Source organism: Budorcas taxicolor, chromosome 22, assembly GCF_023091745.1.
Source record: "Budorcas taxicolor isolate Tak-1 chromosome 22, Takin1.1, whole genome shotgun sequence".
Classification (NCBI taxonomy): domain Eukaryota; kingdom Metazoa; phylum Chordata; class Mammalia; order Artiodactyla; family Bovidae; genus Budorcas; species Budorcas taxicolor.
In genome coordinates this window covers 34,769,736-34,913,914 of record NC_068931.1, presented here as the reverse complement: position 1 = coordinate 34,913,914, position 144,179 = coordinate 34,769,736, and the positions used below count along the sequence as shown (strand labels likewise).

Genomic DNA, 144,179 nt, shown 5'->3' with positions numbered 1-144,179 from the left:
TTTGAGCAATAAAACAATGTAGTATTGGATTGGAATATTCACTGGAAGGGGCTTCCCTCATAGCTCAGTCAGTAAAGAATCTGCCTATAATGCAGGACACCTGGGTTCGATTCCGGGGTCAGGAAGATACTCTGGAGTAGGAAATGGCAACCCACTCCAGTATTCTCGCCCGGAGAATCCCATAGATAGAGGAGCCTGGCAGGCTACAGCCCATGGAATTGCAAGAGTCAACACAACTTAGCGACTAAACCACCACCATTCACTGGGAGGACTGGTGCTGAAGCTGAAGCTCCAATACTTTGGCCACCTGATCTGAAGAGCTGGCACATTGGAAAAGACCCTAATGCTGGGAAAGATTGAAGGCAAAAGGACTTCAATCAAAAAGGTGGCAGAGGATGAAATGGTTGGATGGTATCATTGACTCATTGGACACGAGTTTAAGCCAATTCTGGGAGATAGTAAAGGACAGGGAAGCCTAGAGTGCTGTAGTCCATGGGGTTACAAAGAGTCGGACACGACTCAGCAACTGAACAACAACAAACCACAAATGGGATTATAACCCAAAGCATAAAATAAATATCCCTGAGTCCATACTGATAGAAATAAATGAGGAGAGAAGGGGCAAATCTTTGTAGAAAAATTCCAAATAATTTATATAGATGCTTCCACTGGGAGGTGGAGCTAAGCTCCCTTCCACATTCCACCTGGAGTGTGGGCTGTGCAGAGTGGCTTGTTTCTGACTTCCTTCCAAAGGGTAGAAGGGGAAGGGAGAGTAACTTCACCATGGAGGAATCTGGCAAACACTGCCTTGGCTGGGTGATCAAGGTCAATATCAGCAGCGATAAGTCATGCTGATAGCTTGTAACTTTGATGTGATGTGGTGAGAAGGACGTTTGACTTCTATGGTGGTCTTACCCACAACCTGTATAACCATAAGAAAATTATCAGATAGACCCAAATGGAGGGACCTTGAGCAAAATACCTGACCAGTACTCCTCAAAACTGTCAAGGTCATTGGCAAACTAGACAAGTCTGGTAACCTGTCACAGACCAGAAGAGCCTGAAGAGACGTGACAGTGAAATGCAGCATGGGATCCTGTTACAGAGCTAAAGGAATCAGAGTAAAAGCAGGAAGTTTGGTTGACAGTAATTCACCAGTGTTGGTTTCTTGGCCATTGTGTGTGTGTGCTCTGTTGCTCAGTCGTGTCCGACTCTTTGCGACCCCATGGAGCCCACCAGGCTCCTCTGTCCATGGAATTTTCCAGGCAAGAATACTGGAGTGGGTTGCCATTTCCTCCATCAAGGGATCTTCGGGACACAGGGATCGAACCAGCATCTCTAATGTCTCCTGCATTGGCAGGTGGGTTCTTTACCATTATTGCCACCTGGGAAGCCCCCTTTAGCCATGGGGATCTTGTTAAAAGGCAGCTTTATAATTCAGGAGCTCTGGGGTGGGGCTGAAAAGTCTGTCTCTGACAGGCTCCCAGGTGAAGCTGATGCTGCTGAAACACAAATGCTGAGCAGCAGAGTGACAGAGTTTGAGGTTGGTCCTTCATCTTCCAAAGTTCCATCCCCTTTGTGTGAACCACACCTGGAGTGCTCAGTAATACCTATGTTACCGTTATTTGAATTCCCAATTAGTCAGTGGTTTTTAGTCAATCCTGGCTGCACTTTGGAAACATCTGGAAAGCTTTCAAAAAGCCTTATCCCTGAACTGTGAAATCAGAATTTCTAGGCATTTTTTAAAAATTGAGATTAAAATGTACACAGTATACAGTGAACCATGTTAAAACATAGAAACCAGGAGCTCCCAGCACATTCACAGTGTAAGTTCTGAGCCTTTTCCTTGTGTCCCTAAAGAAATTCCATACCCATTAAGCAGTTACTCCCCATTCCCTCCTGCCCTCAGCTCCCAGCAACCATTCATCTGCTTTCTAAGGATCTGTCTATTCTGGACATTTCATATAAATAGAATCATACAAAATGTGGGGGAAAACAAGTTGGTGTCTTAGTTATGACAAAAGTACACGGTGACAGAGGATGTTCACAACAGGGGAACTGGGTGCCAAGTACATGGGAACATTCTGTACCACCTCTGCAACTATTTTGTAAGTCTAAAACCATTTTAGGATCTTCCCTGGTGGTCCAGTGACTCCACTTGCCTAAGCAGGGAACACAGCTTCCATCCCTGCTCTGAGAGGATTCCACATGCAGAGAGGCAACGGAGCCCGTGCATAGCAACTGCTGAAGCCCTAGTGCCCTAGGGCTTAGCGACTTAGCGTCCACCTATGCCTGTGCTCGGCAACAGGAGAAGCTACTGCAATGAGAAGCTGACGCACAGCTAGAGAGTAGCCCCAGCTCATCACAACTACAGAAAGCCCACGTGCAGCCATGAAGACCCAGCTCAGCCAAATTAATTAATTGAATTTTAAAAAATACAGATTAAAATTAAAAAAAAATTTAATGTTAAAATTTTATTTTACAAAAAAAGTTTAAAAAGATGGCTTCCCTTGTGGCTCAGATGTTAAAACAATCTGCCTGCAATGCAGGAGACCCCAGTTTGATCCCTGGGTCAGGAAAATCCACTGGAGAAGGGATAGGCTACCCACTCCAGTATTCTTGGACTTCCCTGGTGGCTTAGCTGGTAAAGAATCTGCCTGCAACACGGGAGATCTGGGTTCGACTCCTGGATTGGGAAGATCCCCTGGAGAAGGGAAAGGCTACCCACTCTAGTATTCTGGCCCGGAGAATTCCACGGACTGTATAATCGCAAAGAGTCGGACGCGACTGAGCCACTTTCACTTTAAAAAGATGAATACATGCTGCAAAATTCACCATTGAAGGTGATGAAACTTTCTATGGCGATTTTGACAAAAGGCACTCCACAAGGACAGGTATAAGGAAGAGGCTGACCAGAAAGAATTCCTACACTGAACACCCAATGATTTGGCTCCCATCTCCCTTTATTTGATATTGAAAGTTGTGTTTTTTTCTTGTAGCCTAGAAATTTAACCTGGAAAAGAAAAAAAACAAAACAAAACAAAATGAAAATACATGGATACAACAACATCTTAATAAAATCTATCCAGAAATTTCAAGTAATTTTTCCTTTAAACACTTTAAAATACCTTTGATAATGGTTACAGATAAAACTGGGCTTCCCTGGTGGCTCAGCAGTAAAGAATCTGCCTACAAAGGAGGAGCTGCAGGAGACATGGGTCAGGAAGGTTCCCTGGAGGAAGGTAGGACAACCCACTCCAGTATTCTTGCCTGGGAAATCCCGTGGACAGAGGAGCCTGGTGGGCTACAGTCCATGGAGTCGCAAGGAGTTGGACACAACTGAAGTGACTTAGCATCCACATATGCAAAGATATAACTAACCAAGTTTTCCTAGACCCTCATCTCAATAACCATCTTTTATTTTCCTTCTGGGAAGAGGATAAAATATGACAGGAAGAGTCTGTAGGCTCAGGTTCACTGTATGATAACGTCCATTTTTGTAGGGTATTCCTTAGCTCTGTGAAGCCTAGGATTCCTCCACCAAAATGTCTGTTTACCTTTAAATTCAGGGTTGAAAATTTTTTAGGGTAAATTAAAAAAAAAATTAAGGTAAAATGGTTTTCCCCTTTACCCCACTTCCCAAACATCACGACTTAAATTTCTTTATGCTTCCTGCCAACCAACCTTTGAGTCAAACCCAGAAAGGGTCACAGGAAGCAAAGAATGTGACTTCTGTGCTCGACACCTTTCCTCCAACAAGAAAAGACTCATTTGCCCCAAATTTACATTTACAGTTACTTCCTGTTTACAAGTTGGCCAATGATGAAAGTTAACGTAGAGCCTTTTTGTTTCCCGCCTCTGGAGACATTATTTGATAAACACAGTTTGATTCACCCTTCCATTTTCTCCTTGTAAGTGCCCTGTTTCTGAGAGACAGGACAGCTACTAGTTCGCAGGACCCAGTGCCAAATGAAAATGCAGAGAGGCCAAAAAACCAAAACAGGAGCAATATTGTAGCAAATTCAGAAAAGACCTTAAAAATGGTCCACATTAAAAAAGAAAAGAAATCTTAAAAAACAGTAAAAAAAAAAAGAGTTTCAAGAGAGTGAGGGCAGAGCACTGAACCAGGCCTGGGGTCCTTGTCAGCTCTGAAGCCGGCCCTGCCAGGGGCACTTAGGTTATGGGGCTTCTCATTGTGCCCACTGGACTCTGTTTCAGAAGAAAAAGGAGGGGAGAACTCTCAGAGGCCACAGTCTCTCATGCATTCAGAGTGACAAGTAGGGGCACAGAGCCAGGGAGGTAGGTTTCACAGAACCAGGAGTCCTTTCTCCAGGAGCTCCGCCTAACCCTGTGATTAGACAGGCTGTGGGTGGAGGTGGGGGGAGGGACACAGGATGGCCTGGAGTTAGGTTTCTGTAGGGAGGTGACAGCCCCTTCCTTACAACATCAGTGAGGGGGGGAAAGGGGAGACAGATGTGGAGATCTGCTGGGACCATCCAGGCTCTGTCCATCTCAGTGGTTTTTGAGCAGCTACTGAATGCCTGGGAATAGAGCTAGACATTAGAGGTAAATGCAAAAAAAGGCAGAAAGGAAAGAAGCGAGGAAGGAAGGAAGGAAGGAAGGAAGGAGGGATCTAGTCTGGTCGGGGGAGGCATATGTAGATAGATAATGTCAGAATAAATATGCTAGAATGTTTTCAGTTCTAGTCACTCAGTCGTGTCCAACTCTTTGCAACCCCATGGACTGTAGCCCACCAGGCTCTTCTGTCCATGGGACGCTCCAGGCAAGAATACTGGATTTGGGTAGCCATTCCCTTCTCCAGGGGATCTTCTGGACCGAGGGATTGAACCCGGGTCTCCTGCATTGCAGGCAGATTCTTTACTGTCTGAGCCACCAGGGAATCCCCTGATGTTTTAAAAGTCCTCCTAATTTTGCCTGGTCTTGGGGTGCCAAGACCCCCTGATCTGACCAAAAGAAACTACCCCCTGGCTCCCCACACGCCTGTGTGTTCAACCTGCATGTGACAGGTCAGAGATGGTGCACGTGCCCCAACACACCAGCTAGGGGTAATCCTCTCATGAGCAGACAGAAGGGTTCCCCCATGCAATCCCTAGTATCCATGTTTTATTCAAGTTTTTTTTTTTTTTTTTTTAAATATATATTTATTTGGCTGCGCTGGGTCTTAGCTGCGGCCTGTGGGATCTACTTCCCTGACCAGGGATTGAACCTGGGCTGTCTGTACTGGGAGCACAGAATCTCATCCACTGTATCACCAGGCAAGTCCCAAATCTACTTTTTAAAAAAAATTTAATTAATTTTTTAAAAAATGTAGAATCTTATTTCCCTGACTAGGGATTGAACCCAGGACCATGGCAGTGAAATCACTGAGTCCTAACAACTGGACCACCAGGGAATTTTTCCAAGTTTTTTCTAAATGCATCTTAAAGTCTCTTTGTAGACATAACTAAAAACCTATGCCATAACTGGTAATGGATTAGATTTATTATTAAATGCATGAGTTGAGATGATTAAAGAGTTTATCACTTAAAAAAATAGCAAAGAATCCCATTGGATTATGAAAAAAGCATTTTCCATGAGTCTCTATCATAACTTTAGAGGATCTTTTACAGCATCTTCTCCAAGTCAAATTCTTCTCTGGAGCAAGAAGTGTGCTATTTCACATCACAGGACAGGTTGGGACTGTAAGGAGGGACTGACAGATGATCCCACACGGACTGTCATCAGTTCCGTTTGATGACAGCAGTGACTGGCCCCACAATCACGACAGTCGTCTCTCAGGCTACGGGGCCTGAGTTTTCCCAATCTATGATTGTTAATGAGGATTTTTACTCAATAATCATTTGACAAGACAAGCATGCTCATAGGGACAAAGTCAGAGGGTTTAAACCCAGGACTGTTGCTCACAAGTCTTCATCGCTGGGCTTACACCAGACGGTTACCTCGCTCCTGCCTGTGACTGTCCCTCTGCACGTGAGGCCCATTTGATGACTCAGCAAGACTGTCTAGGGCTCCAGGACCCAACACAGCTCCTTATTCCTATGCCAGGCAACATGTCTTACACACAGCTGGCATCCACATGAAACGCTGGTTGAACGAGTGGGTGAGTGATTCCTTTTTCTTTCTTCAAGCAGCATGCATTTGTCAGCACTCTTTGGTTAATCCTGAAATGGCCCTAAGTTGTGGGTAGGCAGGAAGAAAGCCCATTTTGCAGGAAGAAATGGAGACCCAGTGAGCTAAGTGAATTACTCAGAGTGACACAGCAAATTGAGATGGTGCCGGGAATACTGATGGCTGCCTGCTTCTTCTCCGTTGGCTTTGCAGACTGGAGCCATTGACTTGTGTGAAAAAACCAAATTACAGTTAAAGCAACAAATGTGGGCTATAAACCCTCCTGATACGATTGGTTAATTATGGAACTTGCTAACTAAGAGGAGCATCAAAAGTATTTGACGATTTACCGCTAACCTCCCTTGAGAACACACTTTTTTTTTTTTTTTTGAGAACGCATTTTTGGAAACAAGATGTTAAACCCTTCATGAGAAGAGCTGACACCCAATTCGTGCTTAGGTATTAAACTTCTCTTACTATCTGCTCCCTCTCCACTTTTCCTTTTCTTTTTTTGGTAAATGACACATAGACACCAGGAATAGTATGTCTAGGATTCGTGACTCAATTTTTTTGTGATTTAAGAAGTATTAAAAAAGAAACCCAAAAAGATAGTTTGAGGAAATAAAAGCATTAGCCCTCATGATGAAAGAGGTCATTGGTGGTTCTCGGTGTCTACAAAAGGGGAATTAATACATCCTTGTTACAAGGAAATGCACGAGGAGAACCACACGGTGCCCGTGCTCTGGAGGGTGGCAGAAAGGCCAAGGCTCATAAAATAGAAAAGTAAACAAGGTCAACCAGTCACCAGGGAAAAGTGTATGAGGGGCACCGGGGAAGAAAAGAAGGAAAATCTGAGGCCCAAGTTTTTTTTTTTTTTTTCTCCTGAAATGAAGTTTGTAAGTAATATTACTATTTAAGTATGAATGCAAGAGGCAATAGAAAAATACGTACACATGAATGACCCAGGATTTGGGGAAAAGGCCCGGCGACATCCGCATCTCTGGTAGATAATGGATAAGCCATTGTCTAGAATGGTGGGGTTGTCCATTTGCCCAGCATCCACCCTCGGAGAAAACAGATGGCATGACACCAAGGGGGAAGCAGCAGTTATGTGGTCATGGGGACTTCATCGTTTACCATTTTATTTTCAGGTAACATTATAATTGCCATGCTATGATAGGATTTGGAGCTCAGATCTAATAGCTATATCGTTAAGTACAGTCACCATGCTGTTTGTTACATCCCCAGGACTTATCATCTTATACTGGAAGTACAAGTTCTTATTTTACAACTCGTTCCATTCTAGTCCAATATCCCTTCTTAGAGCAACTGATGACTGCTGTTGTTGTCTCTGCATGTGTGTGTGTGTGTGTCTGTTGGAATGTGAACATGGGCTAGCCATCGCTGTGACTGAAGAAGGAAGCCTCTTCAGGCTTGAGTCATTCTTGGCTCAGGGGTCTTCATGTAATGAGGTGACCGTCACTCTGCTTTCTCAGCTGCTCACACAAGCTGGGGAGGCTTCAAAGGAAAGAATCCTTTCCAATCATAAGTCTGAGAGCTTTGGTAGACATGTGCCTCCACAACCTTTCTTTGACTCACAGAGTTTTGAAGAAGCCCCTTTAGACCAAACACCTGCATCATGGTGGTCTGGTACATGGGTAGATGCCACTGATTTTATCCTGGGCAACTTATGATGTAATCTTATGTTCCAGAATTAAAATTTAAAAATGAAAGTTCATCATATATTCTTCCAACCAAATGGAAGAAACAGGCTTCGTTTCATGAGTTAGTTTTTATTTTCTTGTATCTTTTTTTTTTTTTTTTTCCCCTTTTTCAGTCTGGAGGTCAGAAGTGTCTTGTGTGAAATGTAATCCTGGTGGAAGATAATGTTAGAAATTCCCCCACTTCAGCCAAGTATTTCTGAGCTTTCAAGGCTTCCCCCCAAAAAGAAACACCACAGGAAGAAAATCACCTACAAACTCTTGTTTCTTGACTTTAAATCTGTTGTCTTTCTGGGGTAGTTCACATTGGGTTTAAAAGTCTGATTCAGAGACTAGGTCTTCTCAGAGATCTCACAACTCACCAGAAACAAGGGTTCTTAAGATACTTTTGCCAAAGCACTGTCAGGACAAGTTGAGTTAGAGACAAGTTATCTTGAGCAGAATGTCCTGATTTAAAAAAAGAAAAAAAATCCTAGAAATTTCAATCCTCTTTAACTAGTTGTAGAATAGGGTGGGTGGGGTGGGTGGGGAAGAGGAAAATGGTGGGGGGATTGAATGGCAGTCTTATGAGTAAGTTTAATTTAAGTTGTAAGAATTTATTAACCTGTTGTTGGGTTGAAGTTCTAACGGGAGATCTGAGTTTTCTTTAGTAATATGCATGATATAGCGGTGGGCGGGGTGGGAGGCCCATAGTCATGGGTTCGCTTATCAAGGGAGCTCAGCATCTGGGCAGTAGGAGCTCTGTATGCAAGTGTCCCACTATCTGTCTGCTTGATATTGGGACTTCGCATTGTTCTCCTTGGAGATTACACCTTCCAACCCACCACCTGATCCCCTTTCGAGTTTCTATTCTCAAATCCCTCTGGAAAGAAGGACCCGGAGGTGGCAGGCAGGTAGCTGCCATGCCCAGACAGCTGGCTTCTGTGTTTTCTTAGCCAGAAAGTGGTGAGAATGCCGGTAGTGGCTGCCCAGCCCTGCCCAGGTGGGGCCCACCTGACTTTGTTGGCTGAGGTGTCCAGTCATAGGACCAAGGGGCCACAGAGATGGATTGATCGGGTTGGGTAAAGCTGTGGCCAGCAGGATGCTTTGCTGATTACTCAACATTTCCCTTTCTTCCATTCCAAGGGACAAAAAGGTCAAATCCTTACTGTGGAGCACAGGGAACTCTGCTCCATGTTTTGGCAGCCTGGATGGGAGAGGAGTTTGGGGGAAAATGGATATATGTATACATATGGCTGAGTCCCTTCACTGTCAATCTGAACTATCACAATATTGTTAATTGGCTATATTCTCATTAACAAGGAAATGGCAACTCCCTCCAGTATTCTTGCCTGGAGAATTCCATGGACAGAAGAGCCTGGCAGGCTATGGTTCATGGGGTCCCAAAGAGTTGGACATGACTGAGCAACCGAGCACGCATACACACACATTCTCCAATGCAAAATAAAAAGTTAAAAAAAAGTCTTTTAAATTAAAAAAAGAAAAAGTTCAGGTTTTCATGATAGAATTCTCTAGGAGTCCTCACTCTGAACTCCCCTCACTGCAGCTGCCGAGTCTCAGAACAGATCAAGAAAGGATTTTAGGAGTTCTGTGACTTTTGTGGGGACTGTGGGGCGGCTCCCTTGTTGGCTGGTTTAACACCCAGGCTGTGTGGAGGTGAGGGGTAAAGATAACCTGGAGAATGTTCCAGATCCTGGCACCCAGAGGAGGCAGCCACTGGGGAGAAGGCAATGTGAGGGGCCTGGCCAGGATGAAAGGTGCCAAATTGAAAGAGATTTCATCTTCCAGCAGAAAGCCTTTAGCAGCTGTCTGAACGATCATTTGGAGGAGGGGGAGATATTATGCCAATTAAATTGAGACAATAGCATCTTGTTTCCCCTGCAGTGAACCCTGATAAAATTGCCTGTCCAGGGGAAGGAAAGTATTTCACTATTGTACCTTTGAAAATGGATAATCCTCACTGTATTTCCTCTGTGGGGGAGGGTGTCCTTTGTTCTTGTGCCTCTGATCCACTGCTACTCCCCACCTTTGGTTGCAGTGGAAAGAAAAAAGTGTGATTAAATGACGGAGCTGTTAGATGAGACAGGACCCATCTCAGGGACTCTGATCTCTAACCCAGAGCTGACACCACAGTGATCTCAGCCCTCAGAGAGACTCCTTTCGGATGGGAGTCGCTCCTTCCTTCCAGGAGCTTCCTGGTAAGCTCTGCAGAACTGACTCTTCAAGAACACACAACCTGGAGAGATTTGGGGGCCACTTTACTACTAATGACCACGGATGATGTCACAGGACTGAAAGCATCACAGGGGGTCTCACTGCTTGCACAATGACAAAACCCCAGAACTTTGAAGAGGGGAGGGATTGCAATGCGTCTGAACCCAAGGTCTCGGTTTTATAATGGAGGACACTGAGGACTGGGCTGACTGAGCGGCTTTCCCAAGCTGGAACTACAGGGTGCTGACTGAGTCCTGGGTGCTTTGTAGCCCACTGGGCTGTGGCCAGAGGTTGCAGGAGGCAGGAGCTGTTAGACAGCAACAGGGAAGATTGGAGACCCCTCCTAACTCAGTTCCCCAAGTTTCACTGCATCCTCAAGCACAGCCAGGAAATTTCAAGTCTCCTTTTATAATCAGCCTCGAAAGTTATTTTAATCATAAAGCATCTCTCACGAAGGACAAGAGCCTTTTCTGACATGAAAGAGAAGAATATCTATATTCAGTGTCCTCTGTCTCCAGATGGTAAAGAATCTGCCTGCAGTGCAGGAGACCTGGGTTCAATCTCTAGGTCGGGAAGATCCCCTGAAAAGGGAATGGCTATCCAGTCCAGTACTCTGGCCTGGAGAATTCCATGGACAGAGGAGCCCAGCGGGCTAAGGTCCATGGTGTCAGAAAGAGTCAGACACGACAGAAGCAACTGAGCACACATATTAAGAGGATATTAAAGGATAAAAAATGGAGAAATCTTCACTCCCTAACAACTCCCTCATCCCCTTTTTTAGTGCAGCAGTAGAGCAGAGGGACCCCAAGATGAGGAAACAAATGAGAGTGTAGTAGCCCCGCCGGACAGAATTGTGGGGCTGGAGAGGACGCGTGTGTGATCGCACTTCCACTGTTCTAGCCATGACCTCTGCAATGTTGGACTTCTCCAGAAGGGAAGACAGTAGTGCTGAGAGGGCAAAGGAGAACAGGGGATAGCTGGGGAAGGAGTCTGAGAACCATTTATTGGCCCCATAAGCAGTGGCAGACTGCCAAACTGCTCTGAGTCTTGAACAGTGTGTTCACCATTCATAAAATGCCCAGTAGGCTCCAACAGCCTAACAGAGTTGATTGATTCTCCCGGCGAGTAAAAGAACCATTCCTATTTTTTTTTGAATCTCACAGAATTCCAGGTTGCCTTAAATTACCAGAAAAAAATGTTGTTTTAAAATCTCAGTGAGGACACTTCCCTGGTGGTCCAGTGGCTAAGACCCCAAGCTCCCAATGCAGGGGGCCCGGGTTCCATCCCTGATCAGGGAACTAGATCCCATGCGCTGCAACTAAGACTCGGTGCTGCCAAATACAAAAACACATAGCATATAAATGTAAAAAGCAATAACAACAGGGAATTTCCTGGCGGTCTAGTGGCTAGGATTCTGCCGGGGGTCTGGGTTCCATCCTTGGTTGAGGAAACTAAAATCCCACGATCTGCACAGCATGGCCAAAACATTACAAAATAAACCCCCAGCACATCAGTGCATCACCCCCCAGAGCCATCTTCAACCCTGGCACTTGAGCACTTGACTAGACAGCACAAGGTGAAAGGTCAGCCGTCTATTATTTGTTAAAGCACTCAGCAACCCAGAAATAAACATGGACGCTGATGTTGATCTGAGAACTAAAGGATATCATTCATAAGATAGTCTAATAAATGTGATAAAAATAAACAACATCCTTTCATAAATTCAGTGGAGCATGGCTCTGTGTTTATCTTGTGTCATGTACTTGAGATTACCCCACTGGAAGAAGAAAACACTTGATTGATGCGGGGAGTCTGGAGTGATTGGAAAATATTTTTCTACTTCCTGTCATGCCTTGTTTTGCTTCTCCAAGGAAGTTATTAGTGGTATACTTTACAATAATGAAAACGCAGCAATTTCCAGTGAGAAATCCGACACATTCCTGAGTCACAGTTGTTCTATTTGGTAATTAGTTTAGAAAGTGTTCTGTGTTCTTTTTCTTCCATTCCATGGCTGGAGAGTTTTATTCTGGTTGTTTATGGCACCTCATAATGATAGTAATGACAATAACTCTACCTATCACTTACTGAAGTTCTGGACAAAGCACTCTCTAGAAATTATTTAGCCACACAGTCCTATGAGATGGGTAATGTTATCATTCCCATTTTACTGTTGAGAACCTAAAGTTTTGAGGTTAGGTGTCTTGCTCAAGGTCAAACAGGTAGTAAAGTGCAATCAAGGGAGCTTAAGACCAGTTCTAACTCCTGTTCTGACTTGAATGATTATGTCCGCCTCCCATGGAACTGAGGCATTGAAGGAAGGGCATTCATCCTATTCATCCAGTTATTGAGCCTGAATATGATTAAAGCTTTTCCTGGGTACCAGACATTGTTTCAGACACTGGAGATATGGGAACAGTGCAGACAGAAACCCCTGCCATTCTGGAGCTTACATTCTAGTGAGGTCAGTGACAGGAGATGTAAAATTAACAAAATAAATGACCAACTACATACTAATTAAGTGGTGACCTATGATATGGAGACAAAAGTCAGGACAGGAATATACACGATATGAGAGCAGGGGTTGCAGTTTTAAATGAAATAGTCAGGAAAAGCTTAGTTGATATGATGGGATTTTAAGAAAGAGCAGAAGGAGGTGAAGAAGTGAGCCATGTGGCTATCTGGAGAAGGACTATCTAGGCAGATGGAACGTGCAAAGGCCCTGAGGTAGGGCTGTGCTTGGCACAGTCACAGAACCCAAAGAAGACTAGTGTGACTGCAGAAGTAGCTGATCGAGGGGGAGGATGGCAGATGAGATGAGAGGAGTACATGGAGCCTGGGTGCTGTCGGACTGAGCGGGCCATACAGTTGTCCCTCCTTATCTTCGAGGGATATATTCCAAGACCCTCAGTGGATGTCTGAAACATCAGATAGTCCTGAACCCTAAGAATCCTACGTTTTTCCTTCACATACACAATTGTGATAAAGTTTAGTTTATAAACTAGCCACGGTAAGAGAGTATCTAAAGTGCCCGCATCACTGCTTTCGTGCTTGGGGGCCATTATTAGGTGAAGTAAGTCACTTGAACACAAGCCCTATGCTACCATGATAGTCGTTGTTGTTTAGCTGATAAATTGTGTCGGACTCTTTTTTGTAACGGTAGCCTGCCAGGCTCCTCTGTCCATAGGATTTCCCAGGCTAGAATACTGAAGTGGGTTGCCATTTCCTTCTCCAGGGGATCTTCCCCTCCCAGGGACTGAACTCGAGTCTTCTGCGTTGGCAGGTGGATTCTTTACCGTCTGAGCAACCAGGGAAGCCCCAACCAAGACAGTCATCTGATAACTAAGTGACTCATAGGTAGGACACCCTGGATGATTCACGTCCTGGGTGAGGCAGAGTGGATTTCATCACATGACTCAAAACAGCGGGCAACTTAAAACTTATAAGGGAATTCCCTGGCGGTCCAGCGGTTAGGACTCAGCGCTTTCACTGCAGGGGCTTGGCTTCAGTCCCTGGTCAGAAGCTAACATTTAACTTCCCGCCAACCATGCACTGTAGCAAAAACAAAACACAAAACAAACATACCCACTCACGAATTGCTTATTCCTGGAATTTAATATTTAATATCTTCTGACTGAAGGGTAACTGAAGCCACGGAAAGTGAAGTGGCAGATGAGGGGGCCTCACAGGTGACTTCATTATTTTCTCAGAATGTGATGGGGACTCAGGGAGTGTTTTGAGCAGAGAAGTGATGACTTCACTTTTAAAAGGGCCTCTCTGGCTGCTGCGTGAGATGGACTCAAGATGGGCAGGATGGAGGTGGGGAGTCCAGTTAGGAGACTTTGGCAGTAAATTGGGTAAGAGAGGATCGTGCCTTGCCCCAGGTTAGGAACAAAGGAGAGGATGAGCAGTGTTCCAAACATAAACAGAGGTGAATTGGAATTTGCTGATGGACTGTGGGGTGTGAAATAAAAATAAATATTAGGATGCCCTGGAGGTATTCATTTGGGGCAAGTCGCATGTAAGGAGTTCGGAGACAGTGACTTAAAATTAAAAGCTAGAGATATATTTTACTGCGGCAGAGGTCATGGAGAGGCTTGAGGAGGAAAAAGGAGATTTATAAATCCAGTGCTCTGTGACAGCCTAGAGGGGATGGGATGGGGTGAGAGATGGGAGGGAGGTTCAAGAGGGAAGGGGCATACGTGGACCTATAGCTGACTCGGATTCGTGTGTGGCAGCTCAGCTCAGTTCAGTTCAGTCGCTCAGTCGTGTCTGACTCTTTTCGACCCCATGAATCACAGCATGTCAGGCCTCCCTGTCCATCACCAGTTCCCACAGTTCACTCAAACTCATGTCCATCGAGTCAGTGATGCCATCCAGCCACCTCATCCTCTGTCATTCCCTTCTCCTCCTGCCCCCAAACACTCCCAGCATCAGGGTCTTTTTCAGTGAGTCAACTCTTGCCATGAGGTGGCCAAAGTATTGGAGTTTCAGTTTCAGCATCTGTCCTTCCAATGAACAGCCAGGTCTGATCTCCTTTAGGATGGACTGGTTGGATCTCCTTGCAGTCCAAGAGACTCTCAAGAGTCTTCTCCAACACCACAGTTCAAAAGCATCAATTCTTCTGCACTCAGCTTTCTTCACAGTCCAACTCTCACATCCATACATGACCACAGGAAAAACCATAGCCTTGATTAGACGGACATTTGTTGGCAAAGTAATGTCTCTGCTTTTTAATATGCTGTCTAGGTTGGTCATAACTTTCCTTCCAAGGAGTAAGTGTCTTTTAATTTCATGGCGGCAATCACCATCTGCAGTGATTTTGGAGCCCCCCCCAAATAAAGTTTGACACTGAGACCAATACATAATTGCAAATTAATTATTATCCAATTTTAAAAAATAGGTAACCAACAAAGTGAAAGTGTTAGTTGCTCTGTTGTGTCCGACTCTTTGTGACCCCATGGACTGTAGCCTGCCAGGCTCCTCTATCCATGGGATTTCCCAGGCAAGAATACTGGAGTGGGTTGCCACTCCAATTGTGGGTTGCCACCCCTGGTTGTCAGGGGAATCTTCTCAACCCATGGATAGAACTGGGGTCTCCCTCATTGCAGGCAGACTCTTTACCATCTGAGCTACCAAGAAAGCCCCAGATAACCAATAAGGACCTACTCTATAGCACAGGGAATTATACTCAATATTTTATAGTAACCTATAAGGAATGAGTATCTGAATCACCGTGTTGTCTACTTGAAACTAACATGATATTGCAAATCAACTATGCTTCAATAAAAAATAAATTAAAAATTTAAAAAAAGAAAAGAGATAGGATTTGAATAAATAAATGAAAAAGAAGATGTTACCACTGATACCACAGATATGGAAAGAATCTAAGAGACAATTACATGCCAACAAATTGAACAAATTAAAGAAAACGGATAAATTCCTTGAAATGTAAAACCTACAAACACTGAATCATAAATAAAGTTTGAATAAACTAGAAAAAGAAACCAAACACAGGCTTTCAGGGAATTCCTTGGGGATCCAGTGATCAGGACTGTGGACTTCCACTGTCCTGAGCCTGGGTTCAATCCCTGGTAGGGGAACTAAGATCCTGAAAGCTGTGTGGCACAGTCAATAAATAAAATAAAAAGGGTTTCTGTGAGTAGTGTTTACTCCATGCAGTCAGCTCATTGACACCCAGGAGTCACTGAAAAGGGGTTTTTGAGAATATACTTGGTGGACGCAAATGGACAGGAGGTTATCCCCTGAGATAGAAGATTCTATAAAGATAAGGTCTTTTCCAGTCTTTTTTTCTTGGACAGAATATCTTGTCTAACCCAGCCTGAGGGGAGAACATTTGTCACAAACCCTCATCAGGAAGGAACCTACAGGGGGGCCTGAATGGGGACTAGGTCAGCTACTGGCTCACAGAGGAGAATATTCTGCCAGCAAGGTGGGTTCTGAGATATGCAAAACCTGACTTCCAATGGAGATAGGCTTATCAGACCAGAATCTCACTGGTTCCAGGAGGAAGTTGGGAACAAGGAATGGGGAAAGTTTAGGGGGTCGCTGGAGTAGGGCAGAAGGCCTTTTATCTATCTTGGGAGGGTTAATCCAGGAGTCATTGAACACTCTAAAAGCCAAGGTACGGAGGTCATTTCCAGGGATCAAGGTAGTTTGGGGATTGGGAAACTAAATCAGAAGAGAATTTCCAGGAAAAGTTCTTCTTCTATCCCCTCCCCCACTGTTTTCCTCTGTCAAAGTGCTCTAGACTCCAACATGGATTTTTATTTATTTAATGTGGACCATTTTTAAAGTCTTTATTGAACTTGTTACAATATTACTTCTGTTTAATGTTTTGGTTGTTTGGTCCCGAGGCATGTGGGTTCCAGGGAATCCAGCCTGCACCCCGCGCATGGAAGATGAAGTCTTAACCCTTGGATCACCAGGGAAGTCCCATCCGACATAGATTTGTAAATGAAATCTAGTTTTGGAGGACCCTGGGAGAAGTTCTTAACACTCAGAGGGAATAACTGCTAAACTCTGGGCTGTCCCATGATTGGAAAACTTTGGGAAAAACAAGCAATCTGTGGTACCAGGATAATCATAGGTCACCTTGACAGAACACTTCCTAGATGCCAGGCACTTGGGAGGCAAGGAAAATGCATTTTCTCATCTAATCCTCACAAAAATCTGAGATGATGAACCGTCATTTGCAAATACAGGAGGGAGGCTTGGTTGTTGTTGATTTTCAGTCACTAAGTTGTGTCAGAGACTCTTTGTAACCCCATGGACTATAGCATGCCAGGCTCTTCTGCTCTCCACTGTTTCCCAAAGTTAGCTCAAATTTATGTCCATTGAGTCAGTGATGCCTTCCAACCATCTCATCCTCTGCCACTCCCTTCTCCTTTTGCTTTCAATCTTTCCCAGAACTGGGGTCTTTTCCAATGAGTTGGCGCTTCCCATCAAGTGACCAAAGTACTGGAGCTTCAGCTTCAGCATCAATCCTTCCAATGAATATTTGCCAATCCCATTGAGGCAGTTAGAGGCAGATCTGAGAGTCTAAACTCCATCCGTTAGACTCTAAAACCTGTGTATTCATTTTGAGGCTAAGCAGGGGACATGCAAAAGGGAGACTAGACCAAAGGGTTTTGGGGACGAAGGAATGTCTTTTCTCTGTGTTCTCAGAAGTGGGCCAAAAAAGGTTGAAAGCCAGTTAAGCTTGATTTCAAATTAAGGAATCACTGGTTTTCTCAACATTTGACTCAGAAACACCTCCCTTCTTCCTTCTTGAAGTCATTTAATTTTCACATTATAGTTGAAGGGAAATCCTCTATTTACCTAATGCTTTCCTGTTCAGTCCTTTTCAGGCTATGAATCTTGTATATTTTATATACACAAAGGTGACTTTTCCTTCCTCGAATGACCAACGCTTATCAGCGTAAGCAACTGATACTGAGCTCATAAATATGTCACTCGGAGTCCCTCTCAGCCCGGCTCTTCTCTGAGCGTAATTCTCCTGCGACAGTTTTCCTCCTCCTTTCTTTTCCTGACAGCCGGGGAGACGGCACTGGGGCCCCCGCCGCCCCCGCAGAGTCTGCTTTGGGTTCACTCCCCATCAGCAAATATAAAAACGAGTGACCGCTGCTTCCACACCGAAGTCATTTCAGCAGAAGCCCGCAGACAATATAAAACAAGGCCCGTGGAGCCAGCGCCTTCCGATTCCAATTAAATATTTCCTGTAAGTCTGTGCCAATTGTGCATCTTGGAAGAACATTTGAAAGCAGAAGTTTGAACTCACGGGGACCCCATTGCCTTAAAAACCTGTTTCCTGTTTGACAAGATTTTACTAGCGGGAGCAAAGTAGCACACTCAGCAATTGCTGGTGGTTCAATGTGCAAAGGTGATGGTTTCCTCCCCCAGGGCCCACCAGCACAGCCTCGTTGAGCTGCAGATTTCTGTCTTCCAGATAAATCTCGCTGAACATTAGACCCCTATTCCAAAGGGCCCTAATGACATTTCCAGGATGACAGGAAATACTCTGCTTATCTCCCTGTCTGTACATCCTACCTCTGCGTGTGCTATCTTACAAAGCTGGAAAAGCTCTTTAAGACCACTTCATAGATGTTATTATGTCCATTTTACAGATGAGAAAAGTGAGGCTCAGGGCTCAGATGTTGTTAAGTTTTGCATAGAGTATTTCAGATTGCCAGGGACTAGGTGTTCAAGGCACCTCTTGTGTCATGACTTTGCACAAGTTTCTAAAATGTTCTTTGTCTCAGTTTCCAGATTCATAAAATGGAGTGAATGATAGTGGGAATTTGACTTCACAGATTGGAAAGACCTTTAAGTTGGTCATAAGAAAGGCACCTCAATAATCACAAAGTGTAATTACTATTAATTTAAAAATGATCATTATTGGAACTTGCCTGGCAGTTCAGGTGGTTAAGACTATGAGCTCCCAGTGCAGAGATGCAGGGGGGATGGGTTCATTCCCTGGCTGGGGAAGATCCCGCAAGCCATGTGGTATGGCCTGTATAAACATATATACACACACACACATATATATCTCATCATTATCGTTAGTGAAAAAATTTATCCTAGGCCTGAAACTCAAAGCACTCCACAATCTGGCCCTAGTCTACTGGTCCGCAGTCTTTTTTTCAGCCATGACTCCCTGTTCCCACTCCCACATCACACACACACACATCACACACACACACACACAGGCTATCCCTTTTGTCAAACTATATTTACCCTCTGAATCTTTGTCCTCTTGGTCTCTTCTTCCCGAGACACTCTTTCTTCCCGTGTGGTCCCACCATCTTCAGGAGGCTTTCCCATCCCACTTGGGGACCAGGCTGGCGTCATAACTGGAAATCTCGTGTATCATCAACATGGTTTTGTCAAGTGACTTAGCCTCTCAGAGTCTCCACGGTCATCTCTAAGATGGGCTAACAATCTTCACCTCACCATATTATGAGGACTAAACAAGGCAACACGTAACCCCCACAGCCCAGGACAGGCAAAGAATACACCTGAGCATCGCCCCCCACGGCGCTCCCAGCTCCCACCTTCTCCCTCCCTCGTGCTGTGAATGGACTTTGCTTGTACCTGTCTGACAACAGTCACCAAACTCTAGCTTGTTGTTATTGTCCTCATGTCTGTATTTGCTGCCTGTTCTCTTTGAAAGCCAGGAATATGTCCATTTCTTTTTGTGTGCAACATAGACCTCGTCTCATAGTAAGTCTTCAGTGTTGGTGATAGAACTCCAGGAATGTTATCGGCAGGCACTCCTGGACCTGCTTGTCTTGTGGGGCAGGCGTGACTAATACTTTTGGTGAGTCTGTAGAGCGAGAAAGCTGAGCCATAGAGGGGCCAAGTGAGTGAGCATTCCAGGCTCATTCCAAGGCTCTGCCTGCTCTGATCGAGTCCAGTTTGCACGAATTTAAATGTGAACTTTCTGCATGACCATGTGAGTAAAATTTGATAAAGTGAGATTTGAGCATTCATTTAACAAATGTATAATACTAATAGCTAGATCTATATTCTAGGCAGATAGATCTTACTCATATGATATTAATCTCATGAAAATCTTGAGAAGTAGCATCACAGTGATGCTTAGTCAGCACTTGTGAGCCTGTGCTAAGTTCTGGTGTCGTCCGTTAGTGAACACCAAGTTCCTGTTTGTTAAGGTTGCAACGTAGCAGCAGAGACAGGCAAACAAACCATTAAATGAATTTACTAATTTACAAAGTGGGGGCGCAGAAAGGAGAATAATGATCGTTTTGGGGAATGAGAAATTATCTGGAACCAGGCAATATTTGAAGACAATCCTGGAGAGTTTCAAGGTTAGATCAAGGAGAAAAGGCAATTCTAGGAATAAGGAACAGTGAGTTCAAGGTCATGGAGGAAGAAGGCACCTGAGGAGGTGAAACAGACAGGGGCAGAACTATGCATCAAGCCAAAGGGTGTGACCTTTTTTCCTGTAGGCAATGGGAAGCCACGGAGGGTTTGTGTGTGTGTGTGTGTGTGTGTGTGTGTGTGTGTGAATTACCTGGTGTTTTCTGATGATCACTTTGGAGGTCTGGGAGCAGGAGGAGATCATGAAGATGGCCTGAACTCTAAAGTTATATCAATACTGAAAATGATTCGAATATAAATAGAGTTATGATTATTATCCCTGGATGTAAGCAAAATTAAACTTCTTCCATGTTAAGGCTTATTGCTTCTTTGGATAAAATTGAGAGGAAATATGCTGTATTTCAGAAAGATCTTTGAAGGGACCAACCGTCCCAGTCCAGCCCCACTCACCCGAAACAAGTGAAATTTTCAGACACATGCTACGCATGCATGTGTATTCTGTGTGTAGGTATTTGTATATTTTAAAAACAGGTATGGAGAAGAATACTGTAGGGTATGGTAGAAAGATAATCCAGAAACTTTCACTGAGTCATTTCCAAAGGCTTCCCTTGACTTGACCCACCCAATTCCTGCCCCAACAGAGTCCTGGCTGAGGACGGAGACCCTGGGTTCCCAGCCCTGTAGCCTCAGGGAGAGCCCCAGGCTCCCGCCCCCATCAGTGCCCTGCGGCTGCCTCACGTGACTACGCCTGCACAGGAAACGTCCTTGAACAGCTTTTTTCTTTCTTTGTTTTTTAAACACCACCTGACTGATCCCACGTGAAATGTCCTTAAGGAAGGGAGCTCACCAACAGATGGTGCTGCTGGGGCTGGCCCCTGGGTAAACGACCTCCTTACCCTGGATGGGGCTGGCTCAGTCCTGGCTTGCCATGCCAGGCTTTTACCTTTCCTTCCATTTTCACGGGCTTCCCCAGTGGCTCCAACGGTAAAGAATCTGCCTGCAATGCAGGAGACACAGACTTGGGTTCCATCTCTGAGTAGGGAAGCTCCCCTGGAGGAGGGCATGGCAATCCACTCCAGTGTTCTAGCCTGGAGAATCCCATGGACAGGGGAGCCTGGCAGGCTAGAGTCCATGGGGTCACAGAATCGGACACTTTCCATTTTCAAAGACTGCGTTCTTGCTGGTTTGCACCTTCTTTCAGTGACCTGTGAGGGATGTCACCATGTACAGTAAACTAGGCACTTCCTGGGAACATGCCCCAGCCTGCCCCACCGAAGGTTAAGTGGGTGGGCTTGCTCCTCCTTTGGGGCCCCCCACCTCCAAACCCCATCCCAGACCATCGTAAAGTTTTAAAGGCTTCTTCTAGCCATTGACTCTGGATCAGTGGAGGTTCCTGCCCTGTCGCCAGGGTGACCAACCACTGGGCTGTCCCGCTGACTTTGGCCCATTGGTGAGTCCCAGCATTGGTTGCTGCCTTCTTCTTTGTTGTTGTTCAGTTGCTCAGTCCATCTGGAACTTCACTAAGGTCTAGGATGGGGTTTGGAGGTGGGGGGCCCCAAAGGATGAGCAAGCCCACCCACGTAACTTTTGGGGAGGGCCATATTCCCAGGAAGTGCCTAGTTTACTGTCCAAGGTGGCCTCCGTCACAGGTCACTGCAAGAAAGTGCAAACCAGCAAGAATGCAGTCTTTGAAAATGGAAGGTGTCCAATTCTTTGCGACCCCATGGACTGCAGCACAGCCAGACTTCCCTGACCTTCACTGTCTCCTGGAGTTTGGTCAAACTCATGTCCATTGAATAGGTGAGGCCATCATCTTATCCTCTGTCGTTCCCTTCTCCTCCTGCCCTCCATCTTTCCCAGCATGAGAGTCTTTTCCAATGAGTCGGCTCTTTGCATTAGGTGGTCAAATTATTGCAACTTTAGCTTCAGCATCATTCCTTCCAACGAATAATCAGGGTTGATTTCCTTTAGGATTGACTGGTTTGATCTCTTTGCTGTCCAAGGGACTCTTATGAGTTTTCTCCTGCACTGCAGTTTGAAAGCATCAGTTCTTTGACACTCAGCCTTCTTTATGGCCCAGCGTTCACATCCATACATGACTACTGGAAAAACAGCTTTGGCTATATGGACCTTTGTCAGCAAGTGATATCTCTGCTTTTTAATATGCTGTATAAGTTTGTCATAGCCTTCTTTCCAGGGAGCAAGTTCTTTTAATTTCATGGCTGCAGTCACCATCTACAGTGATTTTGGAGCCCAAGAAAATAAAATCTGCCACAGTTCTCACTTTTCCCCCATCTATTTGCCATGAAGTGATGGAACTGGATGCCATGATCTTAGTTTTTTTAATGTTGAGCTTTAAGCCAGCTTCTCCCACTCTCCTCTTTCACCCTCACCAAGAAGCTCTATAGTTCCTCTTCACTTTCTGCCGTTAGAGTGGTATCATCTGCGTATCTGAGAACGTTGATATTTCTCCCGGCAATCTTGATTCTAGCTTGTGCTTCATCCTGAGTACATCATTTCGCATGATGTACTCTGCATTTAAGTTAGATAAGCAGGGTGACAATATACAGCCTTGATGTACTCCTTGCTCAATTTGGAACCAGTCCATTGTTCCATGTCTGGTTCTAACTGTTGCTTCTTGACCCACAAACAGGTTTCTCAGGAGACAGGTAAGGTGGTCTGGTATCTCCATCTCTTTAAGAATTTTCCACAGTTTGTCATGATCCACACAGTAAAAGGCTTTCACATAGGAAAAATTACAGGGCTCCAATATTTTATTTAATAAATGAAAGTGAAAGTGAAGTCACTCAGTCGTGTCCGACTCTCTGTGACCCCATGGACTGTAGCCTACCAGGCTCCTCTGTCCATGGGATTCTCCCGGTAAGAGTACTGGAGTGGATTGCCATTTCCTTCTCCAGGGGATCTTCCTGACCCAGGGATCGAACCCGGGTCTCCCGCGTTGTAGACAGGCGCTTTACCGTCTGAGCCACCAGGGAAGTCATTTAATAAATGATGGGGCATCCAATTATTATGGGGTGGTTGCTATGTATATAGGTTGTAGGTCAGAAGTGAAGTGAAGTGAAAGTAGCTCAGCTGCGTCTGACTCTTTGCGACTCCATAGTCCATGGAATTCTCCAGGTCAGAATACTGGAGTGAGTTACTGTTCCCTTCTCCAGGGGATCTTCCCAAACCAGGGATTGAACCCAGGTCTCCCACATTGCAGGTGAATTTTTTACTGTTGAGCCACCAGGGAAGCCCCCGTAGGTCAGAACCATCCCATAATAATGGGCATCCCATTCCAGGAGGCAAATGCCCTGTGCTCCTCCACACCCCTCTGGCTTGGTGGTGTTCTTCTGAGGCATCTTTCCTCCCCTTGGGCTCTGAGTTAACTTGCAGCAAAGTCATCTATAAGAACATATTCGTGGGAAGGAGAGAGGTAGTGGATGCCCTGTACCCAGCCAGGGATGGCTGCTTCTCTAGCACACTGGTTTCAGGATTGGGAGTAAGCTTCCAGAAATTACCTATTTGAATGCATTCAAAAACATATGGACTTGCTTGCTGCTCTATCTTTAAAAGTCTTATTAATAAATACAATGGTAGATGTCGACAGTGGTTCTCAACTCTGGCTGCCCAGTAGAATCATCTGGAGAGCTCAAAATCTTAAGGATTTTATAGTTCCTTTGATAAATTGAAATCAGAAAAAAACGGTGATCCTAGCAGGCTTTTTCTTTCTGAAACCATCCTCCAGTGCTTCACTTGCCCTTAATTAACTGTCCTGGAGTTGACCCAAATAAAAGCCTATTTCATCTCATTCACCTCCCCTACCTGCCACCCACTGGCAGTGTTAGGAAACAGAACTAGGCACGATGCCTGCCTGATGACACACAAGTCAATGCGGGATGCTCTGACCAATCAGAAGTGGCTCTTCCCTCAGTTGGAGATTTCTCCTGTAGGGTTTGAAGTGCTGGCATTTCTAACCTAGCATTCTTCTGACCTATACACCTGCTTGCAGTCTCTTCAATGGGGGAGGAAGGTCAAGAGCAAGAAAACAGCCCCTTTCTCTTGCACAAGCCATCTCAGGGACGGAAGTGGGACTGTCTAAATGTCATTCTGTGTTTTGCCAGAAAAGAGAAAAGAGCCCTGGTGTGTTCCAGAGAAGAGGATTAACTTTCTCTCAGAGATGATGATCACACCACATCCTAGCTGGAATCTCCAGGGGACAGATGGCTGGAGAATCAGAAGTAGGGAGAGCTGGGGACTTAATTGTTCTTCCTGACAACTGATTTTAAAGTGTGCTTTGACTTGCGTTTCTGCAGAATAAAACATAAGCAAAAAAGAAGGGGAGGGAAAACTAGGTCTCGAGAGAACTAGAGACTCAAGGTATTTTGTTGTTGTTGATGGTACAATGAAAAGTGAAAATGAAAAGTCCCTCAGTGATGTCAGACCCTTTTCGATCCCATGGACTGTAGCCCACTAGGCTCCTCTGTCCTTGGAATTCTCCAGGCAAGAATATCGGAGTGGGTAACTATTCTTTTCTCCAGGGAATCTTCTCCACCAAGTGATCGAACCCAGTTCTCCTGCATTGCAGGCAGATTTTTTACCATCTGAGCCACAAGGGAAGCCCACTGATGCTACAGTTAGCCTATAACAGAAGAGAGTTATAAGGGGAATATAAACCTTGATGCCACTGCCTTTCTGAGCATCCTAGTTTGAATGGAGCTTTAGCCAAAGCCTGGGAAGGTAGAGCAGATGCACTGTTTGGGGAAATGCTCTTTCAGGTAGGTTTGGGAATCCAACGTGGTTTTTATCATTCCAAAACACATTGTTGTTGTTCCTCTAGGTAACTATCATTTGATGAATGTCTTGGTGGTGATGTTGTAAAGGGAAGTCTTGAGAAACAGACTGCTTAGTTTAATTGCTGATAGCGTTCACATTTCTTTGAAAGTGTAGGGCACTTAGGAAAATCTAGTTGAAGTCACAACCAAGAAGGTTACACACCCTGGCTGAGCCAAGATGTGATATAGTCACAGTTAGAGATAGTGCAAAAAAACAAACTAATTCAAAACAAACAAAAAAATAAACTTCAGCGTGGACTTGAGTAAGGAATATAAAATGATGGCCAAGGAGTGGTGGGTCCTGTGACTTTGCAGCTTCAAAGTATGTGCTGGTGCTTTGGTAATGTTCAGGTAGGAAGGAAGGGTTTGGTTAGGTTGGAGGGGACAGCAGAGGAAAGGGGTGGGGGAACTGCTTGGTGCCCTGGGGAGGTCTAGCAAGGTCTAGCACCTCCTAGGTTGGGCTAGGGGACTTGAGACAAGGTCCAGGTACAGGCTGTGGAAACACCTGTATGGCATTCTGGGGAGAAGGTTCATCCTGTTAACTGACCCAGGCAGGATGCTTGGGGGTGTGTCGGGCCCCTTCAAACTGCCTAGGATCCTGCCTTTTCCCCCAGCACTTTCCAGATTCAAAAATGAATATTTTCAAAGAGGAGTTCACGCACATCTGAGGGACAAAAATCAAACTTTGCTTTAAGCTTTTGAACATGAAATTTGAAAGATGGGTATCACTGGATTTCATTGGTGGTCCAGTGGTTAAGAATCAACCTGACAATGCAGGGGACATGAGTTCAGTCCCTGGTCTGGGAAGATTTCACATGCCCACTGGGCAACTAAGCCCGTGCACCACAACTACCAAGTCCATCCATGCTCTGAGAGCCCGCGGGGGCCGCAACTACTGAGCCCGTGCACCCTAGAGCCCAAGCTCTGTAACAAGAGAAGCCACTGTATTGAAAACTCCATCCACTGCTGGAGAGTAGCTCCTGCTAGCCACAACTAGAGAAAATCCCTCACAGTCAAATACCCAGCACAGCCAAAATAATAATAATAAGAGGAAGAATAAAGAAAGCTGTCACTGTGATCACAGATGCACAAGGAAGGCAGGGCTTAAGAATCTCCATTCATCCTCTCATGTTGTCTCTTGCTCCCTATTTTACAGTTGGAAACTGTAGATTTAGATGGTTGGAAAATATTAAATAAAGAAATCCAAAAGCTTCTTTGAGCATTTAAGGCACAGAGGTGGATAGGGACTAGAACAAAATAAAATTACTCTGTTTCTTAGCAGACAGTACCAATTTCTAAAATTCTTCCAAGTCATATTAAAATAAAAGAAAAGACTTTCCAGGTCAAGGATAGTTCCAGCATCATGTAATAATGTAGGAAAGTAACTGTGTCCCCATAAAACAACTCCATTCAAAAGAAGAAAGGAAAACACCTTTTAGGAATGGCAAAGGAAGGAAGCTATATGCCTTGTGTCTGAGCACGAATGGGTGAGATTTGCATGATTAAAAACCATTTCTAATGGAATGGTGTGTTACCACACATCCAAATAGGTCTCGTTTCCACTGGTTTCCTCCTCAAAAATTGGATCTTCTAATTCATTTCAGGAAAGAAAATTTTAAGTAGACATTGCATTTAAAATTCTTTTAAACTCATGGTCTTAGTTTCAACCAAAAGCTCCAAAATTTCAAGATAAGTAACAAGTTCATATATTGTCCTGATTGGATGTTTCAAGTTTGACTAGCAGGGCTCCCACCCACTAGCCTGCCCCTCTATCTGCCACTTGGCTTTAGTCCTTTTGGTCCCACAAAGGAAACCATGACTCCTGGGCTTTCTGAAGCAGCTGGATGTCATGGCAGGTGAGTGATGATCCAAGGAAAGCCAAGGAGCACAGAATCCCCTAGACGAGTATCACTTTGGGGACGCTCTCTTCAATCCATAGTATTATCCAGGGGAACGTTGGGAATCCTGTATTTAAGGTTTTGTTTTCTAATAATAATAGAAACTCCTTCTTCACTTCAAATGATAAAATCAAATTTGTTTCTTGGATTTTTATTCTTTCTACCTTATCATTAGCATTTCATAATTTCATTATTAACATTTCATGGTTTCACCATTAGAGTTTCATGTAATTAGTTTTAAAATAGAAATTTTATTATTTATAATAAATAAAAGTTTAGGAAAATATTAAGAAATGAAAACAGGAAGGAAAATGTCACATGTATTTCCACCAATCAAAAGATCTAAAGTGATATTTTGAGGTTGTTTGTGCAGTTTTTTTTTCCACATAATGATTTTCTAAAAATTCAACACAGGCAAACTATACAGACAGTGAGAAGGTAAAAGAGAAACATTCTTGGCAAAAGATATTTGCAATAGAAATGTCTGAGAAAGGACTCATATCTAGAATATTAAAATGTTCCTAGGAGTTGATAAGAAAAAGACAACCAAAAAATGGGCAAAAAAGACTTGAATGGGTCCATGTCTTAAAAAAGATATTAAATGGCCAGTGAACATGTAAAAAAGTACCCAATCTCATTTTAATCGTAAGAGTTATACAAATTAAAATCACAATAACATACTGCTGCACCCCTAAAAGAATGACGAAAGTTAAAGTGACTGATAATATCAAGTGTTGCTGAGGATGTAGAACTCTCATATAAGTCTCCTGAGAGTGTCAGTTGGCACAGTTCTTTGTAAATGATTGGATCGCCTATTATGTATTCAACTTCTTTATCCATTCATCCATTGATGGGCACAGAGGTTGCTTCCACATCTTGACTATTGTAAATAATGCTACAAAGAACATGGGGATACAGATATATTTTTAAGTGGAGGTTTTGTTTCCTCTGTGTATATTCCCAGATGTGGAATTGCTGGATGATATGGGTGGCCTATTTTTAATTTTTTGAGGGTCCTCCACATTCTTTTCCATAGTGACTACACCAATTTATAATCTCACAGCAGTGAACAAGGATTCGCTTTTCTCTAAATTCACAGGAAGATTTATTATTTTTTGTCCTTTTGATGATGGCCATTCTAACAGGTAAGAGGTGATATCTCATTGTGGTTTAACTTGCATTTTCCTAATGACTAGTGATGTTGATCATCTTCTCATTTACCTAGTGGCCTTTTGTATATCTTCTGTGGAGAAAAGTTTATTCAGGTCCTTTGTCCAATTTTTAAACTGGGTCATTTGTCTTTTTTTGCTACTGAGTTGTTTAAGGTTTTGGATGTTAGCTTCTCATGTATATGGTTCGCATGTTTGTTTGATTTTTTCCTATTCCACAGGTTTTCTTTTCACTTCGTTGAGAATTTCTTTTTTCTGTGCAGTATTTAGTTTGATAGAGGACCACTTGTTTGTTTTGCTAATTGTGCTTTAGCTGTCCTATTAAAAACCGATCACCAACCCCCATGTAAAGGAGCGTTATTCCTTGGTTTTCTTCTAAGAATTTCATGATTTAAAGTCTTATGTTTAAGTCTTGAATCTATTTTGAGTTAATTTTTATGAGTGGTGTAAGATTTGGGTTCAGTTTTGTTAGTTTTCATGTGACTATCCAATTATCTCAGCACCATGTATTAAAGAAAAAACTGCCTTTTCTCCATTGAATATTCTTGACTCTCGTTAAATGTTAGTTAACGGTATATGCTTGGGTTTGTTTCTGGGCTCCTGATTCTGTTCCGTTTGTTTTATGTGAGTACTGTACTGTTTTGATGGGGCCTCTTAGTTCCCTGACCAGGGATTAAACCTAGGCCACAGCAGCGAAAGAGAGAAAGTGCCAAGTCCTAACCACTGGACTGCCAGAGAATTCTCTCAACACTTTTAGAACTAAAGTTACTCATTTCACTTCAAAAAAAGTTACTTAGGAAAAGACACTTAGCATAACGTATGAAGAGCACAGATTTTAGAAACAGTGACCAGCTTCAAACTGTGGTTCTACCACTCACTGACTTCTCTATGTCTCAGTTTTCTTACGTGTAGGATAGAAATAACACTCACTGGAAAGGACCCATGTTAGAATTCAATGAGAAAATTAAGGTAACACTAACCACAGTCCTTGGCACATAGTAAATGCTCAATATATATCTAACACTGTTACTATTAGTGTTTAGCAGATGTGAGGTTTTAGAGTTCAATGTGTGCGTGTGAGTGTGTGTGTGCACACACGTGCTTGTGCTCAGTCATATCTGACTCTGCAACTTCATGGACTGTAGCTCACCAGGCTCCTCTGTCCACGGGATTTCCCAGGCAAGAATATTGGAGTGGGTTGCCATTTGCTTTTCCAGGGGACCTTCCTGACTCAAGGATTGAACCTGTGTCTCTTGCACTGCAGGTGGATTCTTTTTTTAAAAAACATTTAATTAATTTATTTATTTTTGGCTGTGCTGGGTCTTCGTTGCTGCCCAGGCTTTTCTGCAGTTGCAGCAAGCAGGGCTACTCTCCAGGTGTGGTGCCTGGGCTTTTTACTTCAGCGGCTTCCCTTGCTGCAGAGCCCGGGCTCTGGACTAGTGCACAGGCTTCCGTAGTTGTGGCATGTGGGCTCCTTGGTTGCGGCTCCCGGGGTTTTAGAGCACAGGCTCAATAGCTGCGGCACATGGGCTCAGTTGCTCCAAGCCATGTGGTATCTTCCCGGACCAGGGATTGAACCTGTGTCTCCAGCACTGGCAGGTGGATTCTTTATCACTGAGCCACCAGGGAAGCCCCATTAGAGTTCAACAGATGATGACTAATCATATCACTAAGCAATAGTTCTCAATGAAAAGTGTCTTGATTTCTCATGTGTTCTTCTGTGGCTACTACTGATATTAATGAACCATAGCTTACAATTTAGAAGCAGGAACTATATTAGGGAGGGCTTGGGGATGTGCTGAAGACCAGGTCACCCGGACATCATCACCATTTAACATTAAGACAAAGAGAACAGGAGGTTGAGTCCTGGAGCTGCAGATTTCTAAAATGTGAGCAAAGATAAATGGTGAATTTTTAGTTTCTCAAGAGGCAAACAATTCAATTGCTCCTGGAATCTGAAATGAAGGTTTAGGCGGGCTAGAGGGATGGCCAAATCAAAGCTGTAGGTGATCTTGACTTACTGAGATTAGCAGGTGCAGCCAGCTAGCAGAGGGCTCTGAACTTGAGAAGGTGAGGCTCGAGGTGGGGACCCGTGGAGCCAGGTAAGGTGGCCACTTCCCAGGGGCAGGTCTTGCTGCACCTGCGGCAGTGTGTAGAGCGGTTGCTCCTTGGGATGGAGTGGGTGGAGTTCCGCATCTCAGATTTTCACTCCACTGACAATGTCCTTATTCAAGCCTTCCTTGGACAGACCCCAGGCTGGGGAGGGACCCCCTCCCCTGGCGGAAGCTGGGATATTTTACTCCATAATCATGATCCTGCCTGGCAGCTCCTGCCCCTCCCTCTCCCACCCCCTCCAGGGCACACTCACCACCAGACAGAACCACCTTTAAACATTTCAGCGGGCTTTTAAATCCTGTAAGCACTGCTGCTCTGTAGGAAGAACTAAGTTTATCAAACTTAATATCCTAGGCACCATCATTCAGAAATTTGGTGACCCTCCCACCTTTCAATTCAGGCTTCCCTGGTGGCTCAGATGGTAGAGAATCTGTCTGCAATACTGGAGACCAGCGTTTGATCCTTGGGTTGGGAGGATCTTTTTTCCTCAATCTTTTCACTTGAAAACTTTCAAGTCTACATAAAAGTTGAAAGAACAGTACAAGGGACATCGTGATATCCTTCACACAGACTCATGGATTCATTCTGTTGACTCTTATTGAGCCTCCAACAGGATGCTCCGTGCTCTGGCAGCCTTTGGATAAACAAATATGAGTGAGTTCTGCTGCCTGAGCTCTAGGTCCTCATGGCTCATGGGGCAAGAGCAAGTGTAAGACAAAAAGACCTCTTCTCTGCATCTGAAATTGGGGTCTGCCATCCAGGTGGGATCCCACTTCAGCCCTCAGGCTGCATCACAGTGTTTTCCTGGGCACAGAGGGGTAGATTTACTGGGCAGATGGCAGCTCCACACCCACAGGGAAGGTCTACTTACCATGAGAATCTCTGCTGAGAGCCGGAGGGTTCGTTCTTACTCTGTGTGGCTCCAGGTCCACAGGATGACCTGCGAAGAGATGGAAGCCTTGCCTGAGGACATGACGGATCAAAACATGGAACCGTTCTCTTGTCTTTTACTTCATGACTGAGGCACTACAGTACCCAGAGGAAACAGTTTGCCCTTTATATAAAAAATTAAAGAGGAACTTACCTGGTGGTCCAGTGATTAAGAATCCGCCTTGCAATGCAGGAGACTTGAGTTCGATCCCTGGTTGAGGAACTAAGATCCCACATGCTGTGGAGCAGCTAAGCCTGCATGCAACTACTGAGCCCACACAATGCAACTAAAGGATTTGTGCATCACAATGATAGATTCTGCATGATGCAACTAAGACTTAAGGCAGCCAAAGGAAGAAAGAGAGAAAAAACAAAGAAAACACCTTATTGCTTGGATACTGTCTAATGCTACATTCAGACGGCACTGGATGATTCCTAGCTGGTTTGGGATAAAAGAATTAAATGAGTGACATTTTGGAGGGTCTGTTCTTTTTATTCCATTTTAATTTTCCCCCCAGCTTTATTGAGATATAATTTGATGTCTAACAGTGTATAAGTTTAAGCTGTTCAATGTGAGGAACATACGCATTGCAAAATGATTACTGCAACATGGTTAGTTAACACCATCATCTCATATAACTGCCTTTTTTTTTTTTTTGTGGTGAGAACACTTAAGATCTGCTCTCTTAGCCACTTTCGAGTGTACAATAGAGTATTGTTAACTGTGGTCACCATGCTGTACATTGGATCCTTAGCACTTACTCATTTTAATGAGGGTTGCCGGTTCAGTAGAAAATACAGGCATTTAAGGATACCTTTCTCCAAACAACTTGAAATCTTAAGGAAAAACAAGGCACACAGAAGTTAGAAAAGATGTAGTGGGTGTAGAAGGAGATCAGAGGAAAGACATAATAGAGACAGCAGGAGCAGTCTGAGAAAGCTTCCCAGCTGAGCGGCAATAAGCCAGTAAATTTAAACTCGGCAAATGTCACAATACACAAATGTATGAAAAAGGGCCTGGAAGAAGCACACCAAACTGTTTATTGGATTGAGTATGGGAGGTATTAAAGGGGACAGTTGATTCTGATTGCATCCAATAGAAGATGACTAGCATTACTTGTATAAGCAGTGGTGTGCTGTATTAACACATATATGTGGAATCTAGGAAAACGGTACAGATGAACCTGTTTGAATGGCAGGAAAAGGGACGCAGACCCAGAGAATTGACATGTGGCATGGAGGGTGAGGATGAATTGGGAGATTGAGAATGACATATATACACTACCATGTCTAAGATAGATGGCTGGTGGAAACCTGCTACACAGTGCAGGGACCTCAGCTTGTTCCTCTGTGATGATCTAGAGGCATGGGATTGAGGGTGGGGTGGGAGGGAGGTCCCAGAAGGAGGGAGGAGATCATATGTTTGCATAAGGCTGATTCACTTCCTTGTACAGCAGAAACTAACACAGCATTGTGAAGCAACTATACTGTGATTTTTTAAAAAACGTTTAAGAAGCAACTTTCTCCAAAGAAAAAAAAAGGTTATACTGTTGTGTTGTTTTATCACAGTGTTTTCCATGGTGTAAATACTTCCCCTAAGGCTTCCCAAGTGGCTAAAATGGTAAAGAATCTGCCTACAATGCAGAAAATTTGGGTTCGATCCCTGGGTTGGGAAGATCCTCTGGAGAAGGAAATGGAAGTCTACTCCAGTATTCTTGTCTGGAGAATTCCATGGACAGAGGAGCCTGGCCAGCTACAGTCTGTGGAGTTGCAAAGAGCTGGACACGAATGAGCAACTAACATTTTCACTTTCATGGCTAATTTCAAGCAACCAAAGTCAAGGCAACTAGCTCACAAATTCTTGGAAATTAAACAATTCAAGCAATTGTTGTGTGCCAGGCTCTGAGTCAAGGGCTGGGGAGTGATGCAGAAAAGATTATGATGCAATGCTCGTCCGCCAGACAACAGAAATACAGTGGGGGTGCTGGAAGAGGAACTAGAGGAAGAGGAGATTAGCTCTGGCAAGGTGTGGGGAAGGAGGAGACCCAGAGTAGTTCCTTGCATGAGCTTTGAAAGATGGAATAACAATTAAAGAACAAGAGGGAAGGCCCCAAAGCATGGGAGCATATGATACATTCTGCGAATTGAAGATCGCTCACTTTGCACAAGATTATTGGCACCAAATGTAGACTGAGGCCAGAACGGAGGGTTGGGGCTGTATTATCAAAGGTGATGAATTTCACTGGTTAGTAATGTGAGCTACTAACAATTTTTGAGAGGCTTCAAGCAATAACTGATGGCAGCGTGGAGACTACACTGTAAGAGAGAGCAGAGAGGATTGTGCTACGTGCATGCTCAGCCGTGTCTGCCTCTCTGTGACCCCATGGACTGTAGCCCGCAGGCTCCTCTGTCCATGGGTTTCTCCAGGCAAGAATACTGGAGTGGGTTGCCATTTCCTTCTCCAGGGGCTCTTCCTGACCCAGGGATTGACTCCTGCATTGGCAGGTGGATTTTTTACCCCTGCTGCCACCTGGGAAGCCCCAAAAGAGAGCAGAGCAATGTATGAAACAGGATCCAATGAGGGCTTCAATTAAGGCAATACAGTAGAGATAGAAATAGCACAGACCCAGAAGCATTTATGAGGAAGAATTAACAGGACAATGAAGTGAGGGGAATTAACAGACAATGAATTAACAGGCTGAAGTGAGTGGAGGAGATAGGTTGCATGAAGGTAATACCTGCTGCTGCTGCTGCTAAGTCGCTTCAGTCATATCCGACTCTGGGACTCTGAAAAATGATCACTCTGCCTCCTGTGGGAATGAATGACTTCATCAACAAAGAAAAGAAGCATTTTTAACCGACTATAAAGGTTAGGAGTTGGTAGCCCAATTGGTTGGTTAGTGGACTTTCCTGGTGGTTCAGTGGTAAAAAACCCGCCTGCCAATGCAGGAGACTTGGGTTCAATCCCTAGGTTGGGAAGACCCCTTGGAGAAGGACATGGCAACCCACTCCAATATTCTTGCCTGGAAAACCCCATGGACAGAGGAGCCTGGTGGGCTACAGCCCATGGGGTTATAAAGAGTCAGACATGACGGAGCACACAGTGACATTTGTGAGTTTGAATGCTGGAGACTTGAGTGCCAGGCCCTGAAGATGGTTTCATTTTACTGTATTTGGATTTATGGATCTTGGTCCTGGGTAGTTATGTGATGGAAGTGATCCACTTTTGATTTGAGATGGAGGACATCTCCCCAAATTGAGAATAATAATTAACCCAGGAGTTTACTAGATAAATAGTAATTTATCCATGGAGCTTGAAAAGAGAATAAGTGAGGGAAGGGAGGAAAGCAGCCAGGGAAACCTGTGAATCTAGTTACTCTGAAGAGTAATAGGTACGATATAGGAAGAATAAGGGAGTGAGAGGTGCCTGGTGATTCATGTGAGAAACCAGTTGGGAAGGAAGCCAGAAACAATACTTAAGGCCTCAGATGTCTAAGTACAAACACACAGGGCACAGGTAACAAGCAAATTAAACTTGAGGTTGTAACACCAGGCATAGACAAGATGACCTCATCGAAACCTTGTAGACAGGGCTCAAGACGGATAGACACACTTTAGGGTATAGCTGAAATTAACAGAACATTGTAAGTTAAGCATACTTCTATAAAAAAACAAATTTTAAAAAAGTTAGAAAAAAAGAGAAATGAAGCAACTTCTTGTACGTTTACACAGAAAAATGTGAAAACATTCAGTAAACAAAGTAAGTTACAAATAGATGTACATAATAAGAGATCCAATTTTGGTAGAATGAAGAACTAGTACTATTTTTTTTAAAAAAAGACTGGCGTACAGTGATGAAATGAAATATATGCCCATATTTATGAGACGGAGAAGCATATTTATTTGGGTGTATTTACCTGGATGTTGCAGAGGAACTAGGTGGAAGAGCATAAAGATGAATATTTATGAGGAGAGGATCAGGACATAAAAGCAGTTACTACACACCATTTGCTTAGAAGGTGAGTGGGAAAATATTAAATATCAAATTTGAATTAAATATTTTGATAAAATTCTTTCAAAAACTTTAATGGAAAATCTGACCTTGATTTTGTGAACATAACTTTTCTATGCCCATTTCTGTGTTTGAAATAGGTACATACAGTTCCTTAAAAAGACTTTTAAAAAATGTCCTCTTGAAATTCTAATCATCTCCATCAAGAAAAAAAAAAATTGTCTATGTGGGTGAAAAAATTAAAATATGTTCATAAAGATTTAAAAAATGTACAATTGAGACTATAGAATATCAAACAGTAATTCCTTTTTTTTTTCATTGATAAATATGATGCTGAAATTCGTGTGACCAGACAAGCAGATTCTTTATGATGGGCAGATACACTTGTCACTCATCCAATGGGGATAACCCTCCAGCAGGCAGAATAACTCCCTGTAGCCAAGTAGCACGAGTCTGTTAAAAAGGAGTCTGATAAAAAATCCACTATCAGTGGGGAATTCTCTGGTGGTCCAGTGGTTAGGACTCTGTGCTTTCACTGCCAAGGGTGCAGGTTTGGCCCCTGGTGGGGAAATTAAGATCCCACAAGATCCCTCTCAGCTGTGTGGTAAAAAGAGGAAAAAAAAAAAAAAAATCACTGAGAGCTCTAGAAAGTGTCAGGCCAGAGGCTTGTTGATACTCTCAGGCCTTCTCATCTTATTTGAAGTCACTGTCCACCAGTGCCTCAGGATGTTATGGGTTAAATCCCTCACCCTTCCTCAAGTTCATATGTAGAAAAGCTTACTACTCCTCAGAATCTCAGGATGTGACCTTACTTGGAAATAAGGTCTTTGCTGATGTAATCAAGTTACATGGAGGTCATCCTGGATTAGGGTGGGCCCTAATCCAATGACTGTGTTGTGCTTAGTTGCTCAGTCCTGTTTGACTCTTCTGAGCCTTTTTAAGGAGAGGGGAATTTGGATGCAGAGAAACATGTAGAGGGAAGACAATGTGAAGGACAAAACGAAAAGGTGGACATTTGGTGCCAAGGAGAGAGGTCTGGACCAGAGCTCTGCCTCTCGGCCCTCAGGAAGAACCAGCCCTGCAGACACCTTGATCTTGGAACTCTGTCCTCCAGAGCTGTGAGACAATGGATTTCTGTGGTTTAAGCCACTCAGCCTGTGGTGCTTTGTTACAGCAGTGCTAGTGAAGCAATACACGGGAACAGAGCTCAGCTCTCAGAGGAGGGGGGCACGGGACCAGCAAGGACCAGGCAGGGGGCTGGGGGGGACCAGCAAGGACCAACCAAGTGAGGGAGTGAAACTTCAGCCTCACGGAGGAATGAAAGTGAAAGGGGGAACTGAGACAAACCCAGTGAATTTGGGGGAGTAATCAGGGAAGATAAAGCTACACTCATGGGCTTTCCCAGGTCTCATCTTCCAAACACAAAAGAGCCAACGTCAAATTCAGGTCAGGAAGAGCCTAGGAAATTCTTTGTAGGTTGCCTCCTTGGGGAGTGGCCCAGTGTCTGGGTCAGGCTGGTGTGTAAATGAAAGTCTCTAGTACCTATGGCTGAGGGACTATGGGCAAGGCAATCATGTGAAAGAAGGTTTAGAGTTTGCCATGAAAGTGAAGTCGCTCAGTCATGTCCGACTCTTTGTGACCCCATGGACTGTAGCCCACCAAGCTCCTCCGTCCATGGGATTCTCCAGGCAAGATTACTAGAGTGGGTTGCCATTTCCTTCTCCAGGGGATCTTCCCAACCCAGGGATTGAACCCAGGTCTGCCACATTGCAGGCAGACGCTTTAACCTCTGAGCCACCAGGGAAGCAAGAGGAGGATAAATTTTGGCTCAAAGTGAAGAGATTTTTCATTTTTTTTCCCTAAAAATATTTTGACATTTAAAATATCATAGGAAATTTGGAAAATAGGGAAAGAAAAAACGTCCCCACAATCCCATCATCTTATCCAAATTCACCACGTATTTCTTTTGCCTTTCTTCATGGATGTATAGTTTAGGTACTCAGATTTAGAAAGTGTACATGTAGTTTGCATCCTGACTTTTAAAGGGATAAAATTATAGTGCAGACAGGTTTCCATTTTGCTGTATGATTTTGCTGTATGATTTCTCATAAGAACAACCTTCACTGGCTATGTAAGTCCAGGGAGTGTGTGAAGCATAATGAATGATTTCCCTATTGCTGGATATTAAAGTTGTGGCTAGTTTCTTCCTTATCAATAGTGTCCCCCAAGTTTCCCTCCCGTACTGAGATTCCATGATTCTATGTTTGGCAAAAGGAAAAGAAAACCACTTCTCAAATTCTCTGTCTCAAATTCTGAAGAGGGGCCTTTTGAGACACCCTGACATGGTACATCAAGTCATATTTCTGTTTATTTCCTCTGAGTATCACTTTCACAAAAATGATTTTAAGAAATTTCTATCTGGGACAAGGAAGCCCAGCATGAGGTTGCAAAGAGTTGAGCATGACTTGGTGACTGAACAACAACAAAAATCTAGTTGCCTATTTGGACAGCTTTTTTTTCCCCCCTCAGATGTACAAACAACAACAACAACAACAACAAAGAAAAAACGCACAATTAGAAACAAGAATTCCTATATACCTTTTATCCAGATTCACCCAAAGTTAACATTTTACATAGCACTATGATCAAAATTGAAACATTATTTCTAACGTGTTACTCTTACCAAACTCCAGACCTGATTCAAACATCACTGTTGACTTCTGGCCCCAGATCCAATAAGGAGAGGTTGCAGTAGCTGCCTGCATCTCCTTTGTCTCCTTTAATCTAGATCACTTTCTCAGTCCTTTGTTTTCCACAACTTTTGACGTGTTTGAAAAGTACTGACCAATGATTTAATAGAGGGACCCTCAATTTGGGTCATCTTGTATGTCCTCATGAAGTTTTTGTACCATCAGAATGAGGTTGCGTCCTCAGAGCATCTATGCGTGGAGGCATGTTATGTTGATCCATCTCATTATAAGAGATGATAAATTTAATCAGTCTGGTTAAGGTGGTGTTTGTTAGTTTCCTCCACTGTAAAGTTACTGCTTTTTCCTTAGTAAATATTGTAGGGCTCTACTTTGAGACTATGTAATAAATAGAAATCTTGTTTCTTATCATACTTTCACCAACTAATTTTAGCTTTCAGTGATGATTCATCCCTTAGGCAATGATTGTGGTGTTTTCCAGATGGTGATTTTCTGTGTTCATTATTCTTACTATGAATGTTAGTTGTGACTTACCTCAGACAGTTTTTATAGATTTTCCTTACCTATACAGCCCTAGATTATCCTTAAAAAAAAAAAAAAAAGCAAGAGAATGTTTATCCTCTGCTCATTCTGTTGTTCCTGTAATCCAAAAGCATGCAGATCATTAAAAGTGGAGGTGCACAGACAAAGGCTTGGAGTTGGTGAGGCATCTTCATACCTGCATTGACTCCCGTTTTTCTGAGGTTCAGCCAATTATAGTTTGTTCTGCCAAGGAATTATGGGGCACTTTTTAATATATGATTTATCCTTAAGTCATCACTGTAATCAGAAAGTAGCCATTGCCACTTCCATTCTACAGATGAGAAAAGTGAAACCCACAGGTGTTTTCTTAAATATATTAAATATTTATTGATTTATTTGGCTGTGTTTGGTCTTAAGCAGTACTCTTGATCTTCTTGCCACATGCTGGACCTATGAATAGTTTGCTGACTAGAACCAGGGGCCCCCTGCACTGGGATCAGGGTCTTCACCACTGGACTACCCGGGAAGTTCCTTTTTTGGCTAATTATTATGTACATTTTCACCCATAATAATCCAGTCTTCTCTTCACAAGCAACAACAATAGTAGTTATTTAAACAGAAGTTTCTTGCAGATATAATTTACAAAAGTTATTTTTATCTCAAGTTGAATTCTTCAGGGTGACCTGGCATTCTAAATACAGAATTCTGTTTATCCAGAATGGTAAAGAAGTTCTAGTTCACTTTTCTGTATGTAGCAAGACCCCCACTCTTCAAAGAATCCAAATACAAAGATGAAGGAAAGGTTTTCTTTAAAATCAAATAGACATTTTAGGCCATTCCATAGATGTTCAGGATTAGTCAAGTTGCTATAAATAAAAAGAGAATGAGATTTGGCTGGGGAAAAAATCAGACACTATCTTACATTAGTATGAAAAGCGACTCTCATTGAACAGTGGGAGATGAGCTAATCACCTTCTATGGTACCATGTTTTCTTAACCATTTATCTTTTTCTCCTAAAAATTGCATATAAGAGAAAGAAATTTTTGATAAAGTGGACTTTCTGTTGATTAGATTTTGGATTTTAAAAAGCTACTAATATAGCTGCTATTACACCAGCGTCTTTTCCTTAGGGTACCAGCAATTAGAACTGACTAACAGGACACCCAGCATCCATACTTGTTCACACAATGAAGACGTGTGAGGACTTCCCTGGTGGTCCAGTGGTTAAGACTTCACATTCCCAATGCAGTGGGCATGGGTTCAGTCCCCGGTCGGGGAACTAAGTTCCCACATACTGCATGGAGAGGCCAAAAAAAGAGATATAAATCAATTTTAAAGATTACATAAATTTAAAAGAAATCTCAAAAAAAAAAAAAAAAAGACCCATGGACTCTAAGTGTCTTGGCCCAGCCACCCCTGCTGATTGGCATTGTTTTGGTTTATTTTTGTCATTTTTGTGTCCCCAGTGTTCGTCCCTGCGCCTGGCACAAAGTAGGTGCTGGATAAATATTGCTGCCTGATCCACTGACCCACTGACAGCCAGACTTCATGCTCAGGGTGAGGGTCCAAACTCAGCCTTCCTGAATTCCTGGAATTTATTTTTTCTTATTTAGAAAACAGTGCACGATCATTCTAGACACATGTAAAATAGAGAAACTCAAGCACACACACAAGAGAAAACCAAGCCCTTCCTATCTCACCAGCCACAGAGATGATTATGCCATAAAGATGAACATTTGCCCATTGACTAAATATTCCTTAAAAACCTGTTTTTAACGGCAATAGAATGGTCCATTGTATGGATGTGCGACGTTTACCATTTCCTTGTTGTGGGTCATATAAATTCTTTACAGTTTGCCACCACTGGAGTGAGTGTTGTAATGTTGCACAATAAACTCTCTGGCTATTAAAGCTGATTATCACGTTACTTTCCAAAAGATTATATCCATTTAAGTCCATTTGTGACTGCCCCATATATTTTAAATGCTGACAGTTGAGAAATGAGGGTTTCGAAACAGCTCCTTTCCATTTAAACAGCCTCTAGTGTGCTGTGAACTAACCTTTTCCTCCAGGCTTAACTATGGGCCCCTCGAAGGGTAGGGAAAGTCACAGGGGAGTGGGATAATTTGGAAAACATTCCTGGAAACCTCAACCTAAATTGAGGAGAGAGAGTTCACCCTTAAAAAAAAAAAAAACAGCTTGTGCAATAAAGCGAAGGGGCAATGACACCCCAAACTGAGCGATATTAATGCAAAACAACTAATATCGTTATACTGATCTTTGTCCCTGTATTCATGGTCCCAAATTAAAAGCAATTTTCTTTACAGAAGATAAAATCATGCTAGTGAAAAGGAGAAACTATTTGGGAGAGGAATTAGTCAAAAGGAAAAGGAATATTTTTTAAAAAACATTCACTTCTAGTGACTTCCCTGGTCCAGTGGATACAACTCCACCTTCCAATACAGGGGGTGTGGGTTCAGTCCCTAGCTGGAGAAGTAAGATCTTCTATGCTGGGGGGATGGAAGGTCAGGGGGAATTCACTTCTACTCCGCAGAATATATGTGTTTCACTCAGAAACAGAAACTTCATTTTCAAAAATAATATATGATAAAAGCCAAAACTTCCAGGAGTTATTTGCCGTGATCAGAAAGAAAATTCCATTCTGGTTCTTGTCTTTTTCGGGAACTGCATACTGCACCTCCGAGACATAGAACAGGTGTCAACTTTGCTCAGGATCTACGGCAGGTAAGTCAGTTTCTAAATACGGCACCTGTACATCTCATTATGAAGCCAGCATTTAATGTGACAGTAAGCCATACTAGACAGCTAAATTATTATTATTGCAATACAACAGACTCTTTTCCATTGAACACTTAATGGGACAATTTATTTCCAGCCTTCCACTTCCAGTCAAGCAAAGACTGCATTACTTGGAACTCGGTGGAAAGCTCTAGAGACACAGAGCCTGGGCTCCGAGCCAGTCCTGCAGTGGGAAACCACCATTTTAGAAAGTGGGATTTTTTGAGTACAGTGGAGTGAGATTGAAATCAGTCTTTATGTGGGACAATTTCTCTGAGAAGCCCGAGTAACTGACCCTTTCTCTGTTTTACTCCTGTGTTTTCACTGATTGTTGCAAATCCAGTCCCAGACTATTTTCCAATCACAAGCCTATTTATTCTATTTTATAGCTTCATGGCTCAGGGATGAACACTGTACCCAGCGTTAGTCAAAAAAAGGATACTCTGCAAAGAGTTGGGTATATGTAGCTTTATTAACATGAGGTTATTGGGAAAGAAGCATTAATCCCACTTTCTATATTTCTTTAGATGGTCTCATGTTGACCTTGCAATTTTTAGTACCCAATTGACTACAGATAGATTATTAAAAAGTGGATTCGAAGCCATCACAGGGACTTCTCTCGTGGTCCAGTGGCTAGGACTCCATGCTCCAAATGCAGAAGGCCTGGGTTTGATCCTTGCTTGGGGAACTAGATCCCACACGCCACAATTAAGAGTTTGAATGCCACAACCAAAGATCCTCCATGCTGCAACTAAGCCCCGAACAGCCAAATAAATAAATGTATGTTTTGTAAAAGCCACCGGACTTTCCTGGTGGTACACTGGATAGGAATCTGTCTGTCAATGCAGGGGACATGGGTTCCATCCCTAGTCTGGGAAAATTCCACATGCCGCACAGCAACTAAGTCCATGAGCTCTAGAGCCCATGCTCCACAAGAGAAGCCACCCAGAAGCCCAAGTACCACAACTAGAGAGTAGTCCTCACTTACAACTAGAGAAACCCATGCACAGCAGCCAAGACCCAGCATCAGTTCAGTTCAGTCACTCAGTCATGTCCAACTCTTTGCGACCCCATGAACCACAGCACGCTAGGCCTCCCTGTCCACCACCAGCTCCTGGAGTCTACTCAAACTCATGTCCATTGAGTCGGTGATGCCATCCAGCCATCTCATCCTCTGTCATCTCCTTCTCCTCCTGTCCCCAATCCCTCCCAGCATCAGGGTCTTTTCCAATGAGTCAACTCTTCACATGAGGTGGCCAAAGTACTGGAGTTTCAGCCTCAACATCAGTCCTTACAATGAACCCCCAGGACTGATCTCCTTTAGGATGGACTGGTTGGATCTCCTTGCAGTTCAAGGGACTCTCAAGAGTCTTCTCCAACAGTACAGTTCAAAAGCATCAGTTTTTCGGTGCTCAGCTTTTTTTATAGTCCAACTCTCACAGACCCAGCATAACCAAAAATAAAATAAAATAACTTTAAAAAAAAGCCACCACAGTTTTGTCCCCAAGCACACTGATCAGTCAATGGGTGCCTAAGCCACTTTGTCAGGGGACAAAGGGTAAGCTGAATTGAGTTTCCCTTCTACAATGAAGTGGAATGAAGAGGAAGATGGAAGATGTAACCACTTTTAAATGATGTAGGAAAAGATATAATTTTTCCATTGGTATTTTTCTTTCTAGTGGTGGTGGTAGATCCTAAAATTCTAAGGTAGAGTGAAGGTCTAGGGGCTGGGATCTGGGACAGAGTAAGGACTTATGGCCTGGGGCTCCTTGAGGATGGGAGTAGAGGGTACCCCAAGATGGAGCAAATGGAGTAGAATATTTTCATTTCCCCACACTTGTGTGGGGGAAAAAGCAGAGACATGACTTTGCCAATAAAGGTCCATCTAGTCAAGGCTATGGTTCTTTCCGTAGTCATGTATGGATGTGAGAGTTGGACTATAAAGAAAGCTGAGCATCAAAGAATTGATGCTTTTGAACTGTGGTGTTAGAGAAGACTCTTGAGAGTTCCTTAGACTGCAAGGAGATCCAACCAGTCCATCCTAAAGGAGATCAGTCCTGAATATTCATTGGAAGGACTGATGCAAAGCTCCAATACTTTGGCCACCTGATGCAAAGATCTGACTCATTGGAAAAGACCCTGATGATGGGAAAGATTGAAGGTGGTAAGAGAAGGGGACGACAGGGGATGAAATGGTTGGATGGCATCACCGACTCAATGGGCATGAGTTTGAGCAATTGGTGATGGACAGGGAGGCCTGTTGTGCTGTGGTCCATGGGGTGGCAAAGAGTCTGACACGACTGAGCGATTGAACTGACTGACTGACGGTCATGTGCCTGGCCCTGCTAACCTTGCTTAGCTCCACCAGCCATATAATAACTTCCTTCAGCAGCTGGGGCTGGGGTCATAGAGGAAAGATAGTTTAGTAGCTATTGTTGCTTATCTATCCATTTCCCCCTTCACCCAACTCAATGGGCCCACATTTTTGTCTTAGTTTACATCATTCTCACCTGTGGACTTTGAGGGAAGATGTTCTCAAGCTTGATTAGCTTAACCCGATTGGCCCATTCCATTCCCAAGATAAGGTCATTGGTTCAGGGGCAGGAACTCCTGGATTCAAGTGACTCTGAACCTCAGTTACATCAACACATGAATGTTCTCACTGCTCAATTCAGTTAGAGAGGAGTTTCTGCATCTAGGGAGCTTTAGAGAGGGTTGGAAGTGTCTCATATCTAGCCACCATATGGCCCGTCTCTAAGGGCTGTGTCTTCCTTCTGACATGTTAGGAATTGTAGTCAGTTATGCATATTAACCAAGAATGTAGTTTAAACAGTACACACTGGCAAGTGAACAATATTAGAAACAATTAATGTTCAAGTACACAATACTGTATAATGATGAGGGGAGGGGTGGCATTTTGGGTTCTAACCATCATTTATCACATTATTTCTACGAGAATATATGCTCCAACATTCAAATAAGCAATTTACCAATGGACTTTGGGGGATCCTCTGGGTCTCAGGTTTCTCATGAGAGTATAATATTAGATGAGGTTTAAGGCATTTCCTAGCTTTCTTGATTCTTTTTTAATGGGTTCATTTTAAAGTAAGTAGAAGTGAGTCCTTGTAATAGGGCAGCATTCTTGAATAATAAGGCATCTGACAGTTGTTCACTGGCCTTTAGCAAGTTCTATCTTGTTCATTTTCACAGCAGTTGAGAATTTGCTGTCATTATTTTAACCACTTTTGAAACTCTAGTACAGTGCTCACATCTTGCCTCTAGATATGTATATACAGAACACCTTATTTCCTACAGCAAACCCATTTTTCGATTTGTCAGTTTTATGAAAACCTGAGGACTGAAACAGGCTCACGTTTCTAAGCAAAAGCAAATAGTAATTTTCCCCTTTTCCACCCATGGGTTAGTCAAAGCAGGGACTTTTTTCTAAGAATAGAGGTATTTGTCATCTTTAGATGGTTTCAACACAAAAATGTAATGGTTCATAATATTTTAGGTTCAGGGACTTCCTGGTGGTGCAGTGGATAAGACTCTGTGCTCCCCCTGCAGGGGCCTGGGTTCAAGCCCTGGTGGGGGAACTAGATCCCACATGCCTAAACCAAGCCCACACGTTGCTACTACTACTGATTTTGCGTGCTCTAGGGCTCAAGCACCACAAATAGAGAAGCCTGAACCACAAGGAAGACCTACCGCAGCCAAAATAAATAATAAGTAAATAAATGAAATTTGTAAAAAGCCATGTTTAAACTATTTTTGTTGTTTAGTCACTAAGTGTTTAAGTCACTAAGTCAACTCCTTTGCAGCCTCTTGGACTGTAGCCCGCCAGGCTCTGCTGTCCATGGGATTTCCCAGGCAAGAATACTGCAGTGCAGTGCCATTTCCTTTTCCAGTTTAAATTAAAAGTTCTCTTTTTAAAAAATCTAAAAAGCAAACAAACAAACAAAAAAACCCCAAACTTTGAGCTCAATAGTTAAGTTATAGATTGAAAAACAAGTGATCAAGTGAGCTCATAGAATGACTTGAAATGAAAGATCCATGCTTGGAATCATGGGTGATGACCTACCTGAATTAAATATTACTAGGAGAGCTTCCTCCAAAATCTTTCCCCCAAGGATGCCAATGAGCATGAAATTCCACCAGTCTCACCTTATAGAAACCGTACTATACAAAGTCTCCATGGAAACAAAAGTATGTCTCCTCTGATGGGCTGGTTGTTATTAGCCCATGAACTCCCAGTAGCTTAACTTAGATCAGCCTGGTGTCTACTTGTTTGGGGTGGGCTGTTGGGAAAGGGAAGAAAGGAAGGATTGAGTGTGGGGTAACTGATGAGAGTTCTTGTTGATTTCACAGCACTGGGAACGAGAGACTGGAGATAATACGACCTATTTCATAGCATTGCTTTGGGCTTTCCCTACATATCTTGATTTAAAGACGTCACCTCATTTTCCTTCTTGAAGTTCAGAGGATATGGACTGGAATAACTCTTCCCTGTCCATCAGTCTTTTTCTCTGCTCTGTTGTCGCTTGCTACATAGGGCCAGGACCTCCCCAAGGGGTGTTAGTTGCTCCGTCTTGTCTGACTTTGTCACCCCACGCACTACAGCCCGCCAGGCTCCACTGTTCAATGAGATTCTCCAGATGAGATTATCTGAGTGGGTAGTCATTCCTTCTCCAGGGGATCTTCCCAAAACAGGGATTGAAGTGGAGGTTCTCCTGTATTGCAGGCAGGTTCTTTACTATCTGAGCCACCTCGCCTACAAAGGGGTACACCAGGACCCCTGCATGTGGCCTAGCAGTTGTTCTGTAGGTAGGAGAATAATTGTATGGTGCAGCTTCTCTCTCCTGAATGAGTTCCTTAGAATCATGCCCAGAGCTAACATCACTTCAGTGAGCCCTTGGTTTGGTATATGGAGGGAGGGAGCGGGACAGAATTCTTCCTTCGCCTCTTCCTCATGACCAGCCCATGATTCCTGCATCAGTGTGAGAGATGAAGCAAATAAGAGAAAATGTGGTGGCTTCTCCTTCTGGGGAGCACAGGCTCTAGAGAGCTCGGGCTTCAGCGGTTGTGGCACGCAGGCACTGATGTTTGCTCTCAATGGTGTGTTACAGAAGTATAGTTGATCCGATATGGGTCTGCAATCGTGCTGTGAATCTATCTGGGGTGCTTCTAACTGGGTGGGACATTTTATGCTGACAATTCTTTTAGGAAAGGATACTGTAGGGAGGAACTTTATCAATGGTGTTCTAGTAAGGAGCTCCATCTTTCGTGGTGTTGTGTGAGGATGTTGGGACTTCATTTTCTTAGTTTGTCTTGCCCTGTTTCCCACGTATCTGGGGGCTTCCAGGGAGGGAGGACCATGGTGTGGATGGTGGCTGGTTTTCTCCAGGTAGGTCACCAGCTCTCACACTAGGCATATCTTGACAATTGAAGAGACATCTACACTGCCCTGAACCTCAGGACAGAAAACGTAGGTAAAAAAGTTTGACATTGAATTCCAATGAATCCTTCAGAAGGGACCCTTGTTTCTTTTTGGCAGATGACAGTTATAAATCTGTTCCTTCATTATAACTACTGGTGAAAGTGAAAGTGAAATTGAAGTCGCTCAGTCGTGTCCGACTCTTTGCGACCCCATGGACTGTAGCCTATCAGGCTCCTCCGTCCATGGGATTTTCCAGGCAAGAGTGCTGGAGTGGATTGCCAACTACTGGTAAAAGGCAGTTATTCTCAAGACTGACATTTGTTTGTTAACATTAGAATGATGAAAACAAAGGAGGAGCATGTGACTAGTACTCAACGGATTTTACACCTCACTTCGTGTTCATGGTGTTGGGGATGCTGGTGTTGCTTAACACATTCTTGCTGACTGTTCACCATTGATTCTCCTTTTAAAGTTCTCTTTCTAATTGGCTTAATAAATTATTGGCCAAAAAAGAATTCTGAACACAGACAATATAATATTCTTAAGTGGTTGAATTAAGAGGAAAAAATGTGGAAAGTATTTAGAAGTTGGAAGTAGTAGAATGTAGTGAAATATAAAGCCCATAAAAACTGAGATGGAGTCTGGAAAATAAAGGAATATGTCTGCTGCAGTATCGGCCTCATGGTGGCTCCTATAAGGACCAACGATACGATGCTTGGGATTAGAGAATTTGCATAGGCTATAGTTGGGATTTGTTTGTATTAAGATTATTGGATCAGACAGTGGCTTATAAAGATATCATTTGATAATCAGCATTTTTCAATATAGAATCCTCTCCAAAAGTTGATGTTCATACTTCTGGTTGAGAATTCTATTTAGGAGGATATAAGAGAGAGAGAAAGAAAAGAATTTTCAAGGAATTTTATCTCTTCAAATAAAGAGATCATTAGCGTAGAAAGATCTGCGCTCAATAATGTTGGAATTCACTATTTGGGCTTACAGCGTGGTAGCTTAAAACTTTCAGGACTTCCCTGGGGGTCCAGTGGTTAAGAATCTGCCTGCCAATACCAGGGGCACAAGTTTGATCCCTGGTCCAGGAAGATTTAAATGCCGTGGGGCACCTACACCGGTGTGCCATGAGTACTGAGCCCGTGCTCTGCAACGAGATAAGCCACCGCAATGAGATGCCCCAACACCGCAATTAGAGAGTAGCCCCTGCTCGCCACAATTAGAGAAAGCCCACGCGCAGCAACGAAGACTCAGTGCAGCCAAAAACAAAACAAACACCAGTGACAACAAAAAACTTTCAAAGTGATCACACTTAACAGTCTGGCTAGACACTGTGTGTCCATGAGGATATGAAGATGAAAGAGACATGATACGAGCCCCCGAGGTCTCATGGACCAGAGCAGCACAGGGATGCAGTAAAGATTCGCCACCTATGGCCCACCTTGTGTCCCAGTGACCACAGCACTGCCTGAGTGTCAGGAAGGCAGCCATAATCGTGGAAATGCGGTGGGGTGGGTGGAAAGAAGAGGGCCACTGTGTGATGGATGGACAAATACTTGACAGCCTTCACTGGTTTTAGGATGGATCTCACGACCATCAGAGTCACACCAGTCATGACTGCGGACACGGCGGAAACTCACCAGGACAAAATGGAGGATGTAACCCCAAGGCCACGTTCTAGCCATCATGCAGGGTTTCCTAGAGTGAGAAAAGTTACTGACTTGCCAGGAAGAACTTTTTACACTTGCTCATTGTTAAAATATTTGCACCTTGAGAATTTTACTGCCTCCGCAACCTTCACTTTTGTCTCTGATATAAACACAATATGCTGGGTGAGAACCTATGACCCCATTCACTGCTCAAGACATTGGCACATTCATCATTGTAAAGACAGCACGTTGGAAGGTTTTATACACAGAAAGAGTGAGTTTATGACCTTAAACAATCCCCAGTAGGAAATGTCTGACATACTATAGGCTTTTTCCCATACCTTTTCTTTCTGCCTTTGATCACCTTCCTACCTAACTTTTTTGAGACCTTGAGATGTCTTCCCTTCTCCCGTCATCTCTCTTCTCCTAGAGAGGTGGCCTGAAATGGAAATGTGTGTTTTTCCTTATTTATCAAATGGCTCAAATAGTCTGCCTGTTGAGCCAGACATTCTTCTAAGCATTTGATAAATATTAACTCATTCGTAAGAATTATTTGAGGAGGAGGCTACTGTTCTTTTTTAAAATTTAATTGATTAATTTATTTTTTGGCTTGTGCTGGGTCTTCATCACTGCATGTGGGCTTTTTCTCTAGTTGTGGCGAGTGGGGTCTACTCTCTAGCTGTGATTCGTGGACTTCTCAATCTGGTGCCTTCTCGTGTTGTGGAACATAAGCCGTAGGGTGTTCAGGCGTCTGTAGTTGTGGCTCCCAAACTCTAGAGCACCCATACAGTAATTGTGGTGCAAAGGTTAGTTGCTCCTAGGCATGTGGGAATCTTCCCAGATCAGGGATTGAACCCGTGTCTCCTGCTTTGACTGGTGGATTCTTTACCACTGAGCCACCAGGGAAGCCCAAGTCTACTGTTGTTACCACTCTCTTTGTTACAGATGAGAAGAGTCACCAAAAGAGATATTGGGGAGCTTGTATAAGGACACACAAGGAGAGTGAGCTGCTGAGCTGGGATTTAAGCTCAGACCTCCAGCTCTCAACCTCCACGTGAGAGTTTCATCTAGCCATAGTGCTCAGGTGTGGATGAATTCTGCTGCCGGCCCACCAGCTCGACCACTGGGTAGGCTCTTTTCTCCTCATGAAGACTTTTTCACTTCTGCCCAGAGCAAGCTGAGCTCTCTACAGAAAGGTGCCTTTGAAATGCACAGGTTGACAGCTTTATTTGTGGATCCACACTGTGGTTTTTGGCTAGAGCTGGCTGGGCATGGGCTATGTGGTTGTCAGTCTTAAAAAATGGTGTAATATTCCCAGTGTTTTTGTTGGATAATTGCATGTCTTTAATTTGTGGGATTATAAACAGAGCAGTAACCTAGCTTAGGAGTAGCCAGAAAAAGTTATTTGATATCCACTAAGTCAAGCTTCTATTTTTAGATACCTCTATAGAAGCGAATATTCTTACCATCAGGAAAGAAAAGCAACATCATAATATACTCTAATTGGTGTCTCTTGACTGGATAGGTTAAAAAAAAAAAGCCTTCGAAAGAACATAGGCAATAATTCAGCTTCTTTCTCTAATAGGTAAATATAATTTTCCTCTATTATGAGAGTTTAGGTTTTTTCAGAATATGAGCTTTAAAGGGGAAAAAAATATCATGTCTTTTACAATTCATGGATTTGGAACAGTGATTAAAAAAAAGAAAGACCTACCTAAATTTCTGCTTACCTTACTCATAAACTTCTGACCGTTGTTGTTGTTTAGTCAGTAAGCTGTGTCTGACCCTTTTCAACCCCATGGGCTGCAGCACGCCAGGCTTCCCTGTCCTCCACTATCTCCAGGAGTCTGCCCAAATTCATGTCCATTCAGTCGGTGATGTCATCCAACCATCTCATCCTCTGTGTCCCCTTCTCCTCCCACCTTCAATCTTTCCCAGCATCAGGGTCTTTTCCAGTGCTTCGGCTCTTCCCATCAGGCAGCCAAAGTATTGGAGCTTCAGCTTCAGCATCAGTTTTTCCAGTGAATATTCAAGGTTGGTTTCCTTTAGGATTGAGTGGTTTGATCTCCTTGCTGTCCAAGGGACTCTCAGGAGTCTTCTCTAGAGTCACAATTCGAAAGTTATCAGTTCTTTGGTGCTCAGCCTCCTTTATAGTCCAACTAGGTCGAGATAAATGAAAACATTAAACTACGTAAAATGTTTACTTATGTAGTAAATATGAAGTCCCTGTAGAGTCACCATATTGGAAATAAGGACATTCATAGTCAGGGACTGCTTTTTGTCACTGTTTTGTAATTTAGTTGACATGACATATTCGTAGGCAAAGAATAGAGTATTTAGATGACATTTTCCATTGGAAAACCTTTAAATAGTTTGAAAACTTGAGCCTGATTTAACTGCTCTGTCTCTGAAGATGAATCATTCCTTTCATTTAGCACATTGGTATAGTATTTAGATTAACTAGGAGGTTTGTATTTAGCCTGGCAGAAGCCAAACAGCCAGATCAGATACATGCTAGTGGGCTTCCTGGGGCTCTAACAGAACTAAGCACAGGGAAGAGGACTCTAGTCACTGATTTGTGATTAATGTGTGTAGAAAGTAATATTTCTACCATTTTATGGATGGAGCAACTGAGGCACTGTGAGGTTAAGTGGCTTGCCCTCGATCATAAGGCTCTTCCATAGATCCAGGAAAACCATGGAGAGACTTTCCTGGTGGTCCAGTGGATAAGACTTTGTGCTCTCAATGCAGGGGGTCCAAGTTTGATCCCTGGTCTGGGAACTAGATCCAGAGAGCCACAACTAAAACAATAAATAATAATTAAATATATATCAACAATATTATTTATTATTTAAGTCAATAAATTATTATAATTTATTCATAATTAATAAATCTCATATTAATTTTTAATATTTAATAAATAAATGATTTTAAGAAAATAAAGAAAATTATGTAAGTTGACCAGGATTTTACATCTAATTCTCACCAACTGTAAAATTTGCAGGTTACCATTTCTGTTCCTGCACAGGCAGGTTACAAATTGAAAGTTAGAAATAAAATGAGAGAAGGTTGACATCACTTTTCGGGGGAAGGAAGCTATCAAGGTTGGCCTTGACTAACAGAGCTGACATGGGTGCTGCTGTTCCCCTCTGTTGATCCCACATAGCTTCTGTCCATGAGGATTCAATCAGCCAGGGGACTGCTGGCCGGGCTGGGGGGCAGCCGACTGTAAATCTGGGAAGGCTGCAACTCTTCAGGGTCTTGAACTTTATCAGGTTTGAATGTGTGATTGTGAACGTAAAGAGCAGAGAAATGACAGCATTCAGTAAATCAAAAGGAGAGAAGATCAAGACTGTCAGAGACAAGAGAAAAACAGACTCTAGGCACAAACCTGGCTGGAGACCCGCACAGAGGGAAGACCTCTGTGTTCCCTCCAGAGCTTGCCTCCTGAAAAACAAATCCCTTTTTATCTAGGAAACAGTATTCTTTTTTTTAAGTTTTCATTATTGAGCTTTAGGTCTTGTTTTAGAAGATGGGATGCTATAAGAAAAAGAAAAACATAAAGAAAGGAAATCAGTTGGAAAAAAGTCTGGAATGATCTAGATTTTCCTCTATCAATATTGAGGCCCCTAGCTTCTCAATCATAGATCTTTATTTATTTATTTTTATTCCTTAACAAAATGTGATTAATGTGGAGTAAGTCTGCATAAACAGGAATACAAAATTGAAAGGTAAAAAGCATGAGCGTAGTGAATGACCAGGTCAATTTAATTAGTTCTCCCCCCACCCCTTATATGTAATGCCCATCCTCAAGTATGCCTTCCTTCACGGCCCCAGCTGTTGATTTGCTCCTATCTCCGGCCAGAAAGAAGCTTTTAGGGAGGCAATGTTGCTGAGGATTGAAGTTCTTGGAGCAGAGGACAAGGCTCAAGATTACGATCTTTGTCCAGTAGTCTGCTGCTGGCATTTGCAAGGGCGACAAGGAATTGCTCTTCTTCAAAGGAAACAAAAGCAAGTAGATCTATGCTTGTATCATCCACCCTTCCTTTCCTACCATTATGAGATAAATAAGTCCCCACTGCTGTACAGAGAAAAACCCTTGCGAATGGCAAGTCTCAAAGTTGAATGAGTGCTCAGAGTTCTTTTCTGGGAGCTAATTTAGCTTCAGGGGGATAGGTGGGTCACCCCCTAAATTGAAATCTGATGTAGTAGGTGTGAGTTTGTTACAATACAGATATTGGTAATAGTTCATGATTACCCAGCGCTTCTGATGTGCTGGGTCCCCTCAGCCCCTCACACATAAGACCATTTGTAACCCTCTCAACCATCCTGTAAGGGAGGTGCTTTTCTCAACCCCATTTTAAAGATGAGGAAACTGAGGCAGAGAGGTCAGACAAGTTGTCTTGGTCACTCAGCTAGGAAAGGGTGGAGTCACGACTCAAACAGGAAGGCTGGCCCAGACTCTGAGCTCCCTGGGCTCACACAGGATTCCCTCAGTGTGTGAGCTAGAGCAAATACCACCCTCCCTCCTTTTCATATGTTCATCATGAAGACTAGAAGAAAATCTGAGCGTGAACACTTTTCTAGAGAAAGAAAAAAGGCTCAGACATCTCCCTCTATCTTGAAAGCTGTTTGTGGTACTTTGCCTAACCGGCTCTACAGGAGTGCCAACCTTCTAGACTGTAAACACTTCAGAACCAGTAGGTGCCTCTCCGAGTTCTTCTTTGTGCGGTGCACACTCAGTACTGTTGGGCAAGGGCAGGAAACTGGAGGACTGCATACGGGCAGACAGCCTTTTGGTCCTAATTCTCTGCATATTTGCAACATAGCTGGAGAGGTCGTATTTCTGGGTAGCAAATGCAATACTTAAAAAAAAATTTATTGGGCACTTTTTCCCCCTTTGATTGAATCATGGAGGAGCATAAGTTACTTAGCAAATTTCCAAGTGTCTATCATCTCCTTTTTCTGCTTCTCCAATGGCTCCTGCCCCACCAGAAGACCAGTCACAAAGGTCTCTAGGCTGAGACAGCTCCGGGTCAGTGGTATGGGAAAAGGGCATCGCCTAAACACCTGTGGTATCACCTAGTGATACCTGCAAAGCCCAGAGAAAGCCCAGGTTTCACCTGTCTAGTGGGATGGAAATTTCTGCATCTCTCTCATCTTTTTGAGACATAAATGGTCCCTTTCTGTCTGATGGTCTGATTTTTCCCACTGCTGGAGGCTGGGTGAAGGGTCAGAATTAGATGAGGTGAATGATCCTCACCTCAGAATTAAATGAGGTGGAGTTCACCTTATTTGAGTGAAGAGATGAGAAAAAAGAAAGAAAGTGAAGTTGCTCAGTCGTGTCCAACTCTTTGAGACCCTATGGACTGTAGCCTATCAGGCTCCTCCGTCCATGGGATTTTCCAGGCAAGAGTGCTGGAGCAGATTGCCATTTCCTTTTCCAGGGGATCTTCCTGACCCAGGAATTGAACCCGGGTCTCCCGCATTGCAGGCAGACGCTTTACCATGTAAGCCACCAGGGAAGCCCCTAGAAAAAAAGAGGCATCTTTAATTCCTGGAGCCCACTATGAGATGATAAACAGAAGCTGAAGATGCTCAATGGCCTTTCGAAATTGAGTCTTGTCTCTAATGCTGCCAGAGAAGAGAAGATTGAAAAGGCAGAAAATGCGGGAAGAGGCCCCATAGCAGGGAAGCCAAGAGGATTCTCAGCTTCTACCCCCAGTTTCTTGCCTTGCCGTATTTCAAAGTGGTGCATGTGTGGTCGGTGGCTGTCAGGTCTGACTCTTTCGCGAACCGATGGACTGTAGTTCACCAGGCTCCTCTGTCCATGGGATTTCCCAGGCAAGAATACTGGAGTGGATTGCTATTTTATCCTCCAGGGAATCTCCCTCACCCAGAGATCAAACCTCCTGCATTGGCAGACAGGTTCTTTACAGCTGAGACAGCTGGGAAGCCCATTTCAAAGAGGTTAGAAAAGGCTTAGGTGGACTTGAAGTGTGGATTCTTCATTCACTTAGGGGATGGAGGAGCGACTCAGTGCAGGAAACTGAAAACACAGTATCTGACGCACAGCCCAGTTTTCAGCCCTTGATCAGGAAACTGGATATTCTTCGCTTCACCTTTGGTGAAGGGGAAGGCATCACTCAGGGCCTGGCCTCAGCATGGCTGGCAGTCCAAGGCTTTAGGCAGTGATTACAGCAGTAATTAATAATAATATATACTACACTTCATAACCCAACTCAACTTGGGGATGCCTGAATACTTGGATTGTTGCTTCCCACATGCACACTGTCCTTCTGACGTCCACACCCTCCCCATTAGCCTCCGTGTGATGCAGACGCCGGGTGCCTTCCACCCACTACATTCTGACTGGGGTTCAACAGGTCTGCTTCGGAGGACCATTGATGCGGTGTAACACTGCCCCTCAGCAAAACCGCAGAAGTGGGCGAGAGGATAGGAGTGGTTTGGCTTTGTAGTGTAAATTCAGCATCAGCAAATAATTCAAATGGGAGCTAATTTGGGGCTTCCCTGGGGGCACAGACGGTAAAGAATCTGCCTGCAATGCGTGAGCTCCGTGTTCGATCCCTGGGTCCGGAAGATCCCCTGGAAGAGGAATTGACAACCCACTCCAGTATTCTTGCCTGGAGAATCCCATGGACAGAGGAGCCTGGCGGGCCACAGTCCAAAGGGTCACAAAAGAGTCGGACACGATTGAAGCGACTTAGCTTGCACGAGCTCGGTTTAGGTCTTCAGTCTAGTGCGGGGGGCGGGGGAGGGCACGTTTGGGGAGTCCAGCTCAGGCCTGGAGTCCCCGGCTCTCCCGGGTCCCCAGGGCCTGGCACTCTTTGGCCGGGCAGCGGCCGCAGGTCCCGCCCGGCCCATCCGAGGTCTGAGCCGCCAAGTGGGGACTGTCAGGGTGTCGGGACGCAAGCAGGCCGCGGGGAGGGAGGCCGGCGCCGGTGTGGAATGTCTTTATCGAGATGGAGCCGCAAGCTTCTCCTTCGCTTCTTTAAGCGACCACGGAGAGACACCTTTCGATCTTTTGTCAGACATCTTGGCCCTTAATAGCTAAATTTATTTGGTTTAAAGCAGCCTGGGGAGAAGCAGCGAGGGAGAAAATCTTTCGTCGGTCATTGGGTGGCCTAGATAACAAGCTTTAAAAGAGAGAGGGAAGAAGAAAGTAAAAAGGTTAATGGATGAGGGGAGGGCTGGAAGGCGCCCAGCGTGGGGCTTTTACAACGACCCTCCCCCGGCCACCCCCTTATCGCGGCCCTAACTTACCCGCGGCGGACGAAGTACATTAAGTCACGTAAACAGCGCGCGGAGAGGAATGCCACCGCGGTGACCTTTCGCGCGCCCACCTCCGCGCCGTGCTGGCGGCCGCCGGCGGCGCGCGGGGTCGGCGCGGGGCTGCGGGGCCGCGATCGCCAGCGCCTGGGGCCGGGAGCCCGGGATGCGGCGGCGGGCAGGGGGCTGGGGGGCGCAGGGCACACGGTGGGGCCACCTCCAGGCTGAGCGCGGCCCACGCTTCCGCAGCCGCCGCCACCTGACGTTTCTAAGCAGTATTTCGGGCTTTTAGAGAATTAAAACAAAACAACAAACCCCGTCACCATCACTGTCAGGACTCTCTGGGCGATGACCTGCATCGGAGTGACAGCGGTGGAGTCGAGTCGGGGGGACGCGCCATCCCGACCCGGCGAGTGGGCCTGGGCGCTGGTGGGGGTGGAGGGGGGCGCCGAGGTGACCCCGTGTCCTTCGCCCAGAGCGTCCCCGGGGCGGGAAGAAATATGGTACAAGCGAGAAGGTCCCATAAATCTGGTTTGAAAAATAAAAACCAAAACCAAAAAGAGAAAAAGAAAAGAAAAAAAAAAAACACAACCTCTCGAATTAAAACCATGCTGTTAAGTCAGAAATCGCATGTATTCGTTTTCTTCCTGAAACGTCGCTGGAGCACCCGAGATCGGTGAAATGACAGAGGATGCGCTGCCGTTTGCGGGGGTGATTGCGCGTCCTCTCCGGGTCTCGCCGCTCCTCCGGAAGCGGCGCACAACGGCCGCCCCCCCTGCCCCCGTCACCCTTCCCCGTTTGGCCGCCAGGCCCCCGCCCCCCCGCCCGATTGGCGGCTGGGTTCGGCTGGATTCGAGTGGCGAAGAGCGGTGTGGCGCGCGCGGCCCAAATAAATCAGCCCTGGGGACAGGCCGCACCCGGGAGCCAGCCCCCCTCCAGGGATGAGGAGGGCAGGTCGGGGATGCAGGCTTGCTCCGGAGGGGCCACTCCCCGGGTCTAAATGATCCCGAGAGGAACGATTTCGTTCCAGATTAGCCAATCCCCAAGGAAGAGAGAGGCGTTAGGAAAAGAAAAGGCGGGGGGGGGGTGGGGGGGTGGGGGGGGGGGCCGCGGAGGGGGAGAGAGAAAGGAAAAGAAACAACTTCTAGGGACATGACTGTCTACCTGGAGCACTGCGGAGGCCTTGGCCAGCTCTTGCGGTGCCCTTCTTCCTTTGCGCCCCCTAATATCCCCCACTTTCCCGGACCAGCTGGGGCTCTCAGAGTAAGCTCAGAGCGCCGGGCCTGGGGCCCCTGGGACGGTGGCTTTGAAAATGCGCCGCTCCTCAGGGGTGTTGTTCCCAGGGCCAAAGTCGATGCGTTGGGAAAACTGCAAAATGGAAGGGTCAGGCAATCTGGCTTTTTGTCTAAATCAATTACATGGGTCAAACAGTTTTATTTCTTAGTTAATTTGCAAGAAAAAGAAAACTAGTCTTTAAAAAAAAATTGTGACCTTGCAAGAGCGCAAACAATTACCTCCCTGCCCCCACCTTTGTTCTGAGCAATACTCAAACGCGATCGGAGTTCTGGGGCGGGGTGGCGGGGGACGGGAGTAAAATGTCAGGTCCTTTCTCGAGCCTTAGAAATCGCACATAGTGAAGTTGGTGTGCGTCCTGCCTCTCACCTCTGTCCCGGCCGTGCGGGGGCCAGGGCACCCTGTCCCGGCTGCTGCGGAGTGGCCGGAAAAGCAGGTCTCTGGGGATCATCTGTTGTCCAAAGAAATTTACACGGTCATCCCCGTAATTGCAAATATAAAGTAATACACACAGCAGGAATCAGTTTCTTGCGGGGGGGGGGGCGATGGGGGCTCAGTCTTTTTTGGGTTCAAACTTGGAGGCCATTCACAGCCTGTATTCCCAACTTAGCCAGCCAAAGGATTTATTTGTTAACTTGGTTTCATTAGAAATCACTTCACTGAGTATGTATTTTAAAAAAGAAAACTGCTTTTGAGAACAGACCTCAGAAACATTCAAGAACCCTTGGACTCAAAGAAAATCAAATGCCCACAACCGTTCTGTAACGGCTTACAGACGAGCTTTTGCAAAACTCAGTCTGCGTAAAAATTAGGTCAGAATTCAGGTTAAAAAAAAAAGAAAGGCATTGGAAGCCCTGGTCGGAGCTAAGTGGACGGCGGACGCCGGGTTATCTGTTCGGGTAGATGCAGTCGATCGAACCCAGGTTAAATTTTAAAGCCCCTGGATCCTGCTCCAGTCGCTAGTCTCCTTTCCAGAGTTTTCTGCCTTCAGTCTTTCGGAATTGCGGCCGCGCTGAAACTGGGAGCCGCCGCAGTGGTCGGGGGAGGTAAAGAGGAATGTAATAAAAGTGACTAAATTGGATGAGAACGGTTTATGGACCTTCTCGGTAGCAATCTGAAATTCAGAAGTGTTTAGCAGCAATTTACAACGAAGAATGTGGGGGAAAAAAAAAAAGAATCGCCGACTTTCTCCATGCGGTTCCCTCCTCCCTCGGGCTGCCAGGCCCTGTCCCCTTGTACCCTAAGACTCACAGGTTCACAGTTAAATCTAGAGGAAACATATATTTAGCCAGGAGGTCTCATGATCTCTAGAAACCCTATTTCACTAAGCCTCTACCTAACCTGGTTCAACTCAGCTAAGGCGCCTCTCCCTTCTCCAGCTAGAAACACACACACATATACACAAAGACACACACACACTTCAGGGAGACTGACCTTTAGAAAATCATTTACTTCGATTTACCTAAAAAAAAAAAATTGTAAAAATCCATTCCCACAAAACAACTCCTCTTGCCCTAGTTAAAACTCTCTCTCTCTCGACAGCCTCCCGAGGTCACATCTGTTGGAAAAAATCCTTTTTGCGCGTGAAAGGGAGCGAGACATACATCACGGCTCCTGCCGAGGACGAACCTGCGGCCCCGCGACGCCCTGCTGACAGATCGGCGCTGATAACCCCGCGACGTTCATTTCCAGCCCCTCTGCCGGCCAAGGACCGTATCAGTTTGTACACAGTTGTGATAACCATTTGGAGGGAGCGAAGAAGGGGTGTGTATGTGAAGGCGGGGGCGTGGGGAAGAGGTATTTCTCGCTGGGACCGGGGAAGGTGACCCCCTCCTCTTGCCAACGACTTATCTGAGACTTACCTGAAGTTCTCCAGGGAAAGTTCAGAGCAAACGGGACACCCAAACTGGGAGAGCACCTCCTGGAGCGACTGGCGTGGAAACCCCTTTCCACTCTGCGCACTTCAGGGACTAACCTTTCCGTGCACCGTGACCCCGAATTAAAAGTTTCAGGTTAGCTGGGGAGTGCAGATGGGAACCTCCCGAAACTTCCCAGGAATTTAGCACATTTAGTAGGACAGAGATAGGGAGTTGGACATTCGAGTTTTTTCTTTCTTAGATCCCAGGAGACAAGACGCCCGACGGCCACCAAGACCTCGAGAAGAGATCGGGAGAGTTTAAGGTCGGTCACACACAACTGTGGAGCAAAAAAGCTCATTTACTGGGTCGAGAGGAGAGGGGAAGGCCGGCGGAGGAAAGCATGGTCTCCCCCTTATTAGGAGGGAGCGTTGACTCCAGAGCTGGCGCGTCGCTCCGGCTGCGGTGGCTGCGCGGGGTTGGGCATAGGCAACTCCTCCCGCGCCATCGCCCTCCCCTCCCCGCAACCCGCCCCCTTGAGCGCGCGTGTAACTGAGGGCGGAGGAATGGGTGTGGGTCGCCAGCCAGATCAGGCGTTCTGCCACCTCCGCCCCTCCCCCGGCGTCCCCGGGATCGGCGCCCCCTGGATGGACTGGCCTCCTGCTCCCAGGACGGCGCTCGCGGCTCAGCCCACACCCGCAGGCTGCGCGGGGCTCATTGTCTGCCGGGGCGGCGCGCTCCCCTCCCCCCGCCGCTCGGCGTCCCCTCCCCACCCTCTTTTCTCTCCTCCCCTCGCTCCCTCCTCCTCCTCCTCTTCACCTCCAGCGCCCAGCTGCTCGCAGAACGCAGTTCCGACCCACAGCCTGGCACCCTTCGGCGAGCGCTGTTTGTTTAGGGCTCGGTGAGTCCAATCAGGAGCGCAGGCTGCAGTTTTCCGGCAGAGCAGTAAGAGGCGCCTCCTCTCTCCTTTTTATTCACCAGCAGCACCGCGCAGACCCCGGACTCGCGCTCGCCTGCCGGCGCCCTCGGCCTCTCCGCGCTCGGGAGCACCCTCCGCCACGGCTGTTCTCCATGCGCAGCTCCCACCCGAGGTTCGGCTGCTTCCTTTCTTGCCCCAACTCCCCTCTTTCCTCCTCTGCACCTCCCCTCCCTAGTCGCAGGCCCCTTGGCCTCGGCTCTCCGGCCCTCTGCGGGCCGAGATCGGCTCCGGGGGTGTCTACCTTCTCCATTCCCGGCAGGCTCCCAGGTTCCCGGGACACCGCGGACCAACTTATGGTGTCTTTTCCTCTCCCCGAAGCGCTTATCTGCGCTCAGCCTTATCTCAGAGTTATCTTGGCGCAAAGGGGCGGGAGCCGGCAGACAGGCAGGCAGAGAATTCTTTCTTGCTATCTACCCTGGGTCTGTGTGTGGGTATTAATTTTAGTATGGTTATCTCCGATGAGCCGAAGCGATTTGAGGAAGCGGCCCCGAGAAGGCCAGTCCGGCTGCGTTCACCTCCCTCCTCCACCCCTTCCCAGTCTCCCTGTCATTCTTCCTGCTCTCCCCTTTGGGGTGGCCTCGGCTCCGGGGCGGTCTCACGTCCCCCCACCCTACCCCACCCCCTTGCATTTTCCCCTCCTTTTCTCTGCACTCCGCTCCACCCCGCGACGTCCGATTCTAGAACGGTCTGGCTTTTCCGTGGCTGGGGATGACCGCGGGGTGGGCCGGGGTGGCCTGGCTGGCGTGGGCCAGCCGGCGTGAGCGCACGCGCTGGCGGCTGCATAGGCGAGCGGTACCTAAGGTGCGTGGCGCCGGGGACGTGGGGTGGGCAGGAGATTCCGGCCCCGCGGACATCCCGCACAGCTGTGTGTCCCGAAGGTCTGAGACTCCGGTCTCCGCCCTGGCGCCCCACCTTCCCAAGGCTGGGTTGTATTTCACTCCGGGGCTCGCGTTCGGTCTCGTCAGCGCAGTCCAGGAAGCTCTGGGAAAGCCCGAGTGGGAGAACGCGGCGGTTTCGTTTTCGGGGGACAGGTTGCCTTCCCTACGCTAATGATTTTCACGCGGGCAGCCCTCACCCCGAGGCATTTTGGGCGAGCGACCGCGGTACGGAGGCAGGATAAGGCAGCACAGACTCGCATGGCTCCTTAAAAAGTTCCTTTGTGTGCCATTGGCCGGCAGGGAGCCACTTTGGGGCGGAAGGAAAACCTCGGCCAGTCTCTCAGTCACCCCTGGGATCTGGCGCGCGCGGATGAAGGATGCTGCGTCGGGGGTGGGAAGGGAGCTAGAGGGGATCCACGCCTTGCGGGTGAGGAGGAGCGGGTATCCTGGCCCTGGGAGGACCCTGGGGCGGCTGCGCAGGCTCCAAGCTCCTTCCCCGCCCCTGGAACCCGGAGCAGAAAATGGGATTTTTGAGGAATCTCATTAGCTGGAGAGAAGAGTGGAGGTGAGACGCGGTGCAGCCCGCCCCTTTGATAAGTCCTTTTAAAAATTTCTTTTCTCGACCCTGTCTCCCTCCCCGTCTAGTCTCAGGAGCTGAAAGTCAGCTTGCAGCGGCGCCGGACCGTGGATGGCCTTGACTGACGGCGGCTGGTGCCTGCCGAAGCGCCTTGGGGCCGCGCCTCCTGCGGACGCCAGCGACTCCGGAGCCTTTCCAGCGCGGGAGCCCTCCACGCCGCCTTCCCCCATCTCCTCCTCTTCCTCCTGCTGCTCTCGGGGTGGGGAGCGCGGCCCCGGCGGCGCCAGCAACTGCAGGACGCCGCAGCTCGACACGGAGGCGGCGGCGGGACCCACGGCCCGCTCGCTGCTGCTCAGTCCCTACGCCTCGCATCCCTTCGGGGCTCCCCACGGACCTTCGGCGCCGGGGATCTCGGGTCCCGCGGGCGCCCTGTCGAGCTGGGAGGACCTACTGCTCTTCGCTGACCTCGACCAAGCCGCGACCGCCAGCAAGCTGTTGTGGTCCAGCCGCGGCGCCAAGCTGAGCCCTTTCGCGCCCGAGCAGCCGGAGGAGATGTACCAGACCCTCGCCGCCCTCTCCAGCCAGGGGCCTGCAGCTTACGACGGCTCGCCCGGCGGCTTCGTGCACTCGGCGGCCGCCGCCGCTGCAGCCGCGGCCGCCGCGAGCTCCCCGGTCTACGTCCCCACCACGCGCGTGAGCTCCATGCTGCCCGGCCTGCCGTACCTACAAGGGGCGGGCGGTGGGCCCGCCAATCATGCGGGGGGCGCAGGTGCGCACCCTGGCTGGCCCCAGGCCTCGGCCGATAGCCCCCCGTATGGCAGCGGAGGCGGCGCGGCGGCCGGCGGGGCGGCGGGGCCCGGCAGCGCCGGCTCAGCCGCGGCGCACGTCTCGGCGCGCTTTCCCTACTCGCCCAGTCCGCCCATAGCCAACGGCGCGGCTCGGGACCCCGGGGGCTACGCGGCGGCCGGCGGTGGGGCCGCGGGCGGCGTGAGCGGGGGCGGCAGCGGCCTAGCGGCCATGGGCGGCCGCGAGCACCAGTATGGCTCGCTGTCGGCCGCGCGGCCGCTGAACGGGACGTACCACCACCATCACCACCACCACCCGAGCGCCTACTCGCCCTACGTAGGGGCCCCGCTGACGCCCGCCTGGCCCGCCGGACCCTTCGAGACCCCGGTGCTGCACAGCCTGCAGAGCCGCGCCGGAGCCCCGCTCCCGGTGCCGCGCGGCCCCGGCACAGGTAAGGGGCAGGGTCGCGCCGTGGCGTGCGGGTTGGAGGGCGCGAGGCGGGTGTGGAGCTGCTTTTTGAGCCGGACCCTGTTTCCGGGGCTGTCCTGGTGTGGGTGCCCGGAGTCTGGCCGCGTTGCGATGGTGCTTCTGTTTTGCACGAGAGAGACTAGATGCGCCGGTACGCCTCAGTCCAGGGACTGCAGTGGGCCTTTGGGGAAAGTGAGCCCAGGAGGGACCCGGCAGGGCCTGAGCCTGGTCGCAGACCCCAGTTTTCCCGGGTGGAGGGGTGGGAATCCCATTTGGGAAGGTGACTTTAGGCGAGTGCTGAGCATGGCAATCACCCTCTCCTCAGATACAGTCGTACCCAATTCAGCTCTCGAAAGATCGGGAGTTGAGTGTGTTTTTCTCAAGGAGAGTGTTTTTATTAAGAGCCCCACGGTGGAAAAGGACCTGGTTGGCATCTCCCTGCGTCTCGTTGGGAGGGAAGGCAGAGAGGTCAGCCTCGTGACTGTCCCGAGGGAAAGCTGGTGGAAGGGCCATTTCGCTTGGCATCAACAGGCGGGGTGTCTGCGGCTGCTGCTCCCGTCTGCACCCCACCTCCAGTCTGGGACTAGGGGTACCCCAGCACCCACACCTATTCCTCCGCCAGAGTGCACGCCAGTGCCAGTAATTTTTCAGTTTCCAATCCCACTCATGCTTTCCATTCCAATGTCTGGGGGCAGTTTGGAGTGAGCTGGGAAGAGTTGTCAAAATTCCTGCAAATGCGCGTTCTTGAAGAGCGTTTGTCCTGCTCAAGCTGGGAGGGTGTGAACTGTTGTCTGGGCCGAGAGAGGGGTTTTGGCTTCTTTCCTCAGCCGCAGGGTTCTGGATCCTTCTTCGTGCTTTCAGGGGTCTGTCTTTGTATTTCACGCGTTTGCTATAACTTGACAGTTTCCTAAGACCAAAAAAAAAAAAAAAAAAAAATCAACCAAACCAAACAAAAAAACAACTCTTCTGGTCCATTGTTTCTTTAAGGGGTGTTGTGGGTGTCAGAAGGTGGCAAAGACAAGGAGGCCTTTCAGCCTAAGTTATCCCACCTGGGATTCACACTTCCCAGGGCTGGGCTCCTCATTTAGGACTTTTAGGGGTCCTGGTTAATGAGGGTCAAGTGAGGCACAGCCAGTCTTGTGCTCAGGGACAATCTGGGAATGCCAGTGGCCTGAAGGTGAAGGATCTGACTTGAACCTCCCTCTCTCAGTAACATTGGGCCGAAAATCTTTACAGTCTGTGGGTCTGAGTGTAGAGTGGGGGTGGGGAGGGGCCCCATTGAGGTTTGGAGACTGCAGAGAACAGAGCTAGGTCACCCTTGCTGCTGCACAGGGACCCACATCTGGCTCCTGGGAGCAGAGAGACTGGGAGACCCATCTTCAAAGGATGGGGAGGAGGTGGTAGTTGGGGTGTCAGGCGCTTGTCAAGTTGGGAATCCAGCAGGGAATCTGAAAGCTTGTGTGAATTGGGTTGGGGGCAGTTCTTCTGGCCTGACGGACACACCTTAGCCTGACCTCCATTTCCCTTTGCCCCGTTTCAGCATTTCACGGGACAGAGGAAGACCAGCAGTCGAAAAGGCAGAATGGGAGTCTTGGGATGTTTAAACTGATTGGTTTTGTGAAGAAAACCCTTTTAGAAGGGTTGGGTGCAGTTACAGACAAGTTATGTTATTTCATTTTAAACGTAGTCTATCCTTTCACTATTTTTTTGCTTTCTGGGTAGGATGCTGCACAGTTAGAAAAGTCTTGTATAGATTCAGAATTTTTTTTTTTTAGGGAGAGGGTTTGGGAACACCCAACTTTTGTGCAAAGAGTCTTTTAAGAAGGCAGGAAGCAGCTGAGAATAAGCCAGTCTGAGAGCTGGGGAGATGAATGACCTTAATTTTGCTTGTCCCCACAGGTATTCCCCTGCTAGAGAGACCTTGACCCCAGCCCCTCTCCTCCCAGGTTCCTTATTCTCTGCTTCTCCACTCTGATTTAAAAAAAGAAAAAAAATGGAGGCATTCTTTTAACTGATTTGAGTGGATGGCAGGGGTCAGTGCAAAGGCAGGGGTGTGGTTGGGTGCTCTGGGAACCTGGTGTGTCCACCTCTCTCTGGTGCTGGTGGGTGTGTGGTGGGGAGGCTGGGGGTGAGCTTTCCTGCTGAATTGGGTTCCATTCTCAGTCTGAGGATGACTTCACCCTTCTCCCCAGAGTCTGTCACTCCCCGGGGCACCCAAAGCAGACAAATTAGGATGAATAGGGGGCCTATTGGGGGCCTGTTGGTGAGAGAGCTTCCAGCACAGTTAGATTTTGTGCTTTATAAAAAGTCACATTTTGCTTATAAAATCAAAGCTACCGAACAAGGAGCGGGAAAAGTATGGAGGGAATGGGAGCTGTAGATTTTAATTAAAAATAGGCAAACTTCCTAAATTTTATTTATCCAAGCAGGGCTTTACATTTTGTTTCTAGGTTTTCAGCCGAGCAAAGAGATTTACCTGGGGCGCTCACAGTCTTCTATTGGGAGTTTCTTTATTGTTCCCATCCTTCGAGAAGGAGGCCATGCATGGGGCTGGGTTCTCCAGGGAATGCCCCACTTCTCCATGGAGAGGGGCTCTGATAGGTAACATTTTAAAGTCAACAACAAAGACAAATACCTTGTTTAACTTCAGTGTCCTTGAAGTCCTGAGCATTTTACTGATTACCGTAGTCAATAGTGGCTTTTAGGGCGGAGAAGAATAAATCTCTGTGATGTGTTCTAAGTTGCAGTATCCCCATGACAACTTTAAACTGGGGTTATGGGGGGTGCTAGTTTCTTTTAAATTTATTTCTTGAGGAGGAAGGAAACTTGTTTTGCAGGGAAAATAATATTAATTGAATTAAAGATTTTTGTGTATCCAAATCAGACTGAAATATCTCTACAAAAGCTTATGGTAGACACAAGCTATAAACCAACCACTGACAAATAGAAAGAGAAAGAATAGAAAGTTTTGCTGACACAGTCTTCAAATAAACTCTAAAGTGTAATGTTTATTTACTTTAAAATTTGATTCAAAATGCTCCTTGAAGAAAGCCAAATTGTAACATTTAAATTTTGTGTAATATAAATAACTCTAAACAGTTATTTTAAAGGAAATATTTTCAAAAGTACTTGATAAGTACCCATCTCACTTTAGTTAATTGTTCATATTTAGCTGATTTAAGGGAAAGTAGTAAATGTTAAAATCATTTACTCTAAAGGCTTTTTTTAAGTTAGCAGGTTTAGGTTAATTAATGAACTTTGGAAAACTAACCAAACAGTAAAATGACAAATATTAATTTAAATAGATGATATAAGTTGAAATTTTAGTGTAGGAAAAACTTTGATTTAGCACTGGAACAGTGCTGGTAATTTTCTGAATCCATTCAGTATCGATTGACCGTTTGTAGAAATTTTGTAGATTGTAGCAATTAGACCCATTTTAAAATCATAATATTTTAGTGTTTGGTTTTGTGACATGAAAATTAAACTAACATTCATCTCTGTTCTTACTAATTTCTTACTGCGTTTCCCCCCCCAGGAGTCAGTATTAATTAATTGGTAAAAGTGCTCAAGAACAGTATTTCAGTTGTCTATTCTTTATGGAGGAAAAGGAAGAGTGGTAGCCATAGCAAATACTTTAAAAAAATTACTTGAGATAAAAGAAAACAGCCTCATTATGTCCCGGGGTATTTACGGGGATATTTGCGGGTGGGGGCTGGGGTGAGCCATCACTGTTAATATTGCAAAGCTTACTCGGGTTTTGGCAAGTGGTATATTGTAATTATGATGGATTTCAGTTTTGAAAAGCTTGGGAACAGCGGGAAAGGAGAGGTCAGGGGGCCCACACCGACCACCCCACGGCTCATCTCAACTCCGAGGTCCTTGGGGAGACGGAAGGCGGATGATCCGGGCCGGGTTTCTAGCTCTGTCACCGGACTTTGCAGGGCTTTGCACGGGGCGCGCCCAGGGGTGCAGAAGTATTGGACAAATAATCGGTCAACAGATCGGTCGCGGTGACATCAACAGCCGGCTCCGGGCCGGGCCGCCGAGCAGAAAGGCCGGGTGGGGAAGGGCGCGGGAGCGGGCCCCGGGGGACTCTGGGTGCGGGTTGTGGGGTTCGCGGGGGCGGGACCTCACCGGCCTCTCGTCCTGCAGACCTGCTGGAGGACCTGCCCGAGAGCCGCGAGTGCGTGAACTGCGGCTCCATCCAGACGCCGCTCTGGCGGCGCGACGGCACCGGCCACTACCTGTGCAACGCCTGCGGTCTCTACAGCAAGATGAACGGCCTCAGCAGGCCCCTCATCAAGCCGCAGAAGCGCGTGGTGAGTGCGGGCGCCGCCCTCCCCAGCGGCCCGGCCGGATCCGCGCGCTGCCCGCGGGGCCCGGGTCTCCCCGCCCGACCCGGCCCGCACCTGTGCCCGCGGCCTAGAGCGGACCCGAATTGGGGGTCCCGGGTAGTTTCAGCGCCCACCGGGGCAGATCGTCCCCCAAACTAGCCGCAGGGGAATGAAGGCAGCCCTCTGCCCAAATTCACACAGAGTGACATCCTTAAATGAAAAAAAAAAAAAAAAAAGAGAAGGTGTGGTGTGCTACTGTCTTTTTTAAAAAGTACCAACCCCCTATCTTTACACATCTCTAGATGTACTTGCAAATGCACTGAAATAATTTTGGAAGGAGATCCAAGGAATGAGTAATGTTAGTAACCTCCAGGGAGAGAAACAGACTACAGCCCCAGATCAAGTGAAGGTTTCTTTTCACTGTGGACTCTTTAGTCTGGTTTGGAGTCGATTCTTGAAGAGATTGAGCTCCCCTGTAACATCCGGTAAAATGGATGTTAAAATGGAACCCACAGCCCTCTTGTCCCCCAGGCTCGTCTTGAATCCCTTTGCCTCTGTCCTTTCCACCTCCGGGCCCTTTCCACCTCTTCAGATTAGTTTTAGCTCCAAATTCCATCCGTCCTTTGGATTGTCCTTGAGTCTAGTGAAAAATTTATTTACTCTAACTTTTGTTATTTTGAAATCTGGCTGTTCAGAGAACTACTGTTCATAGAGCTTGAGGGGGAAAATGCAGTCTGCACGTTTTTCTCAAGCAGAAGATTTTCACCATCCCAACACATTTCACTATGATTTAAAGTGTGGGAATTTTGATTTTCTTCAGGGATTAATCTCTTATTGTCCACTGTGTTTTTAAGAAGGAAAGGGTATTTACTGCTGCCCTGATTAGAGAAAATAAATGAAAGCTTTCACATGCCCCACTGTAAGGCTAACATTTGTTTAGCCAAGTACTCATACTCTAATACCTTTTAAAGTAAAATATTTTACAGTTAGATGCCAGACATCTTAAGTATCCAAGTAATTTATTTAATTGTTATACTCTAATTAGCAGGAACAAATGCTACACATGTTGTTTGTGTTAAATAGATTAGAGTGAAATTGCATCACAATGTGAGTCTGCCACCTTAAAGAGAAGCAATTAGTTTTATGGTTGTTTTGTTTTTAATGCATTTAAAAATAAAGTGGCCGAGGTTAATTTAATGAGTGTATGTGCCTTAAACTTGTTAGTCACCCGCAGCTTAGACTTTGCTTCAAAGGGCATCCTTAACTTCTGTGCCTGACTCCCTGTGTTTTTTCATTTTTCTTACATGCATCGTATTTAAAAAGTACTGCTGGTCAATATTCCAAGGAAGTTCCTTGTCTTCATGCATTAGCCAATGTATGAACAATGAAAGTGATGATTATTTTGGGGAGAAGGCACATTGAACAGAGTCCTGGCTGAGCCCGGAAAGGCAACATTTTCTCAAGATTTAGCAAAACACTGGCAGAATAGTAGCCATTTTGTTTCTAGTGGCATTTTAAATTTGATCTGTTAGCATCCATATTTAGAGAGTGGCCTTAGTTTTGTGCACTTATCAGTAAAAATAACTGTTAACAGGAAACACAAAACCCAGTTTTTCACATCTCTGAATCTAATAGTTTTCCTTCTGTATGGCAGGTGTCTTGGCAGTGACCAAGGTCCGACAATGTGCTTTGTAAATGGGTTATAAATGATACCAATTGAAGGGTGTGTCTATCAATTAGTTCTCCTGTGGGCTTCTTATTTATGGTTTTGCTGGATCTAGTTAGTTCTCAGACATAGAATGTTGAACCCAAGTTTGTTTAGCTAGCAGTACAGCTACCAATCACAGTGAATTTGAACTTGTAATACATTGCAAAATAAGAGATTTATGGTGTAACTTGAATTCCTTGTTAGTGATGAATATAACTGAGATCGCTTGTTACAAGAAACTTTTATAACCCACTCACCTTCATTTCACATGTTTATGGGGACTGGCTTCACTTATGATCTGCAGTTGACAGTCATAAAGTTCTTTGTTATAATGGCAAATTCTGATAACAAGTTTGCCTCACATTGGCTCCAAATTCCACTGCCAACTATCATAAATGACCTGTTTATAAAATGAACTTTCCTGTCCCTAATTTACTTATTTCACATTTATGAAGAGAAAGGAGTGCTCTTCTGGGAAATTATTCTCTTTTAAGGATAAAGGGGAAAAAAAGCAGCAGCCCTGAGGTGTAAGAGTTCATGTTTTCATCATTTTAACAAAGCAAGTTCCCAAATAGTTCTGTCAGCCAAACATACTCTTTTCCACCAAAAGTCAAAGTGATTCTTTCTTAGCACCGACTTCTTAAAAATGTGGCAGTGCTAAGAGGCTTCCCAGTGTCTCTTTGGTTTTACAACTTGTCTGTAAAGACTATGCTGTAGCAATAACAACGGGACGTGAGTTGTAAAAACAAAATTCAATTTTTAGCTTTTGACTTTGCCAACAAAGATGTTGAAACTCTCTGTCTTTTAATCTGAATAGTCAGTGCATGCTCAATCTATGTTTTTGCCGTCTATTCTTTATAACTTCTTTTCCTAAATTAATCATCCCGGCCAACTTCCCTAATTCTATATCTTTCAGTTTGTTTTGGTCCCTAGATTTTCCCCATAGGTTTTTTTTTTTTTTTAAGTTGCCTATCTAGGTAATTGAAAAGCAAATTTAGATTTTTGTCATTCTAGGTAGGAACTTAGACGAGCTTAAAAAGCCCTTCTTTATAATTCATACATAATTTAGAGAAGATAAGCTCCACATAAGGATGTTATGGGTATAAAGGAAACAGAAATCAGAGTGACAGTTGACCTTTTCTGATAAATTTAACCCTTTGTACTGAGAAGGAAAAGGCAACCCACTCCAGTATTCTTGCCTAGAGAATCCCAAGGACAGAGGAGCCTTGGGGTTGCAAGAGGTTGACACGATTTTATCGACTAAAGCACCACCACCAGGTGAGGAAAAGGACTATACTGACAGGGTAAATCAAATACAGCAGCATCACCAAGACAAGGCCAGCAGTAACACAGTGTTGTAGAATTTGCTTGTCCTTTGGAGAATGGATAATACAGAAAATTCAGGCAATAGGTGATCATAATGATAATTAATGAGATGTATTAAAATATGTTTCTTTACAAAAATTTTTTGTGCATCTTCCAAAATTCATTTCTGTTAATATATATAGGCTTTTCTACAGTTTCTAGTTTATTCCTCTGCACATATCTGAGAAATAGACCTGGTTATCTCAGTTTTCAGATGAGGCAGAGAGTCCCCAAAGCCACTTAACACATTGGCAGGCAGTTTGTGACTGCATTTCTTTACTCAGACCTCTGACAACAACAGTGAGCGCAGGCATTGGCCAGTATTGTGACTGCTTAATCTGTGCTAATGAGCTGGGGCAGATCAATTGATCTGTATTAGATCGGCACACTTTGGTCCAGGAAGGTCAACCTAGTTACACTTCAAGGGTTTTTTTTTTTTTTTTTCCTCAAGGGGGACTGCTTATTTATAATAACCAGGTACATGCTTGTTGCTGGCAGGGACACGACACATTGACGTGTGTAGCTTATATGTGAAAAGCACTTATGTCTATCCACTCTCTTGTGCTGCTTTCTAGCCTTCCTCCCGGCGGCTTGGATTGTCCTGTGCCAACTGTCACACCACGACCACGACTCTGTGGCGCAGAAATGCCGAGGGCGAGCCTGTGTGCAATGCTTGTGGACTCTACATGAAGCTCCATGGGGTGCGCCACCTACTCTGCTTCTGTGTATACATCTTCAGTGTCTTGTTTGTACTTTATTTCAGCTTAAAATCAGCAAAGGAGAGGGCATGGAGGTGAAGGATCTGATTTTTGTATACTCACGTTTGTGAATCTAGGGGCCTGTTAATTATTCTAGAAACTATTATCATACCAGTAAGAAACAAAAAGCTGCCAGTGAAACTCACACACATCCATAGTCAGACATGCAGATTGTAGAAATACAAAAACGTGGGAAATGTGCATTTTAGAACTGATAAGATGGTAGTAATCTTTTTTTAAAAAAAGCTGTAAAATTGAAGTCTAGTTGATTTATAATGTTGTGTTTCAGATGTACAGCACAGTGATTCAGCGATACATATGTGTGTGTATATTCTTTTTCAGATTCTTTTCCCTTCTAAGTTATTACAGAAGGTTAAGTATAGTTCCCTGTGCTATACAGCAGGTCTTTGTTGGTTATCTATTTTGTATATAGTAGTGTGTGTATTTTAAAAAGCTGTACACTTAAAAAGAAAAAAACCATGGAACCTACTAGAAATGCACACTAACTAGTTTATAGCTTAAAAATGTGAGTGCAATCAAATACATCTATACAGAAGAGTCATCACATTGGATAGCTCTAGTTAAAAAGATTCTACATTTTAAGCATAGCACAAGATATTATAAAATATGCCAATTTTAAAAAGAAAAATAACCGTGGTATATGTATAAAGAAGAATTCACAATCTCTTTGAAATAAAAATATGTAATTCGGTGGTTTCACTCCGTAATTAAAAGTTGTTTAAAACAATAAACATTAAGTTGAGGGAAGAGATTCTACCTGGCAAATCACCCCATTTCCCCCCCCCCCCGCCCCCGCCCGCCCAGGAATCTTTGCATTTGATGGGGAAAGTGTAGTCTTTGTGCAGTTGGGATCTATGAAGTGTGTATAAAAATTGGATTGAAATTTATGCCAAGTTCTTTTAAATGAGGGCCTTCACTACTGACGTTCGGTCTTTAGTTAGTTTGGTTTTTCTGCAGTATAATATTTATTAAACGTATGGCCTATGTGAAAAATTTTTTAGGTGCCTCGACCGCTTGCTATGAAAAAAGAGGGAATTCAAACCAGGAAACGAAAACCTAAGAACATGAATAAGTCAAAAGCTTGCTCTGGTAAATATAAGAAAATGCTGTTTTGACTGTAAAATATTTGCCAACTTTAGTAGAGTATATGTATATTTATGAGGTTAATTTTGACCGTTGCAGGTAATAGCAATAATTCTGTTCCCATGACTCCAACTTCCACCTCTTCTAACACAGATGACTGCAGCAAAAATGCTTCCCCCACCACACAACCGGCAGCCTCAGGGGTAAGTGTTAAAACAGCATAGACTCTTTCTGAGCTAGTGAGTTGCTCTCCTGTATATTATCTCCAATTTTATCTTATCTGGTAGTACAATAATCTAAACCAACAGTTCAGTTTAGTTAGCTGATACCTAAGAATAGTTTTTAGAGGAAATTACATTTAAATGTCAACAAAATGACAAACTTAAGTACTTTACAAACCTCTTAATTAAGATCTATATCATTTTTTTATGGTTGAATTAACCTAAGTAAAAGCAAGAAGTTTGGGTTTGAAGTGCTTTAAATTGTTTTATTTCCAGGTTTTTATCTGAGTTTATATATGTGTGTGTGTGAGTATACGTACCTATGTACGTATATCTATATATTTCTAGTGTAGATCAGGAAAAGTGCCACAACTCAATGGTTTTATATATCTCAATGCCCATGATATTTAAATTGCTTTTGCTTATCTTATCAACGTCTTCCCTGGTGGCTCAGTGGTAAAGAATCTGCCTGCCAATAGACATAGGAGCTGCAGGTTCGATCCCTGGGTTGGGAAGATCCCCTGGAGAAGGAAATGGCAACCAACTTCAATATTCCTGACTGGAAAATCCCAGGGATGGAGAAATCTGGTGGGCTATAATCCATGGGGTTGCAAAAGAGTCAACTGAGCAACTAAACAACAACAAATCTTATTGACTCCAGCCTTTTCTGTTCTCCTCTTCTCTTCCTTCTTTCCCCCTTTTTTCTTTTTGAAATCATCTACCCAAAGCAATACGTCATCACCATGAGCCACGTGCTGCTGTATTCACTGATCTTTACCTAACTGCTGGTCCTCTGCCGGGCTGGGCAGCCTTGCCTTCTTCTAATGTTCCTTGATTGTACCCAGGCTTATTTCAGCCTTGTGATCAGCCTGTGAGCAATTGGGTTTGTGAGAGATTCACACCCCTACGAGGATGCCTGAGTTTTGGTGCAGATCACAGACTTAGTTTCAGTAAAGCCATGATTGAAACTCAGTTTTTCTCAAGTGAAGAGCACTTTCCCACCCTAGGGTTTCCCAGATTTACCTGGAATGCCCTTTAAAAGCACTTTCCCACGTAGGGTTTCCCAGATTTACCTGGAATGCCCTTTAAAAATGACCTGGCCGCACCCTGGCCCTCAGAGATGCAGGCTGGCCCCGGGGCGGCAGGTTTTCGCAGAGTGTCCTGGGTGAGGATTACACTGAGACTAGTTTAGGATGAAACATTAGCATTAAAATCCCTACTTAGTAATTCTTTTTTCCGTTGAATTTTGCTTTATTTGGGATACTTTGAAATACTACAGATTCCTGGGCTCCGCCCTGGGTTTTCTGAGTCAGCGTCTCTAGGGGTGGGGCTTGGAAATTCGTGTTTTTGAACAGTTACCGCAGGTGAAATTGAAACTACTGCCCTCGAGGTGTCTTTGAACTGGGAACCTTGGAGCTGGTATTTTTGCTGCCTTAAAGTAACAAAAATTAGACATTAAAATAATCTGTTTTTAAACTGCTTTAAACGATATTTGATATTTTCTTTATCCTCCAATTCAAGCTCTTTTGGGGGGGTTCTTTAATAAACAAACACGTTCAGAGTTTCAAAATGGAAAAAGCTTTTTTGCTGTTATTTGTTGCAGACACATGTTCTTAAAGAACATTCTTGCCTTTATTACCTTCATAAAGGTGAATGCTGGTGAAGGACATTTTTTTTTTACAAGAGGCTAACATGTAACTTAAAGAGTCTAAAGCGGTGAATAGAAGTTACTTGTAAGGAAATGAAAAGATCAATATTGTTTTAAAATTTCCTTTATTAAGCCCTAAGTCCTCAGAAGCAATTATGTAGCTTGAAAGTGTGTTAGTCAGTCAGTCATGTCCTACTCTGTGACCCCATAGACTGTAGTCTGCCAGGCTCCTCTGCCCATGATATTTCCCAGGCAAGAATACTAGAGTGGGTATCTATTCCCTTCTCCAGGGGATCTTCCTGACCCAGGGATCAAACCTAGGTCTCCTGCATTGCTGGCAGATTCTTTACCATCTGAACTGCCACGGAAGCCAATTATGGGCCTTACGTGAGACAAGACAGTGTTCTGATTTTCTAGCTACGATTTCAGCCTCAGTGGTCTCTCTCTACTGGCTGAAAAATGGGTTGCTGCCTGCTTTTGTCAGTGCTATAGTCCAAGCTTAGTGAGGCAAAGCTAAATTTGAATGATAAATGGCACAGAAAGAGAGATATTTGCCCAACAATAGGCTTTAGAAACCAGGTGGGTGGAATCTGTTTTGCTCGCGTGGTGGTTCTGTGATGTAAAAATTCAAAATTGACTCTGCAAGTCCAATCAATTTTGGCCTCCAGGGGAGGAACAGTGCAAAGGTGGTGACAGGATTTAGCCTGGGCATGCCTGGAAGTGGGACCTTGGGAATCCAGAGGCTGGTCCCAAGGCCTCTGTCTCATTTGGGAGCTTGCTTCCTGGGGGTAGCTGGCCGGCCAGTGCTGTCAGAGGAAGGCTAAGTTTTCCACTAGCAGTCAGGATGCAAAGCGATTTTAGTATTTTTAAAAAAAAAGTACTTTAGAGATTAGGGGAGTTGGAGAGCAGTTCCCTACAAGGTCCCCATAGCTCCTGGAGCCTGGGCAGCTTCCATGGGAGACAGCTGTGCAAGCCGCAGACAGGGCAGTTCTCCGAGCCCAGGTGGCCTCAGAAATGCGTCCTGACAGCTCTTTCCAGAGCTGGGGGCGGCAGGGCAGGGGTGGGCGCGGTGTGGAGAGGACGGCCCATCATCCCCTCTTCCCTCCAAGGATCTGTTCCTCCCGGCTAGGGCTGGCACCTGGGCTCCAGGGTGTTCCCCGACGGCCAGCCCGTCACGGAGTCCTAGGTGCCCTCCTGACGGGGCCGTTGGGGGAAGCAGGCTTACTTGGCAGACGCCAACCTGCTCGCCGCCTTATGGAAACTGCACCCTCCAAGGATAATTGAAGCCGACTCAGTGGTGTCCCCATGAGCGCCAGGGTGTATCTTTGTTGGTCCCTTGACCCTCCTGGGCTGACCGGTTCTGCGTGTGCGTGACCACTGTGGCAGCGGAGGTGCCATGAAGAGTCTGCTGGAGGTGTTATCTGTGAGCAGCTGGCAGAAGCATTTGTGAAAGGCGGCTGTGTTAACAAAGATGTGACATGTTCCCACTTAGGTCTCAGTTTATGCTGTTGTTGTGACCGACTGCTTATAGGATTTTGTGAGCCCTGTAGGTAAAGGGGATGTTGCTGTATCTCCGTAGGTGTATCTGGTCTGTAGCCCAGGGTTCCTTCTTTGGCTTGACCCTTAAACCTCCTGTGGTGATAAGTCCGCACCGTGGATCTCCAGCGGCCCCTGTGACAGGCGGGGTGGAAATTAGTCCTGCAGGGAAGTCCTAGTTTAATAGGGACAACCGAACTCCAGAACAAAGGGTGATCATAGGCACGTTCCCAATGGAACAAGGAAACGGGCCATGTGCTCTACTTAGAGACGTCAGTGGCTGCATATCTGCTTCTCCCGCCTTCCTTAAGGATTGTGAGTTAAAGCAGAGAAGTCGAGTCTTTGAGAAGAGACCTATCAGACTGGTTGTGTTAATTCCCTCCCGTCTGAAGAATCAGCTGCTGGAGATCACCAGCAGGCAGTCCTAGAGGACTTCTTTCTTTACGTTCCGAGGTCCCCCACTGTGGGCACGTTCAGCGGTGGTCCTCTGAGGACCTGGTACCTGAGCAGATCTGGCTGGACTGGAGTATTCTAGCGGGAGAGACAGGAAAATCATTTTTGCACTGCTCTGAAGCTTCATGCTGTTGACGTTTTGGCATGTCTTAGCTTTCTGTTGCTCCTTTGTGTTTTACACTTGATCTTAGCCGAAAGGCTGAGAAGCGATGCCCCTTTGTGTTTTAACTGGACTTTTGTCTCATTCCTTCTCACGGTCATCAGCTCGCTGACCTGGCTCCCTTAGAACTCAGCTTCTCTGTTGCAGGCCGTGCCGTGTGGTGTGGTTTGGGAGGTGGAGGGAGGGCAGTTTGTCTCCTTAATGAAAACAGGAAAACCTGTTGCTGCTGCCGTGCAGCCTGATAGTAAAATAACCCCTGTCTTGTTCCTTTTAGAATTTTTAAAAAATGATTGCAATAAATGATTTATTTGCTTTCATTTATATAACACTTATTATTCACTAGACTGTATTATCTTTCATTTTTCTTTTCCTTATTTTTTTCTGTGTTGATCAGAATTTTAGAATCAATTTCTTGCATGGAATTCTTTGGGTTGACAAATGTGTTGAACTTAATTTTTGATACGTTGATTAATTTTGTGACTTTGGAACTTAAATTTCCCCAGAGTAGTTTTTTTTATTCAGTGTAAAATTTTCCTATATCTGTAAATTTACTGAAAAATGAGTCTTTAGTGGACCTGAATAGACATCAGATTTTCTTTGCCATTTGTGTTCTCTGTGGATTATAGGAATATTTCAATCTTTCACTGAATTCCATTCCTTGAGTTGTATTTTTATGGTATTTGTTGTTATTGTTATTAGACAAATATAATAACATTTTGTTTCAGCAATTCCCAAATAAGGTTTAACAAGTAGCCTCTGTAGATTCCTATCCCTCTTAGGACTTGTAGCTAAAAATTTATAAAACCGGAGGATACTTTGGATATGTACTCACATACATAGAGTGTGTGTGTGTGTATATATTCTACATATACTTGTGTTTGTAACTCATCCCCCAATTTTTAGATAAAGGGTATTTCTCTTAATTTTCTTTGGGACAGGGAGGATTAATTTGGTGAGAAAATGAACAATAAGACAATGTCTGAGAATAAGAAATCACTGAACATATTTTGCCCGCCTGAAAGTAGTTCTGTTGAGGATTATTTTAAAAAGTTAAAGCCTACTTAAATTTATATTAACAGTGCAAATATAATGTTGAAGTCATCATTGAACACATAATGTTGAAATAAACACAAATTCTGAGTAGCCTTTGCCTTGCAGTCATTGTTCTATTTAAGGAGCATTGTACTGGGGTGACACTGTTTTTCATGTCGTAAAACAAGGTTCCAGACATTGGATTGCTCATAATGTGGTGGTAGTGGTGGGAGCACATATGTACAGACAGATGAGATTTGAAAAAGCTATAAAGGAACAACAAAGTAGAAGTCAAAAAGTAGGGAGCCGTGAATTCCAAGTACGGGGTTGGAAACGGCTTCACAGAGGAGAGGAAATCTGAATCAGTTGTGGAGGACTTTTGTAGGGGAAAAATTGGGGTCAAGGCCTCCAGGAAGAAGATCATGGGTAGCTATGATTCTTCAAGGGCACAGTTTTAGGAATTCAGTATGGCTGAGCTTATGGTGTAAAAAGACAACAGCAGGAGATGAGATGGATCCATTAGGTGGAAGGCAGATATTTCAAACTGCTTTCAAGTCCATATTAAGCCTTAGGTAGGGTCCACACTAAGTTCATTTCTAAATGGTGGGCTTTCTGTAATACCTACTGTGGTTTCGTTATAGTCTGACAATTAAACCATCCTGAACTGGGCGTGTTTTGATAATTGATGTAAACTAATGCTCACATGATCCTTTTTTGTACATTTTACAAGCAAGGAAAACTCCCTCCTTGAAGCTTGTGGTGTGTCCTGACCTTAGAGCTTAGAATGTTTAGTTTCTTGGTCCCCAGGGGCTCCTTGGGGGCAAGATAGTTTCAGGGTGGCTGCCAGGTGACCCTTCAGAATGGAGACTATTAGGGAGGGCGTGTTAGTGATAGGGATTCATTTCCTCACTTTGTGGTTGGTGCTTGGTGATAGACGGCTTCCTGGGAGAGAGGCAGGCGTCCTTAGACTGAGACACGGGGATCGCACCTCAGATTCCTCTCTGGGTGGGTGGGTCTCTGCCTTTGGGTGGGCCTTGCTCATTGGTCCGTTTCTCTGTGCTGAATAGGTATCTCAATTCCTTCCTCCTTTAACCTCAGGGAGGCTGTCTGCCTAGGGAGACTCTTTTCCCTGCAGCCTCTTCTTGGTAACAGCTTTATGCAATGACCTTGTCCGAAGTAATACCTCTGGGCTGCATGGTGCTAAATCTCATGCTAGAAGTGGTTTGAAAGAGTTAAGTGCTTAAGTGCTTGTAGATGAGGGGTAGTGATTTAGGGACTGACATTTCTTGGGCTGTCTGGATGTCTTTATAAGGCCTCTGAAGAAAGGTTAGGTACTTGGCAAGTTAATATTTTATATTCTTTTTATGGATTTTATTTTATATGTTAATATTTGCATCCTATGATGAAAACGGGAAAACATCCCTTGAGTCACGTAGCTTCTTTCTTTATTAGTAAGTTTTATATTCCACTGTCTTTTCCCCTGAGTAGTTGAATTGCTTCGGATTTACTCGACATAATGTTGGTCACACAATTATATTAATTATCTATTATTATTAATTATCCTTATAGTGCTTAGATAGCTGAAAGGAACATTCATGAAGGACCTACATACAGTCAGAGTTGCTTTCACTCAGAGGGCCTCACGTGTCAGAAAGAGAAGATTTAAGAGGCTGTTCAAGTGGGGGCCAAAGTTCCTGCTTAGCTCTTACATTGAATGTTCCACATACACCTTTAGGGCACTCAAGAATTGGGTGTTAGTGGATTAATCATCAGGTGGTTGCCTTGAGTTTTCTCTGTTTCTTGTACTTTCTCATTTGTAAGATTGTGGGATGTAGGAAGGCAGGAGACTAACTTACCAAGTACCTTTTATGTTCCAGTTGTTTTTTGTATCTTTTTTATTCCCAATTATCACTGTACAAATGAGGTATCTTTTTCTATTTTCTATTTTGGGGAGTGACACTCAGTAATAGGCCCAAGGTTATGTATCAGATTAAGAGACGGGCTTGGAATTGGATCCAGGCCTGGCAGATTCAGAGTCAGTGTTTTTAACCATTACAGCACACTGAATTCATATGTGATAGTACACGCACTGTTGAAATCTTTAGGGGGAAGAAACGGCATTTTCTTAAATCTGATTAATTTTGGTTAGTTTTGGCTGATGGTACAGCTAGGAGAATAGCACCATAGAAGTGATTTGCTCATGACCAAATATATAAACTATACTGTATACATTTTCTTGTTACATACACTTATCAATAAAACCCATTGCATTTCTAGGGCTTTGTTAGCTGGGTAATAGGAAAAAAAACCAATAGATAGGCAAGTTTACTGTTGTTGACATGCCTAATATGATGGTAAAAAGTCTCCCTTAAAATATGAAATACAAGATCGAGGTACCAAAATCCTTTTGAAGTGGGATTTAAACCTGTGCTTAGTGAGTGCCAAGGGAGTTGGAACTTGCAGAATATGCAAATTGCCTTCAATTTAATTTTTATAAAATCATTAAAAAGCATTTCTTAAAGAGGCTAGCGTCCATTTCCTCCACCCAAGAGTTTATAGTCCAAGATATTTATTTTTCTCTAAATGAATAAAAAGAGTTAAAAAGGCATTAATCTTGCACGAGGGTATGGGAGAGAGTTGCACTTAGGTATTATGAGGGGCTCATTTGTAAACCAGGATCCGGAGTGACTCCATAAGGTCACAAGACAAGCCCGCCTTGCAGCCGGGGCTGGAGCCGACGTCTCCCACCGCTCCCAGGGAGTCGGCCCATCATCGCAGTTATTAATATACCACTCGCCACTTGCTGCAAGCCATGAACATAAATATTTTGTTGGCATTTTATCTTCACGCTCCTTACGTGCCAGGCTCCCTTTCTTTTCTTCTTTCACAGCCCCTTCTAATAACTCACTCACGTTCCTGTCTGACCACATTGGCCTTCACTGAGAAAGTCACACGTCACCCTGGCAAGGAGCGTGGAAGCATGTGGAGTTTGCATAGTTTCATTTTGATTTGAGGGCCTTTTCTAGACTTCCCGGTTTTTTCTTTTTCTTTTTTATCCTTGTGTGCTTGTGTCCTGAGGAGGATGGTGGTTAGAAATACACTTACTACACTAATATCCAATGAGGCTGTATGTCTGTTAGGAAACAGTAAAGCTGTTTCCTTCTTTAAATAGTTTGTAACCTATGTGTCCACCCAATTTATCACAGGACTGTGGTTTGTTTAATAAGTGACTCATTGTCACAATCTGAAAGCTAGAATGCTAGGTAAAGAATAGTGTGGGTTGGGTGTCGCCTTTTTGTTATGGCCTCAAGTTACACGGATTCATCTCAGAACACGACTTTTCTTTGCAGATTACAGATACTCTGATTTTTTTTTTCTTCTGCCTCTATAAGAATATACAAAATTGTCACAAAACATGAAATAATGTTACGGGAAAACACAGCCAAATTTAAGAAATCTGGCTTAGGGTGCCCTGAAATGTTATTGCTAAATGAATCTTCGAAGAAAATGAATTCCTTTACTGGAACAAAAAGTAATTTATTATGCATTTCATGGGTGTCTGCCAAAAGAGTTACTAGCAATATGAAGATCTAATGGATATGAATTAAATACAATCTGTTAGCTCTGTGTTTAGACCAATTTGTTAATTTTCTCTGAAATTTGAATAATTTTAAAAAGCATCTCCAAAGACAGGTCTTGACACAGGCGATCATTCATGATTCGGCTACCTACCACATCAGGGCAAGTGCTCACGCGTTTGTGAGCTGACGTGAAAAGAGATGATTTTATTCACCCTAGATTTTAAGAACAGTTTGAACAAATAACAGGTATTTGGAGTCTTTTGAGTAAACAATTCCAAGTCATTACTTGACAATGTTTAAATGATAATTTACTTGGTGTACGGCCCCTTTTGGTAGCTGTTAGCATGGCATGGTTTTACCAGAGCTGGTGCACACGCTCCAGAATCATATTTTTATCCTATTAAACACAGCACGTGAACAAGTGCCCAGCCGCTTCAGTCGTGTCCGACTCTTTGCGACCCCATGGTCTGTAGCCCGTCAGGCTCCTCTATCCATGGGATTCTCCAGGCAAGAATACTGGAGTGCGTTGCTATGCCCTCCTCCAGGGACTCTTTCCAACCCAGGGATCCAACCCTGGTCTCCTGCGTCTTCTGCATCGCTTGCGGATCCTTTACTACTGAACCACCAGGGTAACAATACTTGTAATTGAAAGCTCTCATTATGTTTAGTCATCTGATTCATGGTGGAGCCCGAGTATGGTCTGAAGTTTATTCTCTGGGTTCACGGATTAACAGCTGGAAGGACACAGTCAGGCAGCCAGGCGCTAGCTCCAGCTCTGTGTGTGACTGTAGTGAGCTGCCAAGGTTTTGTAAAGCCCCTGTTTTCCTCCCTCTACTAAAGGGGAAAAATAATTCCCACCATCTGGTCCTTAGGAATAGAGTGTAGCGTAAGTGGGAGATGCCTACAGACAGCTTTGAAGCTCGAGAAGACTAGCACTGTTTAAATATGACCTTGGAAGTTGATAGTGATGTGCATTTATTTGCATGGCATTTTTTTTTCCATCCCAAGACATTAGACATAAATCTTTCTTCATGGAGGGAATTTAGAGACATAAAGCTATTATGTTAACAAAGTAACTGTGTTTAAATACTTTTATTTCCCTGATAGCAACGATTTTTCATTTGTCGTGATTCTTAGCAGTTTCATAATGCTTGCTTACTTTTTTTTCCCATAATGCTTTCTTGTCAGTGTTGCTGGGTTCATGGACTGCTGTCCATTTTGTCTAGTGGAGATGGCCAGAGCAGGGGGCTCATCCAAGCTCCTGTAGCTAATTTTTAAAAATTAAGATCCTGATCCACCAGGTGTTTTATCTTGCCACTGTATCTTTTACCACTGAATTTGACTAAAGTCATCCATTTTGGTTCATTTCAGAAGATAAACCTTTTCTTCAGGAGGCCAGTGACTTCAAGTTGTGGGACAAACCCTTTTCCCCCTGCAATTTAGATTTGTATCAGTTTGGCCAAAAAGGTAGCTCGGATTTTTCCATAACATCTTATGGAACCTGTGGGGGAAAAAAATGAATGAACTTTTTCAGTATATCAGGCTCTTACTGATAAACCCAGGGTCCTTGTAAACTTGGGGCCAGCCTTCATCACAACATGCTTGCTGTTTGTGTGTACGAACGTATAAAACAGTTTGTTCCTTTGCCCAGCGTAGAGTGTGTCTATAGAAGAATTCTCTTCCTCCTTAAAAATAGCAGCGTCTAGCCTATGGATCGGAGAAGGCAATGGCACCCCACTCCAGTACTCTTGCCTGGAAAATCCCATGGACAGAGGAGCCTGGAAGGCTGCAGTCCATGGGGTTGCGAAGAGTCGGACACAACTGAGCAACTTCACTTTCACTTCTTACTTTTGTGCATTGGAGAAGGAAATGGCAACCCACTCCAGTGTTCTTGCCTGGAGAATCCCAGGGACGGGGTAGCCTGATGGGCTGGCATCTATGGGGTCGCACAGAGTCGGACACGACTGAAGTGACTTAGCAGCAGCAGCAGCCTATGGATGTAACCTGGCCAATTCAGGCTTGGAAGGGGGAAGAGGGCTCAAGGGGGTGGCTGATGAACTCTTCTCAGTAAAGAATTTGTTTGCTAAATTACAAAGAAATAAACTCTTCTGTGAAACACTGAGTTGGGTCATCGGCTGAGGTGACCGTGACACTCTCTTCTTGAGCTTTGTTGAGCAGTTGTGGGAGAATTCGTGGTTTTGTCACCATGGATGGCTTTCACACGTCCTGGCGGAGACGGAACCTGTGCGTGTGTGTGTAGCTTCCTCGTGTTACCTCCGCGACTGTCAGCTGGGTCACTTTTGTGTCTGGCCCCTCTTCCCTCCATCCAGACTGAAATGATCATGGAAGTTTATCTGAAAGTGTTTCTACTTTTGCTGAAACTTACACTTAGTTTTTCTTTCTTCTTCTTTTTTTTTCTTTTGAGGAAGGCTGCTGTGAAGCACCACAGGGGCTAACCTAGAGGTTATGAAAGCAGTCTGGGCTAAGTGGCTCTATTTGCGTCCGACTCTTTGCAACTCTGTGGGCTATAGGCCATCAGGCTCCTCTGTCCATGAGATTCTTCAGGCAAGAATGCTGGAGTGGGTTGCTGTGCCCTCCTCCAGGGGATCTTCCCAATCCAGGGATCGAACCCACATCTCTTCCATCTACCTGCATTATTGTTTAGTCGCTGAGTTGTGCCCCCCTCTGCGACCCCATGGACTGTAGCCCACCAGGCTTCTCTGCCCATGGGGATTTACTAGGCGAGAATACTGGAGTGGGTTGCCATTTCCTCCTCAAGGGGATCTTCCCAATCCAGGGATCCAGAGTCTCCTGCTTGGCAGGTGGGTTCTTTACCACTGAGCCCCCTGGGAAGCCCTAGAAGAGACGAGAGCTTTAGCAGTGAGGGGTGGCTGGCTTCCCCTCGCCCGGGAAATAGCTGTAACCACAGCTTACTTAGAGGTGTAGGGAGGAGAGACCAGACACCATGGAAGCTGACAGCCTGAATCCACGCTGAGGAGGCAGGGTGGTCATCTTCAAAGTCCTGTGCTCTGGGAATGGTCCCACTTCCCCCAACCCGTCGGGGGTGCTGGGTTTGTTTCTCCAGATCAGCCCATTCCTTTTTGGTTTTCTTGCTCAAAAACAAGATCTATAATTCACAAGCCAGAGAACCTCTGCAATTCTCCCGGAAAAGCTGTGTCTTTCAGGGGTTCCCTTTGCTCTGATGTATCACCTTTCCAGGACTGCTCCTTCAGGACCATAGGAGGCTTTCTCTGGGCCTGCCTATTATGGGATGTGACGAGGAAAGGAAAAGAGAGAACTCACACAGTTGTTGTGTCTGACTCTTGCGACCCCACGGACTTCAGGCAGGAGCCCACCAGGCTCCTCTGCCCGTGGGGATTCTCCAGGCAAGAACACTGCAGTGGGTTGCCATTTCCTTCTCCAGGGGATCTTTCCAACCCAGGGGTCGAACCCCGGTCTCTCGCATTCCTGGCGGTCTCTTTATCGAGGGAGCCGCCAGGGAAGTCCTGGTGGGCCCCAGTGTGAGTCAGATGCCGCAGGGCATCCACTGGAGATGCTCACCGAGTCAGAAATCCTCGGCTTTGCAGATCTGTGTCTGAAAATGAGCGAAGGCTTCTTCTCACGGGAAAACAGTCTGGGTGAGCTAGAAATCACTGTGTCGCCTCACAGGCCAGGGGAGATTTTCCGTGTTCATGTCGGCAGCTGCTACTTGTCCCTAAATTAATTTATTCCTGTAGGAGGTGGGGTGTCCGGCTGGTTGCTCTGGGTCCCCCATCTGACCTGGCCTGCTTTTCAGTGCTAAGCCCGGCCTGGGTCGGGGCTGATAACACATTCTTTCAACAGGAAGTGCCTCCATTTTCAGTCTGTGGGAGGGTGGAGGCCGATAAGCTGGGAGTGGAAACACAGAACAGATTTCTGCTCCACCCTCGGGTTGCACTTTGATCAGAGAAAGAGCCAGGACCTGGGCTGGCCAGGCAGCCTCCCAGAGGAAGAAGGATGGCTCGGCTGTGGGCGTCCGGAGTGCTCTCTCCTGCTTTTGTTCAGGAACTTTTGGGGGATTAGGCTGGTTTAGGTTAGTGACGTGCCTGCTTTGAGACGTCTGTGTACTGATCCTTTCAGGGATTTAAGTAGATGTGGGAAAACCTTAACTGGTTGACAGTTATACTTGTCTTTGTGTGTGTGTGTGTGTGTGTGTGTGCGCTGGGTCCAGAGTTACAATAAGTTATCTCTGATTTTCTCCCCAAATCGAACTGATTCTCTTTTTTTTTTCCTTTTAACTTTTATTTTAAAACTTTTTATTTTGTTTTGGCATATAGCCGATTATAGAGTCTTGCCTGGTAGCTCAGCTGGTAAAGAATCCACCTGCAGTGCAGGAGACCTCAGTTCGATTCCTGAGTTGGGAGGATCCCCTGGAGAAGGGAAAGCCTACCCACTCTCGTATTCTGGCCTGGAGAATTCCGTGGACTCTATAGTCAATGGGGTCACAAAGAGTTGGACACAATTGAATGACTTTCCCTTTCACAGCTAATTAACAATGTTGTGATAGTCTCAGGTGAACAGTGAAGGGACTCAGCCATACATGTACCCATTCTCCTCCAAACTTCCCTCCCATCCAGGCTGCCACATAACACTGAGCGGAGCTCCCTGTGCTTTAAAGGAGGTCCTTGTTGGTTATCCATTTTAAACACAGCAGTGTGTACATGGCCATCCCAAACTCCCTAACTATCCCTTCCCCCATCCCTCCAGCCGGCAAACATAATAAACTGCTTTTTGAGAGGCAGCTTGCATATGCCCAGTGAGGAGAAGATACTTAACATGACAACGTGACAAGCCAGGTTTCTTAGGAAGGAGAGTTATGCCAGTTCTAGGCTTCTTCTGCAGTTAGATGCCAGTTTCAAGAGCTCAGGTTATACTGATTGGCCCAACTGTGTACTCTGTGTGATGTTTTCAGGTACCTGAAACTGTTTCACACGTGCATGGCTGGCCAGGTTCCAATCTATGCCAGGTGGTATGGAGGTGACCTCAGGGTGTGTGTGGGCCCTTCTGATCCTCCCTCCATCTGATTCCTCCCTGTTTTTCATGCTATTTTATGGCTCTGTCCAGCCTAGCTCATTTCTCAAGCGCTGGTGCCTTGTGTTTCCAGACCTGATGTCTTCCACTCTCCCCCAGAGTTAGACTGCGCTGTGCCACTCCATTAAAATATTCGAAAGGAAGCTATGGATGGCTAATAATAGGTTGGGCCCTCTCAGGTGGTCCCTCACCTCCTCACCTAGGTTCTCTTGAAATACCTATGTGTGCCCGTGGATAAGTTGTAATTATTTAGAATTTCTTTCCTGTGGTTTTTCAATTAACATTGCATTACAGGATTTTTCCCATTTTGCTGCATGATCTTATTAGGTTCAATAATTGCATAATTGTTCACTGAGTGGATATCCCTTGCTTTCCCAGACCATCCCCATATTATGAGACATTAGATTATTTCCATGGTTTCCACTATTATAATAATGGATGTCTTCCTGTGGGGCGTCTTTCCCTCCCTTTGAATTCTTTCCTTACAATCCATTTCCAGAAGTGAAATTACAACACTTAGAAAGGTATAAAGTTCTTGATGGGTTCTGCTAACTGCCTTCTAAGGTTAGTGCCAGAGTGTAGCCCCACCAATCAGGGATGGAGGGGTCTGGCATTATCTATCACATCTGATCTCATCATGATCTCATTATATATCATGACATAAAAATTTCAATTTTTTAAAATTGAGGTATGATTGACATGGAAAAAAATGCTGTGCATTGCCACATTCCTTGCTTAAATAGTAAGTTTCTCAAACCTTGGGCACAAGTACTTATTTTATTTTTTTTCTCACAGGTAACAGATATTGCTTTTGATTTCACACGAGTTGATATTTTTTTCAGGAGCGCATCACCCATGTAATTTGGGATTTGCTTGCCATATAACATTTTTGTCTGAACAAAGAAGACAATAAGCATTTCAATAGTAGCTTTTAAGACTGTTGTTCAGGTGTAAGAATAATATTCAGGGTATTAATATTTCTTTAATGCAGCTTATTTAATAAAGGGCCAGTGAACCTTTTGAAAGGGTGCAGGAGGGCCTGGCTTTCTTTCTGAGGAGAGCCGTCATCGATGGTTAGAATAACGTCCTGGTTGAAGTGAACTTAGCTCTGGCTGCTCCCACCCATCCGTGGCTGCAAATTGCCTGTGAAGAATGACATCGGGGAGATTCCATTAGGTCCATGCTCCTTCACCTCGAAAACAAAATTCTCAGAGTAGCAGAGGGCTTCCCTGGTTGCTCAGATGGTAAAGAATCTACCTGCAATGCAGGAGACACAGGTTTGATCCCTGGGCTGGGAAGATTCCCCTGGAGGAAGGAATGGGCTACCCACTCCAGTATTCTTGCCTGGAGAAGTCCATGGACTTTAGCCCACCAGGTTCCTCTACAGGGAGGCCACAGTCCATGAGGTTGAAAAGAGTTGGACACGACTAAGCGACTAACACTTTTTCATAGTAGCATGCACGCACTCAGTCTTGACTATGGTCAGAGACAAGGGCTTTCTTTATATATTCTAATTTAACCCTTGCAACAATCTCCTGATGTAGCTCCCTGTTTATTTCTATTTTCCAGGTGAGGAAACTGAGAAAGTTCTAGGTCAGACTTTCCAGTTTCCCTCTCCCATAGCCTCTTCTGACTCGTTGCTTCATGTCCTTCCTTTTCAGCCGTCTTGTCTTGCGAGCAGGCCTCCCCACATCCTGCATTCTTCCAATTTTGAACACCCTTTCCTCACCCACAACAATAGCTTCCCTTGAAGGAATGTTTAACATGGCAAGGGATTCTGCGTCTGCAAACATTAGCTCACTTAATTGTCGTGAACATACTTGAGGTAGGGCTGGTTTCCTGGGGAGGAGGCTCAGGAGGTGGGTAGCTGCAACCAGGGTAGAATTGGAAAGCCAAAGCTGGTCCCACCGTGCAGGCTGTCTGTGGCCGTCTGCAAGGTATCCTTTCTTTGCAGTTCCTTTTCTGACCTCTCGTTCCACCTTCCTGTCTCAGACAGTGATAAACTCGTGACAGCCGTTGAGCAGTGTTACTTTTGAGTGTATCTGTCCTGGTTTGCCCACACCACCCGGGGGAGACTGTTTCTGGGGCTCTCAGCCCCACTGTCTGGCTCTGCTGTGCCTTGCTGATGTTGCTGGTTGTGACTTGTGACAGCGCAGCATGTCTGGCCATTTGAGGTGAGCTGCTTCCTGGGCCAGTCTAGGCACCCCTCCATTCCAGAAAACAGCACTCGTTGCGGTGAAGTCAGATTTGTCAGATAGATGCGAAGAAAATGCTTTTTGGGGAGAATAGGTAGCTAATATAAAGCTGGATATGGCAATCGTGTACGAGGGACCTCACTCTACTAGTTGTATGACAGCTCTTTTCTAAACTGAAGACTCCTGTCATAATTGAATAGCATCCTTTTATGTATTCTTTGGGGGTTAAGTCTGGATCCATGGTTAGTTTGCTTATAGCTGAGGTTTTCTAAAAGGAATCACCATATTTGTGCATGCATGCTCAGTTGCTTCAGCCGTGTCTGACTCTTTGCAACCTCATGGACTGTAGCCCACCTGGCTCCTCTGTCCATGGAATTCTCCAGGCCAGAATACTGGAGTGGGTTGCCATGCCCTCCTCCCGGAGATCTTCCCGATCCAGGGATCAAACCAGGATTTCCTGCATTGTAGTTGGATTGTTTACCCCTGAGCCACCTGGGAAGGCCACCATATTTGTATGTGTATGTAAATCCATAGCTTTAGTTTGTTTAACAGGGTTATTTCATCTATTTCACAAGAACCTACTTTAAATATTAGACATCTCAATGAGTTTGTGAAACTTCCTTTTTTTAGGCACCCAGAGCCCTTTGTTTACATCTTTAAGCTCATGTTATTTAAAAATAAGTTTTGGTGGGGTGTGCTGTTGCTGGATTTTCACAAACCTTCATTTTTTGCCAGGGAGGGGAAGGGTTGGTTAGTGTGGAAGGGCCTGTTTCGGTCTATCCAGGTGGGGGGAAGTTCCGTGGTCAGACTTCCTGCAGTCCTGCCTCTCGGTCCCATACAGTTATTCTGAGGATTCGAGACAAAACCAGATCTCCGGAGAGGAGAGGGTAGGATTGCATCCACTACCAGGCCCCTGAGTGGAGCCAGGGACCCTCTGGGAAACTTCCATTCATTTGTCCTGTGTCTGGTGCCCTGTGTTTCTCTGAAGTGGATGTAACATCAACTTGGCCAGACAGATGGATGTTTTAGGATTTAATGGGCTTGTGAATATAAAAAAGAAATGCTTTGAAAAGTGCAAGATGTTCTACCTGTGTTAAAAAGACAAATAGATGGTAGTTTATGGAAACCCTGAAAGTTCAGAAGAAATACCAGGCTTCCCTGGTGGCTCAGTGGGAAAGAATTCGCCTGACAATGAAGGAGACGCGGGTTTAATGCCTGGGTTGGGAAGATCCCCTGGAGAAGGAAATGTAACCCACTCTAGTATTCTTGCCTTAGAAATTCCATGGACAGAGGAGCCTTGTGAGCTACAGTCCATGGGATCCCGAAAGAGTTGGACATGACTTAATGTCTAAACAACTACAGTGCTTTAGAAGGAGGACAAAGTGATTTAAAAGTATTTGAATTTGGTTAGATTAAAAAAAAAAGCCAAATGCAACTGTTTTCTCAAACCATGGTCTAAACATGATTTTAGTTATTTTGATTTGATTTTACTAAATTATATCATGTTTGTTATTTGACTTTTTTAATTTGGATGGAGGGAATGAAACGAGAAAAATGACCTTTTGCTTCAAGAAATAATTGTCTTGATCATGACAGATATAAGATGCTAGGCTAGCATTTTCTTTATCATGTGGCCTGCTTCAAATATGACCTGTTCTTCTTGGGAAGAATTAAAGCCTGTGTATGGACGAGGGAGCCTGGTAGGCTGCAGTCCATGGGGTCGCTAAGAGTTGGACACGACTGAGCGACTTCACTTTCACTTTTCACTTTCATGCACTGGAGAAGGAAATGGCATCCTACTCCAGTGTTCTTGCCTGGAGAATCCCAGGGACGGGGGATCCTGGTGGGCTGCCGTCTCTGGGGTTGCACAGAGTCGAACATGACTGAAGCAACTTAGCAGCAGCAGCAGCAGCATGCATGGGTTAATTTTCCATGAAGTCAGTGCCCAAAAATTTCATTTATCAGCCCTTGCTGAACGATGTATCTTTTCCTTCTTAGACTTTAATAGAACTGCTAAGCCTCATGGTTCTGCTGTGTGTGTGTGTGTCCATGCAGTGCTCTGCAGTTTCTCTTTTGCAGAGATTAGAATGTGTGGGCATCCTTAGGGCCTGTGGACCTATGTGTTGTGGTTTGTTTCACTGTCAGAGATCTGAGCATTTGGCACTTTTTACAAATAGGCTGCCTCCAGTTTCCCTTCCTACCTGTGTCCATGCAGATGTTGCCGGCTGGTTCCTGCCATGAGTTAATAACAGGAGCAGGAGGCTGATTCTAAGAGCTGAAATCACGAGGGTTGGGTCAAGGGCATCTCACCGCCCAGTGAGCAGCTCTGCCAGCTAGTCTACCATCTCGATTGTCTCTCCCTGACATATTTTTTAAAAATAATAATTTAATATATTTTATATTATGTTTTTCATTGTTGCACGAGCTTTTCTATAGTTGTGGCGAGCGACGGCTCCTCTCTAGTCTCGGATGCTTGGGCTTCTCATTGCAGTGGCTTTTCCTGTTGCGGAACACAGGCTCTGGGGCATGTGGGGCTCGGTAGCTGTGGCTCCTGGGCTCTAGAGCACAGGCTCAGTAGTTGAGGCACACAGTCTTAGTTGCAAGTGGGATCTTGAATCAGGAATTGAACCCGCGTCTCCTGCAGTGGCGGTGGATTCTTTACCACTGAGCCCCCACCAGGGAAGCCCTGCCTGACACGTTTATCGGTAACTGTCTGTCCCCTTCTCTCCGTCCCCCTCTTCCACCAGGCAGGCGGCTCGGTGATGTCCGGTGCCGGGGACAGCACCAACCCCGAGAACAGCGAGCTGAAGTACTCAGGTCAAGACGGGCTGTACATCGGCGTCAGCCTGGCCTCGCCGGCCGAAGTCACGTCGTCGGTGAGGCAGGATTCCTGGTGCGCCCTGGCCCTGGCCTGAGTGGCCGTGGGGACCAGAGGAGGACGCTGCCGGCCCACGGGATCGCCTTCACGGATCCTCTTGGCAAGCAGTCCGGACTGGGCCGAAGATGCTGACCAGACATCTTCCTCTGATACATGATTTCTGTGCCTTTATTTGAAAGAGATGAATCTCCTGAGAGGCTTGCTCTGCCTTGCCCCTGGGGCCCTGTCTTGAAGACCCAAGGAGAAGAGGGACCACCTCTCCAGGGAAGGACCGGGGCAGCCCACAGCCTCCCTGGCCACGGTGGCCGCTTCCAGGCAGCTGGTCTCTGGGTCGGCCAGGAGATTCGATGTCCATCATGCCACGTGCAGAAACCGGAACTACGACCAGGGCCTTGCCTGCCATGGAATATCGAAAGAGATTTTTAAACCAAAGTTTTATGTGTATTGCCCCAAATCATGTGCTTCTTCTGATCGGTTTTGGTTATTCCAGAATTTCTCCGCCCCTTTTCCACAGCCCCCTTCCCTGATTTCCTGCGCGTTCATGGAGAAGATCCTTCGTTTGGTACACACCTCCGGAGGCTGAGTCGGTTCTTGAGGTCTCTTCAAAAATATCACTCGGTTTGCAGGACTGCATCGTAACTGTAACATACACTGTGACTGACGTTTCTCAAAGTTCACATTGTGCGACTGACCCGAAGTCAGTCCGAATTTGTAAACAGGGTAGCAAACAAAAGATATTTTTCTTCCATGTAAACAATAATTTTTTTAAAAAGTGCAATTTGCGTTGCAGCAATCAGTGTTAAATCATTTGCATAAAAGATTTAACAACATTTTTTATAATGAATGTAAACATTTTAACTTAATGGTACTTAAATAATTTAAAAGAAGAAAATGTAAACTTAGACATTCTTATGCTTCTTTTACAACTACATCCCATTTCTATATTTCCAGTTGTGAAAAAAATATTTCAAGAACAAATCTTCTCTCAGGTAAATTGCCTTTATCCACTTGTTAAGAATTTTTGTATAAGAACACCAGTATCGCCCCTTTATTTTACTGTGGAATATGTGCTGGAAAAATGGCAACAAAACTTTACTACCTAACAGATAACATTTGTAAATACTTTAGGCATCTGTACACACCATGATGAAGTCTCTATAGTATGACTAACCCACAGGCAGGTTGGTTTACGTTAATTTTTTTAAAAATGGGATGTCATATGGAACCCTATTTCACCAGAGTTTTAAAAATAAAAAGGGTATTGTTTTGTCTTCTGTACAGTGAATTCCTTCCCTTATAGTTTCATTCTGATACTGTGTATGGCTATAGACATTCATATAAAGCAAGTACATGTGATATTTGCAAATGGTCTTACAGACTTTCAATGAATTGTCCTCTTGGAGCTGTTTTATACCTTGTTTTGTCTGAAGTTGACATATGGTATCAAGTTTCCACTTTCGTTGCATTGAGGACAATTTTGTAAGTGAAAAAGACCCAGTATTATATGACACTATCTGTGATTATAAGCATTCTGTTTAGGATCAAGCCTTGAAAACATTGAAAAAGTCCTGAGTTTCTTTTCCACTGAGTGAAATATACTCTGTGGCCCAGAGACAGAAGGAATTCCTTCCTAGTTCCTCCGTTTTACAGAGTGTGGTGACATCTCCAAGCTCTCGTGAAGTTAAAGTCTTTATACTCAGCAGAAGAAAGAAAATGGTTGGAGCGGCCTGGGTTTCAATGAGGAGGCTCTTTCACAACACTAAATGATAGCCTTTCATTTTGGCTCCCTAAACATGACACCTCTGTAAATCATGTACTGATTACAGCCAATCTGTGGGGTCCAGTCTGAACCAGGAAAAGGGAAGTCGTCTTTTGTGGTGGGGTGTTGCTGGAAGCCAGATGCAGGCCTGGGATGTGTATGTGTGGGGGGAGAAGTCAGTGAAGTCAGTGAAGTGAAGCTTGTACCCTGATAACGCTATGATGGGCAGGGACAGTGTTTAAGAGAGTGAGGTCTGGGGTGAGACCACGAGGTTTCAAGTCCCTGCTCTGCAAGGAGAGCTTGGTGACCTTGGACAAGCTACCCAGTTTTCATTTTCCTCATAACATAAGGCATGTGGGGGCACTAAGGAACCTGCCTGCCAACACAGGAGACATAAGAGATGCGGGTTTGATCCCTGGGTCGGGAAGATCCCCTGGGGGAGGGAATGCAACCCACTCCAGTAATCTTGCCTGGGAAGTCCCACGGACAGAGAAGCCTGGTGGGCCACAGTCCATAGGGTTGCAGAGTTGGATGTGACTGAATCCACTTAGCATATGCACACATGTAACTCACAGGACTGAGATGAGTTACTCACACCCATGTGAAGTGCCTGGTGCATAGCCGGCACTGTGTGAACTTGATGTGGAGGGAAGGGTGTGAGCTCTTAGCAGTGCATGCATGTTTTGGATACGTCACTCCATATGGTGCTGCTCCAAATGGAATGCTCCCCACTCCACTATTCTTGGGCTTCTCTTGTGGCTCAGCCGGTAAGGAATCCACCTGCAATGCATGAGACCTGGGTTCAATCCCTGGGTTGGGAAGATCCCCTGGAGAAGAGAAAGACTACCCATTCCTGTATTCTGGCCTGAATTCCATGGACTGTATAGTCCATGGGGTCACAAAGAGTCGGACACGATTGAGTGACTTTCACTTTCACTCCATATGGGGTATCTGAAGTTTATGGTCAGTGAGAGTCGTGTCCCTTGGCTTACCTGCACTTTTGAACTAAGTCGGGCTGAGTGGAATGAGGAATTCCCCCTGTCTCCCCTCAGCCCAGGTGGCTGGTGGCAGAGATGTTCGCTTCAGAAATATTAGTCTGGCTTCGGCTGATTGTTTTGTAGAACTGGTATGATCTGACAGCAGAAGAAAATTACCCTCACTGGCTCATTCTTTTTTCCCTTCCTCCTCTTACGGTTCTCATTACCTTGAGTGATTTCTGATGAGTTGGGAGATGTTCAAGTTAATATGCTTTGATTGGAAAATGAATTTTTCTTACAGAGTCTTTCAGAGGATCTTTTTTTTTTTTTTCTGAGGATGGTCTCAAATATTGCTCCTTCTAATCCTTAAGATACCAGTTAGGTTCTAAAGTGCCGCTTCTTTTAAAAAAAAAAGGGGAGGGGGGAGGAATTCTTGAAATATAAGGGGCAGAAAGAGGGGGAAAGGGCTTCTTGTAGCCTGTCCTAACACAATGGACTCCCCTAATCTGGCCTTTTCAGTGGTACTTGCTTACATGTAATTGTCTAAAGCAGGCGTTTGGTAGTTTCTTCTAAGTATATAAATTCAGCACTCTCCCCTAAAGTATAATCTACAAAACCCAAGTCATTTCTTACTAGGGAATACATTTAAATACAAGGTGCACTTCAGTTTAAAGAATCCTCAGACCCCCTTACTGAGTGTCGCAAAATTTGTGTCCTCTGTCACCCTTGGCCGAGTCCAGGTCATCTTACGTAACTGAGGGCTCTGTCTGGGGTCTCTCTTCAGGGTCACTTCATGTTGTTTCCTGGTGCCTATGGATGGAGCCAATCATTTCCCCCTGCAAATTAATTTCTTGCTCATGGGAAATGTTTTCTCCAGTCCTTGGAAATCTGATGTAGTTTCAGATCAGAAGTAAATTTGACTGTTGGGAGGGCAATAGAGTCAGCCTTTGGCTCAGCCATATTGCAGGCTGCTCTCCATTTGCGGCAGCGTGGTAGCTCTAGTGTCTACCTGCATTGTCCACCGGGCTCTTTGGATCCCTGTGACTCTGAGAAGGTGTGTGGACAGAGGGTGGGAGGGCAGAGCAGAGGTCAAATGTTTTTTTCAGAACAAGGCAGCTCAGAATAATTAAAATGCATTTTTTTGGGGTTGAAATAGCAAGTCAGTTTGGCGGCACTGGTTACCTTCTGTTGTTTGGATGCTCTGATGAACCATCAGATGTAATTTGGATTATTTAAAAAGAGAAACAAATATTAATCAACTTGCTAGACCAGATCTTTCAAAACACAGTCCGTGGGTAAAAATTTGGTGTCTGCAGCTTTGGCCAGTTGAAACTCCAGGATGGATTCTGCGTGGCTGAACCTTTATTTATTTATTTATTTTTTTTGGCTGAACCTTTAGCTGGAGCTGGGTTCTGAGAAGATCCCTCTGCTGTGGTCTCTGGGGAAGGGAGGAGTGGGTCAGGGCCAAGGTGATAACTGTCCTGACCTGCAGAGGAAAGGAATCATGTGGTGTTTTCAACTGGTTCAACGATAGGATATTAGGCAGAGAGCCTAAGTAAGTTTGTAGGAACTTTGGATAAGTACATTATGCTTGGTAGTCCCAAATAACTTTGAAAGGGAAGCTAGGATGATGGAGAGGTGGCTCTGAGATTCAGGTCAGAGTGGTGACCCCTCCAGGCACTGTGCAGCATCTTTGCAGTCTGCCCTGGAGAACTAGTAAGACAGTGGATACATCACCATGCCCCCTGCTCAGCAGTCGTTACAGGGAAGGGATAGTTTCATGGCTGATGTCATTATTTTAATGAGATACTTATTATGTGTAATAATAAGAATACTTTTTTTTAAGAATGGCTAAAATATGGCAATTAAAGATGAAATAATGTTTAATTAGTAGAAGGGCTTCTACTTTCAGTTACCAGTGGTCCCTGTGGTGAGATAATCATCTAGGTATTACTGAGCTTCGGGATGGGTCATTTCCTCTCTCTGAACCTCAGTCTCCACAGCAACCATAAAATGGAGAAAGCAGGCCATGTGGTCTTGAGGGGTCCCTTCCATCTGCTTTTTTTGCCCACAATCCCTAGTGCAGATTATTTGCAATGAGGCCATGGTGGGCTCGCAATCCGGTCTGGGCTCCCAGGGTCCACGACCAGGGAAGCTGGTGAATTTGGGATTCCTTTTGAGCTCGTCCAGTCTCCTCGTCACCTCAGGTTTTTCTGTGGAGATCAAGTCCTCCTGTTGCCTTTGGGGACACTGAGGGTGGCAATCCTGGTCATGTTCATGAGCACAGGGGCTCGGTAAGAGGTCCTGCCACCCCCTAATGCCAGACCTGCTGGGTTGGAGGCTCCTGATATAAAACTTGTCCAGTGATACAGACCCAGACCGGAAAATGGAAAGGTCTGGCCGCCGAGCATCAGCCGAACAAGGAAAAAACAGCTTTGCTTTGCTTGGCCCGTTGCTTCAGTATCTTGTAGTTGGGTTTTTATTTCTTGGAAATAACCAACTTTTCATTGTTGTTTGCCTTATGTGTCTTTTTAGCTATTACAGACTTCTCCCTGTCTCTCCACCCCTTCCCTGGCTTTACCATTTGACAGTCTATGACTTATCTGAAATAGTAATTACAGGTATTTATCCAGCATTACCAGTTTCTATACAAAGTGCTGCACCTATATCAATGTAGCTAATTCCCATGCCAAGTGAATGAGGTGGTGCTATCCCCATTTTACAGCTGTGTCTGCCGAGGCACAGGGAAGTTAAGTAATTTGCCCAGCTACACAGTGGCAGAACTGGGATTTGAACCCAGGCCGTCTGGCTCCAGAGCGCATGCTCCTAATCACCCCCACCATCTGTTTTTTCACCTTGGTTTAAAGGGGGAGAAATTGAACACAGAGGAGGAGCCAAAACGGTGTGAAACTTGAGGCTATGCCCTTGCCCTCGCCCCTAGCATCTCAGAAGTACACAGTTGTGACTTGCAACACAGACATGCCTAGACTGAAGAAATCTATTAAACATATGTGCTTCTTCCTTTCTCCCAGTCATCAGCTTCCTTAGAACATGGAAAGTGCATAGTTGTTAGCTGAAAAGTGGTGAATTTGGAGGTGTGCTGTCTTTGAATATTTCACTTCTCTCCTTTTCATATAATTTCAAGTAAGGCTTGTTATGCTCTTACCTAGCTCAAAAGATGAGAGTAAAGCATTTTGCTAAACTATTACAAGCTGGTGAAAGGATTAACAGTGGTTAAAACCGAACACCGGAGAGAACAGGGAATACTTCGTCATGGAGTAAACTCTATCTATGCTTGGTTGTGCCAAAGAATTTTTTTCCTTTTTTTCAGGAAAGCTTGTGCAAGATTTTGGCAGTGGTGTCTTAGACTTTATCTTTCCAAAGAAGTGTTCATTACTGCTTACATCACTGTTGCTATTATTATTTTGATAACTTGCGTTTCCAGTGATGTTATCCGTTGGGGCTTCTCAAACTTCTCTGCACAAGAATCACACACAGTGCTTGTTAGAATTGCCGCCCCTGATTCCTGCCCCAGAGAATCTGATTCTTCAGGTCCTGTGTAAGGCTGAAGAATCTCCAGTTTGGGGGCCTTTGTGTTCATTGAAGTTTCTTGAATAGTACACAAATAAAACGTTGTAAGTGGGAATATAGTGGAAAACAATTGCCCTTCTTATATCTGTTCTCCAGATACTCAGTTCATGTACTAGATACAACTTATTTCTTGCACTGATTATACGCATTAACTGTCCATGCATACACACGCATTATAATAGCATTTTTTTTACACGTGGTAGGGTACTATACACATTGCTTTACATTTTGCTTTTTTTACTTAGTATGTCTGAGTAGTTCATTATTTAATCAGTACCCTCTTGAAGAACATTTGTTTCCAGTCATTTGCTCTTCAAGCAATGTTGCAATTACTATCCCATATCTGTGTCATTTCACTCCTATGCAAATATACCTACAAGATCAGCTTCTAGAAGTGGCATTATTGAGTCAAGGGATATCTCTACCTATAAAGTTTTTATAGATATTGCCAAATTACTCTTAGGGGTTTTTCCTATTTGCAATCTCATGGGCAATTTTGAGTGCCCTTTTTTTACCTTAGTCAAATGAGCCTGTTATCAAATATTCTGGTTTTTGTCCGTTTACTATCCCTGAGCTTTGTTTTGCATTTATCTTACAGTGACTGAGGTTGAACATCTTTTCTTATGATAAGAGCTAGGTGTATTTCCTTTTGTGTGAACTCTTCTCAATTCTTCATATTCTTTACTTCTTTTTACTTCTTTTTTTAAATAGGCTGTTTATCTCATTGATTTTAGAAGTTCTTTGCAAGAAGGAAATTAGCTTTTTGTCTAAAACATACTTTAAAGATATTTATTCCTGGTTTTTCATTTGACTTTATGTTTTTTTTAAAAATCAGGATTTTTAAAAAAGGTAATTCAGTTTATCAATTTTTTTCTGAGTTTGGAATTTTGTATAATATTTGGGAAATCTGTTTCCACTGTTGAGATTGTTTTTAAAATCTCATGTTTTCTTCTTGGACTTTCGTGGCTTTGCTTTTGGGATTTTCATTTGGAATTTTTGTTTTTGGTTGTTTGTGACATGTAGAGTATACATGTTAAATATATTTAACCTATGTTTTTCCAAATGGCAACTTAATTGTCCCAGCATCATTTCCTGAATAATCCCATGTACCTCCCACTGATTCAAAATGGGAATTGAAAAAAAATGTAGATTCTCATATGTATATGTATTCTTGTTTATGTATATGTATACATATGTATATGTATATAAATTCTTATGTGGATATATATTTAACATAAAATTTTTTTTATATATTTGGGTTTATTTCTGGATTTTTCTATTCTGTATCATTAATCTATTCATGCTTTGGTATCAAATGCTTTGACTGTTATACCTTTCAGTATAGTTAGAAGGCTAGCCCATTCTTATTAATCTCTTAAACAATAAGAATTTGATCACTGTTTTTGCTTATTTATTTTTCATAGAAACTTTAGAACCACCTTGTTCCATTAAAAATCCCATTGGTGTTTTACTGGGATAATATTAAAATTTGACATTAATTTTGAAAGAATCAATATCTTATTTTGTTAAGTCTTCTTGTCCAAGATGAAGTGTGTGTTTTCATTTGTTTAAGTATTTTTCTGTGTCCCTCATCAGCATTTTAAACTTTTTTTCGTGTAGATTTTGTGTGTGTTTCAAGGGAAGTTTATTTCTAGATGTTTCACGCTTTTTGATGTTAGTATAACTCTTCTCACTGGTTGTTAGGTATGCTAAAAGTATATTAAGCTTGTTTCCCAGAATTGTTCTGAATTCTGAAATTCATTCTGAATTTTCATTTGCTTCTCTTGCATTTTCTGGGAGAAGATACAGTTTTTACTTGCATGGCTGGTGTATTGGGTGTTGATGGGAGACCCCTGTTCTTGGTGTTGTCTGATCGAGGAAATACATACGTGCACTTGTTCATTTAAATCATGGGTTCATTTAACGTTAGAAATGGAAGGGCCCTTGGTGAGGTCCTGCTGAGGAAACTGACTCTCAAGAGGTTAAATCCTGCAAATTGGTATGGAACCTGGATTTCCAGATTCCTTGTTCAACAGCCTTGGCTCTGGGCTAGGCTGAGAGATCGTGGAATGAAACTCGAGAACCAAACGCTGTGAGCAAAAGCTTGGCCTTTGGCAGAGTCTGGCAACTTCTTCCTACTCTGAGCATTGCTTCATTCATCAGCTTAGGAATTAACAAGCTATTGAGACTTGGGCCAATCTGCATACACCCCAAACACCACCAGCTCTGAGTTACCTCCAAGGAGCAGCACAAATGACAGTTGGTCTCCAGTGAATCATCAGGCTGCGTTTGCTGGAATAAATGAAAGCATTGTGAGAGCAGGAAGTCAGGACAAACACCTACACTTGCAAACCCAAACAGTTTCCCTCTCTGAGCCCCTGGAGATCACTTATCACCAAATGGAGAGATAGACGCTGCAGAGTTTTTGCAGGCCTCGCAGCTTGTAAATAAGAGACTGCATTCTTCATGCTCTCCTCTTGCATCTGGAAGAGCGGAGATCTCTGGCTCCAATCAGCTGGGTAATGACCAGTGACTGGGCTGGCTGGGTGAGAGTGATGACTTTCGTTGAGTGAACCTTGTAAACTCACTCTGCTTAGTTCATTGTTGTTGCTGTTTAGTCAGTCAGTTGTGTCCAACTCTTTTGTGACCTCATGGACTGTAGCCCGCCAGGATCCTCTGTCCACAGGATTTTCCAGGCCAGAATACTGGAGTGGGCTTCCATGTCCTCCTCCAGGGGATCTTCCTGACCCACGGTCTCCTACACTGGCAGGTGGGTTCTTCACCACTGAGCCAACCAGGGAAGCCCTGTTTAGTTCATAACACCCTATATTTTGAGAACACAGGCATTTTATTCATGGAAAATCACACTGGGAGCACCTGCTGGGTATTTCCTATCACTCATTGGTCCCTGTGGAACACACTGCATGATTACACAATATTTGACATTTCTATAACTCTTATCCTATTTTCTCTCTCTTACATACTTACTATTCTTTGTACTTTTATAGGACTTTAAAAAAAATTCTACTCTTCCACTTACATTTTGACTTGAGTCTACAACAGACATTTCTGACTTTTTAATTCCACTAGCTTCAGTGGTGGAATTTCCAGTTGGGTCCCTCTAGGAGAAATTCCCAAAGGTGTCTCTTCTCCTCCACAAACAGTTGAGTCTTTTATTTTGGAACGGATGGTAAGAAGCTGTTGATTGGTGGTTGTATCTAGGATCAGGGCGGTGGAGGGAGCTGTTTCCGGTTCAGCCTGCCTCCCTTGACCTCTTTGAAGCATTTGACACTATGACCCACTCCATTTTTCCTGAAGCTTCTCCTTTTGACTTTCATGATGTTATAGATAAATCAGGGGTGCAATGAAGTGGAAAGACTGTGGACTTTTGAGTCATGCAAATGTGGGTTAAAACCCTGACTCTGCACACCAGCTCTGTGGCTTGACCAGGTTACTTAACCTCTCAGACTGCAGTGTCCTTTCTTCAAGGAGAAGAGCAGATTTCCCTTGTGGTCCAGTGGTTAGGACTCTGCGCTTCTACTGCAGGGGACACAGGTTCAATCCCTGGTCAGGGAACTAACATCCTGCCTGTCATGGCTCCACCAAAAAAGAAAAGGAATAAGCAATATTACCACCTTACGGCCTTGAAGTCTCACTTACTTTCAGCTTTGTGAAGGGAGGAGCAGAGTTTGCAGCTCTGACCATGGGGCTAGCTAGCACGGTGCCTTCATGAGACAGTTACTACTCTGGTTGCTCTCTAATTTCTGTGTGCAGCTAAGAACATCATTCATTCATTCTCCATCGTTTAGTCAGGATTCTCCAGAGAAACAAAACCATATGTACGTGTTTATATACATACACACATAAACATTTCTGCATGTGGATATCCATCTATCCATCTACTTACCTATAGATATTTATTTTAAGGAATTAACTCACTGGATTATTGTGGGGTCTGGCGAGTCTGAAATCCACATGGCAGGCCAGTGAGCTGGTTACTTAGGTTATGAGTTGATGTTGCAATCTTGAGTCTGAATTCTGCAGGGCAGCAGGTTAAAAACTTAGGCACGATTTCTACGTTGCATTCTTTTTCTTTTTTACCTGTTGACGTATAGTCGATTTACAATGCTGTGTTATTTTCAGGTGCACAGCAAGGTGATTCTTTTTAGATTCTTTTCCATTATAGGTTATTTCAAGAAATTGAATACAGTTCCCTATGCTCTACATTTTTTTAAAAATTTTTTGAATGTTGAGTTTTACTTTTTTTTTAAATTTATTTTTATTTTTGCTTTATTTTACTTTACAATTCTGTATTGGTTTTGCTCCCTGTGCTATACAGTAGGTCCTGTTGTTTATCTATTTTATGTATAGTAGTGTGTATCTGTTAATCCCAAACTCCTGATCCTGTCCTCCTCCTTTCCCCTTTGGTAACCAAATATTTGTTCTGTATGTTTCTGAGTCTGTTCCTGTTTTGTAAATAAGTTCATTTTTATTTTTATTTTTTTAGACTCCTTATACCAGTAATATCATGTGATACTTGTTTTGACTTGCTTCCTATGATAGTCTCTGGGCCCATCGATGCCGTTGCAAATGAAATTACTTCATTCATTTTCATGGCTGAGTAATGTTTCACTGCCTATGTGCACCATATCTTCTTTATCCATTCCTCTGTTGATGGGCGCTTAGGTTGCTTTCACATCTTGGCTATTAAATTAGTGCTGCTGTGAGCATGAGGGTACGTATATCTTTTCGAGTTAGAGCTTTTGTCTTTTCTAGATATATACCTAGGAGTAGGGTTGCTGTATCATAAGGGTAACTCTGTTTTTAGTTTTTTTTTTTAAAGGTTAATGAAAAAAAGATGTAATTTTTTCTTTATCTACATTGAAAGTGAAGTCGCTCAGTTGTGTCCGACTCTTTGCGACCCCATGGACTGTAGCCCACCAGGCTCCTCTGTCCATGGGTTTCTCCAGGCAAGAATACTGGAGTGGGTTGCCATTTCCTTCTCCATGTTTTTAGTTTTTTAAGGCACTCCCATACTGTTCTCCATAGTGGCCGCACCAATTTACATTCCCACCAATGGTGCAGGAGGATTCCCTTTTCTCCACACCCCCTCCATCATTTGTTATCTGTAGACATTTTGATCATGGCTATTCTGACTGGCGTGAGGCAGTCCCTCATTGCAGTTTTGATTTGCGTTTTTCTAATAAGTAGCAATGTTTAGCATCCCTTCATGTACCTGTTGGCCATCTGTATGTCTTTGGAGAAATGTCTGTTTAGGTCTTCTGCGTCTATGTTGCATCCTTGGGGGGATTTTTTTTTCCTTGCGAAACAGTCTCTGTGCTTAAGGACTTCCACTGATTAGATGAGACCCAGCTACATTATAGAGGGTAATCTGCTTTATTTATCAGTCCAGAGACTGATATTTGACCAAACAATTGGGTGCCATAGCCTAGCCAATTTGACACCTAATGTTTACCATCATATTCCACAGGCGTGGCCATTGAACCTTAGCAACTGGGCTTTAGTCTAATGTTGATGGGGTTAATTGAAGTGGATGTTGTGATGACACAGCTTGGAGGGGCCCTTAGCATCTTTAGAACTCGGGCAGGATCAGTTTTCTGTGCTGGGTATTTCCCTGGGGACTCTCTCAGGATTCTTACCAAGGGGGAGTTTTGTGGAAGGGGCTGTTGTCTGAAAGTGCAGGATGCCCTGTGCCCATCCCCTCACTTCTGGGCTCGGCTCCCACAGTCAGTCTGTGTGACCCTGGGCAAGTCACGGGGCTCCTGTGGGCCTCCACTTGCCTGCAGAGAGTGACATGTAGACTCGGTGCTGGGAGTTCCTTCCTCACTTTTCAGCACCGAATTTCTCTGCTCCTCTTTTGGTACAAGATTTGTAGAGACTTGTTAGGAATTTACAGGTTGTGATTGCTTTCTTTGAAAATGGCTCCTGATTTTCAAATAGCATTAAGAATTGGCATCATATGTGTTTATTGATCAGAACACTGAAGCTTTTTTATCATTGTAATGTGATGATGTCATACATTCAGTAAGTATCATAGGTATTTTTTGGATTAAAAAATATTTTTTAAAATACGTCTCATTTAAAATACATGCTCATTGTAGAAGCTCCAGGGTAATGATAGGTAGACACACACTCTGCCTTCATTTTCTTGGAGTTTAGCGATCCGTAAAATATGTTGGAAAGAAGCAAGACTTTGGAATAAGACGATTCTGGACTTAAACCTAGGCTTTTCCACCTTCTAGCCATGTGAACTTGGTCATAGTATTTAACCTCTGTGAGCCTCAGTGTACTCATCTGTAAAACGGGAGTAATGAGATGTCATGACAGGGTTGTCATGAAATTAAATAAAATGGCCTACGTGAACTGCCAAGCATAAAGCGTGACACAGAGTAAATGTGAAATAATGAGTTCCTTTCTCCTCCTCTGGGTATTTTCTGACATTCTAGGACCCTGAAGTGCCACTAGGAGATCTGAGGCCAGATGCTCACTTTGTGACATGCTAAAGTCTACCTTAAAAAAAAAACAAAAAAAACCCGCATCAGGATGTGGTCACCTTCTGAGCTTGTCAAATGTGAAAAAGGAGGGTTAAGCTGTGTTGCTTTACTTTTATAACAGATAGTCTGTCTTCTAGGAATTGGCCGTTCTTCCATTCTAGGAAGAAGTGATGAATCATTACAAGAAACACTGTTTTCTTTCTCAAGTACCTTATCAATGTGAGTAATTAAAAATAGAACCTTCAGTTGGGAGCAATTTGGGGAGGCATCAGAGTGGAGATTGCCATCCCAGGGTCGGAGTCAACATCTTTGTGTTAGTTCATCCTGGCTTTTAATTCCTGTCACTCTCTCCCCAAGGCCTCAGAAGGCTTGTAGACTGAAAAAAAATTACTTAAAACATAACTTTTATCAAAAGACTACAATCGGTGAAATAAATAATGGTAAATGATGTTCTAACTAACTAAGTGACTAACTAAAAACAGAACTCGTGGATACTAGAGAGAAGCTTTGACTTGCCTGGAAATACTATGGTGCTAGGGCGCTGAGCCAGCTTGCCCTCCCCTCAGGCAGGCTGAGCACAATCCTGACCACTCTAACAGCATCATTTGTGCCCCTCTCTCCAACTGGTTTCATTCGAGCCCTAAATTACTGTCAGTTACCGTTAACCTGTTTCTTTCAACTGTTCTGCTCTTCAAAGAAGATAGATTCTCAGTTATCCTTTCCTTTGATTATGGCTGCAAGGTCACATCATTACATTCTAAATGTGATTGTAATGGGGATTTCCCTGGCAGTCGAGTGGTTAAGACTCTGAGCTTCCGGTTCAAATCCTGGTCCGGGAAGTAAGATCCTCCAAGCCATGAGGCCAAAAAAAAACAAAAAAACAAAAAAACCCAACCCGCAAAGTCATATGATTGTAATGGTCAGTCCCAGATAGCTGCAGTAGCAGTTTGGTGTTACGTGTGCCCTTAGGTTTACATTTTCTTTGGGTTGGTTACTAACCAGCCACCAGTCTCAAGTCCACTTGTGTATGAAGATGTTTCTTACAAGGGTCGTTGTAACCAAGGGCCAAGTTTTCAGGGGTCTTGGTCTTCTTTTCCAAGGACGATCTTGCCTTCCTCCTTCACTAGTCTCTAAATCTTTCCCTGCAGTGAGGTGGCTGACGTTTATATTGCAAGAGGAAGAGAGTGAGAAAAGAGAGAAGAAGAGGGCTAAACAGACCTTGGTTGGGTGTTTTTGTAGACCATGGCTGGGCTACAAGAGGAGATAGTTTGTCATCTGGCCTACAGCTTCTGTCTCGCCTGGGGCTGAGACCGAGGTAGGCGGCCCCCAGGAGGGAGTCCTCCGTTCTGCTCATCTGCTCTCTCCCTTCGGGCGTGGAGGGCAGGGGTTCCAGCGGTCCAGCCTCAGTCCCTGAGCACACAAAAGCTGGGACTGGCCCGGGTCCTGTTCACAAATTCTTGGAGGTTCGCTGCTCACATTCCAGCAGGGTCAGGAAACAGGAAGCCAGACAAAGAAAAGAAGTACAGAGGGAGAGACCTAAAGACACAGAAAAGATATGCTTTCACATCTGGTCTAGAAATTGGCACTCTGTTAACTTCACATGGCGTGGGCAATGGAAACAGAGCAGACACGTTTTATGTTTGTTTTTTTAATTGATGGATAATTGTTTTACAATATTGTGTTAGTTTCTGCCATCCATCAACATGAATCAGCCATAGGCATATATATGTCCCCTCTCTCTTGACCCTCCCTCCCACCTGCCACCCCATTCCATGAGAAGAATTTTAGATGAAATGTTTTATTTTCATGAAATATACAATCAAAGGAGCATGTGTTTGTGTAAAATCAGTTTTAATAATAATAATAAGCCCAGCTTAAGAAATAGAGCATTATCAGTATATTACGGGGCATAGGGGCAGTTTTCAGTTACCTGTGGTTATTTAATCCACAGCCAGATGTTGGGGCTCCATCAGACATTTACATTTAAATATGTCAAATTATCACCTCTTTTAACATTGTCCAGATAAGAGTTGGTTTTAGTGGTTTGAAATCTTGAAATCCCTACTCCCCAAAATCTACTCATTATCTGACCCCTACCACTATTAAAGATTCCCCCCAATTTTTGTCTGCAAAAATATGGATTGATAATCCATATCAAGAGCCCTATTTCTAGGAATAACATCCACTTAACTACCCGATTCTTCCTAAATTCTGTGATGTCAGAGCCAGGAATCCTTATAGACTTGACGAAGCAGCAGTACCTCCCTTGGCAACACACATAAGGGACATATTTTGGGGTCTTTCAAGGAAGGGGGATGGAAGGGTAGGTTGCAAATATGACTTTCCTCTCCTTAATACACACGTTGGGTCTTGCCACCAAGAATTCTCTTCTTCCTTGTCTGGCCTTTTCCAGAGGGACATCGTAAATGGTTTCAGATGTTCTGTATGAGGGACCTTGTGTGCATGTGTGCTAAGTTGCTTCAGTAGTGTCTGACTCTTTGCAACTCTATGGACTGTAGCCCGCCAGGCTCCTCTGTCCATGGGATTCTCCAGGGAAGAATACTGGAGCGGGCTGCCATGCGCTTCTCCAGGGGGTCTTCCTGACCCAGGGATGGAACCCGGGTCTCTAATGTCTCTTGCATTGGCAGGTGGGTTCTTTACCACTAGAGCCACCTGGAAAGCCCCATGGGTGATCTGGGGAGCTATTAACACGAGTTGGGTACTTGGATGGAGCAGGTAGGCTTGGTCATCTTCAGACAGGTGGTGCCTGTGCTGAGTCTTCGTTGCTGAGTGGGGTTTTCCTGTGCAGCAAGTGGGGGCTACTCTCCAGCAGTGGTGTATGGGCTTAGTAGTTGTGGCGCATGGGTGTAGTTGCTCCATGTCATGTGGAATCTTCCCAGACCAGGGATCGGACCCATGTCTTCTGCATTGCCAGGCAAATTCTTTACCACTGAGCCCCTGGAGAGGTCATTCTGAGCAACACTGACGTCTCCCTGCTGCTCGAGGTCAAGAAGCATCTTCCATTGCTCATCACTCAAAAGCAGTGATGATGTTTCCACCCATACACATCCTTGTATGAGTGTTCCTGCCAATCTCTCATTTCCTGGGTGTCACCAGACATGGTTTCTAAAATGTTTAGGTGCTTCCCACCCCATTCCCTCGGCTGCTGGGCTGAATCTGGACTGACTTCTAGCTCTCCTACCTTTTGCTGCTTCCTTCACAGGGCTTTGAGAATGATCTGGATCTGAGACCTAGATGGACTTAAACCTGTGTTTCTTGATCTTATTTCAGAGTGACCTCTCCTTCTCCCCGTCTATTTCCTAGATCCCAAAGACCTTACACCACCAGGTGGAGCTTTCTGGTCCTGGACTCAGATGAACTTCTAGCCTTGGGGCTTTTCTGCAAGGGGGTGAGAGTGGGGATTGTTTTGGATATGGCATATCATGGATGGGCAGGGTCCAGGCCAAAGGAGAAGAAGCCCCATCTTTGTTATTGCTCTCATAAAAATGCATGCCACTGTGCAGAAGGCTAGTCCTGAGAATCTCAGGGTCTGAGTGTGGGGTCTTGTCTTGAGTCTACTGCAGCTTACAGAGAACCCTAGAGCCATTCGTGATGACAAGAGGATAAAGTTATAAGTGAGTCACTCACTCACATGTTAATAAACATGAAGCGTTCCCTGACTCAATGGTTGAAGACGGAAAGTATCCCAGAAAGGATGAGAGTGGCGTCCTTGCTTGCTGACTGGTTTGTGAATTTTCCGTCTGCTCTTACTGGTTTCCTTCCTTGAAAAGGGAATCTCTCGCAGAATGCAGACTGCCAAGAGTGAAGCTCCTGTCAGCTTCGGGCGGTGGTAATGAGGAGCTTCAGGGGTTGTTACTGAGGTGCCACCCGGGTGTGGACCCGGGTGTGGACAGTCCTCGGGGACTGTGCATGTGTGGGGCCCCTCTGGACTTTCCACTCAATTTTGCAGTGAGCCCAGAACTGCTCTGAAGATGTGTATTAACAACAGCAGCAATTGAATGTGTGAGCTGTGGGCTTTGCCAAAGATGGGGCTGCCAGGAAGATAAAGCCTGTTAAATTCTTTTTTTATCCATTTGGATAAAAGGTGCTTTTGAAAGAGAGGGTTTTGTCAAGTGCCATGATCTCATTATCTGGCAGCACCCGCGGGAAAGAATCCAAGGGAAACCCGGGGCGTCGACATGTGGGTGACTCAGGGCCTGCTCCGCTGACGGTGAGCAGCCGGGGCTGCGAGTCCGTGGGAGGGGGCCGTGTGGAGGGTAATGAGGCCTGGAGGCTCCAGCCAGGGGCTCCTGCCTGCCCAGGAGTGCCGGCCGCTGGCCTTGGCTTCTCTCTTCTGCATTTCCTCTGTGTTCTTCAGTGGATGGTTGGAATCTGTGGTGGTTCTTTCAAGGGCTCGGCTAACATGGAATAGCCTCGACCTTAGTTTACTGACATTCCAGCCCAGTTCCCATGCTGGGCCTTCACTGTCAATTCCTGGAGGCGGTTAACATGCCTGAAACACACCCTTTGATGAGTTTTGCTCACCTTTTTGGTTTACTTAATAATATTGCTAACATATGGAAAAAGGTTTTTAAAACTTTTTATTCCCATATCTCATTTGATTCTCACGGCAGTGTCTGATGAACAGGGAAAGTGAATGATGGCGGAGTGGCCGGTCCTTGTCTTGCAGATGATGAAGAGACAGACGTTCTGCCTGAGAAATGACTTGCTCAGCTGCATGCCGGTGGGCAACACGGATGATGTAGGCAATGTGGACCACAGTTCCCAGGACTCTTCCTGGGCATCCCAAGGCTTCTGGTCTTCTAAGCCCTGGGGTCCCACTGCTGCTGCTGCTGCTGCTAAGTCCCTTCAGTCGTGTCCGACTCTGTGCGACCCCAGGGACGGCAGCCCACCAGGATCCCCCGTCCCTGGGATTCTCCAGGCAAGAACACTGGAGTGGGTTGCCATTTCCGTCTCCAGTGCGTGAAAGTGAAAAACGAAAGTGAAGTCGCTCAGTCGTGTCCGACCCTCAGCGACTCCATGGACTGCAGCCTACCAGTCTCCTCCATCCATGGGATTCTCCAGGCAAGAGTACTGGAGTGGGGTGCCATTGCCTTCTCCCTGATGCAGCTTAAATGCTGTGTATTAGTTGCCGCCTGTTAGTCGCTCAGTCATGTCTGACTCTTTGCAATTTCATGGACTGTAGCCCTCCAGGCTCCTCTGTCCATGGGGTTCTCCAGGCAAGAATACTGGAGTGGGTAGCCATTCACTTCTCCAGGGAATCTTCTTAAGCCAGGGATCAAACCCAGGTCTCCTGTATTGCAGATTCTTTACCATCTGAGCCACCAGGGAAGCCCAAATACTAACTAGGTCAGCAAAATAGGTGATGCTTTACTTATTAGCCACTGAAGAAGACAATTTACCCTGTATGTGTTTGCATTTGCAGGAATTTTCCAAAGATAGACTTTCACAAGAGATTTAGGATCAGGATGAAAAACAATATAACAATGAAAAATTCTTTAAAAAGACTTTTTTTTCCCCCAGTTTGGCTGTGCTATTGGTGCTGAGTCCTTGAATAAGCCCTTTTTATTTTTATCCATGGAGCTAAGTTTTAAGAAACAGATTACCAGGGAAAATAAGGCTGAGAGAAATGTTTAGGTAGGGCTCAGGTCTCATCTCAACCAGGAAGACACTGGGTGGAACCACAAGGCCCTCAGGGAGGCCGTGTTATCAGGATTTGAGGCAAATGGTCCAGGTGGCTGGTTAGCATCTTCGAGTTTACAGCTTCCATTCCAAGCCAGTAACTCAGTTGGGCCCCCCAGTGACCTGTGTTCCACACCTGGAGCAGTTTCCCTGGAGGTGGCTTATTCATTAGCAAATGTGAGAAATTACTAATTAGCACCCCTCTACCGAATTAAAGCAGTGGAGGTTGTAGGTGGGTGTTTAAAAAGGAGACCAGCTCCTCCTCCCATTCTCTTCCCTTCTGAGCAAGTTGGATTAACACTGAAAGGAAGTCTCCATTCATGAAACCACTATAACATTCAAGCCTTTCAAAAACGAAAGTTCAGTTCAGTCGCTCAGTCGTGTCCGACTCTTTGCGACCCCATGAATCACAGCACGCCAGGCCTCCCTGTCCATCACCAACTCCCGGAGTTCACTCAGATGGATGTAAAAAGAAGGCTAAAAACATTTGAAAAAAAAAATGAAAACAACTCACAACACTACCATCCTAATGTGACTGTAGTATTTATTTTTGTCCACACATGTTGGAAGAGGGTGTTTGCTATGACCAGTGTGTTCTCTTGGCAAAACTGTTAGCCTTTGCTCTGCTTCATTTTGTACTCTAAGACCAAATTTGCCTGTTACTCCAGGTATCTCTTGACTTCCTACTTTTGCATTCCAGTCTCCTATGATGAAAAGGACATCTGTTTTTGGTGTTAGTTCTAGAAGATCTTATAGGTCTTCATAGAACTGTTCAACTTCATCTTCTTTGACATTAGTGGTTGGGACATAGACTTGGATCACTGTGATATTGAATGGTTTGTCTTGGAAACGAACAGAGATCATTCTGTTGTTTTTGAGATTGTACCCAAGTACTGCATTTTAGACTCTTTCATTGACTATGATGGCTGCCCACATCTAAGGGATTCTTGCCCACAGTAGTAGATATAATGGTCACCTGAATTAAATTCACCCATTCCAGTCCATTTTAGTTCACTGATTCCTAGAATGTAGATGTTCACTCTTGCCATCTCCTGTTTGACCACTGCCAATTTACCTTGATTCATGGACCTGACATTCCAGGTTCGCCTGGCCTGCTGCAGTCCATGGGGTCTCGAAGAGTTGGACATGACTGAGCGACTGAACTGAACTGAACCACACATGTCCTTTGGCAGTGTGGCAAGTTCATTAGAACATAACTATTTAGTATTGTGGTTTTTTCCCCTAATATCATATCATACGTATACATTGTCTTCACCATGATAATTTTCAGTGTCTACACCATCTTCGTCGGGTTGATACTTTCAATCTACTGACCAGTTCCTTTGGTGAACATTTTGATTGTTTCTAGATTTTTTGTTATTGAGGCGGCCAGCTACATTTTGCTGTGTTAGATACTTTGTCTTCTTTGAAATGGTTTTCTTAAGGAAATACCAGCAGGCACACCTGGAAACAACGTAGCTCGGGGGATGATATCACTCTTCTGCTTCTGTCCCCACTGGAGGGAGATGCTGAGGGGTTTCAAACCATCTCACAAGGCTACTCTTTGAAGTGCTTTTTCGATTGCCTTAAAATAATCTGTCCTTGGGACTTCCCTGGTGGTCCAGTGGTTAAGGTTTCACCTTCCAATTCAGGGGGTATAGGTTCGACCCTTGGTCAGAGAGCTGAGATCCCACATTTCTCAGGCCCTCTCCCCCCAAAAAACCCAAAATGTAAAGCAGAAGCAATACTATAACAAATTCCATCAAAACTTTAAAAATTGTCCAAGTCAAAAAATCTTTTAAAAAAAGGAAGAAAAAAATAATAAAATACCATCTTCAGTTCTTACTTTGCTTCTGCCTTTATTTCCGTCTCCTGCCCACCTCCACCCCCCACTTACCTCTCTCACTGTCAGTCCTCAGCCCAGATCTGCCCCTTGGACCCCTCATAAATATCCATCTCCCCATCCCTGGAAGGGTCTTGTCTGACCCATCTTTTCACTCTTGTCTCTTTGCTGAAGATCTGCTCTCAGACGGATAGAAAAGGCAGGGGAACAACACACATATGAATCATATCAGTCTCTGCATCTGATGTCTTATCTCAGCATTATTTTTTGTCCCACTTACATCAGAGGCCCTCAAGGCAAGAGCCCTGCCCCTACATGTGCCATGGAGAACAGAGAGCCCTGCTGGCACTGGGTGAATGTGGAATGTTGTCATTGTAAGGTGTTGATGGGAAGATGTGAATAGATGTTCAGGGAGGCAGAACCTGTGCTAGAAATGAGTGAGTGGGGCTTCCTGGGAGGACCGTGAAGGGAAGAGTCTTCACAAGAAGAGGGTGTCTTCTGTGTTTTCAGAAAAGTGTCTGGGACTTCTGCTACTGGGGGATCCTGGCATTGGAGACGGTGCTAGGCTGGAGGGCTGGCCGCTGGAATGTGCTCCATGGAGCACTTGAGTCCTGTCAAGTTGAGTTCAGGGCTATCGACAAAGGGAAATGACACACAAACCTTTGGAATAATCATTCAGTGATACTGAGCAGTGGGGCTGGAGCTCCTTTGACAGGTTCTATATTTTAATACTTTAAGTTTCCAAAGGGAAGTTGAACTTGAGAGAGGATTTGTCAAGGATAAAAATCCCTTGTCGAGTCAAGCCAGTGGGACCATCCATTCTCTGCTGACATCCATTCTCCATAAGCCCTTTTGACATTATCCTAAAATACTAGTGATATATACTTAACCTTCCTAGATAATTTTAGCCAAGGCCCTTCATGAGTTAAACAGAAATTACAACAAGTTGGAGAGAAATCAAAATCCTATCTAGACAGGGCCTTTCACTTCAGGATTCAAAATAGCTTACAGGAGTAGGATGCCTCCACCAATGGGTTCTTTCTAGTGCAAAATCTGCTCTTGTACTTGGAATGTGTTGACTGTTACGAATTTGCTGTTAACTTATTTTTATACAAGTTACATGGGTAAGACACCTGTAATTCTATGTACACATCGTTCTATAGTCAACAAGTGTTTTAATATACATTTTCTCTTTATTCTTAGAACAACTTGTGAAGCAGAAGTAAGTCTGCTTCCATTTACAGAAGTGGACAGTGAGGCAGAAGAGAGGGATTCAGGTGGTCCACTCCCTGGTCCACTCCCCACTTGAAATAATGCATTCTGTACAACAGTGTGAAGGTATCAACGCTTAATGTCATGGATCCATACACTCAAAATTGGTTAAGATGGTAAGTTTTAATGTTATGTATATTTTACCACAATTTTTAAAATGAAAAAAATTGTACTTATCACCAGTGGAACAGCAAACTTGGCATTGATAGTACATGTAAAGGCAAGTTAGCCTGTATAATAGTAGTAATAGTTAACATTTATTGAGCCCTAACTAGGGGATTCCCAGGTGATGGAATGGAAGAGAACCCACCTGCCAATGAAGGAGATGCGAGAGATGTGGGTTCAATTCCTGGGTGGAGACAATCCCCGCAAGGAGGAAATGGCAACCCACTCCAGTATTCTTGCCTGGAAAATCCCATGGACAGAGGGGCCTGGCGGGCTGAAGTCCCTGGGGTCAGAAGAGTCGGATGCAACTGAGCATGCACGCACGCACGCAACTAAGGGATTCATTTAAACATAATCTATATGTTTATATAAACATATGTTTACCATAAACCATATGTGGTACACACTAATGTTATTGCCACTACATAAATGAGGAAACAGAGGCACAGAGAGGTGAAGTCACTTGCCCAAAGTCACACAGTAGTGATACTAAATGTAGTAAGAGACCCTAAAGACAAGAAAGGAATTTATGTGCCTGCATTTGTGGGCACAGCACATCGCAGATGTCAGCAGGGTCTTGCACAGAGATTCAGGTGACCATTGTCTGGTGGTTCTCTGAGCAACTGTCTTTCTTCATTTCACTGGCTTCTTTTGCTCAATCTTTTTGAACTTTATGAACCCGAGAAGTGAAGGCCTGGGTTCAGATTCATTTTGTGGATATTATTTGTTGGAAGGTTAGCAACTCAATAGCAGAGAGAACTGTTTGGAAGACCTATGCTCCTTCATCAGAGGTTCATGATTCTTGTCTTCCAGGGAATGTGGATAAAGACTGGCGCAGGACTTGGTGATTTTACTGCATTCCTTGAGATAGACAAGGTCAGAAATTTAGAGGGTGGCTTCCTTGGTGTCTCAGGCAGTGAAGAATCTGCTTTCCAGTTCTGGGGATGCAGGTTCAATACCTGGTCAGGGAACTAAGATCCCACATGCCTCGAGGCCACTAAGTTGCAACTAGAGAAAGCCCTCGTGTGGGAGCAAAGACCCATCATAGCAAAAAAAAAAAAAAAAAAAAAGGAGGTCAAGTTCTGAAAATCATAAGGTTGTGAGGGCAAATGGACCTTAATAAAAATGGGAGGTCTATGTCCCCTAGCTTTCAGATTTTTTATTCAAGTTGCTAGTGGCACCATAACCCCATAGCTAGTGAGCATGAGAACAGCTGGAAAAGGGACTGATCTAAAGCTTGGCACATGAGTCTGCAAATCCAGCGTCAGAAAGGTGGTTTGAAATTCATTTACTCTTCCACATATTCCTTCAACTAATGTGTACTGAATATGTGCTAGCAATTGTAGTGGTCCCTGGAATTCTGCTTGAAAGGATCTCATCTCCCCCAGAGAGGGTTTATTGCAAGAAGTTTCTAAAATGTAGCTTTGGGGGACACATGCTTTTTATCCCTAGTGTTCAATTAGGTATTTAACTCTTCTGGGCCTGTTTAGTGTGCAGGTGTCAAACAGACACAAGCTTTTCAATACCTGTGAGAGATCCTCAGTTGGCAGACTATTAAACATCAAAGGCAATCAGCTGTCTCCAGGGTGGGTGCTCCAGCAGTTTCTAGGAGCTCAGAGAGTGAACTGTTGGCAGACTCAAGGGTCCAGGTGCACACACCTAGAGGCAGCCACCTCGTCGCTAGGGATTTTCACTTTTTTCCAGCTTTATGGAGATATCACTGGAGTACGACGTCATGCAAGTTTAAGGTGTACCATGTACTGACTCTATGTGTGTGTCTGCCACTTGGTGATTGCCGCAGTAAGGTCTGTTAACGCACCCATCACCTCACGTACTTACAGTATTTTTGCTCTGTTGAGAACTTTTAAAATTGACTCTTGGCAACTTTTAAGTACAGAACACAGTACTGTTAACTCTAGTCATGGCACTGTACATTATATACCCAGGATCTATTCATCTTTTTCTGTTGCAGTTGTTAAATATTTGTTTATTTATTTAGCTGTGTGGGGTCTGAGTTGTGGCACGTGGGATCTTTCACTGTGGCGCAGGGACTTTCTAGCTGTGGTGCATGGGCTTAGTTACTCTGCAGCGTGTGGGATCTTAGTTCTCCGACCAGAGATTAAACCAGTGTCCGCAGCATTGGAAGGTGGATTCTTAACCACTGGGCCATCATGGAAGTTTCACTTATTCATCTTATAACTAGAAGTATGTAACGTTTGACCAGCTTTACCCATTTCCTTCACTCCCATCCCCTGCCCCGGCAGTCAATGACACTATAAATATGGTTTTTTAAATTTATTCTTATTAATTTTTTTCAGTTTTATCGATGAAGAATTGACAACACTGTAAGATATCTAAAATCATCATCAGCATGATTTTTATAGGACATTGGATTCTGAGACCTCATTCATTTTTTTTTTTTAGTTTCTTTATCAACCTCTCCCTATTTCCCTTGGAGTATACTTTTTTTTAGATTCCAGATGTAAATGAGATGCTACAGTGTTTGTCTTTCTCTGTCCTACTTGTGTCAGCACAGTGTCCACAAGGTTCATCTATGTAAATGGAAGGATTTTTCCTTTTTCTTGAATAACATTCCACCATATATATATATATATATATATATATACACACACAGAGAGAGAGAGGCTTCCCAGGTGGTGCTAGTGGCAAAGAACCCGCCTGCCAGTGAAGGAGATATAAGAGATATGGGTTTAATTCCTGGGTCAGGAAGCTCTTCTGGAGAAGGGCCTGGCAACCCATTCCACTATTCTTGCCTGGAGAATCTCTTGGACAGAGGAGCCTGGTGGGCTACAGTTCATACAGTCACTAAAGTTGCAAAGAGTCGGACACAACTGAAGCAACTTAGTATGCACGCATACGTGTGTGTGTGTATTCTATTTTCTTTACTGTAAATAATGCTGCAATGAACATGGGAGTGCAGACACCTTTTTGAGATGGTGATTTCATTTCCTTTGGATAAATACTCAGAAGTGGAGTTATTGCTGGGTCATATGGTTCTATTTCACATTTCTTGAGGAACGTCCATACTGTTTTCCATAGTGGAATGCACCAATTTTAAGTCCTATCAAAAGAAAAAAAAAGGTTTCCTTTTCTCCAGATCCTTACCAACACTTGTCTCTTTTCTTTTTTATATAAAGATTTTTATTTAGTTATCTTTCCATCCATTCATCCATCCATCCACCCAAAAGCCCTGCAGATGCTCACAGGCACTGGGGATTTTCATGAGCAGGGAATCACATGCAGCGTTTCCCCATCTAGTCTGATTGTGGAACCCTAGATATTCTGTGGAGCAGAGTTTTGGAGACATTAAAAACTATGAAATACTCTTGCATTCCCTTCATTACCTCTCCTATAAACCCTAACCTGACTAGCCTTTGTATCTATTGGGGTATTTTATGAAGGGTAAGATTTTGAAGAAGGAGAAGAGGGTGACAGAGGATGAGATGGTTGGATGGCATCACTGATTCAGTGGACATGAACTTGGACAAACTCCAGGAGGCAGTGAGTGACAGGGAGTCCTGGTGTGCTGCAGTCCCTGGGGTCAAAAAGAGTTGAATGCAACTTAGAGATTGAACAACAACAACGAGATTTTGGAAAGCAGCAGCTAGAATTTGTTGTGTCCCTGAGATGCTGTGAAATCTCTTCTTCTTCCAGTGATCTGCAGCACCGAAGTCTTAGTTTGGATGAAGAGTATAGAGACGTGGGTATCTGAGCATGCCAGGCCTCCCCTCCTGCCTTTTCTGGATAAACAAAACTGCCACCTTCCTTTCATGCAGAGCCACCTGGCCTCTGGCCTCGCACCTGGGATGTTTCATCTTGAAGTATCTGATTGACCTGCCTTTCCACTCTCTGCCTCCTACTCCTAATTGGAATCCGGGGAGTTGTGAACGTGTGTGTTTGGGGAGAAGGTAGGAATTGTACCACCACCTGGAGGTTCGGTAGGCACACCCCTGCAGTGTTTACGTTCGTGTGAAGGTGCAGAGGTCCTGGCTGGAAACTCAAGTCTTGGGTTGGGTCTGCCATACTGGCGATGCCTAGGGAATTCCATGCCCAATTTTCCAGGGTCCCCAGCCTCCTCCCTCTCCCTGAAGTCACCTCCCTCATCCCACCCTGGATGGGGTAATGGGGTGGAGGGGGAGGAGACGAAGAAGGATGTCTCCCTTTATGTATTTAAGGGTCAAAGAGTCATAAACATTTTTTTGGCTGAAGAACCCTGCTTCCTGACATGTTGCTTGACTTGCTGTCAGGCTTCTTAGCAGGAAGATACAGCTTTCTCCTTCCCTCCCGCGAACATTCCACGGTATGGAGATGGTCACACTACAGAGATGTGGAATAGGAAAGAAGGCAGCTTCGAGTCCCTTCCTGCCCATCTAGAGGAAAGAGAAGAGTGAACCTACAAACAAAAATAGTTGTTTCCCTAAATTTGTAAAAACTGCCTTAAAAATACAAATGGCTTCATTGTCTTGTCTGATTGATGTGCTGAGTGGCATGTTTAAAGAGCCACCAAGATTTTAGTTTCAGGCACGTATGAGTGTCAGTATTATAGTTATCCAAATAAGATCATATATGTGAAAGTGCTCTGTAAACAGTAAAAGCAGTATGAATGAAGGTGATTCTTGTTCTTGTCTTGTTACTAACGCCACCTGTAAGCTCTGCTTCTTATGGGTGTCATGATGGCCTTTTCTAAGGCTGGCTTTTAACACTTAAACCATATCAATACCCATCCGATGGAGCTCTGGAGGCTCCTGCGGTCAAAATATCTCTCCTTGTCATGTTACCTCAAATTCCCATCATTTGTCTTGTTTATATGTTAGCTGCGTGGGGCAATACAGTAAGGTAAGCTTGTTATAACATAGCTTGTTTGAAAATTTAACAGAGAGCAGAGGTTTTATAAAAAATATTTATTTATTTGACAGCGTCAGCTCTTAGTTACATCATGTGGGATCTTATATTGTGGTCAGTGGGCTCAGTAGTTATGGCACAGGAGCTTAGCTGCCCCACAGCATGTGGGATTTTAGTTCTTCAATCAGGGATTGAACCAGCATTCCCTGCATTGCAAGGCAGATTCTTGACCATTGGACAGCCAGGGAAGTCCTGAGAGCAGAGTTTTAAGGGCAAAGGACAGATGTATTTTGAACTTGGGAGGTGGGGAGAGGAAGCTGACGACCCGAGATTGGCAGTGCCCTCGGCACTAGAAGTCTGAGAAGCAGCAAGGACAGAGCAAGGGAGGAGGAACAGTGAAAACCCCATTAGCACCAATATTCACTGCCTTCCCCTGTTTTTCAGTTTCGGTGAATCTAACAAGATCATCGCAGTTTGATCATTGGGACAATGGAGAAGTAGATGAACATAGTCTTGACATTAACACATACCTATGTTAAATAAAGTATTTCCTTCATGCTAAATAAAGTCAGTAGGGTGATGAGTTGTGGGGAATTTTATGAAGTTCATTTTCAGATGGGGTGTCTGAAAATGTCCCCTCCCAGGGAGTCAGCAAGGAGCAATAACCTTAGGAGCGCTTATAGCATGGAAGAGGGTCTAGATGAGGTGATGGGGGTCCCAGGCATAGGATGAAGTTTGAAAGAGGGTTTACAACTTGAAAGAGAAATTTGCACATCAATGACTGAAACATGCAGGAAATATTACATAAACTAACCCAGACGCTGTCCTGGGTTAACACAGAAGAATTTCAGCATATTGTCAGAAATCCTGATAAGTAGATCTTTTTCCCTAAGCTCAGCACAAACGCCAGGTCCTTTAAGTGCGAGTAGAGTCTTACTTGGGCTTCCCAGGTAGTGCTAGTGGTAAAGAACCCACCTGTTAATGCAGGAGATATAGCAGCTGTGGGCTCAATCCCTGGGTTAGGAAGATCCCCTGGAGGAGGGCATGGCAACCCACTCCAGTACTCTTGCCTGGAGAATCCCATGGACAGAGGAGCCTGGCAGGCTACAGTCCATGGGGTAGCAAAGAGTCAGACACGACTGAAATGCCTGAGCACACACATGCAGAGTCTTACTCCAGAGGATGTATGTGACTTCTGAGCAGACTTTCTGTGCAAGCGAAAATGTGTTCACTGAAATGTATGCCATCAAATCAGAGCTGATCCTTGGAATACAGACTCTACAGTGCTTCTGTGAACTGCAAGTTTGGCAAAGGCTCTGGGTCCTTCTGGATATTTTTCTTGCTGTACATTTCCTGAAAAAAAAAAAATACAGTCTACACTCTGAGGGATAGGAGTGACCACTTACTGGCTGATTGCTGGATTAAGCTAGTTTTTATTTCTTTTGGACTTTGGGGAAACCTTAGCTGAATTTACCTTGAAAGGGTTATTTCTTTGAAGTTCATTAAAATATGTTCATTAAAAGCTATATTTCCAAATTTGAAAACACATTTAGTCAAAACCACTGAGATTCTGCCACTCTGTGGCTTTGACCAGATCCTGCCAGAGTGGAAGTTGATTCTTAGAAATATGAAGGATGTGATAGAGAAAAAAGATTCAGATTCCCTGAGGTTCAGAGTTGTAATTTATAATCATGACTTCCAAATGGTTGACATTTCAAAATATCCAGAGCCATTATTTTCATTAACTAAGGATTGTTTATTGAGGTGTGTCTGAGTTCCAACTAACACTTCAGGGTGAATGTACAAAAACCAAGGACTCTTGCTTCAAGGATCTTATAACAACACACAGGCCCCTTGTTGAACACTCCAGCTTCTGCCATGTACGCAGTGTTGTCCCAAGAACCGTGGGGAATACGAAAGCAATCCAAGCCTGTGTGCTTCAAGAATTTGTGGTCTATTTGGATATTAAGATCAGTACCTAGGAAACAATGGAGCCTATCTTAGGATGCTTTTGACTGTGAGAAATAAACAGCTCGGCTGAAACTGGCTTAACCAAGTAGATGGTCACGTAATAGGCTGCCAGAGGTAGAACTGGTTTTAGGCTAGAGATCTAGAGACTTGAAAACTTTAAGACCCAGGTTTTTCCAGTCATTTCCCCCTTGCCAATCCCAAAGCTGTTTCATCTTGGGCTGTAGAACAGCAGCTGGTAGCAGGCTCCTTCTTTGTGTCCAGTAGGGGAGACCTGTCATCTCTCTCCTAGCTCTCTCAGAAGAGCAAGGAAATTCCTTTCCCAGAAACTCTCAGAAAGTCTCCTGTCCCTTCTCATTGGCTCTAATTAGTTACACACCCATTCCTGAACAAAGCATTTGGTACACAGTGATGGGAGTGGTCCAACTGGCTCAGATTAATGGATTCACCCGTGGAGCTGGGATAAAGGTCAGCTTCCATCAAAAAGTAGGCCCTCATGGAAGATACTAGAAGGGGAATATAGATTCAACTGAAAAGGAGTCAAGTGGAAACAGCCTAAATGTCCACTGACAAATGAATGGATAAAGATGTAGTTCATATATACAATGGAATATTACTCAGCCACAAAAAGAACAAAATAATGCCATTTGCAGCAACATGCGTGTGGCTAGAGATTATCATAGTAAGTGAAGTAAGTAAGTCAGACAGAGAGAAAGACAAATACCATATGATACTACTTATATGTGGAATCTAAAAGGTGGCACAAATGAACCAGTCTATGAGACATAAACAGAGACATAGAGAATAGGCTGCTGGTTACCAAGTCGGGGCAGGGGTGGGTAAGAGAGGGTTGGGTTGAGAGTTTGGGATTAACAGATGCAAACTAGTATATATAGGATGGATAAACAATAAGGTCCTACTGCATAGCAGAGGGAACTATATTCATAAAGTTTATAAACCATAAAGGAAAAGAAAATGAAAAAGCATTTTATATATATATGTATAACTGAGTTGCTTTGCTATACAGTGGTAATTAACACAGCATTGTAATTCAACTATACTTCAACAGAAAAAATTTTAAAAAAGAAAGAAAGGGGGTCAAGTGGCTACTGGGTTGACCAGTGAGCATGTTCACTATAGGATACAAGCAATATGTTAAGATGTACATGCTTCATGCTAAGTTGCTTCAGTCATGTCCGACTCTTTGTGACCCTAGGGACCGTAGCCCACCAGGCTTCTCTGTCCGTGGGGGTCTCCAGGCAAGAATACTGGAGTGGGTTGCCATGCCCTCCTCCGGGGGATCTTCCCAACCCAGGGATTGAACCCGCGTCTCTCACGTCTCCTGCTTTGGCAGGCAGGTTCTTTACCACTGGTGCCACTGGGGCAGTCATTTTTTGCTGTCTATAATGACAGCTGCCATCTGATGCTGGGTGTCATTAGGTGGCATCTTGCTAGTGCCATCTTTGGAAATGCACCGGGTTTGGAATATGAGGTAGTGGGTACTGACCAGCTCTACACAGTGGAGATAAGAAGAATTGGTAGTTGGGGGTCAGAAGAGGAAAAATCCAATAAAGAGTGGAGCCTGTGGACCAGTCATTGCTGGGGTAGGAGCAGACACAGAAATGCTTGGGGTGGCCGAGGGGGAAACAGCAGGTGAGAAGGTTGTGGGAAAATATTCAATAAAGATTTTTAAACTTGCCGCGGCCAAATGCCCTGGAAATCCCTTCCTCCTGGGAAGCCCCATGAGCACTTCTCTTAGATGCTGCGTCAAGTTTACATTACATTATTAATCCTTTGGTGTTGGAGTTTGAGCATATCGTGTGGTTATGCTGTTACACTCCAGTTTGCCTTTTTATCATTTCTTTGTTTTCTTTTCCCCCTTCCAAACAGTCTTCTGCAGCAGGGGTCCTGGAGAAACCTAGACACTTCTGTCCTCCTCCGCAGTGGCTGGGTGGATGCCCAAGAGTGGGCACCGTTCACCAGCAGAGATTGGTTCTGATGTCCCTCAGATGGTGCTTCTGATGGTTGTTATGATTTCTTCACATGTAGAGGGAGCATGGATGTTCCTTGGTCTGCCTGGGGTCAGATGTACACTATAGCATGTATATACAAAAGAACCGTCTCTTGTTTTGGCTACACCAAGAGGCTTGTGGGATCCTAGGCCCCTGACCAGGGATCGCACCTCTGCCCCTTGGAGTAGAAGTGTAGAGCCTTAACTCCTGGACCACCAGGGAATTCCCAAGAATCATCTTTTTCCTCTTGGTTCCTCAGGGGCAGAGGGATGACATGTTTTTCCCTATTTACAACTTACAGCAGTATAACGTGGCAGGTACTATCAAGATCTCCACTCTACTGATGAAGAATTGAAGCTCAGAAACATTCAGGTCATATAACTAGTTGAGGTGAATCCCAGATTCACTCAGAGTCCGTGGTCTCCAAGCACACTGCACCGCTTGCTTGGAGAGGTTTACAAATGAACTTCTGGCTAAACAGCAGAGAGGCAGGAGGCCTGGCATCTGTTTCTGACTCTCCGGCCAGGGATCTTGTTCCAGTCACTGTAGGGAGCTTGGGCCTCAGATACCTTGTCTGTAAGATAAGGGAACTGTAGTCAATAAGGCTTCCTGTAGCCTTAATATCTGATGAATCCATAACATGGGTGAGTCTGAGGCCTTGTGTTAATAAATCAAGTTCCAAGAATGAGGTGAAACTTAACCTTTTTATTAGCTCTGTTTTAAATGTTCTGAGTGTCCACACTCAACATCCAATTTTGAACATCCCCTAAGGGTTAGGCACTTTTCTAGTAGTGCCACAGGCAGACAAAACCCTTCAGTCCATTCTGAGTTAACTTTTATTTTTATTTTTTAAAGAAATTCATGAAGATGTCTTTGGGGGCCAGAAAGTGAGTTTTACATTGTTAGCATTCTTTCCCTTATGGTCCTACTGAGTCCGCTTATTCTTGGGGGATAGGACACTTTGATGGCCCTGGTCTTACTGATTTTCCCCATTCATGTCAGAGAACAGGAACCTAGTTCAGGAAAGATCCCTACTCTGCCATTCTAAAATAGAGTCCACAGTCAACCAAAGTTGATGGGATGGACTAGCCAGGCCCTTCCTTCAGCTTGCACCTTCCATAGCCTGGCCCCTGGCTTGTTAGGCACAAATGAATGAATGAACTCATGAACTAATGATGCAACTTTCCAGAAACGAGGCAACAGGAAAATCTGATGGACTTAAAATGTTTCAAAAGTCATTTATATTTTCACGACATTTTCAAGACATGTTTCAATATGTCTTCTCAGGTTTGCTTGGAAATTTCAATTCCCAAAAGTTTCAGTTCAGTTCATTTCAGTTCAGTTCAGTCATTCAGTCGTGTCCAACTCTTTGTGACCCCATGAACCGCAGCATGCCAGGGCTCCCTGTCCATCACCAACTCCCAGAGTTCACTCAGACTCATGTGCATCGAGTTGGTGATGCCATCTAGCTACCTCATCCTCTGTTGTCCCCTTCTCCTCCTGCCCCCAATCCCTCCCAGCATCAGGGTCTCTTCCAGTGAGTCAACTCTTTGCATGAGGTGGCCAAAGTATTGGAGTTTTCAGCCTCAGCATCAGTCCTTCCAATGAACACCCAGGACTGATCTCTTTTAGGATGGACTGGTTGGATCTCCTTGCAGTCCAAGGGACTCTTGAGAGTCTTCTCCAACACCACAGTTCAAAAGCATCAATTCTTCAGCACTCAGCTTTCTTCACAGTCCAACTCTCACATCCATACATGACCACTGGAAAAACCATAGCCTTGGTTAGACAGACCTTTGTTGGCAAAGTAATATCTTTGCTTTTTAATATGCTATCTAGGTTGGTCATTACTTTCCTTCCAAGGAGTAAGCTTCTTTTAATTTCATGGCTGCAACCACCATCTGCAGTGATTTTGGAGCCCCCCAAAATAAAGTCTGACAGTTTCCACTGTTTCCCCATCTATTTCCCATGAAGTGATGAGACCAGATGCCATGATCTTCGTTTTCTGAATGTTGAGCTTTAAGCCAACTTTTTCACTCTCCTCTTCCACTTTCACCAAGAGGCTTTTGAGTTCCTCTTCACTTTCTGCCATAAGGGTGGTGTCATCTGCATATCTGAGGTTATTGATATTTCTCCCAGCAATCTTAATTCCAGCTTGTGCTTCTTCCAGTCCAGCGTTTCTCATGATGTACTCTGCATATAAGTTAAATAAGCAGGGTGACAATATACAGCCTTGACATACTCCTTTTCCTATTTGGAACCAGTCTGTTCCATGTCCCGTTCTAACTGTTGCTTCCTGACCTGTGGCTGTAAATCCAGATCAAAGAGAATGCTCTGTTTTTATATAGCTTTACTACTTATTTATTTATCTTTTATTGGGTTGTGTCAGGTCTTAGTTGCAGTGGGCTTAGTTGCCCCATAGTATGTGGGATCTTAGTTCCTTGACCAAGGGTTTGAACCCAAGTCACCTGCACTGCAAAGCAAATTCTTAACCCCTGGGCCATCAGGGAATTTCCTTATATGGCTTTGTGTTGATAGTTTCTCATTCACATGGTCTCCTTTATATTGTGGACTTACATGGTACAACCTAAACCTCTGAATAACAAGCTCCCTCCATACTCATGTGACCCAACCCAATGCACTTTAGGTAACATACTTTAGATGCAAAGAAGCCTTAAGGAATTTAGAACCTGCATGGATTTCAATTGCTTCCTGCTCTATTTCTTCCTGCTTGACACCAGGGCAGCTTATGCTGGCCATAAGTATACCTCTTTTCTGAAATGGCAGCTATCTCAGTAACCAACAGGGCACTTAAGTTCTTGCATCTTTCTTTTGTTGAATCCAAATATTGACGCATTTTCTCTTAAACATTGAGGATGCCTGGGAAAAAGTCAAACAGTATTACTCAAATTCCTTAAATCAATGATTAAAGATTTTTAATCTTGTCTTTCACACAGTAAGAATGGCTGACAAGCCTGGTGTAGATATGAGTTGTACAGTAACTAAAAAAAGAAATCTTTTCAACAAAACCCAAGTTAATTCTTGCTTGATGTTGATTCACAATCCATCTCAACTTAATCCCTTTTGTTACTTAACACGACTTATACTGGAGAAAAAAAAAAACAACAACTATCCTGAAGTCAACTATTTATTATTGTTACCTGATAGAGAGTCATAGGAATTTAGGACTGGAAAAGACTTAGGAAAACTATGGGTCATCTGGGACCTAAACATTGGAGGTCCAAAGGGGTCAAAACTTTCCCAGAGATTTCAGAGACAGTGATGACCTAGGAATAGAACCCAGTTTTCCTGACCCCACTCTCAACTGTGACCTTAACACTCCCGCTGAAAAACGAAGTCTCAAACTCACTTTGAGCTGGGAACTCGTACAGGTGAGCCTGAACTGAGAAACTGCCACTGTTCTCCTGGGTGGCCTATTCAGAAAAGAGGAACATCTCTCTTTTTCTAAACCACATTTGTTCTAAAGTAGGGACTGACAGTTTATTTCAGGAGTATTTATCAGGGACTTCCCTGGCACTCCAGTAGTTAAGACTTTGCCTTCCAATGTAGGTGGTGCAGGTTCAAATCCTTGTCGAGGAACTAAGATCCCACACACCTGTGGCCAAAAAGCCAAAACCTAAAACACAAACAATATTGTAACGGATTCAATAAAGACTCTGAAAATGGTTCACATAAAAAAAAAAATCTAAGAAAACTCCAACACAACAGAAAAACTATTTATCATACCCATTATCATCATTGCAAATAATAAAATATTTGACATTTTACAGGGCTAACATTTTCTAGTACTTTCACACGCACCCTTATTGTTACTGTAGCTTGGAGAGGCAGGTGTTAGTGTCCCCATGTTGCTGGTGAGGCCCAGTGTGTAGTTTCCTGGAAGTCATATAACCAGCAGGTACGAGCTCTCATTAGAACACAGGTCTTTTCAATCCCCAACTCCCTTGGTGCATTCACTTACATTAAAACTTCCATTACAAAAAAAAAAAAAACAAACTTCCATTACTGAGATGACAAATCCTTGTGTAACTCTGGGTGGTTGTTGTTGTTTAGTCACCTAGTGTGTCCAACTCTTTGCAGTTCTAAGCCTGCCAGGCTGCTGTGTCCATCGGATTTCCTAGGCAAGAATACTGGAGTAGGTTGCCATTTCCTTCTCCAACTCTGGAGGAGGCATTTAAATCTTCTGTGGTTAATGTTGAAAAAACCCTTGTATTATTTGATTCCTACTAAGCCACTTTCTGTGGCCTCTGATTTTTGAAAGTCATCACCAAAAGACTTGTTCATTGCCTGGGTTTCTGCTTGGAAGTTTCTTATTTCGGGTGTCCGATGTGTGGTCCTGGACTCCACTGCACTGTGTTTCCACTCGGGGAGGATCCCAGGCCCAGATGGCCATAGTCCTGTAGTTCCCAGAAGACACACCTGAGGCACCTGTCTTAGCTTTCATCACATGCGCTTTCGGAATGCTCAAATCCGTGGATTTCTGGAAGTTTCTCTTGCAGTCTCAGGGGCTGATTCTCATGGTGACAAAGGGCTGGTTGGGCCAATTTCCTTAGGGCATGACCTCTCTCTGGGGGAATTCTGCACCTACAAATCAAGGCTGGAACAAAGAAGTATTTTTATTCGTGTGTCCCACATTCCCTTTTTTCTTTTGAGCAGTCTCCTGGAGGCCTCGGGATTACCCCTGCGCACCCGCTCCTCGCCTCAAATGTAAACAAATCATAAATTCTGCAGTAAAAGCAGTGCAAAGGTTTTTAAAGACTGTGTTTACAACCTGGCTTGATCTTCTAAAAACCAAATTTTACTCAAGGTAGAGAAAAATCCAAGGAAGAAAGAAAAGAGAGAAAGAGAGAGCTTGCATTGCCTAAATCTCTCTTTTCACCTTGCTGTCCTCCAGTCCTGGAGAGAGGCATTCCTGGGACTCAGAGCCTGGCATTCTCACCTCCCGACATCTGCCACACAGGTTAATGGCAGGTGGGTGGGAAGACTGCCCGCCAAACCTGTTCCTCGTGATTCACGATCAGTTAGTTACATGTTTCAGATCTATGGGATGGCTTCTGTGGATGGGAGAGAATGTTCTGAGCTTCAAACGTTTTTGTTCTCTCAAGAGGTCTGGTTATGGGCTCAACGGCATCCGCAGCTGTGCATGTAGGGTGGCCCTCAGAGATGGCCCTGCCTTGGGGTCCACTGGCCCAAACCTCCAAAAGCCTGCTTTTCCTGCTTTCATTCTTGCAGGAAAGATCTTCAGAGAGACTGGCAAGTTGAGGCTATTAGCAGTCCCTAGGGAAAATAAGAATCCCAAGGACGGGGGAGCCTGGTGGGCTGCCATCTATGGGGTCACACAGAGTCGGACACGACTGAAGCGACTTAGCAGCAGCAGCAGCAGGGAAAATAAAGGGCTGAGCCTGGGAAGTTGGGGGTGGCTCGATCATTTAGACGTTTTGCGGAGGTGTCATCAATTTTTTAAATATGGAGAGAGTTCCCCATGACCACTTTAATCATCTTCCTTGGCAAGAGGATCTAAAGGAATATTTACCTTTCTTTTAGAAATTTTTAATTTTTAAAAATCGGAGTATAATTGCTTTACAGTGTTGTCTTGGTTTGTGCTGTACAACAACGTGAATCAGCTATTCTTTTTGTTTTCAATTAGCAACGAGCAACAATGAGCACTGGGTCTGCCGACTTTGCCCCCTCCTCAGACTTCTTCCCCATTAATCCCAGCCAGCCCGATCCTTCAGTCACTCCCACCCTGGTGGGCTACAGTCCCTAGTGTTGCATAGAGTCGGGCACAACTGAAGCGACTTAGCATGCAGGAAAAAAAGGGCTTGCTCTAAAAAACAATTTTTCAAGGCAAGTTCCTGAGTTTTCTCCTTTCAACCTCATCCTCTACAATATGGAAATCCTGGACCCATGGCTAACTACCTCTGTGGGTTACCAAGATGGAATCTGAGGGGCTCACAGTCAAAAGAAAACCTGACTAGTCAATATTGGTCAAAATGGAAACACTATCATAAGGCCAGCAAATGTCAGAAGCAGACATTTTATTTGAGATGTCATAAATTTCAGGGTGTAATAGAAGGACTGTGACTGATGAGTACCTGTTTCAGAAGTGGATGGAGGTAATTTTGCTGCACACATTCTGCCAAGGATGGGGTAAATAAATAACATTCAGCAAGTTATGCATTTGTTGAAACAGTGGGCGTCTCCCCAGGTATCGGAATCATAAATGTGCCTGAAGTTCCTTTTATCCCATCTTCTGCATAGAACAATCCTGATGTCTAACTGCAACAGTTTGGGGATTGTTTCAGAGCACAAACTGTACTTTAAACAGGACCTGTTAAGCAACAAAGTCGGATGAAAGTTAAGCTTGCAGGAATCAGAACCTCCCTGATGCATGGTGTAAATCCAAAATGATAGTGAGTTTTCTTAGGTGGTCCGCCCAGTTTGCACAACCACCTGTGAATAGGTGTGATGATCCCATCCCCATTATACACATGAGAAGACTGAGGTTCAGAAGGTAGCTACTGTGCCCAAGTGAAAGTGTTAGTTGCTCAGTCATGTCCAGCTCTTTGGGACACCATGGACTGTAGCTGGCCAGGCTTCTCTGTCCATGGGATTTTCCAGGCAAGAATACTGGAGTGGGTTGCCTTTCCCTTCTCCAGGGGATCTTCCTGACCCAGGGATTGAACTGGGTCTCCTGCATTGCAGGCAGATTCTTTACCGTCTGAGCCGCCAGGGAAGCCCCTAATGTACCAGGGAGTAGACCTGCAAGTCTGCACACAAGGCCCTCTGACAACAGACCTCTTGCTTGTCTTACTTTTACAATATGAATACAGAGTTGGGTTTGGCAGCGAGGGAGCCAGTTGGAGTCATATTCCAGATATTTTCCGAGCCATCTATTTTGTTTTTTCCTTTGCCATCTGGCTTAAAATTTTTGATGTTGTTATTGAAGATTGTGTTATAGTCGCTTTACAATAGTGTGTTAGTTTCAGGTGTACAGTAAAATGACCTAGTTATACATACATATATATGGTTTCCCTGGTGGCTCAGCTGGCAAAGAATCTGCCTGCAATGCAGGAGACCTGCGTTTGATCCCTGGGTTGGGAAGATCCCTTGGAGAAGGGAAAGGCTACCCACTCCGGTATTTGGGCCTGGAGAATTCCATGGACTGTACAGTCCATGAGTCGCGAAGAGTTGGACACGACTGAGCGATTTTCACTCATACATATATGTGTATAAATCTATATTCTTTTAAAATTCTTCTCCACTGTAGTTTAAGGCAATGGCACCCCACTCCAGTATTCTTCCCTGGAAAACCCCATGGATGGAGGAGCCTGGTAGGCTGCAGTCCATGGGGTCACTAAGAGTCGGACACGACTGAGTGACTTCACTTTCACTTTCATGCATTGGAGAAGGAAATGGCAACCCACTCCAGTATTCCTGCCTGGAGAAGCCCAGGGATGGGAGAGCCTGGTGGGCTGCCGTCTATGGGGTTGCACAGAGTCGGACACGATTGAAGCGACTTAGCAGCAGCAGCAGCAGTGAATATATTTCCCTGTGCTATGACAGAAAGTGAAGAAGAACTAAAGAGCCTCTTGATGAAAGTGAAAGAAGAGAGTGAAAAAGTTGGCTTAAAGCTCGACATTCAGAAAACTAAGATCATGGCATCCGGTCCCATCACTTCATGGCAAATAGATGGGGAAACAGTGGAAACAGTGGCTGACTTTATTTTTCTGGGCTCCAAAATCACTGTGGTTGGTGATTGCAGCCATGAAATTAAAAGACACTTCCTCCTTGGAAGGAAAGTTATGACCAACTTAGACAGCATATTTAAAAGCAGAGACATTACTTTGCCAACAAAGTTCTGTCTAATCAAGGCTATGGTTTTTCCAGTAGTCATGTATGGTTGTGAGAGTTGGACTATAAAGAAAGCTGAGCGCTGAAGAATTGAACTGTGGTGTTGGAGAAGACTCTTGAGAGTCCCTTGGACTGCAAGGAGATCCAACCAGTCCATCCTAAAGGAGACCAGTCCTGGGTATTCATTGGAGGGACTAATGTTGAAGCTGAAACTCCAATACTTTCGCCACCTGATGTGGAGAGCTGACTCATTTGAAAAGACCCTGATGCTGGGAAAGATTGTGGACAGGAGGAGAAGGGGACGACAGAGGATGAGATGGTTGGATGGCATCACTGAGTCGAAGGACATGGGTTTGGGTGGACTCCGGGAGTTGGTGATGGACAGGGAGGCCTGGTGTGCTGTGCGGTTCATGGGGTCGCAAAGAGTCAGACACGACTGAGTGACTGAACTGAACTGAACTGATACAGTAAACCCTTGTTTGTCTATTTTATACATGGTAGTGTGCATCTCTTAATCTCATACTCCCAATTTATCCTTCTTCCCCCTCCCCCTCCTTTCTCTGTTGGTAACCATTACTTTGTTTTCTATATATGGGAGTCTGTTTCTCTTTTGTAAATCTGTTAATTTGAACTCTTCTTTAGATTCCACATGTGAGTGATATAATAGTTGACTTTCTCTGTCTAATTTACTTCACGTAGTATGATAATCTCCAGGTCCATCCATGTTGCTATAAATGGAAAGTTTCACATTTTTTTATGGCTAATATTCTATTGTATATATGTACCATATCTTCTTTATCCATTCATCTCTTGATGGAGACTTAGGTTGCTTGCGTATCTTGGCTATTGTAAATAGTGCTGCTATAAACATCTGGGGGCAAGCATCTTTTCAAATTATAGGTTTCTCTGAATATTTTCCCCAGAGTGGGATTGTTGGATCATATGTTAACTCTACTTTTAATTTTTTTCAGGAACCTCCGAACTGTTCTCCATAGTGGCTGTACCAAATTTTATTCCCACCAAGAGTATAGGAGGGTTCCCTTTTCTCCATACCCAGCACTTATTATTTGTAGACAAACAACTTATTTTAAAAGGAACAAGGGGGGGGAAGGTCATATATTGCTTTATTGCTTTCTTCTCTTCACCTCTCATTTCTTTTTCTTTTTTCTTTCTTCATTCCACTTCTTCTCTTGGTCACCTCAAGTCCTGCCTAGATCCTATATTTTAAAAAATAATGTACTTTAAAATAATTTTAAACTCTATAGAAGTTGTAAGAATGGTACAAAAGACCTTATATCTTTTTCAGATTCCCTGATGATTAATATTTTATATGTGCAGGCCCTTTGTCTTGCTGTCTCTCTCTCCATGTAGTTTATTTACGCATAATGTACATAGATAAGTAATTTCTGTGAAGTCATTTTCTGAGCCACTGGAGAATGGCTCGTAGCCTTACTGCTCCATCACCCCTCACGTATTTCCCCACAGCAAGGACAGCCCTGTACAACCAGCATACAGTGCCATCCAAGTCACTTACGTGCTTTATCATTTCGTCCATAGACTTCACTCTCATTTTTCCAACTGTCCCAACGATGTCACTTCTTTTCTTGTCCTGCATATGTTTCAAGGCCCTGTGATGCATTTAGTGGTCACGTGTCTCCAATGTCTTGTGGCTTTTAAAAAATATTTTGTTTTATTTGTTTATTATCTGGCTGTGCTGGGTCTTAGTTGCGGCATGCGGGATCTTTGGTTGTGGCATGAGAGATCTCTTTCCCTGACTAGGGATCAAACCCAGGCCCTCAGCGTTGGGAGTGTGGACTCTTAGCCACTGGACTGCCAGGGAAGACCCTCCAGTGTCTTGACCTGGAATGGCTCTTCAGTCTTTCCCTCTCTTTCAGGACCTTGAGTGGAAAGTGTATTGGTCTTTTGTTCTGTAGGGTGGCCCTGCCCTGGGTCTGTCTGATACCTTCTCCTGTCCAGACTCTCCATGTATTCTCAGCAGGAATCCTACAGAAACGATGCTGTGCACTGGGCAGTTGTCAGCTGTCTCACCATGAGAGACGTTTCTGAACCCCAAGTTTCCATTTTCTCTTCATAACTGAGGAGGATATTGTGAGGAGACCACATCAATACCCTGTTCCCACCAGCCCAAGTCTCCACCAATGACTTCCTTCTGGTCAACCACCTCTATGGTGGTTCTCCAATAATGGTTCTCTATTTCTATCATTCCTTCTGCCTTCCACTGACATTCCATTGTAAGCAGAACTTTCCCTCCTCCATTTATTTGCTTGTTATATATATATTATATATGTGTGTGTGTATATGCTGCTGCTGCTAAGTCATTTCAGTTGTGTCTGACTCTTTGTGACCCTATGGACCGTAGCCTGCCAGGATCTTATGTCCATGGGATTCTCCAGGCAAGAATCTGGAGTGGGTTGCCGTGCCCTCCTTCAGGAAATCTTCCTGACCCAGGGATCAAACCTGCATCTCTCACATCTCCTGCACTGGCTGGCAGGTTCTTTACCCCTAGCACCACCTGGGAAGCCCACACAATATAAAATATTCACAGTTATAGTATATGAGATAGGTAATATTGACAGTTATATGAATGGATACATAAATTCCAATGATTTGATGGGCTTTTTGAAGTTGAAGTGCAATTGACATACAATATTATATTAGTTTCACATATACAACATAGTAATTCAACATTTGTATACACTGTGAAACGATCACCACAATAAGTCTGGTTGCCATCTGCCACCATACAAAGTTAATACAATATTATTGGCTGTATTCCATGCTGTGCATTACATCCCATGACTTATTTATTTTATAACTGGAAGTTTGTACCCTTGATCCCTTTCACCCTTTTCTAATCCCACCTACCCTGCTACCCCTCCCGTCTGGTGACCACCAATCTGTTCTCTGTAACTACGAGTGTGCGTTTTTTCTTTGCATGCTTGTTTGTTTTTTTGGATTCCACATATATGTGAAATCATGTGTTATTTGTCTTCCTCTGACATTTTGTTTAGCATAATGCCCTCACAGTCCATCAAGGTTGTCTCAAATGGCAAGATTTCATTCTCTCTCTTTTTTGGCTGTACTGAGAGGCTTATGGGATCTTAGCTTCCCGAGCAGGGATTGAAACCCCACCCTCGGCACTGGGAGCTTGGAGTCTTAACCACGGGACCACCAGGGCAGTCCTTTTGAGAAGAATTTTGCACAGTATCTTTGTGGGACTCTTTCTTATGACCCATAATGTATTGAGTTTGGTTTTATAAAGTAGATACCATTTCCTGACAACCAGAAAAGCTCAGCGTTCACTTTTCCCCCGAACTTTTTATATGTGTACAAAAAACGTTTCTATAAAAATTCTCACCTGGCCTCTTTAGGAGGACAGAGGGTAAGAAGTTAAAACTCACATATCACTAGGGAAAAAGTGGAAGTTGTCAAGTTATAAAGTTGAAATCAGAACAACCATGGGACCCCAGATATATTTTCTATCCAGGCCTTTTCAGAAGAGTCAGGGCAGGGTTTGGTGCGGGGGAAAGGGGTGATGGAAATCTGTGATCTTAAGGCTGGTTTTTAAAATCCCCCAACCCCCAACAATACTACTTTGTTATTATTTAGTTGATAATTCGAGTCTAACTCTTGGCGACCCCATAGACTGTAGCCCACCAGTCTCCTCTGTCCATGGGATTTCCCAGGCAAGAATACTGAAGTGGGTTGCCATTTCCTTCTCCAGGGGATCTTCTGGACCCAGGGATTGAATCCATGTCTTTTATGTCTCTTACATTGGCAGGTGGATTCTTTACCACTGCCGCCACCTGGGAAGCAGGTAAAGGAGCAGGAGTGGGACAAGGAAACTGGGTCCTCAGGCTGGGGTGTGGTTCAGGAGGAGTTCCCCAAGGGTAGCTTTAGCCCAACTCTGCTGAAGATTCCTGGACTGTGAGCTACCCTCATTCAGAAAACAAAGATCATGGCATCCGGTCCCATGACTTCATGGCAAATAGATGGAGAAACAGTGGAAACAGTGTCAGACTTTATTTTTAGGGGCTCCCAAATCACTGCAGATGGTGACTGCAGCCGTGAAATTAAAAGATGCTTACTCCTTGGAAGGAAAGTTATGACCAACCTAGATAGCATATTAAAAAGCAGAGATATTACTTTGCCAACAAAGGTCCGTCTAGTCAAGGCTATGGTTTTTCCAGTGGTCATGTATGGATGTGAGAGTTGGACTGTGAAGAAGGCTGAGCACTGAAGAATTGATGCTTTTGAACTGTGGTGTTGGAGAAGACTCTGGAGAGTCGCTTGGACTGCAAGGATATCCAACCAGTCCATTCTAAAGGAAATTAGTCCTGAATATTCATTGGAGGGACTGATGTTGAAGCTGAAACTCCAATACTTTGGCCACCTGATGTGAAGAGGTGACACGTTTGAGAAGACCCTGATGCTGGAAAAGATCGAAGGCGGGAAGAGAAGGGGACGACAGAGGATGAGATGGCTGGATGGCATCACGGACTCAACGGACATGAGTTTGAGTAAGCTCCGGGAGTTGGTGATGGACAGGGAGGCCTGGAGTGCTGCAGTCCATGGGGTCACAAAGAGTTGGACACAACTGAGCGACTGAATTGAACTGAACAGACTGAGGTACCCTCAGAATGGTCCCATCACCTGTCCTTCACTGGGCGGGGCTGCCCTGGGGGCAGGATTCCCAAACCCTCTGGCTCCCTGCCCTTTGCATTAAGTGATTCCAGTAACTTGAGGGTGGTCCTCCAGGGAAGGGCCTGAGGGCGCTGGTGTGGGATTGAAGGCATCTTGAGGTGGGAGTGGGGAGGGAGGGAGTGGTGAGCATTAATGTCTCTGCCCCTAGACAACCCCTTCCCCTGATTGGGCCTGAGGCATCCCAAGGAGCCAGGCTACCCATCCTCTCCCCCAGGGTTCAGATTTCTCCCCCAGGGACAGGAAGGATGTGAAAAGGTCCTGGGGCATCTGACCTGGTTCCCTCCTCTCTGCCAGGATGAACCACAGAAACCAGACTCCTGTCCTGCCAGCTCACTTCTCTTCCATCTCCCAAGCCCGAGGTTCTGCTCACGGTAATTATTATCAGCAAATATGAGTCACGGAATTCTCAATCGGAGAAGCATCATCTCTCTCAAGATGTACACAAGAAACTATAGTCTGTATAACGGAAGGACTCTAGTGAGGAAGAATAGAGCTGTCCAGGATGGTGGCTGGAGAAAGAAGGCCGTGCTGAGACTTAGGCTGGTCTTGATGGTGGGTTTTGGATGGTAGAAGAGAGGGGCAGCAGTTGGGCTGATACAGGTAGAGTGAGGTATTCATGGTGAACCATGAACCACCCTGTTAGTCAGTGGCGCCCAGTGAGGCAAGGAAAGAAAAGGTGTGTGTCGGGGGGGACCAGTGAAGAGGCTGAGCGGCAGCTGACCACCCCTAACCCCCATCCAGGGTCAGGGTGGATGCAGGGGGAACAGAAGGGACTTTCTTCTAGGACTCCTGAAAGCTTTGACCAATTCTTTTTTGCTTTTTGACTGCACCATACAGTATGTGCGATCTTAGTTCCCTGAACAGGGATTGAACCCAGACCTCTGCAGTGGAAGCTCAGGGTTCTAACCACTGGACCACTAAGGAAGTCCCTGGCTGATTCTTCAGCAATTATTTTAAACATCTAGACAAATTGTGAACTTACATATGAAACTGTGACTTTGTCCAGAGGAAGGGAATTTTGACAGAAGGTACATTCTACCCACTCTCCATGCTTTTAAAGTAGCTTTCAATATCGGTGATCCTGGCACATTTAAGAGACAAATGGAAGTGTGAATTGTTAGTCTCTGCACATGGAGTCACTCAACAAACCATTCTTGAATTATTAGAGTAATTTGCTTAGAGCACATGTGGTAGTTGATTTGAGTCTTAGTTCCATATTGTTTAATGCAGTGTGCAGCCTCTAGGCTGAGTCTCAGACACTCAGCGAGTGCTGAGCACACAGGAGAGGTGTTGTGTTTTGGTCTTTTGAGGAAGCGTTTTCCTGAGTGCCAAAGAGCACCAGCTCCTGCAAAACCACAAGGCTCTAGAATATTCTAGATTGTGTGCATGTCTTGAGGGAAATATTAAAAAGCAGAGACATTACTTTGCCTGCAAAGGTCTATCTAGTCAAAGTTATGGTTTTTCTAGTAGTCATGTATGGATGTGAAAGTTGGATCATAAAGAAGGGTATATGCCAAAGAATTGATGCTTTTGAACTGTGGTGTTGGAGAAGACTCTTGAGAGTCCCTTGGATAGCAAGGAGATGAAACCAGTCAATCCTAAAGGAAATCAGCCCTGAATATTATTTGGAAGGACTGATGCTGAAGCTGAAACTCCAGTACTTTGCCACCTGATGTGAACAGCTGACTCAGAAAAGATCCTGACGCTGGGAAAGACTGAAGGCAGGAGAAGAAGGGGACGACAGAGGATGAAATGGCTGGATGGCATCACCAACTCAATGGACATGAGATTGAGCAAGCTTCGGGAGATGGTAAAGGACAGGGAAGACCGGCGTGCTGCAGTCCACGGGATCACAAAGAATCAGACACGACTGAGCAACTGAACAACAACAACATGAGGCACAGAATTACAAACTACGCAGATTATATATCATGGAAGGAAATTTCCCCATTGATGCGTCCCTTAGCCTCTCATTTTCCCTCCCCAGGGGGAACCGTTGTGCCAGTTCCACACAGAGCCTTTCAGAGACTCCCTGCATATTTGTGTCAAATTTCCCACTCAAATGGTTGCAAAATATATACACTATGTTGTCCCTGATGATGAGTGATTCATGGCATAGTGCTATTTCACTTTTAAAATTTATATATTTAATTACTAAGCAATCACAGGTAATAAAACCTTTAAATAATATAAAAATGTACAGAATAAAAAGTGAAGGCCTCTTACCATTCCCCTCCCATGACTTTTTAAACAAAAAGTCTTCACATATACACAGATGCATATATAGATGGACACATATGCTGAGTATTTTTTAAAGCGTAAATGGTTTATACTGTATATATTTTGTGTGACTTTTCTCGTATATATGTTTATTTCTATAGATATCTTAATAAAGCTACCTTATGCTTTTAATTTCACTTTTTATTAATAAAAAGGTACTAACCTTTTGGAGTAGATGATATATGTAAAATTAAAAAGATATGAACAAGTGTTGAAGCGACAAAGAAGTCTCCACCTACCTGTGGGCCCAGCCATCTTTTTCTCTTTCCGCGCACAACCACTGTGACTGTTTATACCGTGTCATTCCAGAGAAAGTCCATGCGTTTTCAAACATATGTTTAAAAATCTTTATGCATACAGATAATAGCGTGCTGTTCATCCTATTCAGTTCCCAGTGTTAGTCTTCTTCATACAAAGTAGATTGTAGACATTTTTGCATGCATGTGTATACAGATCTTTCCTTCTTTTAAGAGCCACACAGTGCTGTACTCAATAACAGGGATGTACTGCAATTTGTTTAATCTGGTCAGTAGTCATGTGCCTGTTCAGAGGGTACCTGTTGGGTAAATTCCTAGAATACAAGGCTGTTTGCTTCCCCTGCTCCTCCGTGTCTCCTTTATCAGTCTGTTCACGCTTGTTCTCATTCACTCACTTGTTTATTTACCAATTCTTTCAACCCCAAAGCCTGTGTTTTGCTGCTTATCACTTCAAGTTCTTGACTACTTTGCGCCAGCATTCTGTATTTACACGTGATGTTATTTTGCAAACAAACATTTGTTCAGCAATAGTTAATGGCCTTTGTATGGATTCCCTGCTTTGTACTCCCTACCACCTGTAAGCTCCCAATCAGCTGAGAGGTCCTAAACTCTCCAGGGAAGAATGTACCTTAGTGTCTCTGAGTCCGGGGGCCTCTGGGGAGCCTGTTTTCCCATCCCACTCAACCCCCATCCCCTGGCCTCTCCTGCGAAGGAGTTTGCCAGTGGCTGGGAAGCCAGAGGATTTTATTCCAAGTGCCAGATGAGTAGGAGAGAGGTCTCATGCCAGCCAGCCGGTAGGTAAGTATTAGTCACACTGGGGCACAAACATGTTTCTAAAGCCACATCTAGCCAGCTGTGGCCAGCGGTGTCCCAGGGCTGGCTGCCTACAGACACCTCTGAGCCACATTAAGAAAGAGTTCCCATTTGTTGCGGCAACAAAGCCATCTGCTGGGAATTAGACAGTGGAGCTCAGGGGATGAGGGGGTGGCCGCGGGGACTGAACGAGAGGCTGAGCCACGCCCTGCGCAAACAATTCCTTTAAGTCTCCTCCAGATGGGAGTTGGCACTGGGAAAGGAGGTGGGTCGGAGGAAAGGGAGGCAGCTCTCCAAACCCTCACCATTTATCAGTGAAAGAGGGAACCTTTGATGGATGGTCCTGATGATGGAGACAGGCATCCCTCAGTGGGAAAAGGTGGGGTGGCGATATCGCAAGGCCCCTACGTCTTTTCTCTTACATGAGAGACGGAAGAGCATTTTCTAACAAGCTGGTTCCAGCGCTCACCTCAGAAAAAAAAAAAAAACCTAGCTCAGAAGTCCTGTGCATTTTCTGCACTATTTGGGCTTCAGATGGTGAAGGATCTGCCTGTAATACAGGAGACCTAGGTTCGATCCCTGGGTCGGGAAGATCCCCTGGAGAAGGGAATGGCAACCCACTCAGTATGCCAGCCTGGAGAATTCCACGGACAGAGGCGGGTTACAGTCCATGGGATCCCAAAGAGTCGGATATGACTAACACTTCTACACTTTCATTTCTCACTAAGACCCTGGACTTCCTGGTCAAAGAGTTGATTTCTATCTACAGTCAAGCACTGCTTTACAAGTATTTCTTTCCCAAGTTTGGATGTGATTTTTACATTCAGATCTCAGAGTATCTTCTTTATTTTTTGAATTTCTAGTCTCTAGGAAGTGAATAGTAATTCCCTCCAAAATAGGTTATTTCCTTAAGATAAACTCCCAGAAGTGGATAAAAGCACTTTTCAAAGCACTTATCAAATAAAGGAAGACTTGTCCATGGTTCTTTCCTTTTTCAAATTTGCCTCCTTAATTCCCTCCTGATCTTTTTTTTTTTTTTTCAAATTAATCAACTTATTTGGCTGCACAGGGTCTTAATTGCAGCATTCAGAATCTGGTTCCCTGACCAGGAATCAAACACGGGTCCCATGGATTGGGAGCATGATGTTCATTGTTCTTAGTCTTTCACTCATTCACTGATTATTTGACTTAATAGGTCATTAAGTGAACATTCTTTAGTGCTTATTATATGCCAGGCAAAACACTCTCTGTGTCTGCTCTTACTTCCGCTCACAATAATTCCTCTCGAATGAGGGCTCCATATGGATACATCCTTTGTCCCTTGTTAGCTGTTTTGTCTTAAGTACCTAAAATTGTGTCTGCCACATACAGATTTGTTGGAAAAAAAAAAAAAACAGGAGGAGGTAGGTAATATTATGATGTCCCTTTACAGATAATGAAACTGAGCCTTAGATGGGTTAAAGAATTTGCTTGAGGATTCAGAACTCATATCAAGCAGAGCAGGGATTTAATTTCATGTGACTCCAAAGTCCTTGAGATGACCTCTGTTTTCTAAAGCGCTTACAATTTAGGGAAGGAGATGTTATGTGTTCAAATAACTCTCAAACAAAGCAGAGGAAATGAATAAAGGTAGGAAGGAGCAAGGTGTTGTGGGATCATAAATAAAGGATTTTTTTTTGGTGGGGGAACCCAGGAGGGCCTCCAGGAGGAAGTGGCATTTGGATCTGGACCTTGAGGGATGAACTTCTATATTTGGTCTCACATGTTCGTTGCTGGCAAAGTAAATTTGGACTAAGCTGTGATTTAATGGGGAAAAAAATGCAGGCCTGTTTCAGATTGCTTATTTATAATAAGACTTCTTTAGTGCAGATTCCTGCCTGAGACCCTTCTGTCCCTGGCTGTGATGCTATCTTGTCTCTGTGGGTTGGATGGAAAGCGTGCTGTCAGTGTCGCTGTCTGAAAGGTATTCCTAAATTGCTCTGCATAGTGTTCTAAATCATGGGACTTGTAGCTCCTTTTCAGAAATTACTACTTGGATTAAACATATTTACTTGGCTGATGACTGTAAAAATCCTCGTTTCTTACTAATGGTGGAAAACAGCTCGGACAGTTGACTTCCCCCCTCACCCTATCCTGCCCCATCCTTCGTAATTGCAAGGGGACAGTGAATACTCTTTGCTTTTGATCAAGACATGTCTCCTGGCAGGAGAACGGAAGGATGTGTAGGAGGGAATGTCTCCGATAGTAACAATAACAAGAGTAATGAGTAAAAGTTCTCAACAGGATCTTGGGCAACTAAGTTACCCAGGCGTTTATACATGTTTACAGTGTGAGTGTTTTTTTTCTCCAGCTAACAATGGTTCCCAAATGTCTTCCTTCCCTGGGCCCCCTCCCAAGCATGTGAATGGTCCTGTTTGAACTATAGAGAAGCAGCTTTCAAAACCAGACTTTTTTTTGGTTCCTGCTTGTTTTTGGCATAAAGCTGAGTGGGGTGCCCACTGGCCTTTGGTCATGAAGGGCAATGCACTCAGGGAGCCTGGGTCCTGGCTCCAGGGCTGAGAGCATCACGTGCCCTTTTGAGCCGCCAGCAACTCTTTAGCCAGTGCCACTGCTTGTCCAATGAGAAAACTTTTCCTACATTTCCCTCCCCTCTCAGCTCTAAGATAATCAGAGTTGTGATCCTTCTGTATAAGAAACAAAATGTGACTTGAGCTACAATGAACTGACTTCCTACATACCCCCCTGTGCCACCTCTTGGGTGACTTCAGAGGAAACAAGATTTCCTCCTCCCTGGCTCTGCTGGACAGAGTCTCGACCTCCAGCTCGGGTCAGCCCAGGCTGAGCTGCGAGGCCGCAGGAAGTTTCTCTCATCCTCCGCACCCCCTTCACATCCTGGTAACAGGAGGATGAGCAGGAAGCAGAGAGTGTCAGGGTGAAGTCTTTCAAGCTCACAGTGGGTTCAGGCAGCGCGGGGGCCTCTAGGAAAACAATACAGAACTTTCCGAATGGTCCTGCTAATGGCTCTCTACAAAGCCTTTACACGATTGTGCTAGAAACTGTGAGTCACCAAGACGCTGGGTTGTTTATTTATTTATTTCATTTTGTTAAAAAAAAAAAAAAGAAAAGTGAACTTTGAATGTTGCTCTCAGCTACTCTTTCTGGTTGCTTGGGAGAGCTTTGTGGTGGGCGGGACTGGCCACTATGAGGCCTCTTGTAGGAGGGACAGCCCGTGGCAGCCCCTCTGCTCAGGGTAGGATATGGGTCGGCTCACAGTGATGCTTTAAATTTGGGGAAATGCTGGGATTTATCTGGTGGTTCAGTGGTTAAGACTCTATACTCCCAGTGCAGGGGGCTCAGGGTTGATCTCTGGTCAAGGAACTGGATCCCACATACTGCAACTAAAGATCCCACATGCCACAAGTTAGACCCAGTGCAGCCAAATGAAGAAATATATTGTTTTAAGTTGGGAAAATGCTCTTGCCTACAGGTGCCAGCAGCTGGCTTGTTCTGAACCTTTGGACAGTCCATCACTTTCCCACATGACAGTGTCTGGTTCGTAGCATGAAGGGGCTGGAATGTTTAAGATATGAGGTTTCTCTGAGTCAGTGAGACCCTCTGGACCTCCTGGGAGCAATGAACCTCAGGTGCCCCTCAAGTCCCCTTTTTGGGGGCACGTCCTTCCCTTCCTGTTGGGAGTTGGCCTTGGAAGATTGTTTAGCAAATCTCCACTCCCTTGGTGTAAGACACAGTCTGGCATTTGAAATTTCATACGGTGGTTTTCCAGAGTCTTTATTGACTTATTTTTAAAATTTAATCTTATTTTTGGCTGTGCTGGGTCTTTGTTGCTCCGTGGCTTTCTCTAGCTGTGGTGAGCGGGGGCTACTCTTCCTTGTGGTGCAAGGGCTTCCCACTGTGATAGCTTCCCTAGTTGCAGCTCATGGGCTCTCGGGTGCCCCGGTTTCAATAGTCGTGGCACATGAGCTCAGTCCTGGTGGCTCCCGGGCTGTAGGGCACAGGCCCGGTAGTTGTGGTTCGCAGGCTTAGTTGCTCTGTGGCATATGGGAGCTTCCTAGACCAGGGGTTCAACTCGTGTCCCCCACATTGACAGGTGGATTCTTAACTGCTGGACCACGAGGGAAGTCCTAGAGTCTTTATTTTTTTTTAAATAAAAGTGATTAATTTTTTTTTTCTTTCAGTGTAGGATTACAAGCCACACCCAAACATGGCACCTGCTCATAAAACCTTTGCTTTTTCACCAACTTCTCTTATTTAAGCACTTGTCATTACTGTTACTCCACTTACTGAACAAAGCCAAGAAGCAAAGTAACCCAGAATGCTTCTTCCTGGCCTCTGCTCACTGTCCATCCCTTTTCTTCTTTAGCTGTTGTGGGAGTGATAGGAAAAGGGATGTCTGCTTTTTAGGAGGTTGGCATTTACCAAAAATAACATTTTCCCTGACTCATTTCCAGATACTGCCCATTCATTACGTTTGAATGTAAATATATTTGAAAGCAGTCCTGTCCTAAGGCACTCCCCATCTCCCACGATTAGAGACCTCAGGGCATCATCCCTTTGACTCCTGGGAGATTGGCATTCGGAAGCTCCAGGCAAGATGCAGAAACCAACTCCTGATTCCAAGCTAAAGGCAATGATACATGGCAGAGTTACTTCTACACAGGGCCACTCTAAACTGAGAAAATACAGGACATGACAGAGAGAGACATGGTCAAACTGGAAGTGAAAGGGATCTTTTGGGAGTTATCTTTCTCATTTGCTAGTGAAGCCCTTTTATTCCTTGTTCTGTGCGAGATGGCTTGTGACAAGCGTCTGGCACAAAACCCCCTGTTCCCACTGCTTTCCATTTCCCAGTAATGGGTGGCTGCAGTTGCTCAGGGCTGCCATCCTAAAAGGCCAAGGAGCAGGGGTGGGGTGTGGGGGTGGAGGAGGGAGATCAGGTGACCTGTATCTGCTGGTGGAGAGCCCTTCTCTCCAGAATGAAATTTTACAAATGAAATGGTGAGTTCTCAGCAGATGCCTAGGGCAGCCTTCAAGGAAAAAGGGGCAGCCTGAGTGATGTGTTTGAAGGACATGAATGGACACGTTCAGTGGACATGAATTTGAGCAAACTCCGCGAGATGGTGAAGGACAGGGAAGACTGGTATGCTGCATTCCATGGGATTGCAAAGAGTCGGGCATGACCGAGTGACTGAGCGCACACACACACTCCAATACAAAGTAAAATCCTTTTAAGAAGTACCCAAGGAAAAAGGGGGGGCTTCGAAAAAACCACAGAAGAGTTAGCTGTGGAATCTACCTAACCAGGGAGGATGAGAGATAGGCCAGCCCTGGTAGTCTTGGTTCTCTAACACACCACCCCATCTTGGGTTTACCGGCATGTCCTTGTGAATTCACGTGTCCTTCCATTGCTGTTCAGTCACCCAGTCGTGTCCGACTGTTTTTGACCCCATGGACTGCAGCATGCCAGGCTTCCCTGTCCTTCACCAGCTCCTGGAGTTTGCTCAGATTCATGTCCATTAAGTTGGTGATGCCATCCAACCATCTCCTCTGTCACCCTTTTCTCCTTTTGCTTCCCTTGCTGCCTTGTATTTAAACTGAGCCCCAGCTGCAGGAGCAGGTTGCTTTTGAGAGGTGTGCAGCTTTCCACCTTTACTTCTTTTCTGCTGTTCTCATGGTTTGTTACATCAGCTGGTTTCTCTATTTATGGGAGTTTCTCCTTTCTTTTTCTTGGCTGCAAAGTACACAGCCTGTGGGATTTTAGTTCCCTGACCAGGGATTGAACCCAAGCCCTCAGCAGTAAGAACATGGAGTCCCAACTTCTGGACCACCAGGGAATTCCCTCTCTTTGTATTCAGGGAGATTATACTCTGGTGAGGTCTCCAGATCTCTGAGGAGCCTGCCCCTTGGCAGTGTGGCCGGTAACTATTCGGGCAGGAGCCACCCTGGCAATTCAGCCTCCCTGGCCTCCCTGGGGTTCAACCTGGATGCTGCCTCCAGGGATCCTGCACTGACTTTGGAGGCAGTGATTTCTCTGGTAGCCTCTTTACAGTCTTTAGGAAAAGGCTGCTCACCCTGTCTTATGGTTTTGAATGTGAAGTAGCTGCTTCCAAGAAATATGTGGTCAGAATATGTTCTGTCTTCTGGATCAGAACACAGATTTGTTGAGAACCAACCCTGAGGCAGGCACTCTGCTAGGCTCCCAGGGTCCAGAGAAGAAAGACAGTTCTTGCTTCGATGAGCTTTCAGTCTTGGGGTTAAACACAAACATGTCATTTGAAGACAACTTGCTGAATTGAGGGGTGAAGCAGGGGAATTCCCCTGGAAGTCCCTCAGACCGTTTGGCTCAGACAAACTTGATGCCTGTGTCCAGCCTGTTTGGCTCCTCTTCTGAGTGGATGGTGCCTGGACAGACAGAACAGAATGTCCAGGGACAGACGCAAGCACAGCCCCGAGGAGGGACACTTAGCTGAGCCCTGGGATGTGGGAGGGGAGATGCCTTAGAATCTGGGTTTCTTATGGATGACTTGAAAGAGGAGGCTGAGTTGGTGAGGGAGGAGAAAAAGGGTATATCTGGCAGTGGCATCTGCTGAGGAGAATGAGAGCAAGTGTGAAAAGGCAAGGCGTGTTCTTGTGTCCGTGGACGGCCAAGTCCATGGGGGTGGGGAGGTCAGGGGGGCAAAGGGTCCTGATAATGATGGGCAAGCTTGAGAGAAACCTGGTCAGGTTTTTCAAAAAGTATATCCAGTGGCTAAGAGGAAGATGGAATTGAGGGAGGTGAGGTTGGAGAAAGAAGTTTCATTAGGGACTTCAAGGAACTGAGGGAATCAGGAAACAGACAACTCCCTGCTTATGGGGTTTCCCTTCTTTCCCTCTTTATCCCATTTCCCTCTTCATTCCCAGCTTTGAGGGGAGTGACTGAAAGGCCATTCTTTTCCTCCTCTTTCCCCCTCCTTTTTTTACTTTTTATTTTGAAATTATTTTAAACTCACAAGATAGTTTCCCTGGTAGCTCAGCTGGTTAGATCCCTGGGTTGGGAAGATCCCCTGGAGAAGGGAATGGCTACCAACTCCTGTATTTTGACCGGGAAAATTTCATGGGGGTCGCAAAGAGTTGGACACAACTGAGCGACTTTCACTTAAACTCGTAAGAACCTTCTTCCAGCTCCCCACAATGGTATCATAGTAATTTCAGGAACATATCAAAATCAGGAAACTGACATTGGTACAAAACTGTTAAGTAGGCTACAGGTTTTATTCAGCTTTCATTGGCTTTTGCATAGTGTGTGTGTGTGTGTGTGTGTGTGTGTGTGTGTGTGTGTGTGTAGTTCTGTGCAGTCTTATCTCACATGCATATTTGGATGA

General features: G+C 44.7%; 1 protein-coding gene and 1 non-coding gene across 2 annotated transcripts; both read left to right on the top strand.

Annotated features, from left to right (window-relative positions):
- The first annotated feature begins 59,472 nt into the window (after positions 1 to 59,472).
- Positions 59,473 to 90,412, top strand: GATA6 (GATA binding protein 6). The gene is made up of 7 exons (XM_052660532.1): positions 59,473 to 59,539; positions 60,951 to 62,119; positions 66,292 to 66,458; positions 70,122 to 70,247; positions 71,327 to 71,414; positions 71,508 to 71,611; positions 90,052 to 90,412. The coding sequence occupies exons 2-7, from the start codon at positions 60,994 to 60,996 to the stop codon at positions 90,217 to 90,219; spliced, it is 1,779 nt and encodes a 592-aa protein (XP_052516492.1). The 5' UTR covers positions 59,473 to 59,539; positions 60,951 to 60,993; the 3' UTR covers positions 90,220 to 90,412.
- A 9,600-nt stretch (positions 90,413 to 100,012) lies between these two features.
- On the top strand, positions 100,013 to 100,085 carry TRNAR-UCU (transfer RNA arginine (anticodon UCU)). The gene has a single exon. It is a non-coding gene; the product is annotated as a tRNA-Arg (tRNA).
- Positions 100,086 to 144,179: the final 44,094 nt, after the last annotated feature.

What these genes read in the sequence shown, in the direction of transcription:
- GATA6 (XM_052660532.1), top strand. Translation starts at nt 60,994, where the DNA reads ATGGCCTTGACTGACGGCGGCTGGTGCCTGCCGAAGCGCCTTGGGGCC. An exon ending in GCCGCGCGGCCCCGGCACAG is followed by an intron (nt 62,120 to 66,291) that starts GTAAGGGGCAGG and finishes CTCGTCCTGCAG; the next exon opens with ACCTGCTGGAGGACCTGCCC. An exon ending in TAAGTCAAAAGCTTGCTCTG is followed by an intron (nt 71,415 to 71,507) that starts GTAAATATAAGA and finishes TGACCGTTGCAG; the next exon opens with GTAATAGCAATAATTCTGTT.